The sequence below is a fragment of the Melospiza melodia genome, chromosome 5 (genome assembly GCF_035770615.1).
Source record: "Melospiza melodia melodia isolate bMelMel2 chromosome 5, bMelMel2.pri, whole genome shotgun sequence".
NCBI classification, from domain to species: domain Eukaryota; kingdom Metazoa; phylum Chordata; class Aves; order Passeriformes; family Passerellidae; genus Melospiza; species Melospiza melodia.
Window position 1 is genome coordinate 84,763,688 of NC_086198.1, and position 144,179 is coordinate 84,907,866.

A 144,179-nucleotide genomic window follows, 5' to 3' on the forward strand; every position below is an offset into this window, starting at 1 on the left:
CTGAAGGGAACCTGATTATTGCCAGAGAAAATGGGGCATCCCTCCTATTGTGCTTAATATACTAGAAGTGAACCAATAAAGTTGATTTTTGGATACAAAGTTAATTACATTGAAAAATCAGCTGTAATCCATCTGATGAATACTGCTTTTAAACACACAGAAGTATACTCATTTAAACCCATTATTTCCTATTTGTAGGAATTAGGGTCTCTATAAAGTTAGCTTATCAATTTAATTTTAATTGTTCCCTTATTATGGAAAGAAGTATGGAAAGGAGATGATACTCATATGCCCACCTCTTAAGGGTGTCCTGAGAATTAAACAGTTAATTCTTTTACAGCACTTTTAACATTTAAAAGGAAATACAAGTGTTTTGCATTATTAAGTAATAATTAGTATTAAGCAGGAATAGCTAAAGAGAGGTTACAGATTGCTTCTTATGCCCTTTCCAAATCCTACTGCTCATTAGGAGGAATCCCACCCAGGGTGCAGAGAATGTCCTGCCTTAGGAAGACAATTTACATCTGCCTGCACTTGTTTCAGTAAATCAAGCCTCCTGGTTCTCCCTTTTTCTACTCACAAGTGAGACGGATGAGTTTACAGGCAATGCAAAATTGCACCTTTAAGCAAGGCTGTGTGCAGGCAAAACATATTCTTACAAGCCACTAGAGGAGATGGAACATGTTGGAAAATAGGCCAGCTGGCTGCCCATTCACTCTTCATGGAATTTATCCCTTCCAAAATTGGGCCCTTGGTAACCCTGAGATTTTCTGTGATAGCCCTAACCAATAAGAGAGGAAAAGATGACATTTGTGGTAAAAATCTACCAGTGGCAGGAAGGACACACTACAATACCTGATTTCCTGAGCTCTCAGGACCTTTCTCTATGAAGGAAGAGGAAGAAAAATATCAAGGAAAAAAGAACTGGGTGTGCTTTAGGTATATACATGTTCATAACCTTGCACCTCTGATGTTGCAGCTCCTGAGCTCCATCCAGGGAACAACAAGTACCCCTTGGTACAAATGTGCTCATGTGGAAATGTATGTCAGTCCTGATCAACAATCACCCATATAGGATCATGATGGACTAACAGGAATTTCATTGCCCATCCTCCTATTTTTAAACCACAAACATGTGAAATAGGGAGGTTTTAGTGTGGTAAAGCTTAGCAAGGACGAAGCTGTGATGGTACAATCACCTTTTACCCACAGTAGTCCTAACTTGGAGTGAGCCTGTGTGACAATAACTCCATGTTAGTTTCTCTGGCTGAGAGTCGGCATTTTCACCATAATTTTATGTAACCTTTCCAGAAATTTGAAGGGAAATACAGCAATCTGCTGTGTTCCTGCCATATTTGTTTATATCACAGGAACCAGTCACTTGAGCTTACAACTTAATAAATGCTGTAAGCAGTTTCACAATGTGGGATTTTGGATAAGGCCACTTCACCCACAAAAAGCACCCACTGTCCCTTTCCGGGGAAGAACTGTCCTGTTTCCAGACCCCATGTAAAATAACATGTAGGTTAACATTACTCAGCATGCTAAAGGCAAAACTCCCTCCCTGGTGAAAAGTGAGAGCTGAGCTCCTGCTGCAGCTGTGGAGGAAGGATGGTCCTTCCCAGGCTGTGAAGGCACGCGTGCTTTGCTCACTGGTGGAACCATCCCAATACCAGGACAGACCTTATCTGACTTACTCTGCACAGAGGCAGCAGGGTTCAAGGTTGCTGTGCTGCACAGCCAAACCCTACCTGGCTGCTTGGCTGGCAGAGAAATGAGATGATACTTGCAAGCAGGTTATTTTTAATGCGATCTGCTTTCCTCGAAAAAATAGAAATAGTCTAGTGTGTTTAACTGTGGGTTAATTATATCTCCATAAAACCAGGGTTTATCCCATCCCCATTATATTTCTGTAACATATTTTGAATGAGCTTTCAATCCTGCCACATCAAGTGCTTTTTTAATGCAATTCTTCTGCTAGTCAGAAATATTAGTAATTAAATTCTCTCAAATACGCTAGTGTAAAGCAGAGAGAGAACATCCCAATTCTATCAGCACTGGTGTTAATTATTTTAGGCAAGCTGTCATTTATGTTTTCTAAAGTGGATTTTGTTCTTGCAGTCAGGAACATTGCTTAGTGCAGAATTAATTAATCATTATAAATATAAAACCTGCAGTATCAGCTTCTGTGTTCAGTAAGGTTTCAAGAGGCAAGGTTGAAGGAGTCAATAGGCTGCTGTGGGGAATCATGGTTTTTTTCATCTGATACAAGGACAATTAAATTATACGCCTAATCTTTACAGGAATATATATTTAAAGCATCATCACAAAATATTAAAAAAAGAAAAATTGATAATTTATTGTGACTGGCAGCTTTTACTAATGCAATATTGTTTTTAAAAATGCTGTATAAAACAAGATTAGTGAGGAAGAAACTGAAAAGCTAAGTTTACTATAAATTTGAAGAGTTGTATTTAAAAGTGTCTGTATCATTTATGTCTTTGGAAAATGGTTGAGTCATTAATTTCCTCACCATAGTACAAACATCAGCATAAAGATCTACAAGACCACAAAAATAAACAGATAATTATCCCACTTTGACTAGAGCATGCTGTGTCAGAACTGAATGCCAGCACTTAAAACTATGGGGGTGGTTTTACTAGAAGAGGCCAAGTAAGTCAGACAGCTCAGAAAAACTGGAATTAATGATGGAATAACCTAAAAATTTAATCTGGCTACTTGCTGTAAGAGATGTTTGCTTTTTCTTTACCTGCTTCCTTATTTTCCCCTCAGAAAGCAATTAAAGCACATTGTTTCACAATAAAAAAGGATGGGATTTCATTGTCTAAGACATGCACTGACTTTGCACGAGCAGAAAATTGGCTGATTATTTTCTCATTCGGGGATCAAAAATGTGATGTACGGCTTTACTGAGTTGCTGACCATCATGTTGCATGTCTCATTGTTTCACAGTCTAGATATGCTGGCATTTAATTTCCAAAAGCAATGGTTAATATGGAACTTCGAGGTGGGGAGGGAAATCACATCTACCTAGAGAGACCTACTCAGAATCCTATGAAATACATGGTGACCTCCTGTTGAAAATACATTCTGTACTTTCCAAAGGCATTCTCTTGACATGTAGGTTGTACATGATTGAAAGGTATGGGTCTATCTGTGCAATAGATAGTATTAATTATGTAAGCTTCCTCAATTTTATAGTTTATTGTAAAAGATATTATTTCATGATTTGTATCACTACAATTACGTTTGTAATGGGATTTTAATTGATTTTGAATTCAATTTAAAAAATCCCTATTTTTAAAGCGCACCTCAGCTGTTGCCACTTTGAATCTGTGCCAAGCTGGCAGACTGTAACTCATTGTGTCATCATTGAAATGTCTTGCTGCAGTGCTGGAGTTAGGGATTCAGAAATGATCTGCATTTAATACAGTCTCTTAACTTGCGGCCATTTCAGAACTTAGGAATGCTGAAATCCTCAATAAGCATGCTACTGACAGTCAGCAGGCATCTGGTAGGATTGCATTGTTTTACTTACTCTTGACACTTGTTGAGCTGATAATCTTTTAAAAATGCTGTTATTAAGGAGTACAATTATTTTCCCAACACATGCTTGGAGTTTGGTTTTACCTCAAAACCTTATTTACCGAGGTAAACCTAGGATTTGGAAGGGATGCAATTGATCAAACAAAACTCACAAACATCTTTCCTTGTCTTGAACATACCCAAACATCCACAGGATTTGAGGTGGGTAGAAATATGAATGATAATTCCTTCATTTGGGCTTCTTGCATCCACTCTCTGTATCTCTCACGAAGCTATTTTCTGACCCTCTATACTTGTGTTGATTAAAAATGTGTAGAATTTGAGCTGACATGCTTTAGGTAATTATCTGTTATAAGATAAACAGTGGTTATTTTACACCTGCAAAAACCCTTCTTAGTACTTGAGATAATGTCCCATAAGCTCATTTGACTACAAATAGGGGATATTACTGCCCTCAGGCTGAAGCAAGAGCCTGGCAAGCATTGAAAACTGTGGTTCCCCTTCCAAGATCATGTATATGCTGGTATTGCAGATGATCTTGGTTCATGTTTCAATCTGTGGAGCTTTCCAGAGCAAACTTTCCATTAACCCAGAAGATTCTAAAAGGATAATTAATCACTGACTGGGTCTGAGGGAAATTGCAGCAAACTATTGCTCAAAAGTATTAAAGCCCTCTTTACAATTGGCTTCAGGCAATATTACCTCATCCTAGGAATGGCTTTAACCCTCAGGCAGTAGTTCATTGTGGTTGGCCTCAAGTGCAGTCAACAATCTGTATTTGCTATTAGGGCTCTGCTAGTAATTGAATTTTGGTTTAGTAGAAGAACCAACCATTTCAAAGAACAACAACAACAAAAAAACAACCCAAACCCCCCATAACTTCCTTTTATGTTTTTAGGTTCTATGATTTTGAATCTTTTGAGACTGTTTTTGTTAACCATGAAAAAATGAACCTAGAAGGGTGTTACCTACACTTGCTTCTGAAAACAAGAATTTGATCTGCTTTCCTCCCTCCTTATAAGTGAGTGTTCTAACCACTAAGCATTAAGACATTGAATTTTTTTCCCTCTTGAAATTGCTCCACATTCCATAAAATGTTCAGACACTAATTAGTGCAGAAGCTGGTACCTAACTACCAAGGCATGCTTTTCTTCAGAGCTGTGCAAGTATTCACATAAATGAATGAAGAGGATATCAAGCCAGATAATGAGTCAGCTCCAGGACTGGTATGGTTATGTCGGTGCAGGGCTGTGCCCAGGCTAATTAGCTCATTTGAAGAGAAGAGCTAATTAACTCTGGAAGAGCAGCGAGCGACTGCTTCTTATATGCAGCTACAATTTCTGCTGCTCACATCTGCAGTACCTATGTAGCTCTGAGTCTACTGTGTAGACACCCCTGGATGCAGCATTCCTCAGTGCAGACCATCCCTCTGCTCTGAAAATGTACTATATGGATGTGCTTAACTCCAGTAAATTTGTGGCTGGTTTTTTTGGTTAATCCCTTTCATCATTTTATCTCTGCCTTTCTTCATCATATATACTACAATACTCAAGCCTGTTTAGCAGCACAGGTTCTCCCTCTGAAATAAATGAAAAATATTTGGGGTATGAGAAACATATGACAGAAGCCATAAAATTGTACAGACAAGAACCATTTCTAGTGGCCCCTCTGTTTTGAATGATTGCTATTGGAACTGCTTAGCTGACATACCCCAACTGTGTGGCAAGGCAGACAGGCACTTGGGTAAATGCACATGTGACTTTTCTAGCACATGCTGATTAGAATTTCCCATTTAAAACTTGTCGTTCTGTTTTCAAATAGCAGCACTATATAAAAGATGCAATTCTATTATTCTGCAGTTTCATTTTTTTATATAAACTCTGAATACAGGCTAATACATCTTCTCTCCCCATGATACCCTGCAGTGTAACCCGCTGAATAAAGAATAGCTCCCTATGCAACTGAGCATTATATTATAATGAAGAGACTCAGTTATCAGATTATTAATATTTCTAAATGAAGCAATCATTCTAAAGCAAGAAAAATAAGAAATATTTCTATCTATTTTATATTCGAATTAGGGTGTTTTCAATCCCATTATTATAAATCAGTTCAATAGAGCTTGCACAAAACAGGTCTGGATAATAAAAAAACTGTTGAATTGTTACATATGTTAAGTTTCTGAGTACTATTGTTTGCCATAACTCAACTAAACAGGGAAGTGAGACATTTAGACACCTGATGGCAATCTTTCATTAAATTTGGTTAAATATGATTTGTGCCTCATCCTGTATGACAATGTCTCAGACATAACAATACAATTTAGTCTTGTATAGGACTTCAGTCAAAAAAAAACCCACAAAGAAGTCTTATGATGAGATGCACAAGGGAGAGATAACACTACTTCGATGTGGGTTCAGTGGTTCCCACAAAGGCAGTATGCAAAAAAAATTACATTAGCTGAAAAAGTTAGAGGGGAAAACCCAGGAATTTGAAAGCAGCAAAGACAGTAATGCATTTTTGCAGCCAGTTGGAGTGAGAATAAACTGGAAGAAAGCGGCAAAGGGAGGAAAAGGTAAGTGAGGTTTATGTTGTGTTAAATGATGCAACATAACCTAATGCCATGCATGAATTGTGTTACTTCAGAGACTTAAACAGATGCTGTTCACTGTTTCTTAGGGCTGACTGGTCAGCTAGCCTGGCTTTCTTATTGCTATGCCAAGTACCATAAACTTATTTTTGCAAAACAAATGTGATCATCTGTGACAAATTCTACCTTTCCTCACTATCTGTAGTCATCTTAGATGTACTAAACTTTGCAGCAGCTCCATATTTGAGGTTAGGAGGAAGACAAGCTGAAGGAAATGTGCATTCAAACCCATTTGGTAGCTGATATAGTAAATAACAGTCCTAGTGTTTGTCAGCCTGTCAGTGTCAAAGACTCTGAAATACAGTTCTACAGAGCTTTGACAAAAACCTGTAAGAGGGAATTGTAGCTGTCAGTCCCCTTTGGCTCCTGAAACAGTTTTGTGGGAGCCAAGGAGGGCCACAGAGTTTTGACAGTCTAACTTCTTCTGGATACAAGGATCATTTCTGCTCTTTCCCTTTGGTGGGGGTTAGTTTAATAGTGCATCTGTCTTCCTTCTCTGTCTTCTAGAGAACCCCAACACAATTATTTACACTGACTGCACTGAAGAGATACTTTATGTGCATCCAATTCTTCTGTCCCTGCCTGAAGGGCTCAAGCACAGCTGGTGAGGGGAGACAGATGGAGAAGGGCAGGTAAATTGTGAGGCAGCCACAGTTCGCCCACCAGACAGTGGTTTTGTCTCGACAACTGCCCAACTGTGGAAGCATATTGTGAGTGCCAGGGGCTGTGGCAACAGAGAAAAAGACTTTGATTAGTTTTCAGGAGGTAGAACAAGAACCTGGCACTCTTTTCTTCCTGGAAATATTGTGTTGTCCTAGAAACAGCTTCCTAGAAGAGAAGGAATCCATTTAGTATCATAACTAGTGTAAGCAAAAATGGCTGCTGGGTCCTAGACAAAGCTTAAAGTGACCCATTTATGCTGTAGGAGTCACTCTAGTGTGTTATTGATGTGTGAGAAAAATTCAGTCAAAACTATTGCTTTCTGAAACACCTTTTGTTTTTTGGGAAAAACGGTTCCTTGGATTGGGCTAAAATCTGTAATTCTGAAAATCCCAGAAATAAAAAACTGCCTGACAGAGAGAGGCAAAGGCACCAGCCACTAGCAATTACTTTGGAGTGGAGGAATTCCTGTAGGAAGGAACAAAGGATCTCCCTTGCTATTTTTGTACATATCCCTGACAGAAAACAAAGACAAAAATCAAAGGGGTAAATTTTACCCTTCCTTCACAGTTCACTCAGCACAGAGCATTACAGAACCATTCAGCCATAAGGTGATACCTGATTACTTGGGAAGTGCAGAGAGGATGCAAAGTGCCACCTCCTCTTCGGTGCTAGAAGCTGATATTCTTCATCCATGACAGCTGGTGGGCAGTCAAGATGCAGTCAGACAGCCTTGTGTTTGAAACCTCTTTGAGTGTTTATCTCTCAGATACAACATACATCAATCTTACCTTTCAAAGATTTCTTTGTTATCAGCATTCTGCCTCTTCATGAAATAGTTATTTTATTTTCCAAAGATGAATGAACTCTGTTGAATAAACAAGCAAACAAATCAAATACTGATTTTTGCTTTCACCCATTGCCTCAGAAAAAAATGTTCCTTATGGTAACAATGTAAAAATATGCTAATGTCAAATTAATGTCTCTACATTCAAATTTTATTTAGCACTAGAAATATCAAAAGGAGGTCCTAAAATTCCTAAAACTGTGTTAATACTTGAAATAGGACATTCAGCTTCTGCTCCAAGAACTGCTCCTTGAGCAATACACTGGTCTGAGGATACGGGCAGGAATATATAAATTTAACGCACAAAAGAACAGTGTTTAAAAGGCTATAGATAAATGTTTTCCAAACATTGTCTTGAGCTCTTCTTTTAATCCCCATAGGATTGAAATAAAAGTGTGTGTATCTATGTAAGTAATACTCCTTGCCACAATGAGGCAAGGAGTATTACTTACATGGATTCTCCCCACCCACTTGACCTCCAAAAGGTTATAATCTGCCCTTACCCCAAATAAATTTGAAAAATTATGATATAGGTTATGCTCAGGAAAGAAACAATGAATGAATAACCACCTCATGGTTATAAATTAGTCTTCCAACCCTGGTGTGTTTTGGAAGTAGATTTCCAACAAACTTTTACCACATAGGCCACTTCCCACTCACCTTGTAATGACACTTACTGGTGTCCAATCACCCACTTTTCCTATAAACATGTCGGCTGCAGTTGCTTTTTATTGGTGCTGTGGCTTAACCCCAGCCAGAAGCCCCACGCAGCTGCTGGCTCCCTCCCTGTGAGAGACTGAAATGTTGAAAATTAATGACTCAAACAATCGCCCATTTGCAAAAGCAGCAGGTGCTCTGCTGAGTCCAGGTTTGCACACACACCTCCCTGAGCTGAAGGGGAGGAGAAGGGTTTCTTCTGGACATGGTGAAACCTCTGAACTGCAAAAGAACAGCCCAGGTGCAGAGGGGTGAGCATCCACCACTGGAGGAGCATCCACCACTGGAGGCTGACCACAACAAATTGATTGTGACAGTGCTCACAGGGGTTCTCGGATGAGGGAAGAGACGATGATCTGACTCCATGTTTCAGAAGGCTTGATTTATTATTTTATGATATATATTACATTGAAACTATACTAAAGGAATAGAGGAAAGGATTTCCTCAGAAGGCTAGCTAGGAATAGAATAAGAAAGAATGATAACAAAAGTTTGTGGCTTGGCTCTCTGTCCAAGCCACCTGGGCTGTGACTGGCCATTAATTACAAACATCCATCCATGGGCCAATCAAAGATCCACCTGTTGCATTCCACAGCAGCAGATAATCGTTGTTTACATTTTGTTCCTGAGGCCTCTGAGCTTCTCAGGATGAAAAATCCTAAGGAAAGGATTTTCCATAAAAGATGTCTGCAACAATTGACCTTTGTTAGCAGCAGTTGAGTTTTGAGCCAGGTAATGGAAGAGGCCAATAAGAAGATTTTGCAGGGTGGGATAGTGATTTTTATTATGCCTATGGCTTCCTTAACACAACTGGTTCAAGTATAAAACTCACCTTGGGGAAGGTATTGGGGCATTCACCCATAGGCCTAAAGTTATTCATCCTTTCTGATGGGGCATAACTGGCTCAGCAATGCTGACATGAGAGACAGCTGCCTTGTCTTAGGTGTCACCAACCATCAAAGACCCCTGAAGCATCCCCAGACTTTTTTCTGGAGCCTCCCACCAGGGGACTACATGTGATCCACCAGCTTTACATCAGACAATGTAAAACTCCCAATCCAGGGGAGATGCCTGGGCTTTCCCATTTGACCCTGACAGTATATTAACCCACTGAAATTTGTGTTTTGTAGGCTTCCCCCACCACCAATGGATCAAGACTGGGCAACATTCCAATCAACAGACACCAAAACTGCAGCAATCAAGTCTCATCTGGACCAATCCATGGGTGATGAGATCTTTCTACTCTAATTCTTTCTTTCTCCTTATTTTCTTTGTACATTTTCTTAAGTGTTATTTTTATGTCTCTATATTGCTATATTTCTACAGATAATAACCAAACTGACTGCATACTTCCTTTCCATTGCAACCAAATTGTTCTGAAATAAACCTGCCATATAGATATTTACAAACACTGGTCATTTAGTGTTGTTTCACTCTAATCTGCCAAAAGGGATCTATTATTGACAAGAACCTCAGTTAACCTAACCCACCTTCAGGGGCAGGTCATAACACTCCCCTGTCAGCATGATCAGCAAGAGAACTGGAAGGGTGAAAGTTAAAAAACTCATGAGTTAAGATAAAGACGACTTAGTAGGGAAAGCAAAAGCCATACATGCAAACACAGCAAAACAAGGAATTAATTCACCACTTCCATGGAAAAGCAGGTGTTCAGCCACCCCTGGGAGAGCAGGGCTACTCCACACGTAAGGGTGACTTGGGAAGGCAAATGCCATCACTGCAGAAGTCCCCTCTTCCTCCTCTCACTTTCCATACTGTAGCCACATGGTCTGTGCCAGACTGGAAATGTTGACTTCTCCAGGCATTTTGGGATGCCTGTGGGGTGTGGCAGAGGGGCAGGTTGGGCTTTGCCCTGCCAAGGAGGTGAACTGCCCTCCCACCCCAACACCCTGGAGCTTGTACCCCAGCCTGGCAGAGCTGTCAACCATGGGCACACCTCAGACAGTGCTAAACCCTTCCTGAGAGGCCAAGGGACCTGAAATCCCACCCAGGGGGTGGGCCCACAGAGGCCAGTGGGTGTTTAAACCTGAGCATGAGATGTGTCCTCTGCTGGAGTGTCTGTCTGATCCATGCTGGAGCCCAGGAGCTGGTAGCTTTATATGTATGTTTCTTATCTCATCTCTCCTTCTCTCTTTCTTCTTCTAATTCACTTTTGTTGGAACATTTTGGGTAACAACATCAAACAGCTTTGTAGTTTGCTAAGTTGAATGGGCCAAATTAATACTGTGGGAAGTGTTTTCTGTTAATTGGATTTTGCCAAAGCTCCTTGATTTTCTGTATTTTGCCAGTAAAATAATTTTGATCTCTTGAGAATATGTGTTCTGTATTTATTTGGTTCATTTAACCACAAGTTAAAGGACCTTGGTGAACACCTTATATTTGAATGTTGGGGCCTTACAGTCTGGAATAGCCCTTTGGTTAGTTGGGGTGCCTGTCCTGGCTGTGTCTCCTCCCAGCTTCCTTTACCAACAGGGCAGTATAAAAAGCAGGCAAGTCCTTAGCTCTGTAAACCCTGCTCAGCAATAATAAAAGCATCTCTATGCTATCAACCATTGGTTCAGCATAGATCCAAAACTTAGGTCCATACCAGCCACTGTGAACAAAATTAACTCTACCTCAGCCTGCACACATGGTGAAAGAGACAACGGTTGTTTAACTACAAGCTTAACATTTAATAGGAAGGCAAAGTTTTCAAATATTAGAAATGCAAACAAGACTTGGACAATTTGGTCTTTCCTCATTATCCCCTTTAACATGATCCCCTGCTTGATTTTGGTGCTGTCAGAAATCTTCTTCACCTTTGCTTATCTAGAGTTTCAAAGCAGCTCTGGACCAGTCTCCCTATTCAACTCCACATGTCAATAGTGAACACCTTTTACCATCACAATCTTCAGGGATTAGGTAAGTAACAAGCAGAGTCATTAGAAGCATTATGTAATTCCATATATCAGCTACAGGTCTATGGATTAATGATTATTAAATTAAAACACTCGTGGCAGACTGTGAGTGGAACTGCATTGGGGCTGTAGCAGAGATCTATTTTGCTTTTTTTAAACTTTCATTGTATTTTTGTGTTGCTGTTGTTTTTATCCCAAAAGATTTAATTTATACAAAGCTGAAAAGCTGTTTAAAACATTGGAAATCTAAACCTGCTGCTTTCAGGAAAATTTCTTTCATATTTTCATTGCAGAGTTGCCATTTCTTTGATGTTTGACAGGGACTTGAAACCTGGGATAGAGTGACCCATATAGGAAGAAAGAAAATAGGGACACTACATTTTTGTTAGAAAAAGTGGGACATCTGGTCATTTCATTTGTTACCAAAAGAGAATATATTCAGAGAATGATATCTGTAGATACAGGGATTTGATGATTTCTTAACAGTGAGAGGAAAACAAGTTACTCTGTTAGTTAAAAGTTGATCTAAATTCTTTTTGTAGGTAGGAATTTTGAATTTCTGAACAAGAATTGGTTATTTTACTTATTAAATATACACTAAAAAGAGATTCCTTTTAAAAAAACGAAAAGCCCATTTGTGTAATTAACATTATAATAAACCCAGATACACAGAGCACCTCAACATTAACATGATGTGCTTCCCAGCTGTATACCTTCTTCAAACCTGTTAAAAACACCTCTGTAAGGAGATTATTTCATAGTCTGCTGGAATTGAGTGTTTTATAGGCAGAGAGCAAATCCTTTGCGTGGGCCATACATAATCAGGCAGAGATACATTAATGATGAGAACATGAAACATGACCATGTAAACTCTGAAGAAGAATGTCATTACAATCAAATACGTCAGTTAACAAGGTTCACAAGTACTACAAAAGCTTGAAAGATAAAGCTGAAATCTGGACTCTGTCTAAATGATGATGTGCAGAAAGAGGGGATTCTTTTACATTCTTAAAACTGGAACATTTTGAAATGAGTATTTTGAGAAAACAACATGTCATTATAACCATGTTCTTTTGAGCAAGTTTTATTACTGGTGTGAAAGATTCCACGTTTAGGTAGTTTTAAAGCATTTTCACTCTGACATCAGAAATAATGTGATCTCTGATCCTTGCATCACCAAGAGCTTTACTGACGGGGGATGGTTCAAAAACATTGTTCCACAGCTTCATCACTGCATGGCACAACTGGTTAATGAGCTCCACAGTGTTGGTCTGGGGCCCAAACTTTATTCCTTCCAAGGTTCTGTCTTAGTGTGGTCATGTCAGATTCAGTCAACTGTAAATGTTCTGAGCTTCTTGAATGGCCCCCCCATCACTGTTTCTTGACAGCTTTGTTGCTCCAGGGACACCAACACCAATTTGCAGCTTGCCAGTGAAACAGCAATAGTTTCCATGACACCTTGCCTCCTTTGCCAACTTCCACATTCCCTGTTGTATCGCAGCAAATACGCCCAGAGGATCTCCCTTTGTCATCTTAGCAGTTCCTAGCATCAATCTCTCCTTTCCTTCACCCTATTTGTAGTGCTCAAACCAACATCCAGCTCAGCCCTTGCAATCTCCAGCCATTTCTGTATTTTCTTTGTAAGATACAACATAAATTAACCCTGTCCACAGAAGGCACTGAAGGACATTTTCAGCAGCATGCTATCTCCAACTGTTAAGTTCTCAGCAAGAATTTGCATTTTCTTACTGTAAATTAGATATAATCAAGACAGCAGTGATTTCAGGTGATAGCTTCAGTCTGATTAAGTGTGAAAGATCACATCGTTTTGCTAACTGGCTTCAAAGCCTCTTGTTTTGTTTTGTTTCCAAATGTTTCTTCAGGGCTCCGCTAGTGCATGACATGCTGTTCATGGTTTGACTACTCTGTCCTCTCCCTCTGCTGTTAAATCAATTTGTGATCAGTTAGTTTATTATATATATTCTTTTTTCATATTTGTACTCATTACGTTACTAATGTTTTGGACCATGGAAATTAAATTCAATAACCAAAAGTTACCAAAGTGGTCTTTTGAAGAAACCTTAATTTTATTAGCTCAGGAGGAGTATGGAATTTGAGTCCTGCTGAGATAACATCACACAGTAGGTCACACCCAAGGGCCGACATTATCTCTCAGAGGCACACACTCCTGGGGTGTCATATTAATTTTAGTTAATTGCATGGAAATTAATGAGCTTTTTCAGGGGCTACTGGGCTACTCTACAGCTGTGAGAAAAACTGTATTAACTTTGATTTTTATGTTTCTTGGTCTTTGAACAGTTAAATGCTTTCACTTTATCTTCATTTACTGTCCACTCTTCTAGTGTATAACTAATTTCATAATTTTCATTGCTTCCTAACACCACTACTATATGTGGCTTTCAGTAAGAAATTTTCTCCAGTGTTTTTATTGTATATCATCTATGCCTAAGAAAGGAAATTTGCCTCATTTACCTTAAAAATCCCCTTGATTTGAGAGAAGTTTAAAAACCATTTACAAGTATAAACATCTAAGGGATATGATGCATGATTCTCCATGCTCTCCAGTTCTTATTTAGACAACATCCAGACAACCAAGCTATCTATATTAAAATACTAAAACAGGATCATGATGTTGCTGATAGTTAACTTCAGAATTCATGTTAAAGAGCTGTATTAAAAACCTAATACCTTCCTGAAACTAAAGCTGTAATTATACAGAACATAGGCTATTTCAATGCCAGAAGTGAAAAACCCAAACAAGAACCTATATTTCTGAAAGAATTTGTTAGCTTGGGAGCAGATATTTTGGGTTTCCATTTACTTGACAGATCTTGGTCCCTTTTGGATATTTCCCTGCTACATATGATAAACTCATGTATTCCATATTCATAGACCTGTAATACTTACTAAACAAATTTAACATTCAAGGCATTTCTATTTTTGATAACCTTTTTGTTGAATATAGAGTGGGGCTGATTTTATGGAGTAACTGTAAGAAGCTGAAAGACATGATGAATGAATTGAGAAAAACTTGCTGTGAAGGAATAAGGATGATGCTGTGCTATCACTGCTGAGTGTTATTCATTATACACTATGAGCACTGCTGCAGAATATTTAGTGGTGAACACTTAGAAAGCTCAGTATATCTTAAAAGCCCAGAGGAATTAATTAGGCCTTAAATAACCCCTGTTAATTTTTAGCACATACTAGTCACTTTCCACTGACAAGATTTTACAAAAATACCCTTTTCTCAAGCCTTCCAAATATTTCCAACATCATAATGAACCCCATTTCTAAAATCAGTATCTTTTCATGGAAAACACAATGTTGAGCACTTGAAAGCTCTAATGCAGCCTATATTCCTATAAAATTTATTCTTTGTAATAATATGGTCTTAAAGTTATGACTCATAAAAACATTTCCTTGAAAATACAAAAAAAGAAAAGTTTTAAATGAGCATACAAAAATGAACTTAAGATATTAAGTACTTATTCATTGCTATATAAAGTTTGATATTTTTTCAAAACAATTGATACAGATGGAAAGAAAAGAACATGAAATAAAGTTATAACAAAGTTCAGTTTACTTTTGAATTAATGTTGGTGATTCCAAGTACAGCTGTATTTGATGACATGCTTAACTTTTTCAGTTTGAACAGAATAAAAATATCAAGAGCAAAAATTTGCATAAAACTTTCAGTTTATCACTCATACACTTCAAAATGTCTGTTTCAAACTCATCTTTTCTGTTGTTTAAGACATAACTTAAAGCAGTACTTACAGGAGGCAGCTCTTTTGACAGCAGACACTAATCTAAGAGATAAAGGCCCTAAAACAGTCCAACACTTGCAAGATGAATTCTGACAAAAATAAGTATGGCACACTTTTTTAGGAGTGAAAACATTCAGCTGCTGCAGAAAGTTAGTAAAAGATAAAGCAGATTCTTCAGTGTGTAGGCCTTTAAATCAGCATAAATTATCTTTTTTAAAGACTCTTGTAGTCAAAACAGTTGCTGAACACATGGAAGAATTTTGATGCTCTACCCCATGTTAACTACAAAGCCCCTTCTGGGTTTAGAAACTATTAATTCATGCATCTTGACCTACTGCAGAGGAAATTTTTATCAAATAAAACTTTTCTTTGTTAGTTTTTAATATTTCATTAGAACTTCATCCTTCTAGGCCAGTGGATACTGGTGAGCTGGTGACTGGCAATTTACTTCCTGCAGCCTAAATGAGCTGTGGCACGCTCTTCTGCAAGTCAGTAAATTTACCATGGGCCAAAAACCTCTCACCAAAGACTTCCACAAACCAGCAGTGTGTCTAACTTTGTCATACAGGTCTAGAACAGATGCTCTTACCGAGAACCTAAATGATGTGTAAGGATGTATTTCTGTCACCATTTAATTTGGAACTAGATGATCTTGAAGGTCCCTTCCAAGCTGGGCATGGGGGGCAGAGAACCTCAACAGAGCAAGGCCTGACCCACGCCCTACCACACATTCCAAGGCCCCAAGATGTCTCGGAACAGACTCCCTTTTCCAGTCCCTGACACTGTCTTCCCATTTTATTTTCATTTCAGGTATAAGTGTATTTATTTTTTACATTCTCTTGAATCTGTGTGAATCCTATGTTTGAGTCATCAAAGTATCATATAACATGTTAGTCTGTTAGGACAACATCACATGAGCTATGTGGCCTATAAGAGAATATGAAGTTTTAAATATGACATATAATTAAAAGCAGTGTTTGTCTCATTTTCTTGGAAACACTTCCAGCTATTTTAATGTGACAGCATGGTATAATGATGCAGTAGAGAGTGGTGGTACCCTGATCCCATCTCTTGCAAAAGGCTGTAGTTCTCCAGTCACATGCTCTTTATGCCTCATTGGGATATCTTGGATATGTCCTGGCTGCTAGGGTATAGTGGACACTGCTGGACTTAGTAAAAACTTGGGTAAAAAAATCTATCTTCACTGAATAATAAATATTTTCCTGATTGCAAAGACCAATAATCAAATGACATCCCAACTCTAAGTGTCTTTCAGGACAAAAGCAGTTTTTGATTCTTTTATACCACATGAGGCACAAAACCTTATTGAAGATATTTTATTTCCTCCTATTTACCCTCATTATCAAGTGGGAAGATTCTAAACATCGTGTTTCTGGTTTGCAGTAGATACAAAAATTTGTCACAAGAGATGCCGGACAGGGCATATTCAGTGAAAGGTGTAGGATGTATTTTGAATTAATGCTGGAGAAAAGTACCCAGAATTTTAACTCTAAGAAGAGATTAATTTGGCTGGTTACTTGAAATTAGCTTGTTATGACAAAATTTACACAGGTGTGAAGAGAACATTCAAGAGAAGGTTTGCATCATTACAGGACTTTTAGAGTAAAAGTTACAATTGGAAAAGTATTTTTAGATACTCAGAGAATTGCAGAATGGTTTGGGCTGGAAGGTACCTTGAGGATCATGTACTTCCAAATCCCGTGCCGTGGGCAGGAACACTATTGCCAGACCACCTTGATGAGGACCCCATCCACCCTGGCCTTTAACAGTGGAGCATCCACAGCTTCTCTGGGCAGCCTGTTGGGGTGTCTCACAACCCACACCCTTTTTATGAGGAGGATCCCAGAACTGAGGGCAGCCCTGCAGGCGGGTCTGAGCAGAGCAGAGGGGCTGCTCCCTTCCCTTGCCCTGCTGCTCCCTCTGCTTTTGGTGCAGCCCAAACACGCTTGGCTTTCTGGGCTGTGAAGTGAACATTACTGGCTTATGTCCAGCCTCTCATCCACCAACCCCCCAAGGAATATGTAATATAAATCCTTTCTCCACAAGTCATTTTCATGTAGAACTGATCACATTGGTACATGATAGAAAGACCTCTTTGTGGACAAGTAGCTCTTACAGGAGATAGCATTTATAACTACCTATTGACAACACAGTGTTCTATAGTGACAATGCTAGAATTGGCTTTTCCTTCCTTAAACCATCATTGTATTGAACGATGTAACCAGAAAATCACAATGCAGTGATCTTTCTCTATGCTAATCCTTCTGTGGGAGCTTAATGACTTGTCTGCTCATCTTGGAGATAATAAACTCCACAATGGAAGCAATAGCTGTCCTGGTGACTTTGCATAAATCATTATTGGTAAAAGTGAAAGAAAACCTATATACAGAAAGTAAGCAGTGAGATAGCTCACATTTTTGGTATTAATTCTAATTGGCTTTAAAGCATCTGTAATCCAGTGAATAAATAGATAAAAAGCAAAAGATGCAAATATTATCCCAAGGTACAATCAATAAGATTCCCTACATAGTCAGTGAAGTCATTTAATATCTCAGAATGATCGACCTTCATAAGCAAAACCATACTATGTGCTTGTAAATACCAGCATGTTGTTCAAGGACCAGAGATAATACAATGCATGGTAGAAAGAGACAGACTTTAACAGTTCAATAACTGAAAAATGAGGTATGTTTACAAGTTTATCTTACAGAAAAAACATGGGAAATCTGAGCCTTTTTAAGTAGGAGAGTTGAACACCATGGATTATAGGTTTGTATATAAACTGTCTGTAGGAAATGGTGCTGAGGATATGTCCTGGGCTTCCCAGAGAAAACATTTCTGTAATTAATAGAGCAAATGCAGCAGAAAGAGCACTGTATTCTCTCTGTCAGTAAGAGCTCACAGCCTGTAGAGACATTTACTCTGGTGTGTATGACTTGTGGATTCTTGAACCCTGATTCACCCTGGATTTGAACAGCATAAAAAATAAAATATGTCTGCAACTTTATTTTCAAACACATGAATGAGAAAAGAGACAGTGAAGAGTAAAGGGGTCTATTATTTTTCTTGTACTACTGGCTGATTTAGTTCTGCATTCCCCAAACTGAATAAAGATATCCCAATTTTGGTGTTGTGTACCTTTATTCTTTAAAAGGGGAGAGGAAACAAACTGCACACAGAGATAGTAATACACATGTGTTTAGAAAGGGTCTTTCCTTAGCCTTTGCTCCCCTCATGCTCTGTTATAATCTTGTTGAAATTTGTCTTAAATTAGAGTAGAAGCCCTTCAGGACCTGGTCTGCATCTTTAGTAGTGGTTACACAGAGCTAAGGCTTTAAGCAGAAGAGGAAGAAACAGAAAAAGCAAGCAGGAATAGAAAGAGCCAGGGCTTAAAAAAGAAAGTACAATGGGCTCTTTTAATACTCTTCTAGTTAGTTCTTTAGGGAGCTAGACAGCAAGTTTGATTTGTATTGGCATATTTGCAACACTTGCATCTTTTATCAAAGACATCAAGATGTCAAAGAAGATAGATGGAAGAAATATTAATACAATTCTGAATTACACAATGAATTTACTTTGGATTCCTTTGCAAAACAGCCTCTCTTCCTAACAATTCCCATTCTTCTCTTGTGTAAAAATAATTAGGAAATAATTTTTTGCAGGTGCTGTAGATGATTTGCTTCACTTCATATAATTGTGTAACTTATATGCTGCTTCATGTTAATGGCTTGAGTAAAATTACTTTTTATTAGAAATGGTGATCTAATCTTAAACAGTCACTTGACAAATGATGTAAAAGTGATGCAGCGCTTCTGAAGCTGAAGCATTTCCCTGGATGGCTGGCTGCTTTAGGCTGTGTGAGAGGGCAGCAGGGAGTGAGCTTTGGGGCAGCCCTTCAGAGCGGCAGATGATCTCCATGTCTTTGAGCACCCGCTCTGCTTTGAGCCACTAGTGCCCCATAAGCAGGCCATTCTTTCCAGCTGAACCTTCCCCAAGTAGTCAGGGGTTCAGTATGGTACACGTAGTACACTAACACAGCCTTATTCTGAGGAATATTAAATGTGCTGCAGGAAACAAAAATACCCTGCCTCCAAATGCATAATGTGCATCCTGACATAAAGACAGGAAGTTTTGTCTTTCCTAACTGGTGTGCATGAGGCTCAATAGGTTTAGTGGCAGAAGAGAAAAACCTTAGTGATGAGTATTACTAAAATGGAGAGGGGATTTTTTAATTGGAATTGAATTTTGAAATAATTAATTAATCATTTTTATTTTCCTCAAAATACATCTGCAAAGTTATGTTACATATAGACTGAAAGAATTCCGAAGTGTACAGAGCACTTGCTTTTCTCTTGAGTGAGTTGTAATGAGTTGTGGTGCGCTCAGTGACTATATCTGGAGAACATGCCTAAAAAGTTATGTATCACACTGGATAGTCTGTACTTCCTTTGAATTTATTAAAGGTTATTTTACACTGTGAGTAATGGCTAAAAATGTTTGTTGCCTAACTAATTGCTGTGTGCAATGAGTAATTTAAAGACTGAACACTTCCTGTGGATACTCACTCTGCACTTCTTTTGGCATCCATTTCTGATTCATGTGTTCGTAATATCCAAAGGCAAAATTTATATTCAAAGAATTTAGTTTCCCCAAATGCCTTTGATTTATTTTCCTCATTTATATTGCCATTGCACTTGAAGTGTGCCAGGCCATTATGGAAATGCTGTGGAAGAAATAACCTCCCTATGAAATGCACAATCAAAAGCATCTATCCTGAAACCTGCTCTTCACAGGGGACCTTTGTCCCTGACTGGAGCTCTTTTGAAACATATCCCAGGAATAAGGAACCATCTCTGCAGGACCTTTATTTTTTTTCTAATTTCTTTTTCTTTTTTATGAAGAAGGCTGAGGAAACAGGGAGCATAAATAGGGAAGATTTTTTAATTCAGTTGTCCTCTGCAGTTAATTTCTAAATTATGAAATGTGAGACGGATGATAAATATCTTCAAATATTTGATAAATGCATAAAAATGCAACTACCTAATTCCAATTATTATAATTACCAGAGAAAGCCTGTATTTAAAAATAAGTTATCTGTGGTGGAAAATGAAGTAGACAGACATGTAATCAATCACACAATCTTGAGTCTGTTCCACCTCTGTGCACTCGCAGGGCTGAGAGAGGCAGTAGCCATAAATTTGGCGTTCTTAAACCCTTCTAGGACTTGGCTTCTATGAACAAATGACAGCTTTTTAACTTTAACTTTTTAAAATTCTCATTAGGTACAATTGCAATGTTTTTCCAACAGCTCCTTCACCGCTGCAACAGAGATGTAAAGCATGGGGGACATTATATTGCTATTGAGTCAGTCAGCTGCCATGGAAAGTGACTTGTAGCTCATGGTGTCACTTAGCAAAATTTCCTGTGCATTCTTCTCTTTCTGAAGCATTTTAAGTAGCACACCCATTATTTGACATTTGGTATGTTGGTAATAGGCTGGGTTTAAGCCTTTAAAATATTGACAGTCAAAAAACACCTTTGCAAAATGCTGAATTTTGCCTTAAAGATGTAGTGATCAAAAAATACATGTTGATACTTGAGTTAAACACAAATGGAATTTTAAGAGATAAGGAAAAGGTGATTCCACAGCTTGACAACTTTTTTATTGTTGTATTCCAAAGACTTGCTACAAACAGCACCGGTGATGACTTTTTAGGAATTCTTCGTTTTGTTAGAAAAAATCTTTTATAATAAAAATGTTGAGAAATATAAATATGAGTTACTAGTGCCTTTCAAATGTACTGGACCTTAAAACCCAAGGAACAATTTTCTCAATATAGAGGTTTTGTAGTAACCTTAATAAGCAGTCACATAAGGATTTTTTTTTAATCCAGGCAATTCACCTGTTTCTTAGATAACTGAAAATACTTCACCTTCAATTTTGTGTTTTACATTATATTCACGGCATCCATCTACTAACACATGAATTCTAGAAACTGACTGATTTATACCATACTTTTTAGTGCACATCAGCCTCTCCTTTACTCAAAGCTGCCCCAAGCAGTCCCCACACCACACTGCTGTTGGGAGAAGACCACAGCCGTGTTTCAGCTTCCATTTTTGTTTCAGGTTAAAATAAGATAATAAATTTTTCTTTTGAAAAGTGCCTTGGCCTTTGTTCCCCTGGAATGTTTTGATTACTACAGGACCTCAGATGGGAGTTATTAAAGATTTCCAAGTAAATGGCTGGAAAAAAAAGGTGAATCCACACTGACTTTTGATCAAAGGGCTGCTCCACCCTTCAGGAGGTGGTAATTCAGGGACACCTTGCAGTAGATAGTATGCAGAGCAACTGTTGTTATCATAAATTCATAAATGCATTTATTTTGTAGTTATATTACATAGAAGGATTAAATAAATATATGTAAGTGGAATGTTTTATTTTCTTGGGCCGTATTAGATCAATTTCAAAAACAGTCTGTGAAGGATTTAGTATATAAACTTACAGAGGCTTCTTGTTTCCAAGCTATAATCAGTGTCTCTTCACAACCTTTTGAGAGAGCCAAAACACATTGCTGAAGCTGGACCAAAGAGGCCTGGGGGCTAAATGTTTTATGGCCTTGTTCAGAGTCCTTCAGCCAGGACAGGAACATGGTGGTGGCAGCTAAGGATATATTTATTCATTCCCAGTCTAGGTAGTTATATTTTCAAGGACTTTAGGTTGCAGTGCTTAGCAATAACTCTCTAAAACTTCACGAATTACAGTAAAGGAAGTGTAAGTTGTTCTCTTCCAAAAATAAGCTGAAAAGACATCTTAAAATGTACACTAGATGCCCTTTTCCACACAGTTCTACTAAACAGGTTTGCATTTAAGTTTCACACATTCAATTTAACATCCAAAATGCCAACATACCAGCCTGAAAGCTTCAGCTCAAACCAATTATTTTTGGTTTTTTGATCACTGAATTTAATTTTTTTCCTAAAGCCAAATAATATCTATCTATGATTATTCAGAAATATAAAAGAAAGCGTAAGTTACAGCAAGCCTGAATTAGGTGCACATTTTCAATGATGAGCTTAAAACATAAGATTAATGACTGTACAAATCTCTTAAATTGTCCTTTGCATTTCTATATAGATCCCATTATTCCTAGAAAATTTTTCAGGACATTTCCGTTTTTGTCAGAACTCACACAACCTTTCTTATCTATGAAGCTGGGGTTCCCAGCTGTTGGATAGAGGATGTGCTTTTCTTATAACTCTCATCTGGTACTAAATGATAAGAAGGACAACAACACTCCATTTTAAAACTAGCTGTTGCAAAGGAAAGCTCCTATTTTTACAAAGGATGTTGTCATTTTTTAATATTAATCTCTAAGAATCTAATAATCTAATGAAATCTTTTGCATCATGGTTTATTTTTGTATGCTGTTGCTTGCAGTACATTGCCAGTAACATGAAAAAAGGGCTTATTTTTCACAATTTAAGCATCTCGTAGCATGGGAGTATTCAGCCCATGCAAATGAATTGCTTTAAACAATAAGAAATACTGCGCCTTCTGCAAATGAATTGGTCCAAACAATAAGAAATTCATTGATTCTTGAATGAATCAATTTGCAGAGTACCGCAAAATTCTCAAGCGCTTGTATTTTTAATGTCTCACACTGCTTGTATTGGAATTTCTACAAGATGCAGCAAACCAATCCTCATAGCACTGTTTACCTTTTTTCTCATCTTTTAATAGATACCCAACACTTGTTGGCAACTAAACTCACAGATGACGAAAATTCAGTCTGTCATCTTTAAAGATATCTGAGTGCTGGGTTTGGTAAACCCAGACACTCACAGAAATATCTTGAGTCTAATGCTGACTTGCTGTCTGTAGTTCTGTCTTCTTTGCATAAACAGTCCATAGTTCTCGCAAATCAAAATTCCAGCCCCACTTTAAAACATTTCTTCCTCGTATCTAATCTGAATCTACCCTCTTTTAGTTTAAAACCATTATCCCTTGTCCTGTCACTACAGGTCCTTATTAAAGAGTCTGACTCCATATTTCACACAAGCTGAGTTTCCTTGGGTTTATTCCAAAAAGGCAGTTCCTGGATCCCATTATTCAGCAGTTAATGATGTCTGGCTCAGAATCTCATAGTCATAGTTTTGCTGCTTCTCTTATAAACCAAGACCCTTAAAAATGTTATTGCTTCTCTCCACTGGATCTCACTGTTGCTCAGTGCACATCTAGGCTCAGTTTGTATTCATCAACTAGCAAGTCATCACCAGCCACTTCAAGCACGGGCCTTGGTTTTGCAAAAAATTAAGTCCTGTCCTAATCTTATCTGTTGGAATAAAATCTTATACATAAGTCATGTATATTACCAGAAAAAGAATTCCATGTGCCTCAGAATATGTAAATATTAGGGATTTCTACAGAAATGTAGATTTTTATGTGTATGTGTATGTATACAATACATAAGCAAATATGGTAAGATGGATGTGCATTTAAAACTTTTCAAAGACTATAGTTTCATTTCTTAAAAAGAAAGTTGAGATTTTAAATGTCCCCAAGGATGAAGAGTCTGGACAACCTGTTCCAATGTCTGATAACTATCACAGTAAATTATTTTTTTAAATTTGTTTGGTGGCTATTGACCACCTTTGTCACAAGGACATATTGCTGGCTCGAGTTTATGGAATGATTTTTTGTTGGCTGGTTTTATTGGTTTTTGATTTATTTTTTCTTTAATATATCCATGAGAACTTTTGCAAAATCTGGAACCTAAATGACGTACTAAAAAGTTTATCTATAAAAACCATTCACTAGTGCCAACTTCTACACAAAAGAAACTGGAAGGTCCCAGGTTGTATGTTTTTCTTCAGATAGTGATAACCTGTCTTATTGAGCAAACTGACCACTCGAACATTGATGCTCAGTAGCTGCACAGTGAACATTCCTCATCCTTGGTGAAACGTTTGTGTCACAGTGCACATGCTTGGCTGCCAGTATTAGTTTTCTAAGACCATTCTCAGAGAATCTGTGTAAGATTTTGCCCCACTGGCTAAAGCTCTTCACTTGGGACTCAGATCTGCTCTCCTTGACAGGAGGATCAGGTGCTCCCCTTCAGCTGATGTTGAGAGATAATTTGTAAATTGTGTTGTCAACACAACATTTTATCTGCTCCAAATAGCTCATAAACAAACCTTTGATTAATTCTTCCAGTCTGTGTCTTCTGGACAGGATTTACAGCATTCTACTTATTTGGATGAAAAATAGAGAGAGACAAGTTGTCACCACTGAGATAAAGAGTATTTTTTTTCCTTCATTTTGTAGCTTCAGGAACATTTTATCATGACTTTACTTTTCTGAAAATGGCATAAAATTTAAATTTGTGACTGATGATACCAAAGCTGTAAAACTTGATGAAATCAAGAGTGTTCTTACCTAATTACCACAAGCTACACACATTTTAGGCCAGGAACATCCAGTTCACAATGGAAACTGTGAAACTTGGAATCGTTATTCCATGATCAATGCATAGGATGATATTAGCCAATGACATTTGAAAGAGCTGTTTATTTATAGCCTCAGCTGAACATTGCAACACAGCTGGAGGAAAAAATGAGTAATTTCAAAGACGAATAATTCAGAAGGAGATCTGTTGGGGGTGGGGGCATTTACTGAGTTTACTGTGTCCAGACATTTAATAGCATTAAAGCACAGAATCTGAAGGAATAAGGCGTACTTTACTGACCTTGTCTTTTGTTATAACATTAAATTTAACTCACAGCTCGGAAGATCACATTAGTTTGGCTTTGAAACATTTTTCATTTATGTGTGCCTTTGAATCAGCACACTACTATCTCTGTTGATTTAGTCCAGTCAAGATGTATGTTTAGTTCTGAAGCACTGTTTATGTACTCTTATATCACCCTACAGCACAGCTACCATCCAACAACTTGGGATTGAAAATTAGAAACTGAATGCCACTGGAATAAAATTCAATTCCTTTCAAAATTATTATGATAAAACATATACAAGCAGTTTGAGGCTGATATGAAAAGATTAAAGCAAATAGCTATCTATTAATTTCAGGAGTATCAGAAATGTAAATAAGAACCTGACACACCAATTCCTTTTTGAATGCTAGCTAGTTTCCACCACCCAACACTCTTGGATAAAATACTCTTTTGCAATCTGCATTTCCAAGTTTGCATAATTGCAACTTTAAAGCCAACTTTGGTCTGCTTTTTTCTTTTTCTTTATTTTTTATACTGAACCTTCTGGGTTTAAAAAAATACCTTTTTTTGGTTCTTATTTTGGCTCATGAATTAAAGCTCATAACGTAAAAGTGAAAAGTCTGTTTTGAGGAAGGACAGCAATAGATTGATCTTTGTTGATAGTTTGTATATAACACCCAGGGTAATACTAACCCAAATATAGAAAGTAATTACCCTGACCTTGATATCTGTCATCATTATCTTGCTTATTGCACAAATGTTTTGCTAAGAATGTCATCAAAACCAGAGTTTTAGATCTATTTCCAGTAAGAAACTCCTTCTAATCATTTCTCTCCAAGTATTGTGGTTTTAAAGATACAAAAGTATCAGTGTATCTAATTGCCATAATTGTTCCTAGAAAGAATTATGATAAACCTTCTTTGTAGACTTCATTCCAATGGCTTTTATGTACCGCTTGCAGTGCCAAAGCATTTCAAAACTCTTTGTAGAAGATTATCTTGTACCTGGGGAAAAAGAAAGGAGAACAAAAAGAATTATTTTTGGGAGTTAAAACACCTGAAGTGCACTTGATTTTTTCATGGGAAAATATGTCAGAAATTGTCAAAACACCCTAATGTTTCCCAACTTGTAGGAAACATTTCCAGTGTACAGGGCACATACCAGCAGCATGGCTAAATGTAACACTAGCCCCTGAGAAGCAAGAGGCTCATACATCCACGAAAAGAGAATAATACAGAGTAATTCTCAGTCTTCTGAGAACAGCAGTGGACTATTGGGCTTATTTCATGATCATAAAAGCCTCATAATCTATGATTGCTGCAAGCAGAAGTGATTTATTGGAGTGCTCTCACATATGTGAGATAAAACTATAACTTGCTGGCAGCTATTATTTTTAAAGGAGGGTATTAAAGGAAGGGGCAACAGCTTGCTTACTTTGTTGCCTCAGAAAGTGATGTTTAGCAGCTCCAAAATACCAGTTTTGACGAATAGTTGTGGTGAAATTATAACCACTGTTTAACAATGAGATAAAGTTTCACCTCCATGAGGAAAATATAGACTACAAAATCTGATTGTAAACAATCAATGCTTTATATTCTTCCCTAACTGAGCAATTTTTGAATTTATGCCAATCTGACAAATGCATTAATAATCTTTAGCCACTAGGTATTTGTGAAAGAAATTGGAAATTATTTTTAATTTGCTAGTGTGGTGAAGCAATAAGACACTGATTCAGGAAGGAGGAAGAAATGGCAGTATGTGTTTGCTATTTTCCTAAGAAAATGCAGAAACACACATACAAGTTGTGTCCTTTTACGTATATACACATTCTCCCACATAAAGCAAGTGGAGTGAATAGAGAGAAGAAACTATAATCAGTTGCTAAATAATAAGGAAGGAAACTAACTCAAAAGCAGAAGTCTCTAATGAGTTATGAAACTCATTCCCTAAGTATCAAAGTCATTTTAAAGATTAAATTTATACTTGATATATAATTTTAATTAGTATTACTTTATGTTCTTATTGAGTTTTGTTCAATTTTTTCATCTGTAAAATATAGTGTAAAACACACAGCCTATTTGCTCTGTATAATCCATGGGAGGAGGTCTGGGAGAGAAATTTATTAAGAAATTAAAGATGATGGTAAACTGCATTTTAAAAGCTTTGCTCTGTTCACCTTGATTTCAAAACCAGTGCAAGAATCCCATGCAACAGAATCAAGGCAGTCAGTAATAAAGAATAGAAAATCAAAATATCTACAGACAACTGCTTGAACAGGACTCTTAGTTTTGCCAAACTTAAACATGAGATGCGATGTGTTACCCTACTCATCTGAGAGCCACAAAAATTCTTCATGTGGAAAATTTAAACTGATTTGAGGTGCCTTATTTTAGTGTAAATAAGTCTATAACCTCACATGCATGAGTAGTTATTGCCATTTAAAGCCCTCCTGTTAAAGGGGTGGGATACCATGTAGTTGTGGGGTATAGGTAACCTGGGAACCAAAATTAAACAAGGAGGCATTATTGAGTTCTAAGTCCCCAAAGACAGTCTCTGTGAAAGAAGGAGTAGTGAGTATGAAATGAATAAAAAGCCAAGCAAGAGCTCTGAGTAAGGTTTATGCATTCGGTAGCAGTACTTAAATGATCATATATGAAGCAGAAGAGTTATATAAGTCAAAAAATTAATCAAAAAATTAAAGTAGAATGTGAATGGGCAGCAAGCTCTGTGTGTGGAAGCACTCATTGTTCCTTAGGTGTGTGATTGCTTTCATCAGTGCCAAGGCTGGTAGCTTGTCCTACCTTTTTAATAAGTAAAGGGGGAAAAAATTGTCTCTCCTGTTCCTTTCAGAGTGCTTCAAACTTTTGGTACCTTACAGAGCATATGTTCATTTGTTACGAGAGCTGTCACAATTCTCCTACACACAAACATAATGCAGAGTTTGTTCTTTGATGCTGTGTTCCAAGCATACAGCATTTGGAAGTGATTCAGCTGCCTTACCAGAGGTATCTGGTATTGTCCTGAGTTACTGACAGTATCTTAGTGGAGGTGGCAGACGTGACCCTGGACTCACAGCAGACTTCTCTACACTGCCAGTTAGAAACCACCTGAAATGTCATTGCATGCCTATGTTTGCACAAATTATTTTTTATCATGGGTGCTCAAATTCATCTAGATTCATTGTGGGGTTTGGGTTTTTTTTGTTTTTATTAATTGAACAAGATTTTGGTTCTCTCTTGTGTAGATTTATTGATTTCAACATTTACCAAGGAAATCTGAAAGCTCAATGGCCCCTGCTACATGATAGGTATTGAATTCATCTCATTCTTCCCAAAGGGCAATGGAGACAATAAGATACTTAGGACAGGAGAACTCACAAGTCTTCCTCCTCTGCCACACACAGAAACTTTGAGATTTGTCTTTATGTTGAGAGGGAGCAGGGAGAGGATTGTTGAGGGCCCCATGGTTGAGGTTGCAGGGGTGCAGGGGCATGTGGAGCCTTTCCTGCCAGTTCGAAACCTGTGTCAAGACAAAATACAGAAAGGGTCCCAGGAGCAGATCCTCATCCATAGATCTTCAGCTCACCTCAGCACATCTGCTTCCCCAGACACAGATCTCAACCTCAGCTTTAGCTCACATGGTGGCTATGTCCCAAGGCGGAGAAAGAAGAACAGAAGAAGCATTTTTGAAAAGTGCCTTTATCACCTTTTTGTCAATCTTCTGATTAATAGTTTGTGTCAGAAAAGTCTAGTTCCACTTTCACATGAATGTATTGGTTTCAGTGCAGTGTTCTTTGTGAAGGATTTCCTCAGACACTATTGCTGGTGTGAAGCAATGTGTCCTAGAATAGGCCATTACTTACTAGAGACATCATTAACTATTCATCTTTATTAATTGCAGGATGAATTGGAACCTCTGCATTACTAGGTCCAGGAAAATACCTTAACCACAAAGCTAGTAATTCTTCTGATATTGGCATTTTTAGCTTTTCCCAGCTGATGCTGCTCTACTTGATATGATTTATTTTCTCTGTGAAGGAAGAACTAACTCTAGACTAGAGTGTACATCACTCGGACATGGTAAATGACATCAGGAGTACTGGAGAATCACCTCAAACTGAGGAGCTGCATGTATGATTCAGTAGCTTATTCCAGGGCATCTTGATCTTTGACATTTTGAAAGGTATTTGAAATGTCTTTGTTCTATCTGAATGCAACATTTGACTGTTTTCTTAATTCCCTCTGCTTTGGTTTTTTTTTTTTTTCCTTTTTTTGGAGGGGGGGTGGAAGTATGTCTGATACATCTCAAATTATTGGTATAAATGAAAATTACTATTTTTCATACATGTATCAAACTCTTTGGTTTACTCCACAAAAGAATTTAGAGTTCTGCATAAAAAATAAAAACAAGGAAAACAGAAAGTGGAAATCCTACAAAATTTGATTAAAAGGTGAAAACTAAACAATTTCTAGTAATTGAAGGTCAATATTGTACATAAACCAAAAGAAAAAAACACATTTCACTATTAGGTCTAATCAAGTAAATCATAAAACAGTAAAACAAGGTGGAAATTAAAAGAAAACTGGAGAGTGACTGAATTACATGTTTTCTAAAGATGCCATCAAATTTTATCTTCAGTCTGATTTACTGTCCGATGTAATTTGAATTTTTTTGTCACTTAGTCTCTTACTGCAAATCTTACTGTTCTGTCATTTGATTTCAAAGCTTTTATGAATTCCAAATAAATTATTTTGAAATAAATTAAATCACAGGCAAGTTAAATAAAACATTTGTTAGTTCATTCTTGTTTTCTGCTCAGATGCTTTAGCTTAATTTTATCAAAGCACAGGATCATATACTATGAATAGAGAATCCCTCACAGCCATCAATTGCCCTTTCTTTTGGTCAGAAACCAAAAATAAGATTAATTATGTAAGCTTCCAAAGAGAGATTTCCAGTAACACTTTAAATGAAATGCTCCCCCCTTAAAAGGATTTAACTCAGACTTAATGAGAAAGTTATTGTATGTTAATTAAATACACACTGATTACTATGAATATTTATCGAAGTGTAACAATAATTTGCATGAAGATAGATGTTGAACAACTGAATTTCAGTAAATATGTTCCTAATAATTATTTAACATTCACTAAATTATGCAACTAAATGATTTTTTGGCAAAGATATTGAGTATTTATTATATATTATAGGCCCAATTGTATCATTACCTACACAGGTGCAATCCTATTTAATTAAAGGGGAAGTTGTTGTCACATAACTGAGGGCAAGATGCAATCATATGTACCAACTGATTGCTGAGCATATTTAATGACACTGAACAGCATTTCTGAGATCTAGAGAAGCCATTCTATTCACTTTTTTCAAAAACTTATTGAAAATTAGGCTGAATGATCCAGCCAGAGTCTTTCCTTTGTTATACACCACGGATCCTTCAACCAGTTCCAGTTTTAGCATCCTTGCAGTCTTTGGAGTCCCTTGCCTGCTCACTTTTGTATCCTGTTTTTTAAAGCTTTTATGGCCTATTTGGTTGTACATGTATCCTACCTGTATTGCAGCACTAAGCCCTCATAAAAAGTGTAAGGGAAAATAACCCTAACTCCATTCTTTCCTACTGCTGCTCCTCTGTGGAAGACTCTTTGTGTCCTAATCTTATTTTCCTATAGAAATATTCAAAGCTTATTTTGTAAATTTCTAGTCTCCTCCCTTCTAGTATAGATGTTATTCACAGAATCCTTAGTTTCATAGTCCAGCATCTGGTATCCTTCTCAGCTGGAGGAGTTTTGAGATAATTTCTACGATTTCTTAGGAGAAAGGAACAATCTTCAGGCTACTGTCAGGACTGCCATTTTCTGTGCCTCTTGTTCAAGCCAGTTTAGTCAAGGATTCAGACACTAAGATTAAGCATAAGAGACAACCTGTTTCTGTGGGTCAGGGATGACAATATTCTGTTGGGACAGGAGAGATCCCTGCCCCCAGTATAATTTTGAATTTATCTCTAGTGTCCCTTAAATGCTTATTAAGTCCTTGAATCCTTTATCAGGAGAGAGATTCTTCATCCTTGGACTTGCTTGTAAACAACAGAGAGAGGAAATGACACTGATGTTTTTGCAGGAATGGCTTAATTCAGAGCAATTTGGGAGCTTGCTGCATACCACTAATACTAGAAGTTTCAAAGTAAATCAAACAGGACAGAGACAATAGAGCCTGCAGTTATGCCTTTTGCACTAATTTTTCAGTCCACTTCTACAGTTACTTCTCATGCCACATCTTTTGAATCAGCACAGTGTCATAAATTGTCTCCCTTACATGTGACAGTGAAGCATTGGAATGGGGTTTGGGATTTGCATGCTCGCTGTGCATGCAGTGCACTTCAGCCAGAGGTGGGAAGGATATGGCAAGGGAAGACATACTTCTAAAGGAAAATCTGTCAGTCATGGTGCAATGGTCGTCCATCTCTTCCCTTGCTATCTGTCAGTACCACAAGATACGTGGAAATAGATTGTGTCTTTGAAACCTCAAGGTCTTTCTAAGAACTGTTGGAACACAAAAGGCTCATATTCTTAGCTGGAAAGTCCATCTGGAATTTTCTTCTCCCTCCAGTGCCAAATTCTTCAAATGGCTTATTCGCTTCAGAGTAAGAAATTAATAAGATCAAGCAATCCTGTTTTAGTGATTATAGAGCTCAAGAAATTGCCTTGCTTTCTGACCTTAGTCTAATTTTTAAAAAGCTAAAAATGGAAACTATAGGTGTAAGTTTCATTAGAACAAGACTGAATTACGGACAGGTACAGGAATGACCCTGATATTTAAAAAAAGCTAATGGCATTATACACTGGACAGAAAGGAAAATAGAATTATGACAAAGATTGCATAAGAATGTGTTGTGTTTAACAAGTCTTCTACAAGGTTAGGATTTAATTGTACTATCATCAGTGTAGATGACAAATGATCATATGGCGGAAGTATATTTAATATGTGGTTTTTGTAAACAATAAAAATTGGAAATTCTAAACTTAACAATATCTGAGTTAGGACTGCTTGAGAAAAAAAATAGTGTGTAAAGCAAATATAGAACGAAAAGGTAAACTTAAAAGAGTACTTATTTGGAATATTCTTAATATTTGTTACCAGCACTAGGCTACTTTATTCTTTTTGGTAGTAATAGAACCATAAACAAACTTTTAAGTACAAACACAGATAACAAACTCTGGTAGGCCTTGCCTCCCAGTGTGCTTTCATGAAACATTTCAATAATAAATAATGGTAACAGTAAGCTAATATCAGTGGTTAACTGCTTTTATTTTTTTTTTAATTAAATGTTAGTAATTATCCTAGAAGTAACTAGCTTTAGTTGCTAGTAACTAGTTAGATTCTGATACATGGTTTGTCAGTCAGCAGCTTTCATCAGAGCAGTGCAATAAGAGGAAGGCCCAAGAAACCACAAGCTCTGTCAGACTCCTTGCTGTCACCCTCTCAACTGTACTTTCCACTCACCATATCCTGACTCCAGGCATTTCTGACAGCCTCTCACTCCTCAATTTTTGACTTTTTTTGGCACAAAAGAAAATCTTCCAAGCAAAACCTTGATTGTTTGCCTCCTATCCCTGGAGATGAAAGGTGTCATGGCTTCCATCCAAGAGTTCCCAGAAGGGTTATTAGCTGATGTCCATTTCTATTATAACCTCCAGCACTGCAAACCCTCCAAGTGGGAGGAAACCTCTTTCTGACTGATATCATGCAGCCTCTCAAGTCGTAATAAGAATGCTCCTGTTATTGATATATCTATAGAAAGGTGTTTTCTGCCATACTTTTTTCAAGTAGCTGAACAGGCCAGGCTTATGTTTTGGGTATTTTTCCTGAGGGAAATATTAACTGTCCATGCTCCTGCAAGGATCCTCCTGCACTCTCTAAGTGAGCATGCAGAGAGAAACAGAAAAGAGGAAAGAGAGGTATCGGAAAAGAACTGAAGTGTTTTGAGCTGTGCTACCATCCTGTACATCCTACCCTCTTTCTGTTTAGGATTTATAGACATAGTAGTCATTTTGTACCACCTCTGTATGGTGACTGCAAAATGTTTCTTGGATAAAGATATGCTTCCTCTTAGGTAAAGATTCCCTTACTTTGGATACAGGTATGCTCAGAGATCAGCAAAGCTGCAGAGTTAGGCAGCATATCCATGTGTGTAAAATCTGGAGTGGGGCTCAGCATGAGGTTGGGCCTTCAAACAGCATTGCAGCAAATGGCAGACACGCACTCCTCATTTTCCTAGTTTTGGAAGACACAGAACCTTACAAGTACTGATGGATGTATTGGCCAGGGACAAAACAGATGCGAATACAATGGTCTTTAATGGCATTCTATCATATTGTACACATTAGAGGGACTAAGGACTTCTTAGGGCATCTTAGCAATGATTTTGCAACATCAGCAGAACAGAAACAGAGAAAAAAATTACTAGATGGTGACTACAAGAGAGATTTAAGCCTGTAGATCCTGTTTCCTTCTTTCTACCACCATCCCCACTCCTCACTCCCCTTTATTTTAATCTACTTGATGTTTTATAAATGTGGAGAGGTGTTTTATAAGTGGAGAGATAATGGGAGAATCTTTCTCTGTCAACACCAATTCTTCCCTGTGTTTTTGTTCAAGAAAGAGCAGCAGGCTTTGACTCCCAGTGGGGGGATATCGTTCTCTGTGGCTGTAAGAAAGGGTTTTGTGTCAAGAGCTGATTCTCTCCCCTGTGTACTGGAGTCTACTGAAGAGGATCCAGGCACATAAATCCTTTTATGGATTTGACCTTAACCTTGTCAAGTTCTGAATCTTAGTTTTTGTCATCTCCCAGACAAAGAGGACATGTTCAGATGTGTTTATTCTCTTAATATCTGTTTTCTATGTAAGGTTTCTGTTCTAAATCAGACCATTTCAGAGATGTTTACTTTTCTGTCATTTCCTGGAAGAGAGAGGCTGGGTGCTTACCTGACCCTGGACTTGCTGAGTTGTCAAACTGAGTAGAAAGATCCCAAGTACTTAGCATTTTTGTCACTTTTCTGCAGGGAGGAGACCAGAGATGTCTAGGGCAAGAATGCTGGTCCCAGAAGGTTGATGGCCAGGTGTCTGAGACTGATTGGAAAAACCTTACTGCAGTCAAAAACAAGGCCAAAGGTGCAATTAACTCAGAAACTGCTGTAATTTGTATTTGATTATAAGTTGTAAATCAATACAAATAGTCTTGCCAGACAGAGTCAATTGCATTTTTAATAAAATAAAATTAGTAATGAAAGAGAATGCAGAATGTGTGACAAATATATGTTAGGGAAATTTTTCATAGTGTCTCATGAAAATTTAGCCTGATAGGATTTACCGAAAAAATAAAATAAAAGGCTTTCCTTACCTTTTCTATGCTTAGATGAAGTGAAACTTCCATACCAATAACTGATGTGTGTAGTGAGTAGTGTAATTTTAACAAGATATTCCTAGTGTGCATTAGACTGCATGAACATCTGGAGCAGAAAAGAGTCTGTACTGAGAACAGCAATTAATAAAAGACCCCAGTAGAGTCAGATCATTGCAGGGATCTCCCAGACTCATAAACTACACACTGAGTAAGAAGAAAGAAAAGGTAGGCAGCTGGAGGGACCATCCATTTATACTCTGTTTGATTTCCTGGATAAGAACCTCAGTGCACAGGAATGAAAGGGTACTTATTCTTATGCACTGTGATCAATCATTTTAGCCAAAAATCTGCTGGCATTCAACCAAGAAGATAGTCATAACATTAGATTTTAAATGTCCTTTATATGAAGTAGTGTTAGACAAAGTATTTCTTCTCATAAAATGCCCTGGCGTTTTATGTTCTTAAAATAGCCTTTTAAAAATTAAATAAAATAGCGAAACATTTTAATCACTTTAAAAGTCTTTTTAACATCAATCTTTATCACTACAGTAGAGCATTATTTCAGGATGCTGCCATGGCTGTAACACAGCCCAAGGCAGGATGGAGGTAGGAGTGTCCCTCTGATGAAACATCTGCAGCTGGGATTTGTGACACAGAGGGAGAGCAATCCCACTGACTGGGAGGAGCCTTGATGTCTGCCCTGTGTGAGCTGTCCAACGCAAGTACTAGAAACTCCCAGGACAAGGAACATACACAAACTGTGGATGACAAAAACAAGTTAGGAGATGAAATAGTAGAAGAGCCTGAGCAACGAAGCAGCTGTGGATGCTCTGGAAGGAGCCCAGACAGTGCTAAAGCTATTTAGAAGCACCCCTTTGTCTTCCAAAATTACAGAAGATATTTTGTTCTTCTATCCCTTGAGGTCTTCATGCATAAAAGTAATTAAAGATCACATTTACCTTTCTTTATCCTGCTCTAACTTAGTCATTCCAAGGGATTTTTTTATTTTTTAGTGCAGAAGTGTAAATTTCTGCAAGGTTGAAATAAGTTTCTGAATACAGTGCTAATGTTCATAAACATTGAAAAACCACCCAGAGTTTGTTACTGCCATTGTGAAAGATGTCTCACTCTACTATTATCTTAGCTTTATGATATCATGTTTTGTGTGGGATGAGACTTTGCGCATATATTAAAGAAACAAAGACAATAATTATTGGATCTGCACACCAAGAGCAAGAGTGGTTCTTTAATCACACTCTATTCCATGAATACTGAGTGGAATACTACAGTAAAAAACCTTGATATTTTGACTGAGACATAGCAGAGCTTTAGTGCTCATAATACTCTACTTTTATGGGGTCATATTTCTGTCTCAGATATATTAGTAGATTGTGCCAAGATTTAGGCTGTGCAGCTGCAGGAACTTGAAAAGTTGCCTCTAGTGTATCAGATACAAAACACGCAACATTAAATTTTGTGAACTATAGCAGTTAGCTAAGTGTATGATGTCTCTTTAAGGAAAGAGATTCAAATCAGGTTTCAACTAGGGCCCACTGAAACAACTGCAGATTTTGGTGGGTTGTAAAATGGGCAGAGTTTCAGGTCTTTACCAGAAGAATGACAACAAGAACAAGATAAATCATTTGATGTTCATTCCCAGATGTTCAATGGAAGAAGACATTGCCATAGAAAAGATGACCTCTGTCTAAAGAGAATTAACAAGATAGAAGCCTATTAAGGTTGTAGATATCAGCTGTTGATATCAATTCTATGCCATATGGTAAAAGGGATTATTAAGGAAAGAAAGAAAAGGTCTATTTGGTGTTTTAATGGGATGTTCTAAAAAGCTGATTTAACTCAACTTGATATTTGTAGTTTTATTCTGATAGCTGCTGATAGCTAATAGGAGACCCAACAGGCAGAGAGGGGCTATAATGCAGAATTTAAAATGCCCATGTACTCACTGTGCTTGTTTTCTTATAAATTGAGGTCACAGACGTTAGAAATTATGTGGGGATGCTGTAGGCAGTCATACAATAATAGAATCACTTGGGTTGGGAAAAAGCTTCAGGATCATCAAGTCTAACCATAAACCTATTATTGCCAAATCTGCCAGAGTTGTGTCTGTCTGCACACCATCTACACATCTTTTAAATACCTTCAAGGATGGTCACTCTGCCACTTCCCTGGGCAGCTTGTTCCAATGCTTGACAATTCTTTAAAGAAATTTTTCCTAATATCCAGTCTAAACCTCCCCTGCTGCAACTTTAGGCTATTCCCTCTCAAATGATCACTTGCTACAAGGGAAAAGAGTAATTCCACTAATTTAAGGTTTTACTAATAGCGTGTATTACTGCTTTTTGTAAGGATGACAGCTGCAAATTTGGATAGCAACACATAGGAAAGGAATTTTCATTTGCAAAAGAAGTGTACAGAAGGTAAGTAGCGATGTTCCAATGGTATTTCAAGACCACATCTCCTTAAACTATTTTTAAAATAGGCACCTAGAATTTTACAGAAATTCTGATATTATTACTGACACCATGTGTTCCAATATCAAGGGCCAAATATGTTCAGTCCATTTTGCTTTTCTTGTGCATTTTGTTTCTTTTGCATTAATTCCTTTTGCCTAGATCACTTAGATGAAGCCTTCCACTTGCATCTATAATGTGCAGAGCATATGAGCACATAGCATTACATTATCCATGATTTTGCTAAGTGTGATTCCCAAGAAATTACTGGATCCAATAATGTCCTGAGAAGTGGAGTAAAAACCTAAGAAACAGGACAAGATAGAAAATGTTTGATCAGTTAATAAGAAGGTACACTTGGGGGAATAATAAATCATTTGGTCTAAGTGCAACTCCATTCTCTGGAAAGAGATAGTAAAGTACTCAAGGAAAAACATTGTAGGGAGAACAGATCATAGGTGAATATTGTCTTGTTGTGCTGTTTGTTGGGTGGATTCTACCAACCTTTACAGATTCTTTCCAGCTTTACACTGTAGAAGATGCTAGTTATGCAGGATAAATTCAAAGAGCGGTCAATATCATTTGGAAAGAGGCAAACGTCCCACATCAGATGGAACATACACTGGTTGTAAATAACAGGATCAATATTTTAAGGTCCTGATTCTTCAACTCAGTTTCATTTCTTATACAACAGTACATATACCTTCACATTTGCCTAACTCTTCTTGGCATAAGCAGATAAAATGATTAAGAACACACTACACAATCATGGTATGCTCCCGAGAGCAGTGGTATCTCTGAATGTGGTAAATAATGTAGAAAGGGCACAAGATGCAGAGAGGAGATAAATATTTAGTTTGAGATTGTCAAAGCATGAGGGAATTAGAGTCCTAAATCCTAATAAAATTTAACAGGAGTTGGAGACCTTAATTCCCTTAGGTGCCTTTGAAAATCTCATTTGTATTTTCATTTTAAGCTAGAACAATGATTCCATGTAATATCAATTTCACTAAGAAGACACCAGTCTATTTTCCACCCTTTTAATTTCAAAAAGTATGATTTTCAGCGTTGTAAACATATAAAATCCAGCTGGTCAGTGAGTCAAAACTTGACTTGAAGGATGGGGTTACTTTCTGTACTGATTTATCCAGTGAATAGCCACACTGTTTTTTGCTTTGCTTTCGTTAACTAGCTGTGTTTAGACTATTCCCCTGATGTTTCCTACTCAATCACTTTAATTATGAGATAAGGACTTACTATTTCCTGCTTTGATAGGAATTGCTCACCTCTGAACTAAGTTAGAGTTAACGATGTTTTTCTCTATTTTCACATTAATAGTCTTTCTTTATTAATTCCTTGGTTTAGTGCATTTCAGTGCATTGAGAAAAAATAAAATTAAATTAGGTAAAAGGAGCTATACTGTACTAAAGCAAAACCAAAAATTCTCAGTGTTATGTAGCAAGTCCATAATTATTTCTATCCCAGCAGCCTTTGCTGTATTTTTTCTATTCAAATCCTGTACTTTTCTGATTTATAAAGTAGAAATTGTTGCATTACTTAAAAATTTAAAGAAATATCAGTTCTTTTATAAAGGACAACTAGGCCTTTCCTCCTCCCCCTCCCATGTTTGTTTTCATTTTAGTTTCCCAGGTTGTTTCACTCACCAATATATTGGTTTTCCCCCAAACTGGGAAAGCAGTAGTTTAGACTTATTTGGCCTTGGTGGGTAATCCATCCCTCTGGCTCAGCTTCTTTCTGTATGTTTTGACATGGTTACTGAAAAAAGCCAGTTCTATTAGACAATACTTTTGGGGATGCAGCTGTGTACTAATTACCTTTCCAGCTTACCAGCATAAAAATTAAAGCAATATAGCGTAGTCCATTAATTTCACAAACATTGGGGCAGATCTTCAGCTGATGTAAGTGGACGTATCTGATGGATTTACTCCTGCCGGGGATAAGGCTTCCTTTATTGACTTTTCAAAGCATTTCCAGATTTCAGGCCAAGCATTGCAGTACATTTTGATTAATTTCTCTTAGCCTCTGTAGATCTTGCCCATCTTGTCTGTTGTGGAGATTATGCTCATCCTGTATCTGAAGTGTAAGGTTCCTATTGTGTTTTATTTGCTGTGTTCTGTAAAGCTCCTCACTGATTTTTAATCCATGGATCATTCTTATTTAGCATTACAAGTAGATTTTCAGGATCTTAACACAATAACTCCAAAAATAATGAACTGCTGTCAGCTGCAAGCTTTTCAGTTTAATAGTAAAATAATTCTGTATTATTTTTATTTCAAACAACACTGGATAACCTTAGATTTTGTTATGATGGAAAGCATGCCATTCTTTTTAATGTTTTTTTATGTGACTGCTGAGAATATTGAACAGTTCTTGGGCATATTCAAACCTTTTCTTTTTCCTTTTCTCTTTCCCTTAGCTGTAATGAGCTAATCTTGGTACACTATGGGCTGAATGCAAAGTATGAGGAGGAAGGTTTGCAGAAAGAAAACAAATAATATTCATTGTTGATGTTTGCTAATTTGGAGTTGCATGAAATCCGTAACTTGAAAGTACTTTTTAAATAGTGTTAAAGTGAATATGTTTCTCAGAAAGAAAGTGAAGTTCAAAGGAACTTCGACCAGCAGGGATACTGCCTTGTGAAGAGCTATTTGATAAGCCCATCCTGAAAAAGCTGTGTAGTGAAACCCAAGGGCAACATTTCTCATCCACATGGTGCCACAAAATCACCAGACTCCAATCTGAGTTCAGAAAAGAGGAATGGGGCACTTTGTACCAAGCCACATGATGGATAACCTAGAAAGGCCCTGTCACCAGAAGAGGCTGAAGCACAATGGCAGCCATTACCCAAGGCTGTCCACAAACATTATCTGCTCTGAAATGGAGATGATCCATAAAGAAGAGGATTCACTTCAAAGATTCCCAGAAAAATCACATGAATCCTTCCAAAACTGTCCCCAAAGTCACCTCTTTAACTGAGCAGCATAGACAACTGTCTCACCTGGCCTGAAGAGCAGCCTGGAAAAAAGGTGGAAACACTTTGGGAAAGGAAGGTAGCTGGCAGCAAAAGAAGCATAAAATAAATGCTTAATTATTTTAAAAAACCCAAAACATCTCTTAGTTCATGTTCCAGGAAAGGAAGAACAGGAGAATATTTTGTACCTGTGAATTTCATAGAAATGGCAAAACTTATTTCTTAGATTGTTCTTTAAAAATGAAAAAAAATAAAAAGGAGATTCAGTCAAACAGATAATGTATATTAAATACCCATGGAAATCCAAAACAAATGCACTGCCTAACCAAGATGAAAGACCAAGAATACTTCTGATGTTTTAATCTGAAAAATAAACAGTTCAGTATGTTGATAGGGCTTAATTATATCCTTTCTTACTTAAATGACTTTCTATATTAAAACTGTAGATATTAAATTATGCTAAAGTAAAATATTTTTATCATAATTTAAATTTATTTATACTTGTTAAACTTTTGTGAGGTTAGTTCATAAATCTACATCAAGCATTTTAATACAAAGACTGTTGACTTAAACTCATCATCTGCTTAATCAACAGTTTTAGTTTATTATCAGAAAGCATCAGTAACCTTGATGCACTTTATCTTAATTTATGCTTTCATCAAATAGAGAGAGAGCTAAATAATAAGGGATCGCATTAGAAATGCATTGGAAAATGTACATCAGGAAAAGAATTCAAGAACATTTGGCAGCAATTGCTATCTCCATGCAACTAAATGCTGGCAATATCATTACACATTCCTTATCAGAGCCTTCTTCTCTGCAGGTCTTGAAACATGTATTCCATCTCAAATTATAATTCATCTGTACTGGCAGTACCACTAGGTTATATTTGACTCCCAAAGTCAGTACTATTATTCTGAGGCATCTTTTCATGAAGATACCCTTCCCAGATTTTTCCCTGAGTCCTTGTATATAGGACCTTGTGTATAGTCCTTGTGACTATGAGGCAGTTTTTGAAGTGCTCTACAGCACATCAGTCAGATGATCTTGAAGGCATATTGAGATTTATATTGGAATATTTGAAGAAAACACCCCCGTGCTTGCAGTGGGCATGTACTGAAGGCACAATATAAGGGCTACCCTACTAGCATGCTCCCATGGAATAAAGAATTATTAAGTGGTGTTTGTTTGTAGTTTTTACTTTTGTTTTTTAGTTGCAGTCTTCCCAAACACTTCTGGAAGGTTTGGAAGGGAAAACTGCAATGAGTATTCACATAATGTCTATTAAAGATGCCTTCTTTACAGTTAAAAACATCCAAAGCAGTGAATTAACTGTGAGAAGCGTGGGCTTTTTTTTCTCCACATAACTACACAGAACAGAAACACAGGGGACCATTAGCTTACATGGTTACTTGTTTGCCTACTTTAAACCCACTATTCATCCTTATAAAATATTGAGCATCCCAGAGCCCAGGGGATGTTATAACAAGCACCACACCGGTTTTGTGTTCTCTCTGACACGGTTGTGGCAGAAGCAAATCCTGGGGGCATGGGTTGAATTTGAGATTTTGCAGCCACTTTGCATGTTCTGAAAGCCAGTTCTCAAAAATGTGTTTCAAAAACTCATGTACTTCAAACAAAACATTAAAAATGTTTATAACCACTGCATCCTCCAGTGTCAAGAATGCATTATGATGCGGAAATTATTTCCAATGATATTTTTTAAATAACTATATGGAATAAAGGTGTATTATTCCAAAAGCATCAGACATTTTTTCCAAAGCTGGACATTTTCTAGAATTCACAACTTACTTTCTGCCATTCTTTAGTTGTCTAGAATTCTACATCACTGATAGTGTCCTTAGTTTTGTCCTTCTGCTTTCATTTTCCCTATTCCATTGATATTTTCCTTTATCAGTTTCCCTGATGAAAAAAAAGAGTCATTTACAAAAAAAAAAAAACCCAAAAAACATTTTAAATATCATTAACATTATTGGAGAAAAAAAGGTAGAAATTAATATAAATTAATGGAAGGATTAATAAGGATAGGTAGTTGTTCCAAAACTCAAAGTAGGAAGAAAAGTCAGATGACCTTTTGGACTCAAGGAAGATAGAGAGTCAGATCTGATGTTTACTTTGAGTAAAACCAATTTCCAGGCACAGAAAAGTCCCAGCCCAAATGTCTTCAGCCAGAATTAGGTTTCTTGAGATTCATTTGGTAAAACTGATTACTAGAGACCTTCACTTACTCATGTAAGTGAAAACAGTTTGTATGTAATATTAATTCATGCTATCATTACATGGAGATAAATAATTAGATGTTTTCATGATCCTTCCACAAAGGCAGCTTATGTTTTTTATAGAATAAAAGCCAAATGAAGAATTCAGCCAAAAAACAAGCAGTAAATTGCAATTTGCACATGTTCAAGCTTTACAGAATCCTAGCCAAGGGCTGGAAGAAACAAATGGAAACAAACGTGTAAGCTGAACATTGGATGTCCAGCTCTTTTAGAAGTCAGATGTTTCTGTTTTGAAATTAAACTTAAACTAAAAAACTGGTTATCTTCTGCTCTGAAGTGAATTGTAAGGTAACTTCATGCCTGTGATATTTGCTTAATGTAGTCTTTGCCTTTACAATACCTTTTACACTCTTGGATAGTGAACTCTGTGGCTTTGAACAGATTATTAATATTTTGTGCCATTCCCAAGAGAATAAAGTATTGGTCTTGGTTTTTGTGTGTTGTACTTGATGAATTTGTCTTTCTCCATGTAATTGTCTTTTGCACTGAGAACATTTTCAGTAAAAATCTTGTTTAGGAACCACATGAAACTGACACAAAGCATATGCATCCCCAGATTTATTTGTCTTTTTGCAAAGTCAGTTTCTATTACCATGTGTACCCTTTTAAAAGCTGCTGAAGTATAAAAGCTTTTACCATTTGGTGAGTAGCTATTTTGCATTACTACTTTATGGAGTCACATCATAATCCATCAAACTCCCCTTTATAATTATTAGTGAATTCTAAATGACAGAGTTCATTCCTCAACACCTTGTATGACAGTGAAAAATAAGGTTTTTCACTAAGTTCCTAGCAATGCAGACTAATTGGTGTACTAATTGACTTTTACTATAATTTAAGTTTATTGTTTATTGCTTTCAGATTGTTAGCTGACATTCATTTTTCTACTAGAACACAGTAGATATTGTTTTTCTAAAGGCAAATATGCTTTAATTGTACTATACCAGTGAGATGTCTGGGTTTTCTTTTTGAACAACCTGTCTGTACCTCAGATAATTTTCTTCCATGAGTTTTGTCTGCAGTAAAGAACAAATTGTATTTTAGCCTGGTATGTGATCAACAGAGTGTATTGTCATTGCAGAGGTAAGGAAATTAGTATAGACCAGATTTTTGCACTTTCTGCTGAATGTCCAGTCTAACTCAAGCTAGCATTATTCAGCTGTCAGGAGCTTTTACATTCCAAGTATTATCATCATTAGTGTGTGTGGTTACAGTCCTTCAGAGCAGGTTTACCAGGTTAATTAGATTTGGTTAATACAAAAAGGAGTTTAAGTAACATTAAGGATCTGTTCTAGGCCAAAAAACAGGAAAAAAAAATTCTAAATCAAGCTTGGAGCAGTCCTTTGTAGACATATGCAGATGAAAAAAAGAATTGATAACATGACTTAGAAACAGCGTTGGGTCTATATCTGTATTTCTAGATTTTACAATGCTGACATAGATCACTGGCTACATTTTATTAAAAGCAACTTAATAGGTATGATTTATACATATACTCTGTCAAGGGTCTAGTTTGGTGCATTCAAATTCCTATAAAAAGTAGCACAGATTTTTGTATTATGTAATAAATTTCAGGATGTACTGCTGACCATTGCCTGGGCTCTATTTAGATTTTTCATCAAGAAAGACTTACATTTCTTTGACACCATCCATAAAATTAGCCTATTTCATTTAAAGCATGTTTTATTCTGTGGTGTACACAAGTATTACATCATCTTTATATTTTAAAGATCTATTTTACAATAATGTTATTACCCATAATAAGTTTTATACTGATAGTGCTGACTGCACTGAAAATTTTCCTTTCTTCATGTATACAGGCAAGCAAAGTTAATTTTCTCAAAATTCAGTCCAATTTTAGTGTCATGCAGATAGCAACCATGATCTGAACCACATTTATACATATATATCTAGGTATCCAACAGTAAATTACAGTGATTACTATTATATAGTAATGGGGAATAGGTTTCTGGACTGTTCCAGGAACAAAAATTTCATCATTCTTATGAATAAGATGTAGTTTCCACAAATGTTTCAACAACTTGTGGAGGATTTAAGTGTGATGAAAGAAAATGTAGGTTAACTTCAAAACATGACAAATAAGAAAAAGGGTAACTTCCTGTTTAGATTTTGAATATTTAATCAAGAAACATTCATTCCAACTTGGGAACATATATATTGCTATTCTTTTTTTGTGGTTTGAGCACTAACATTCAAATTTTTTTAAATGGGAAAAGAGTCAAGGCATAGGTGGACAGAGTACTTTTAGAAATGTTAAATGGAACCTCACTTAAGAAGTTATTGATATTGCCAGATAAATTTGATGCTCAGAACTAGTCATTTTGTCATCTAGTTAAACCAGGGAAAGCAGCAGACAAAAACAGAGTTGCAAGGAAATGCTGAAAGCTAGTTGTGATAAGACTCCCAGTAAAATTCCCCAAAGTTTCAGTGGAAGAAGGAACCAGAAGAAAACCCAGAACACGATGTAAGTCTTACCACATGGCTGCTGAAGTATTACATGTCTTTAGAGGACAAAGTCCCCTGTATTAAGCAGGACAAAAGCAGGAGAAACTATGAGAGAATAAAGGTACGAACAGTTCATTTAATAAAACAAATCCTTAACAAAGATTTGCAAAGTCTGTGCAAGCAGAGGACAGAAATGTGTCTGGCAAGTGTCCAGTGTCTGCCACACCAAGCATGCCATCATGCCTGGGCAGCTGGTAAAGCAGGGAGCAGCTTGCTAAAAGAGGGGAACCGTCTGAAGTGTTTTGAGTGAAGTTTAGTTCCATTGGTGCTCCAGCTGGGAAGGGACACACACAGAAATCATTGCTGTAACAGGGCTGGAGGTCCCCACTGTGGCTGAGTTCAGACATTTTACATTATAGTGAAGCTACTTGGTTAAGTTAAAAACCTTTTAATTTAACTGATTAATCAGTGAATTGGGATCCCTTTTAAGACTGCACACACAGAGCAGAAACAAATCTTTTGCTCTATGCCACTACAAATTAGAAAAAAATGTTCTGTCTTATAATCAAAGATATGTAGACCTTCATATATTCTAAAGACAATGAAGCTTTGTTATCAACAACTTTTCTGTTTTTTCCAAACATATTGTATCACAGAAAGAATAGTTTAGTAAAACATGTATTTTTTACTGTCTGCGTATCTGAGTCACTCTTTTACCCTCTAAAGTTTGATGTTTTACTGTGAAATCCTTAATTCTCACCCCATGACAAATAGTTTTCCCACCACAGTGTAGAACGGGAGCAGCCTGGTAGGGTGTGGAGTTGTTGAGGAGCAGTAAAATGCCATCATGCAGAAAAAGCTCTTAGTTCTCTGTGATGCCCACCAGCTCCTGGGAGTCCCAGGGAACAGGAGAGGCAGCAATAACTGCACAGGTGAAGCTCCTGCTGGCAGTGGGGAAACTGAGGACAGCAGAGGGGCAGCTGCGGCACCTGGCCAGGTGTCAGTGAGGCAGATCTGATGTGGGGAGCACCTGCAAGCAGCAGGTAACTGAGAGAGGAGCAGTGGGACCAGGAGGCATGGAGAGAGAAAGAGCTTCCAAAGAGGAGAGAGGAAAAACTTCAGAGTGCTGGCAGACAAAGGAACAGGAGTGGGTGGGTGGTGATCGAGTGGGAGGGCACAGTGAGAGATGAGAATTTATTTCACAGGACTTCAGGGACATGGCACACAGAGGCATCAGAAGGGTTAAAATGAAAGCCAGAAATGCTGAATAGCAGGAAGGGAGTATAATATGAGTGAATTGGGAACTGGGACTCGTGATGACTTTTTAGGACCAAGCAAAAATATTTGAAGAGGAAGAAAAGGTTGTCTCCCTTTCAGGAGGAAGGATGAGTTAAAAGGTTTGGAGGTCAGAGGGGACACAAGCAGATAGAGAAAATTCTAAAGAAGGAAAGAATGTTGAGTGTACAAAAAAGAGAAAGGGATGCATGAGGGACTTCTGAGGGTAGAATTCTTCAGGGCAAGCAGGTAAGGTGTAAGTGAGTGAAGAAAGAAGTTGATAAGGAAAATATATCTTGTCTCTCTTCAGATATCACAGACTACATAAATGTCTCTCTTCTGTTCATATAAATAGAAAATTACCCACTGGCCTTAGTGAGGAAATCAGTTCAGCTGTATGGATGTGGATTCTGAGTAAAATGTCAACCTAGGGAACATGAAGAGGAAAGATATTTTTCCAACAATTATATTCTATGTGGACATATTCTAAGTTTATGGAGGTAATTTGCTTAGGGAGAGCGGGGTTTGTGTTTGTCTGTGTGTATGTGTGAAATTCACCAGTTTTCTGTGGGGCCATACAAAAAAGGAGAGCTGACTCCTCATGAGAGGTCATCCCTTCCAAGTTTAACACCTTAAATACTCACTAAAACAGGTTATTCCTTACAATTTTAGCTTGTCCTATTGCAGAAGTCTGTGTCAGGATTCAAATTTCACCTCTTAAAACTTCATTTTGGTGTAATGAAATATCTCTTGTTAGTGTTAATTGAAGTTTGGTATCTGAATCCTTGGACTACAACTTTTATTCTCAGTTTTCAGTCCTGACTTACCATTAAGCTCACAGTCAAAGGTACCTCTGGTTGTCAGGCAAATACTCTTTCTAACTAATTAAACCTTAAAACTTCTCTTTTGTTGTATACCCAGAGGCATACTTGTTTAGCAAAATGCCCCACTTTGTTTATAGGATATATGAATCATTGAATTTTAGCTACAGAATAGTTCCACCCTGAGATACCATTCATAAGTGGTCTACTTGCCTTTATTAAACCTTCATTAACCTTTTACCATTCATCTTCTGATTTCCAGTATCACATCCACTTTTTGGACTAAATAATAATTCCTCCTGCCTTGGGACACTAATGAAAAACAAGAACACATTTTATTTTTTCCTTCTGTTTAGATCCCACACATTTGCTTATGACAACAACTGAAATGCTTTGAGAACTGTTATGTATTTTTGAAATTAATTATTCCTCCAAACATAATACTTGAATAGTTTGTTGAGGTTATTGGTGCAAATTCTAGTTCCCTCAAGCACAGGCTAAATGCCTATAATTTCTGTGCACTTGCAGTGTGGAATATTTAAAAATTCTTCTGACTTTGGATAATTTTTTCCTATACTTTTTCGTCTAGCTTGTACAATTTTCCTCACATAAATCTCTTTAATACTACTTTTTCTATCTGTAATTTTAGATTTTTTCAGTCCTTTTTACCTTCAACACCCTTGGCATTGAATGAACTTCTTACAGGATTTTATGGAGGACTCTATTGTCAGCTGAAAGACTTCTCTGAATTGCCAGGTACTGCCAATTTCAAAAATTGGTTTTAAATTTATTTTTGCTGCCTTTGTGTTTGCCCTCATTAGTCATAGATCAGGATTTTTGTGGTCTCTCTTTTGAGCTGCTATCTCCTTTCTGATACGCTCTCTCTCTGATTTCTGAATCATCTCCATTGTTCTTAATTATTTTTTCACTTTTGTCCTAATCATGCTTCTTAAAAAAAACAATTACTTAGCTAGGACAAGAACTGCTGTAGAGGTAACACAGTTTTATAATACACTGTATTGATCACCTTTTGGATGTCGTGTTTTTGTGGTTTGCATTGACTGTATAAATGGTGTGCTTGCTCTCAAAAATTTCACTTGACTGCCAGGTTAGAAATGGCAGCATTTTATTAATATCAGAATGTATCAGAGTGTTCTAACAGAGTTTCTAATTTTACTAAAAATACTTACAAAATCGAATCAGTACAAAAGTCTTCAGATTTTCACTGACTAGCAGTGGTGAGCCATATGTCACAAATGTCTATCTAGGCATTCTGTACTCTGCTCACATAACATGGTATGTAAAACAAGCATTTCAAACACCTGGCATACATAGTCCAAAAGCATAAGGCTAAAAAATAATAATAATAATACTATATCTACTATAAAATTACTTTCTCATTGGTTCTGTTATGTTATTAATCCTTCCTACCTGATATTAATAGCATACTTTCTTCTTTATTTCCCTCTATGCATTTCTTTATAGTCCACCTCAATGATATCCAGCTTTTATAACAAAAGTCTTGAATATGCCAGGTTCAAAATGTCTGCTCTTAGTTTTCAGGGTACTGCCAACAAAATAATTTAACCTAAACATTCATTTCACACTGCTGAGCCCTAGGTTTGCAGCTTCATTTGCAGTCACTCTTCTGTCTGAATACATCTCTTCAGTTCCACCATTTCATCATTTTCTTCTCCCTGTCCCACTTCATTTGTGCTCATTTCATGAGGCATAGCATGTCTTGTAATGCAGTATATATTCTCTGCCTTGACTTTTTTTGTGGTAAGCATGCAAATGCACTGGTGTTGGTGAGGTTTCTTGATATCTTTTCTGAAGTTATCATTGCAGTTGTGATCTGGTCAATTTATATTTGCAGAAATTTAAATGTTAAGGAATACAAAACTTCTGGATATTTTTTAATTTAATTGAAACCAGTAATTTTACAGAAACAGGCAAGCAATATGTTTCCACATAAACTCATTCTATTTCATTAACACAGGCAGCAGTTTCTTACTAAAATACGTTTTTCAGTCGTGATTGTTTTGGTGTATGAAGATCCCCATTGTCACAGAGAGTATTTGTAGTAACCTTTTTGTAAACATCTATTGAATTATATCTACTTAAGCACATTTGGATAAAATTGCCTATTTTCTTTTTGCTTGTGGTAGGAAGAGGTCTGCATTTCCTTAGTCTTGAGGATGAGTCCTTTGAAAGCATGCTGGTGTGATTTAGGCTTATGGAGGGGCAATTATTACCAGGGCACTGCCATTTGGCCCAGGTGTGGGGTTATGTATAGGAAAAAATAATTTTTATTCTCTCTTCCCTCAGTTTATGTATGACTTCTCCCATGTTATTTTCCCCTTTGTTTTAATAGTACCTTTTTTGTAGGTTTTTTTTTTGAGATTCGGTTACAACTTACCAGCCACCTTTCTTTGTGCCCAGATTCTGTTTCATTTCCTTGTCCCCTCTAAGTTAGCAGTTTTTAACAAACCTGTACAAATTTTTCTAAAGGCTTACTTGTCCCACAGGAATTTAGCTTTCATTTTGCTTTCTCTAATACACATTTCATACCTTGTCACTTCAGTTCCATTAGGGCCTGTCATTTATATTATAATAAGTCATTCCTGACTTAATCAACATTCCTACTTACAATGCTTATTAATGTGACACGTTGTGGTGTTCCTTCTTCTGTGACCACTAAATTTTAAACTTCTCTCATAGCTCTCCCTCTTTGAAAGTGATTTTTTTTGTATTTTACTCTTTGTTTTTTCTGTTTCCCACCCTCAACGACATTTTTAATTTTCTTTACCTTGCATATCCTTGTCAAATAAGCTTAATATCATGGTGGTTGCTTTCCATTTTTCTTTCTTTCTTTGCAAATAATTTTCTCAGATGCCTAAAAGTTCATTTATCCTAATGGCATCAATAATTATTTGTATGAAAGTAAAGCCTGTGGGACCCAGTCAGGTGAACTCCTATTATACTGAGTGCTGTGCAAATAAGTCTTTGCCAGAGGTCAACAGGACACAAAGTTATGATTTCAGTTGCACATTTAATTTAAGAAAATATGTGATAAAGTATAACAACAAAGGGCAGGATAAGGAGAGTGAAGGACACGCCACACCAGGACAGTAGATATACTTTGTCCTGAGCTCATTAATTTTCCATTTCTCTCTGGGACATTCACTTGAACCCAGTTACCCCAAGTGCCTGCAGAGAAACCAGCTGGAATGGAGCACTTTGGGAGCTATCCTCAGTATGCTCCTACTGGCAGCATGACTTGACACAGAAAACCCAGGAATCCTGGAAATTTGCGCTCAGATTGGATATAACTTGGTGTCTTAGTATAGGCAAAAATGTGCATCAAACCCATACCAAAATTCCTTTCCTGTGGCTATTATCAATTGCCATTTGTAAAGGCTCTTTGTCAGTATGGATTGAACAAATCTGACACGAAGGTAGGAAACACCAGTTAGTGCTCCCATACTCTTGACTGAGATGTGCAATGGGAAACATGGTGTTTGTCATGTTTTGCTTATCCTTACAACAAACAATTGTGTTCAAGTCTCAGTTTAGGCATCATTTTAAAGGCAAATGATTTTTTTAAAATAATTTTTTGTGGAGGGTCACTGTCAGCATAATTGCCTAATACTGAGGTGAAATATTTGCCTGAATTATCTTGTGAACATGCACAATTGTGGAGTCTACCACCTAAAACAAGTATTCTGTGGTTTTCTCCTACCAATGTTCTTCAAACATTGGCAGAATATCAACAAATCTTTTCTACACTTTACTTCTGTATCTCAGTATACAAAAGTATATTTTTTGGTTATAATACTGCATGCCTTTTTACCTTCTTCCTGGAGAAGTGACAACAAGAAATTTCTGGTTTTATTCTCACTCAGCCTAAGTCTTTAAACCACACCAGAACACAAACTTGCAAACCCTATTAGCTAGGGAGTAAATTACCATGACCATACCTATGTAGTTCTTCCTTCACAAGTCAGTCAATCTACATCACTGGTATCTTGTTACTTGTCTCTCAAACATCAGCAACTTAGTGACAAATTTTTATAATGCAGTGCTTATAAATAAACATATTTTGAGAGTTTAAAAAATTCACAAAAGATATAGTTGCATTTGCCTTCTTACTGACATATACTGTAGATGTCGACTTGTTTCTACAGGTAAAGTCTGTCCTTGAAAGTTATATTGCTACTGTTTGGATGATCTTGTGATTTAAAAATAGTGAGCACTACATTCAATAATATATTCACTAATAATATGAAGAAAAAAGCATAGATGCACTTTACATAGAGATTGCTAAACTCCAATATGTGTGGGATATTTATACATTATATAGTGCCTCTATATCTGTGTGATCATGAGTACTCAAAGATGATTGAACAATTTTAAATATATATCCTGTAGTTATTGTGGGAGAACTTGCTGTTTTAGATGAGCTTCTTTGGTTCTTCTAGTCACTCAGACCTTTTTCAACCTTAACACCATCCAAGTTTTCCCTTCTAGCTAAATATTTGTATGCATATAATTTTTTTCCCCTGAGGTATATTAGCTTGCATTTTCCTCCATGTTAAATCTTGTGGGTAATTATCCAACTTCTTTGTTACTCCTCCTATGGCAGCTTTAACCCTCCCTTCATCATCTGCTTTTTGAACTCTTCCTGCTAGAACCAAAGCAAAGTCTGGAACTAAAATACACACAACTATGTACACTTTAAATTCCTAAATGTGCTTTTGTTTTCCCTGAAAACTTGGAATACATTTGCTTTCTTCATAGCTTTGCTTTTTTCACAGCTACACTGATGTAATATCTCTGTAAAATTGCTCAATGTGAGTGAAGAGTCAGGCATCATGGTCCTGATTGGAAGTCTTGTTGATATGGCTCTTATTCAGTAGTCTTGATATTTCAGCCATAAATCTCTAAGACCAAGTGATAGGGTCAATGGTTTTGTACTCTGTAAAATTTCACTTAATAAATGAATGCAAAATTTCATCCAAAATGTCCCCATAAATTTATACCTCTCTTTTCTCATTCTTTAAATCAATATGGAGGCAACACAAGGAATGTATCAGTGTCAAGATATCAATAGCTCTGCCACTGTTGCCTATTGGTTTATATGCTTTTCCCTTTAAAGCTAGGAATACAAATATCTCTATATTGTTCTTTTTTTATAACTATATAAATTAAAATTCAGATTTTTTTTTCTGGTTTCATTTCAAATGTAGCTTAAAAAAAACCCCAAAACCAACCAAAATCAAAATCCCTCACTGAGAGAAAAAGAATCTGTCTGCTAAATTTTAACCCAGTGTGATGTGACTTAATGAAAGAACTGTGTTAGAAACCCAGAGAAAGGAAGCTCTGTAGCAGCAGCAATGACAGTGTTAATGGTGCTACTCTGTCATGTAGAGTCTGCAGAGGGCATATAGACCTTCTTCAGAAAAATACAGAAAGATGTTGATGGATCTCATAAAGCTGACAGGTCATTGCTATCCATTGTCTTGCAGAACAGATTAATAGATTCATTGGTTCTTACTAGACAAAACTGCTCACAGAAGATAGAATTTATCCTGAAAAGTTGCCGCATTTCTGCTTGCTGGTACAATATGCTCTTTGGCTTTCCATCTTTCAGTTGTTGGCAGGTACTTAAATAAGAAACACAGAGAACCCATTTACAGTTACGGGTCTCTGTCCTCACTCATAATTATAGTTATTAAATAGATTTTAAAAGCTCATTTTGTCAAGAATAGAATTCTACATAGACTCTGGTGGCACAATTAATCACCCTCTAGATATGTCAGCAGCATGATACAAGAGTTGGTAAATTTAATACTATTTTTTGTGTTGGATGGAAATCAAAAAGGAACTATTTGGCAATATGCCTCAGATCATTAAAAAGTTATCAGTGTGGCACTCCAACCTTGACAGCCACAGATCAGTTCTGGAAGGAATTAGCAGAGCCAAAGGCAACCTGTAAAACCAAACTGATCTGCGTTCTGTTATCCTGAATATTTTCACCTGATGCATTTGCTTTAAAAATAAAGGGGAAAAGGTGGGAAAAGTCCAATGTCTTTTACATCAGTGAAGCAAATAGAGGAGTAATTTGACTCTTACAAATATTGGTGAAAGGCCACTGTGTGAGAATTCCCTTCGATGGGAGTGTGAGGTGGGTCATCAAGGGCATGTAGGTGTTACAGTCTGGCTCTACATGATCTGGAACTGGTCAAACAACTGTTTCATCATAATCTATGTGTCCACTACCTTTCAAACTGCACCCAAAGAAACTGCAAAATCCCAAATTATGATAGCAAACATTCCTAGTTTTTACCCTGCTGTTATAAAACAAATGTCAGAAGAACATATGTAGGCTCAAAATTTAATGCCTTTTACAAGTGTGATTTTATGTATGACTCATTCCAGAATAGTGGGAAATGGTCAGTGCTAACTCTCACACAGTATTACCAGTCCTGCAGTGTTATTTGAGATGATGCCTCAAGTGGGCTTGATTACTGTGGTTGCTTATTTGAGCTGCATCTCTGTCTCCTTTCATTTAACAGAAGTATGTTTGCAAGCTAGAGTCTGAAACTGTTTCACCATACAGTGTTTTTGATCCTTGACTAGCAGGGATGCTACTGTTGGGTTGAGCCTCCTCTTTTCAAGTCCCAGCAAGTCATGAAAAGAGATGCTCCTTGGTTAAAGGGAAGCCAAAACAGTGCCAGCTGTATTTCATTGTCTTTCCCAAACAAAAGCAGAAACCAGCACATGTTTGCCAAAACAAAATAGTAATCTGGTTGCTGGACTCTCTTGCCTACACAAATGACATCCATGGACATCATATGGGAAAACTAGATCTTGTACTGATTACAGCAAATGGAAAGGTTTTGTGACAAAACTACTACATCAAAAACTGTTGAGTCTATGGATTTTCTGGGGAAAAAAAAGAACATTCATCTTAAATTCTCCTCAGGCTATTGGCAGGTGACTAGCTAAGTGGTTGTAAACCAAGGTGAAAAATGGATTCTGTGGAGACAGAAGGTACTTTTGATGTACTTTGTCTCTCTTGAATAGTTCCATTTTGATGCTTTTTGATTGCTTTGAGCAATTTTTAAATGCTGTTTCTGTTTTAGTGAGAGATCATGGTCAAACTATGGCCATGCATCAATGAATTGGAATACGGTGTACAAAATTTATGAAGACAGAAGATTTTCAGACTATTTTTGCTATTTTTCTTGTAGGTGACGGGTGTAAAGAAAGTAAGATGTCCTCATTCATGAGGGGTTGGGATAGAGCTAAGAGTGTCACAGTTGTGTATCTCCATGTCTTCTATATTAAGACATATTTGCCTACATACCCAATACAAAAATTGGAATGGGAGTATCCCTATGATACATGGGTGTATGGCAATACTAAATTATGATAGTCTGCATTGAAGTGCCATAGATAGGGGACAAATTAATAGTAATAAGGTATGAGGGTGGTGTAGAATTTCTAACTGAGCTGTTTGATGCCAATTTAAGTTTTAGGTCAAGCAGGCTCCAGTACATACACACTCAGTCTCCAGTCTGCCACTTCTGACCAGTGTGCATTTTCCTCATCCAAACATGCAGCACCATGGCAAGCCAGAGTTCTAGGATTACCTTAGGCTAACCTTGGGCTTTTGTGCTACTTTTTTTTCACTCCCTTTGCTTCATCTTGCTCTCTGCTTTTAGAAAAAGTGAAAATATCATAATCAGTTAGCTGTTTCAGAAGCAGAGGAAAAAAAGGAAAAGATTATTATTCCTTGGGGCTTCTCTAGTTCCTTTTCCTACATAAAACCTCGAATCTTTTAAATTAAAAGATTTTAAATAAAATCATGGTTATAAATAAATAGAAAATCTCAAGTTTCTAATACTGGGGGATAGCACCTCTCAAAAGGTCTTACACTGTCCAAATAATATTTTTAGTCTGAATGTTTAAATTTAAAAAAGAAATGTAAAATCTCTTTATTCCTGTACTCTAGCTCTCAAATTACTGTACAATAGCTCAATTTCATATAAGTGTTTCAGGCAGTTTAAAGGGATCTAAGTGCTCTTTGGCATAGCTTGTCCATCAGCTGGCTACATACTTCGGCCTCTAATTCAGGCTCAAGTAATGTAGAACAGCTCATTTCTTCCAATTTCTGCTCTTTCTTGCTTTTCAGTCTATAAGGTGTATATAAGGTGTCAGCAGGACTGTACTTTGTTAAATATCAGTTGGGGGAAGGCTTTTAATGATCCCACCTTGCTCATTATAACTCTTTTACCAGAAGAGATCAACTTCTGATTGATCAATTTCTTATGGCATTCTCCCTCACCCATTTTGGTTCCAGCAAGTCAGATAAGTGAGCCTTGCTGTTTAAATAGTGTGAACCAGTCTGCCTCATCTTCACCCAAACACGTTGGGGAGTGATTAAATGAGCAACAGAGTCAGGTGATGGGGGGCTGAGTTGAGGGGGAGGGAGGAATAGGAATAGGAATAGGAGTAGGAATAGGAATGGGAGTAGGAATGGGAATAGGAATAGGAATAGGAATAGGAATAGGAATAGGAATAGGAATAGGAATAGGAATAGGAATAGGAATAGGAATAGGAGTAGGAATAGAAGTAGGAATAGGAATGGGAGTAGGAATAGGAACGATAATCTCTAGGTCACTAGTGAGCTGCTGTGGACACCGTGGTTGCACTGGCATAGCTGGGGCTGAGCAGCTGCAGCCATCCAATTCTCAGAGGTCACCATGCAGAGGGCTGAGATAAAAGATCTAGAATAGGTACAGGGAGGGGAGTAAAAGAAATTAACATCACCCCTCATTTTGATGCCAGCTAATTCAGGGAAGGTCCTGTGGTATGCTTCAACTCAGCTGGCAAGAACAGGCTGTGAGGGCTGGGGGTGCCTGCTGTGGGGCCAGGCAGGGAGGCTTTATCTTGCTGCCTGCAGTGGCTCCTTGCCTCAGCTGCTGCTCCTGGGGCTCTGTCAGAGAGGCTGCTGCTCACAGCCCTCCAGAGGGAAGGGTCTTTGTGCATGTTACTGATGTACTTTGCAAAAAAAAGGACATTTTAAGCCCAACTAGTTGACTTTGCACTGAGGCATGCAAGAAATGCCTGCTGCTGCTGCTAGGAAGCTTGTATTCTCCTCTAGATAAAAAAGAACAGGAGGTGACTTTTTAAATGTCCTGCTGGGTTTTTTGGTTTGTTTTTTTTCAGTGAACAGCTGACTAAAGCTTGACCCATTTATTTCTAAACTGCTTCCCTGCCACCAGTGCAGTGGTGCAGCTCTTTGGTGCAGACAAAACCCAAACTGATCTTTATGGCATTTACTGCTGCACTTTAGAGAAGACTCTTTCTAGAAAGAGCTGGAAGGCAACTGGGGTGCTGGCACATTTACCAATGTCATGCAAAATATGCATTTGCAGAGGGTGATGTGAAGTGGAAACACTTGCTCAGAGAAGTCGTATTTCAGTCCTCTGTGTTTCCCAGTGCCAAAAGGTGAGCAAACATATTGCAGGCCTTTGGCTGGGTCCAATCCCAGGCAGGTGGAGACTCAAATGATTCTCTGGATGAGTCACAATGTTCTTGCACCATGAACAAGGTATTGCAATGCCAGGAGTCTGGCTACAGCATGCCAATGTTTGAGATTTTATTTACTTTAAAGAGTGAATAAAAGGAAATATAAGCTCTTTCATTCTCTCCACATCTCTCCCCTTTCCAATATTTTTAAGTATAAAAAAAAAAATCAAAGCATTTCAATGTCATTTCAAAGTATTAAAATATGTGACATTGAAAATATGTGACATTGAAGATATGACTTTTTGTCTCATTTTCTTCAAACTTTCCCTTTGCCATATCTGTGCCCTTTTATTAGTGTCCCCTCTGCTTCCTAATTTCTTCCTAAGTCCATCATTCTCTATTCTCTCTTTCTTCTTTGCTTGTCTTTGACACATAACCTTTCTATCTTCCTTTCCTCTCAATGTATGAAATTCTAGTTTCCTGCAAAATTTCTCATATTACAAGAGTACTGTCTAAATGTAAATATATAAGGAAAAACAAAAGAAAAATTTCTTTCTCACCAAAGTGTATATTCATCTGGCTTCTACATTAAGACAGCAGCAGCTAGCAAAACGCCTAATAGTAAATTTTACTAGAAATTTTTTTAATTACTAAATTTTGATCAAAAAGAAAGTTTTTCTTTGTATCTCACTTGTGAATTGTTTTTGTCTTATTGCTTAAGGGAATATTTTTAATATTATATGTATTCAGAAAGTGTCCAATGAGACCACAGTAAAATACAAATCATCCATCTGTGAAGCCTCACTGGATCAGTGTGCTTGGAGTGCCAAAACTCCCATTGTCTACTCCTCTATAAAGCCCTCTGTTTAGGAATTTATTTATATCACCTGCTTATGAAATGCATTCAAAACAAAAACATCATAATTAAGCCTTTATGCCAGAATTTCAAGATAATTAAAATTCAACTCTTCTCTATAATTTTAATCTGGCTAAAATCAGAGGTAATTGCAGAGCTGAAAGAGGTTTTTTTTGGTCCTAGGATCTGCTTTTGTTGAACCCTTTGATAACATCATGTGAGATGAGCTGATTTTATAAAGAGATTTCCAATACAGAACTGGTAGTGACAGTGATAAGCACCTGGAATTATCTATGATAGATGGACAGAGAGGTAGGATAAGCATTTTAAAATATTTTTTTTCTGGGAAATGAAATCCTTCACTCCTACGATCTCCAGAGTAGTTTAATTTACTTTCCACTGAGCAACTCATCTCTAACACCAGCTTTTATTTCATGGGCTGAGATGTAGGCAGCAAGCATTTTCATGGAAAGGAGTGACACCCTTACCACTTGCATTTGCAGAACTCCTCTGGCACCCCAGCCTGGCTGCACCTGGCTCTCACTCCGTGCCCAGCTCAGGCAATCACAGCCCCCAGGGCTGGAAGAGCATTTCTCCTGTGGCAGCCTCCTGCCTTGCTGCCACACCTTGTCCCTAAATGTGTGCCATTCCTCTTCGGGCAGGTCTCCTGAACAGCTTCCCAGGCTGCAGCAGTGCCACAGAAGCACCTGTGCAGCACAAAGATCACACCGTGCTAGGAAACACAACCTGACCAAGGGCCTTCTGCACTCTAACAATAGATCCAGGCTCCAAAAGTTCAGTGGGTAAATTGGAGATTACTGTCTCTAAAGGGACAAATCCTTCATATTTCACTCCACCTTTGACTAGTGGACTTACTTTTGCGAGTACTTCACAGTGTTCCCGTTCTCACATTCCTGTGAGTTTGGAAAGTGTGATGGTCCCATTTGAAAGATAATGACCCAAAGCAAAGTTGCACCATCTCAAAAACTGCTCCTACCTTGGTAAAGTCATCTGTCTTGGCCAGTGGTTCCTTGGCCACAGGCTGAGTGACAGACTGTACATTTCACATTGCCCTGATTTAGCTCCATCTAGAGCAGGGGATTAACCAATGATCTCTTGCACCCTTTTAGTTGCACGTGGTGGCCTTAATGCATATATCTCTTTTTTGTCTCTTTTTCACTTAAAATTTCCTATATCTGAGAACTGTCACAGCTCACTATAGTGATGTTTCTGGCATGCCCCCAGTGCTCCTGTTCCCAGGCATTAGATTTATTGCCTTGGATATTCTACATGGATAAATTTGCAATATTTTGTAAAAAGGTACAAGGCAAACCCAGTACTTGCCTACATGGCCTGCACTGAACTGCCACTTGAGGGAAGCTCTCTTACATTTCACCCAAATTAGATCTTAAAGAAAAATATTTAATCAGTCCCAAGGAGTAATGCAAGGCAAAATGACACATTTTACACAAAATTACACACACCAACAAGCAGTGTTTGTTGATGATCAGTGGCCCAGGACCTGCAAGTGAACCAGAAAGCCAAGTCATTTGGAAGTGTAGCTGCAATGCAGGTATGCAGCTACATATGCAAGGCAGGAATGCAAGACACTTTATTTCTATGATTCTCAATGGGAACCTTAATGCGCATAAAGACGTTGGTCTAGCTTGTCTAAAGCAGTGGGCAAGTTAACCTACTCTTCATGTGTAAAATGTGACTTAGAGTCACTCCCTAGCTGAAGATCTGGGGTTTATGCTAGTACTGTATCTTACTGGAAACACTAGGTCAAAGATAAGGTTCGGAGTTCTGAAGGTTTTGCAAGATGATGTGCAATACTACAGCTGACAAGAACTTGAGAGCAGTGCCAAAATATCACCTGAGCACACTGCACCCACATGGAGGACTGAAAATATCGGTCTCACTTGTATTTCTGATGGACAACAAGCACTTGTTTCCTCTTTTTCTCTTCTCATGTTGTCCATTTAAAATGGAGGCAGAGCACGACAAAGAAAGCAGCACAACACTGGAGTACTGCCTAGCATCTTCCCAGACTGACATACTGTGACTACCATCATCTTGGACTGTCAGCCTTAGACCTTCACTGAGACTGAGCTCTGAGACCCTTTCTGAAAGAAGTATTCACATAAAAAGAAATTTCCTTCAGTTGAAACAGGGAGAGTGTGAAGTTAAGCAAATGCTTTGGGCAGGGGAGGAGAGAACAAAGTCTAGTCCTACTTTGCCAGTTAGTCACTCTAAGAATATGTCATCAACACATGTACTTGAACTATGGTCACAAAGTGTTGCAGCATTTTACCCACTTATGGGCAGGGTAGAAGCTAACAAATCTGTATTTTAAGCATATTCTTATAAAATCAATAAAAAGTGGCTGAAAAAGTAAATTCACAAGTGAAAAGCCAAACATAAGTGGGCTGACCTCAGGATATCATTATTTATTGAAACATTTTTCTTTTCCTTATGGTTTTAGAAACAAATGGCAGGTGCAAACAAAGAATAAATTTAGTCATCATTAATTCTGCAGAGTATTTTTAATCATGCAGCTGAGATCTGGATAAATAATTCAGATTTTACTCTGTAAATATAAACCCAAAATCCATTTACAAACTGAGAATTCTTTTTACTCTCTTTCTCTCAGGTTAAAAGTTTTTGTCAATTACCCAAGTAGTCTTGCATAAATGGTAACCACAACTCATGTTTCAGTTCCTTGGTACAACAGCAAAGGTAGGAACACACAACTTTTCTGTTTCATGCCAATCAAGCTCTTTATTAGAATATTTGTGAAGATGACAAGCCAGGGGCCAAGTTGAAACAACTTTCCTTTTAAGATCAGCAGATTTTTAGAATTTGATATGTTTTTCCTGATACCTGCTGTTTGAAGCTGACCAACACTTTTCCAAACGCTGCCTCATAATTCAGAACCCAGTTTTTCTATTTTAATCTCTGGCAAGTACTCAGATTTTAGATCTGCATGACACTTGAAGGTGTGGGGATTTAAGTGTACTGTAGAGTCTCAGTTGAGTCAACCTGGAAGTCCTTGGAGACCACTGTGAGCATCTGATTCAGGTATTCCAGACTGGGAAGGCACAGCTTAATTCTGGTATGATATATGGAGAGGGGAGAACATGCTGTGCTGAGCTCAACAGCTCTTTCTTCCTTTTTGTGATATATTCCTCCTTCAGAGGTAACGAGGGGATGGTATGGGGGTATCCACAGGGCAGGTAGCTTAGACAAAGGCAGTGGATACACAGCCAAATCCAAAGCTACTCCTGATCTCTCCACTTAGGGTTGGTGAGCACCACAATCCACAATCCTTCAGAGCAGCATGCTTGGTCCCACTATCTCCTCTCAGCTCTTGAAGGCCTCTCCTCTTTCCAGCTCCACATCCAGGAGCTTCCTCCAAGTCCTGATGCCTTGACATAGATCAAGTCAAGCTTCATAGATAAGCAGCATTTGCTGATTGGCTGAGCTATTTAAAGGAACCAAAATTAGTTGCTGGGCTGCTAAGAAAAAGCAAGCCAGTGAGAATGTAGCCCAGTGGCAGAACCAATCAGCTGTGCTGTATTAGTTGGTAACTAATGTATTAGTTAGTAACTGCTGTATTAGTAGTAACTAATAATATTTGTGAAAACAAATAGATTTACATGCAAACAATTTTCCTTGGTAAATTCTTTGTAATCTTTAAATTCTTTCTCAACATATCTTTTACCAGGAAATTTGCTCTTGGCTTTAATACTTCAAGTGAGTGAAATGCCACCAATTGGCAAAGCATTTCACAGCCCAATAAGTCTTGTGGTTAAAAAAGCATGCACTAACCCTTCTTTATGTCCCCTATGGTGCCAGTCAGAATGGACACCTTTGTATGATATTTTGTGCTCCATTTCTAAAGATCAGAAATAACATTTCTCCTTTTACATATTTGTTGAACACAGGTAAGTCACCCATTCATCTGAACGTAGAAGAGGGGCTAAGCTTCCTTAATTCCCTGCTAAGTATTTTGTATTTAAGCTCTTTGAGTGCTTTTTGTTTGAAACCTTAATGTATGAGTCTGTGTCTCAGCCTCTTTGCTCTCTCTGAAGTTTGGGCCCAGGTACCAAAGTACTCAGAGTAACAAGAGGAGTAAGGAATTATATATTCATTGGCAATAGCACTTCCTATTACAAGCTGCTTGTATTCTGCTTGTCTACCCAAAAGCCACATTCTTAAGTGCTTACAGCTTGCCTCATCAGTTTTACTTTTACCATCAAACCATTACTTGGAAATTCCAACATTAAAGATGCAGTTCTACCTGCAGGTACTGGATAAATACATGGAAGAGCACCAGAATGAATATGGAAATGGTCTTTAAATTAGATATTCAAAGAGGTTTGGGGTGTTTTGAGGAATGATAGACCAGGAAACCTTTTGGGTGAACACTATGAATTAGCTGAAATAATAATTTAAAACAAAGTAGCAAAACTCTTGGGGACCATGACCAAATAGGGGCCAATCAGCACAGTTCCTGCAGAGGGAAATATTGTCGTGCTAATCTCCTGGAACTCCTTGAATGTTAATAAAGAAGACCAGCTAGCATAATTTATTCTAACTTCTCTGGGCCGCTGACAAAATTCTTTGCAAGAAGCTATGAAGGCAGCTAAGTAGTGATGGATCAAGAAGTGGTGGAGGAAAAGGAGGTGAAGGGCAGGATTAAATGGTCAATTTCATCATGTCAAAGGATAACAGCAGTGGGCCCCAAGGTTCCTGCTCATCCACTTATTTATTAATCATCTAGGAAGTGGGAATTGCTGTGAGGCAGCAAAATTTGCAAGGGATAAAAAATAGTTCAGCCTAAGTTCAGAGATGCTTGTGTGCAAGTTCTGAAACAAACAGAACTGTGTGACCTACTCACTCTGACAAATGAATTATCAACAAAAGCAAAGTAAGGTATACCAGGTGGAAAAAATATGAATTACTCAACACCTCACAGAGCTCTAAATTAGCGTACCAACTTTAGAAAGGGACCTAGTTATCCTTGTAAATTACTTCAGTAAAGACTTCTGCTTAATGTGCAGCTGTACAAGATAAGCAAATATATTAAGATGCATAAAGAATGAGAACTAATAGAGAAAGGATTAAACTGCCAGTGCTATAGTCTGATCTGAAATACTGTGTGCAGTACCAGCGACTCCATCTTATAAACAATAATGCTGATTTAGAGAGGGTTCAGTGAAGGACAATGGGAATGATCAAGAGCATTAAAAAGTGCTCTTATGAAAAAAGATGGAAGTCACTGGGGCTGTTGACCATGAAAAAATGGATGTCAAATTTACAAACTGTAATGAAGGCTAAAGGGAATGTATGTCTTATAGAACACACACACAAAAGGAGAGGCAAAGCAACTAGAAAGAGAACAATGGAAAAAAGATACACTGTTTCATATACTTTGCAGCAAGAATCTGAAAATGAGAAAATCTTTGGGGCCAAGAATTGAAGTGGATTCATAAAGAGAGTGTTAGACAAGCATAGAGATACCCAGAATTTTCAGGGGTAACAACTGATAGAACCAGAACAATAAATAACAATAAAGAACCAGTCTTTATTTCAGTCAAACTCCATTAAGGAGGGCTAATGTGTCTGTCACAGATTTTCAGACATCCCTACTCTTAAGTTTCTCTGAGCACCTCATAATCATCCTAGAATACTGGATAATACAAAGAATCACATAAGATTAATTCCAGATGATTTCTAAAGTTCTACGCAATAGTTACAAATGCCTTCATTTTATATTGGAGCCCACTTGTAATTCCTAACTGCGCTTTATGCATTAGGAGATTTTTAACCTATTTCATTAGTATCTTACACTGATCTGTACTGAGTCTATACAGCGCTATTTTTAAAATTTGTAATGTAACAAATGTGGTGAAATTAATCACAGAAATCTAAGTATATTATGTCAACAATTTATCACCCAGACTTAGCTGATCTTATGAAACAATGTTAGCACATTTTCTTGAAAAGATCTATTTTCCATAAAACCACAGTAACTGGAATTATTTATGGTAAAATTGGAACTTTTTACTGATTGTGTCCCATACAAGACCTTCCATGGTTTTAAGAGAAGCTGATATTACTAAGTAGTCTTTAGCTCCTCACGTCATCTCATTTCACTCTTTAAAAACAGCAGCACTCTTTACTAGTCCAGTGTAACATTTTCCTCAGAAATAAAGATTTATTCAAAATCAACATTAATATTCAGAGAGCTCCAAAACCAATTCTTTAATACTACCGGGTGCAAGTTATTGGGCACAGTAGATTTCTAAAATGCTTAATGGTTTTTGTTTCACATCCTTCCCAATTGCTAATAGAATAGAAAGTACTTAATTAATCACTCTAAGAGATGAATACATCATGCTAATGATGAATACTACTGTTTTTCCTGCATAGTGATTGACAATTTTGCAGTCCTGGTCAAGTTCTGGATCTGTGCCATTTGAAGGATTTCATTTGTTTCTGATTAAGTTAAAATATTCCTTCTCCATCCCATCAGTAATACATTCTTTTAATATGCCTTATAACTTTTCTTGTTAATTGCCTGCCTTTTCTGACTGCTAACTTGGGCCCTTGGGTGAAGTGCTTCCCTGTGTTCTCCAAAAGCTGCATGTGCTGCTGGTCTTGTGGCAGCTGCTTCCACCTTCCACAGAGTTCTGTATTCTTCTGGCTTCATCAAGGGAAATGAGGGATACAACTAGAGCAGACCTATGAGAAGCAGCAGCAGCAGCAGGCACTGAATACCTGGCATTCACAGTGATTTTCTCAGGTGTCCTTCCTTAGCACTAATTCCAGCCAGGACTCCTGACAGAACAGGACCCAGGTAGGTTTGGTGAATGGAAATGATCAGAAGGTTCACTCCAGGAGCACATTGCTGACACGGGTTGATATACTAATGCAGACAACCTCATAATAAATAAAATCCTTACTTATTTTTAGATGATCTGTCTGGCTGAGATGAAACTTATTTTCCCATAGCAGCCTTCACAGTGCTGTGCTTTTCATGCTAGCTGGAAAGGTGTTGATAACAAACTGGTGTTTTGGGTACTGCTGAGCAGGCACAGCATCAGTGCTGTCTGTCAGCATTCCCCCCATCAGGAGGTGAGTGCTGAGCAAGATCCTGGCAGGGGACACCACCAGGCCAGCTGACCCCAATCAACCAAAGGGACACCCACAGCGTATGACATCAGCTCCTATGTGAAAGCTAAGGCAGGCAGCAGGAAAGTGGGGCATTGATTGTTTACAATATTTGCCTTCTGGAGCAGCCACTGCACGTGCTGAAGCCCTGCTTCCCAGGAAGTGGCTCAACATTGCTCACTGATGGGAAGGAGACAAAATGCTGGTTTTTTTCTCTCTGCTTATGTGCTCTCAACTTTTGCTTTTGCTTTAGGAAAATTGCCTTATCTCAACCTATGAGTCATTTTCAATCTTATTTTCTCTTCCCTGTCCAGCTGGGAAGTGTGGCCACATTTCTCTTCACAGAGAAAAGCAATGCACAACTTCCCAAGGATATTTTCTGGGAACCGCAGCGAGGAACCTTAGAGAAAGAAAAAACAGTTCTTGTCTCATTTGCTGCGCCTGTGTTGTGCCGAAGTAGAATGCAATATGGGGATTGTTTACCCAGGGTGATGGTGTTTTGTTTCCTTGGCCTCTCAGGGCCAAGCGCGTGTGCAGACTGTCGGTCAGCAGACAGTCACAAGACTCTGTTCAGTTGAGTTGAGTGCCTGTGCAGATTCAGTTAAATGTAGTGTAATATAGTATAGAATAATATAGTATGATAAATGAATTAATTAGCCTTCTGATCTCAGTGGAGTCAGATGCATCATTTCTCCCGCACATTGGGGGTCACCTGCTTTACAATAGGGAAGGCATAGGGGATAAGGCTTGGGGGGCATGTGGCATTCAGTGAAGGTCAACCCACCACACTTCCTTTTTCAAATAGCCCTTAAAAAATTGGAAAATTTATCTTTTTGTTCTAGTTGCACATATGGTGGAGATACCATAATATTTCTTCTCAAGAAACATATTTGTTCTTGCAGAATGAACCAATGAACCAATACTTTTTTCCTCCTGAATCCAACAGAAATCAAAAGTATCTGATGAAAAAAAACCCACAAGAATATGGCCAAAGGTAACCTCAGGGAAAATATACTACACTCTCAAAATTGCAGTTTGGGGGGGTTTATGTTTAATTAAAGAAGCATGAGAGTTATCAAAAGAATCTAAGTGCAGGAAAAGTTTTAAGAGGTTATAATAAGCAGCCTTTGAGTTAGAGGTAGCAAAATATTAAATAAGTAAATTTTCAATCGGGGTAATTTTTAATTGACCTCTAAATTAAAAATAGTTTGATTATACAGTGTTTGAAGAAAATTAATTATCCTTCTTTTCCTTCAAAGTATGGAAATTTTAAGGCCAAACCAATTTCTAAGCCAAAGTTAAAGAAGGGCAAATATAGGACTTTAAAAGCTAGGTGCAACCTTAACAATTGGGAGAATACTGCTGTTCCATAATGAAGAGAAGGTAGACGTGACAAAACTTCCTGAGACAGCTACAGATTTGATAATGAGAGGGGTAAAATAAAACTTTAAAAAACCCATCACTTACCGAATTTAGTTGAAACTGCCTTGATGCGTGGTTTTGAGTAGTCTGAAAGGGGTCTAGTACAGGGAGCTGCTCCTGGGATGTGCTGCATCTCCAGAGGAAACTGCAATGTGCTGCTGTTAGCCAGGAAAACATATCCTCCAAAATGGGGCACCGCATTTCCTTCTCTCTGAGACATTACTCTGTAAGTAGAACAGAAAACTGAATGGTTTCTGTTATTATAAATTCACCAATGCAAAGCTTGTTTCACACATGAAACCACTGCCTCTCAGTCCAGCATCTTAACTTTTTCTCTCAGTTGGTGGGGCCCTGTTAGATAAAGATAAGATGATGAAGATTCAGTCAAGGTGAAATAGTATGTTACAGCTTAACTCAGACTTCCCTGATACCATCAGGGCTGAACTTAACTGTTGGTTGCACTTTACTTTCTGGATGTAGTGGTGAAATACAGTCACTGAGTTACCTTGAGTCACCCAGTTGCTGGGCAGTTCAGGTTTCTATAAAATGTGGTTATGTAGCTGAAATACTAGAGAAAGTCATATATCAGCAACAGAACTGGGTACATAAATAATTAATTTGTGATGAGGGGACTTTTGCTTAATTTTCTATTCATAATTTTCACATGCAATGATCTGATTTTTTTTGTTAAATAATTTCTATAAATATTATTCATATGGGGTTATTGGATGGCAGTTTAATCAAAGTATCTGATATTAGAAATTCAGAAGGGACTTTTGCTATTGGATGTATCAGTCATGTGGTTTTTTCCTAAATGGTTGAGGATATCTCTCAGAATCTGCCTGCTAGTAAAAATAATAATAATTACAAATGCAAAGTCATCACTGCGTTGATCATTCATGCCAATAAACCAATATGTTGGAACATTTGTGGAAAACAAACACAAAAAGGATGTGAATAGTTAATTACAGCTCATTCATTTGAGCAAGTATTTGCAAAAAATGCTTGGGAATGTTCCACAAACCGTAGCCACTGTTATCTTCTTCCCTCTCCTGTCTTTGAGCCTCTTTGTCTGTTGAAGGGCACATGCTGGCATTCAGTTGTCTTTTCAGGACACATCAAAAAGCCATATACAATTTGGAAACTTAGGTAATAGTATTTAAACAGAAAAATAAAATAATTAAATAGAAATCCAGTATAGAATACACAATGATGGTGGTTTGCACTGCCCAGTATATACTATCAGGTTGTCAAAAAAATTAAATTAATGTGATATATATATTAGCTAATTTTACAAGATACAGATATTCAATTCTGGATAGATTTTCCCCAAATCCCTGGTGACTCCTTAAATGAATCACAAAAATTAAAGTGAGATTTACAGCAACTATCTCATAATTTGGAATTCCTAGTAGAAGACATATATCTCTCTATTTCAATGCATAGATACATGGCTTCTCTGATCCTTTTTACAGATGATTTCCAGTTAGCACATGGCCTAATTCAGAGAGTTATCCACTCTGCTTCAGTCATTAAAGAAGAATTGGAAGAAAAACTACTTGATCTCCATCCATACCCAAACGCTTCTGCCTCGCCAGCAAGAATTCACTGATTCCTCTGGATAACTATATTATAAACCTGACTACATTGGGCATCAAAAAAGCTGAAGATACAATCTGCATGACATTTACATACATTTGCATACATTTGCCTGGCCAGAATATATAGCTATTCTGATTTTCACATTATAAGAGAGCTAATGGAAGTATTCTCTGTTCCTTTGGTGTCCCTTTAGCTTGCTTTTTTTTTTTCTTTTTCAGGCATCACTTTTATGCACAAACTTTCTAAGTTGGCCCTGTGTCCCAGCTCTGCTTTTACTCAACCGCCTTCAGAGATGACGTTTTTTCAATTTTTGTCCTTACCCTGACTTAACCCTCTCTACACAGCTTTTTCATCCCAGCAGGATTCTTTGAAAACATCACACTTCACCATTATTAATCCACATGGAGCATTTGCACTGATAACTTGTGGTGGGCTCACTCAGCTTTGTCCTCCACAGCCCTAGATCTCCTCTCCAGTTCTGCCTCCACAGTTTCTTATCTGTTTTACCATCACTGTAACAGCAGAATAGAGCAGGAGGACAAGATTGGTGCTGCACTCCCTGGACTTTGGCTCCATTTCAATAATTTCAGTAGCTTTTCCGTTTTCTGTCAGGCCAACACAGCCATCACAAAAGGTGTGGTCAGTGACATTCAGCTGCCATCCCAGGTTTCCTTGACTGAGCACAGAACCTACAGAACTTACCAGAGAGTTGCTGGAGAATGGAGATAGAGTTTCCGAGTCTCTCTGTGTAGTCAAATTCATTCTGCGCAGTTTTCAAATCTTAAATCTCCTAGTTACAGTCTGGTCAGATTAAGAGGTTACTACAAGAGAACCAGCCGTGAGGATGAACGTATTAGAGGGGAAAAAACAGGGAAAGGTTTCTTCTTAAAAGCTAGGAAAACCCTCCTCAGGATTTAGATATCTGAAGTCTACGCTAAAATAAGGAGAAATTTGTTAATAAGTAACTGTGGTTATTGTAACCCTCATAGGAACAGAAAGGCAAAAATCTGCCTCTGAGCCCTTGTCCTTGGACTCAAAATCACACTGGATAAGATTCACAATTTCTGTAGGGACGTCCATAGCAGAGTTAGAGGTGTGCTCTGAGTTAGGCCAAGAGCAGCAATATTCTTTCAGGGAATCTGTTTTCTTAGTCAGGCCCTCAGCTGAGTCCAACTGCCAAAGCTAATCATGTTGCCTTTCCCCTAGAGCCCTGATGCAGTCAATTCAGGGGCAAAGATTTTGTATAGAATTTCTTCCCCAATTAGAGATTTCCAGAGACTGGTTTCAAGTGGCTAATGAGAATGTACAGGGATTATAAACACACTTTCTTCTGGTTATTTTGGGTATGATTAATCCTGTTTCCAGACTTCAGAGCACTAATATGTATATAATGAATTCTTTCTACTCTTGTCCTCATTTTCTTTAGATTTCAGGTATGAAAAAGGGGGTAAAAAATGAAGTTGATTAGAACTATGTTTGGCATTAAACAATTGGGTTGGAGTCAGGAAAATGGCTTTGAAAGGATTTTTCTGTTCACAAACTACTTGAACTTACAAAATAGCCAATGAAGTTTTAGGAACCTTATGGCAAATTCTCTGTTGAAAGCAGGTTTATATATTCCATTTCTCATACTGTCACCAAAAGTGAATGTACATATTCTTGCATTAACAGTTTAAAGGCAGACTGAAGCACAGCTGCAGGAGAAGCAGTTATCAAAGTGAGGGTTAAGTAGCTCATTGCTGCTAGCTCCACACAATGACTGTGCCTTGTGTTTGTTCTGTTTTCATTTTAAAATTATTTCTTAATGAATCTAGGTGAAATCTAACCACAGAATCCCATATAACCCTTATCTAAAGAAATCAAACCCTGTAAACTTGTTATTATTGGTAGACTAGAACCTCTGAGGGGAAAAAAAAATTATTGTGAAATAACTGAACAGTGTATAATGATGGGTTAGCCAGGTCAACAGACATACTGGAGGACTGCCATAATTTCTGCTACTTGTGAATGTGTCACCTAAGCATATATCTGTTTAGGAAAGCATTAAAAATAATTTAAGTGCCTATAAACAGCCACTTCCTCCTTTTGGATGATAAACTTTTTTAAAGATAATTTAGGAAGAAGTCTGTAGGATTTAAAAAACATATTTTCCTTTTAAGAAATGTCTTACAATACTTCCTTGTATTATTTTTGCTTTGGGAAAAAAACTCAAAACCAAACAATCAACCAAAAAAATCAACAAACAAAAAAAAAAAATCCATGTTTTGTTTGTATGGATATACTCTGTACTGAGACAAAAATCAGAGAAGGTTTTCTGCTATTTATTCTACCTAATCTTTTCTTCCACCGAGCTATAACATCAGCTGGTATCTTCTCCCAGTCTCTAGTCAGGACTAAGTGAAGGACAAAGAGGTTGTAAAATGCCTTGCTAGCTAGAGCTGTTAACTTTTGTTCAAGGTAACTGCTTTAGCAGATCTAAGATTCAAGAACAACTGTTCTGTTTGTGTGCACATATGCTTCTATTTTTCTCTGTATACTCAATACTACAATTGTGAGCCTCAATTACTGTTACTTTAAAAACTTAAACTGAATCCATGGATCTACTCCAATTTTTCTAAGTCTAAAACTGTCATCGAGTGCTTAAATTGCAAAGTCTTTCTGACAAATGCCCATTTATGAGATACATTACAGCATGGTTCATATCCACTTTCACAGAAACAGAATGAAGGAATCTGACTGATTGCAGAGGTTAATTTGGTCCATATACTTTGTCAATAGCAGGTCTGAGGAAAATTAGCAACAGTAATTACAATGCTGGTGTAAGTCATGAATCTTATTAGAGTGATTTTTAGCAATTTAAGTACTGAAGGATCATGTATGTCAGGACTTCAGTAATATCCTTGGCTCTTAATAAATGTCAAAAATAGAATTTAGAATGTTTTGCTTGCAAGCTTTATCACTATCCAAGAACATAGAATACGTACTAATCATTTTCAAGACACTGTCACAAAATTCAGATTCAAGCCAAATTGCATGTGGATACTATTAGACTGTAGATTTTATAAAAGGCAAATATGGTCTGATTTTCTCTACGACATCACTCAGAAATAATTTTCCTTTCTTCTCCATGTGAATGTCTGTATATGTGTACTAGTTCTGTCTGAGATGGAGTTAGTTTTCTCCACAGCAGCCCTCATGTCTCTGTGCTGTGCATTGGTATCTAGAAAGGTGTTGGTAACACTCCAGTGTTTTGGATACTCCTGAGTGTGCTCCCACAGCATCAGTGCTGTCTCTCCAACATTCCCTGCTCACCAGAAGGCTGAGGAGGGATAAGATCTTGGGAGGGAGATAGCCAGGACAGCTGACCCACAGGGACCAAAGGGATATTCCCTGACATATGGTGTCTGCTCAGATGGAAAATCTAAGAGAAGGGAGGAGGAAGAGGGGCTTTTGTTATCATGACATTTGTCTTCCAGAACCACCATTAAATGTACTGAATACCCAGGAAATATTCAGACAAGACTTGCTGATAAGAAGCAGAGAATAAATTCTTTGCTTTCTTTTGCTTCTGCACACAGATTTTGCTGTATTAAACTGCCTTTATCTGCACCCATGAGGTGGATGGAGCTCCTGCCCGACCCTGCTGAGCAGGGGAGTGATGGAATGGCTTAGTGGGCACCCAGTGTCCAGCCAAGATCAATCCACCACAATATGCTACCAAGACACTGGAATTGCTGTTTCTCATACAGGCCCCCCAAAAAGCAGGCTCAGTTTTATTATACCATAACATGCAGGTAAAAGACCATTCAACTACCAAAGAACCTATTGCAAAACTGGTATGTCAGAACACAAGCTGTCCAGCAAGTCCATGAGGGCATTTGTGAGACAATTTTCTACATGGTAAATTATAAAAATAAGGGGAGGGATGGACTTCCTGAAAATGCTTCAATCAACAGAGAACTGAGGTAAGCATTAGCATGGAATGGTAGAGTTTGAAATGGTTGGGACAGGATAGGACAAATAAAACAAATAGATTTCAAAAAAGACTCTAGTGTGGTACTAGTGATGCAGAGAATGAAGCTCAGGGAGAACCAGCAGATGCTTCAGACACAATATTACAGCACAAGCACAGAGGGAAGCTAGCAAGGGCACTGGAACATAAATTTGACTGGAATATAAATTTGAATGTCAGCTTTCAAATCAAATATACAGTAGGAGAATTTACTTAGAAAGTAAGTGTAACTACAGAGGTGCAGCAGAAATTTTGGGCCAAAAATGAGAAAAGTGTGGAAACAAACTGAAATACACATTATAAGGATCACTCGCAAGCAGCAAGCAATAGGACAAGAGGAAATGGCCTCAAATTTCACCGTGGGAAGTTTAGATTGGGTATTAGGGAAAACTTCTTCACCAAAGGTGCTCTCAAGCCCTGGAACAGGCTGCACAGGGAAGTGTTAGAGTGACTATCCCCAGAGGTATTTAAAAGATGTGTGGGTGTAGCCCTTAGGGATGTGATGTGGCAGTGGACTTGGCAGTGCTGGGTTAATGGTTCGACTAGATGACCTTAGAGGTCTTTTCCAGCCTAAACAATTCTATGATTCTACAGTGTAAGGAGAAAGAATTCATTAAAGATGTGAGTGTTTGAAGGCAAATCAGGTAAAATAAGTAGTCTCCTATTGGGTGTAATGGAAAAGCTACTTACTGGACATACCAAGAGACTGACCAGTTTTTAATCTTCTTAGGTGATCCTTCTACTTATTTCTGGGGATAAGAGTATTCACAGGATCTAGATAAGATGGGCATTTTTTAGGAAATGCCAATTGCTTATTGCCGTATCAGTGTTACACTTCCTATAAGATTTGCTGTCAATCCAACATCACTCAACATTTCTATTACTAGTGTCTGGAAGTATAGAACAATTATTCTATTGGTACGGTACCAAGTGGGGAAGGACTTCCAGCTTACTAAAGTTTTGTTTAGAATCCAAGATCAATTAGACCTGAGTTGAATAGTAGAGAAATTTTCTAAAATAAATTGTTTTAATAAATGAAATACTCTAGATAAATGTGAAACCTTTCATGAACCCATGTTTCATAAAGTTAGTGTGTTGCAGCTGCCAGCACTGTATGTTGTCATGAGCAGATTAAACAAAACAACAGACAGGTACCACTGATCCTCCCATCCAGTTGCAAAAAAAGCTGCTAAAGTCTTTTCTGGGTATGTAATTTGTTTTAGTCTCAACAGTGGATTTATGAAGACATGAATGGAATAAAGATGCTGAGATTCTCTGCTTGCTGTCAGCAGAATCCCTACAGGCTTTATAGAGTTCTGCTTAATATAATAAACAGCTTCAACTTTTCCAAAATCAGTCCTCCAGGCACAAGTGGTTCATTAGTATACTAACATTTACCTTCATCAGATATCTATCAGCCTGCCTCATGCTCACAGCAGGACCCTTGCCTTTCTTCCACCCTTCCAGGACTTCTATCTATTAGCAGATAAGAAAACTGATCTATTTTTATTCTGACTTTCAGGCTTCTATCTTACTGGCTTCTCTAGTTTACTGTTCCAATTTATAGATTATTTGCTGCTTCCAAACACACAAACAACACTACTGTAGACATATAGGACTAAAATTTACATGTATACCTGTGATGATATGTGTGATGTCTAGCATTGGCTTTGATTTGTCCACAAAAGATGGATTTCCTAGTTTCATTTTCACATACAAGATTCACAATAGTATTTGCCCCACCCATAACTTTTATATTCCTACAATTGTAAGTTTGATTTAGTGTTACACTTGAATTTCTTCTTTTTTTGTTGTTTTTTAAATATATCAGCTCTTTAAATAAACGCTGAAGTCAAATCTTCCCAACTAATGTTGTCTCACATATGGTTATGATATATTATATGATACTTTTCTGGTATACAAACCCTAAATTTTGGCTCTTGACTTTGAATCTTTTGCATTCTCTTAGTCTTACAGGATTTGGGCATATCCAATTTACACCTGCCCTTCAAGGATTTGTATTTCTTTTATTTCCTGATACAGATATGATGTTATCTCTAATTTGATCTCGGACTGATGTCAGATCTTTTCTCAACAGCTGTAGAGTATATCTGCAGTTGCTTCAGTTCAGAGCTATCTCTTATAGATAAGGCATTGAATTCTTTTGCTCTGTGATTTAACTGGACTCAGAAGTGTTTCAGTAACTACTAATATTAAGCTTTAGTGTGATTTCTTGAAACAAAAAGGATTCCTTAGAGAGACAATCTCTTTTATGTGTATAAAACCAGAATGAAGTGGTTTTCTGATATTTGGTGCAGTTGTGGGAATTACAGAAGAAAAATGGAGACAATGAATCATCTGGCTGGAATCCACGATGTAACCAGTGTCTGACAAACATATTTTAAAACCTGCTCTTTTTCTATTTATTTCTATTTTCCTTCCAAATAATACAGCTGGTCTCAGACTTATAGATCTTCATTGAAAGGGTTCCCTATCAGAGAGCTGCACCTGTACTGGGAAGTCACTGCACTAAAATTCTGTGTGAGTATTAATGCTCTGGGTTGGAAGGTGCTACTGCATGAACAAATGTTATATGGAAGTACCTGTGGAAGGAAGGAAGGAAGGAAGGAAGGAAGGAAGGAAGGAAGGAAGGAAGGAAGGAAGGAAGGAAGGAAGGAAGGAAGGAAGGAAGGAAGGAAGGAAGGAAGGAAGGAAGGAAGGAAGGAAGGAAGGAAGGAAGGAAGGAAGGAAGGAAGGAAGGAAGGAAGGAAGGAAGGAAGGAAGGATTCTCTGACAGTGCAGGGTTGCTGTTATGAAGTATCCTGCCAATGACACTGCCATTTAGCTTTGCCAAGGTACTTGTTAACATGTCATACCATGACATCTTAAAAAGCATCATTACAGTTTATCATGATGAGATTTGTAGAAAAATAGTATCTGACAGTCGTTTCAGTGTAGACCATCATGACCTTGGTGTCAATGGGAAAATCACAAACCATTCATGTGTATATTCTCTGCGATAAACAAAACTTAAGGAAAAAATCAAATGGGGAAATATTAATGGTTAAGTGGACTAATACATACACCTATATTCTGATTTTAAAATTTTTGTAACACCCCTCTTCACATGTGTGTGTGTGTTCTCTCAAATATTTGGGATAGACACAGCAAAATGGATCACTGAAGTCTGGGTTGAACTAGACCTTTTAGATCACTAAATTTATGCCATTCCTCAGTTACGATATTTACTCATCTGTTTGTTAAACCACATCCTTTTCTTTATTCATATCACTTGGGAATTCTCATTATTTTTATTTCATATTCATTGTCTTGCAACCCCAAAGTTTTCTATGGCTAATTTGACAAATAACTGGCTTTAGTATTGCATGCTTCCAGTTTTTCCCCATTCAGAAGGCTCCTGTGTATAGAATGAGCTATGACAGGCTCCTGAAGTGGTGCTCTAGAAGCACATATCTACTGGATGCATTTGGGAGTAAATGCATCATTTACAGATCATTTTGAGTATACAATAGTCTAAAAAATTAGTCATTCTATAGGCTTCAGATGCCTCCAGTTTCCCTGTGTCCTTCTCTGAGTTCAGTGGAGAGGAAATAAAATTTTGTTCATAAACTGCATGTTACAAGGCTGAAGCAGACACTTTAATGAGCACTGAATGCCTTTATTTTGTGTTTTCTGGAATACCAATCTGGCTTTAGTACCAGCTCTTAGGGGATAATTTGTTACACATAAGTTTTGTCATAAGAGTAGATTCACTGCCTTTTTCCATCATGTCTCATAATCTTTGAAAAATGTTAGTCTTAAGGAGCCACAATAGTACCAAAAACCCATAAGAGTAGAGATCAAGATATGCTCTTGAACCAGCCAACAAAACTGGCATGAAAACCTGGTGGCTGTTTTACTGGACAGCTAAAACAAGGCTTTTTGTTTTGGAGAAGCATCAGTGTACTACCTGTTTTAATGCAAGTTTCTCTGGTGTGAGCAAAGTTATCTCCTATTTTTTAGCTTTTTAGCTAGTGATGTTGCTGTCTCTAGCTTTACCTAATGCCAAGGAAAATGTTGCAAGAACACAGAATGAAAAGCATGTGTTCAAATGCTGAAGGATGTGAGCAAAGCCAGTGGTGACAAATAAAAAGAGGAGGAGTTCCAGGAAGGAACAGAATGAAAGAGCTTTTTGAAAAAAGGCAAGGGATGTATTCATTCTGCACATGGTTTTCTCTTCCTTACTTTATTCTGTTAATTTCTGTATTTCCCATTTCTTCTATAGAAAAGTACCCTGAACTCATTTCCTCAGACAATAACCTTTATAAAAACTTTCATGCAAAATTATCCTTTATTGTTGCTGAATTCCATTAAATACTTTTCAATTATTTCCCAGTCATTAACTATCTGAATCCAAACAATCTATGTGGTAAAATGTAAATAGGGATTTTCAGCCCATAGGCTCCTTTTAAGACTCAGAAAACTGAGAACAGACACACTTGGTGCCAAAAGGTTCGAATTTGTCATCCAGCATACTTCACTTGGAAATATGCAGGATAAAATTAAAAATATGGGGTCTATATATATAATTTATTATCTATATTTATAATATAACTATATATAATTTATTATGTAAATCATATATATTATTTATATATTATATAAACATATTAAACAATATGTGTATATAATAGATGAATAATATTTAAAATAATATATAATATATTTTATGCATAGTATACATAAAATATGTAATATATATTATATAAAAATATATAAATTATATAAAATATAGTGTGTGTATATATATTATATATAGATATCATATATATCTATATTTATTATATAGATATATATTATAGATACATCTAGATAATATAGATATTATATTTCATATATAGATATATATTAAAAAGAAAAGAAAAAAATAAAGAGAGATTGAAATAATTGATGTAAATTGTACCAGAAGCAGCAATTGTCTTTTTGCATGGCTAGGGGCATATTCTTTTTACTTATTATTCCAGGTTCTTTGTGAAATAGCAATAGCTGCACTTGGCATTGTACAATACTCATACAGCCTCTAGAGAAAAGAGCAGGCATTGACAAGGAGGCAGGGGCAAAATAGACACTGTGCCTTGAGAAGCACAAAGGGAATGAAAAGTAGGAGGGTTGACGGGTTTTTTTCTCGTATCTTTTGTGTCCATCATCAGAACGAAGGCGCTCGCTTTGAGCTCTCGCTCGCCCTGGGGCGCTCGGAGCGCTCGCTGCCCGGGCCGGCCTGCAGTGCGCGCCCGCCGCCGCTAGAGGGCCCCGTTGTTCGTGCCGGCAGCGCACGGCCCCGCGCCGCGGAGCGCATGGCCGCGGGCAGCGTGGGAACAACCCGCACACACAAACTACCGGCCATGTACCCATGGACAGGGCCCGGCCTCTGCACCCCAGGGGCAGGGTGCTGCCGCTGCACCCCATGAACAGAGTGCTGCCTCTGCTCCCCAGGGGCAGGGCCCGGCCTCTGCACCCCATGGACAGAGTGCTGCCTCTGCTCCCCAGGGGCAGGGTGCTGCCGCTGCACCCCATGAACAGAGTGCTGCCTCTGCTCCCCAGGGGCAGGGTGCTGCCTCTGTGCCCCATGGACAGAGCGCTGCCTCTGCACCCCATGGACAGACCCCTGCCTCTGTGCCCCATGGACAGAGCCCTGCCTCTGTGCCCCATGGACAGAGCCCTGCCTCTACACCCCATGGACAGAGTGCTGTCTCTGCACCTCATGGACAGATCCCTGCACCCCATGGACAGAGCCCTGCCCCTGCACCCCATGTACAGACCCCTGCCTCTGCACCTCAAGGACAGATCCCTTCTTCTGTACCCAATGAACAGGGTGCTGCCTCTGCACCCCATGGACAGACCCCTGCACCCCATGGACAGAGCCCTGCCTCTGTGCCCCATGGACAGAGCCCTGCCTCTGTGCCCCATGGACAGAGCCCTGCCTCTACACCCCATGGACAGAGCCCTGCCTCTGCACCCCATGGACAGACCCCTGCCTCTGTGCCCCATGGACAGACCCCTGCCTCTACACCCCATGGACAGAGCCCAGCCTCTGCACGCCATGGACAGAGCCCGACCTCTGCGCCCCATGGACAGAGCCCTGTACCCCATGGACAGAGCCCTGCCTCTGTGCCCCGTGGACAGAGCCCTGCCTCTGCACCCCATGGACAGACCCCTGCCTCTGTGCCCCATGGACAGACCCCTGCCTCTACACCCCATGGACAGAGCCCTGCCTCTGCACGCCATGGACAGAGCCCGACCTCTGCGCCCCATGGACAGAGCCCTGTACCCCATGGACAGAGCCCTGCCTCTGCACCCCATGGACAGACCCCTGCCTCTGTGCCCCATGGACAGACCCCTGCCTCTGTGCCCCATGGACAGAGCCCGGCCTCTGCACCCCATGGACAGAGCCCTGCCTCTGTACCTCAAGGACAGACCCCTGCCTCTGTACCCCATGGACAGAGCCCTGCCTCTGTGCCCCATGGACAGATCCCTGCACCCCATGGACAGAGCCCTGCCTCTGCGCCCCATGGACAGGTGGCTGCCCAACTTGCGTGAGCTGCCTGTTTGAGAAAACCCGCAGGGAGGCTCCGAGTTGGGTGGCTTGTGCTGCCATTCATCCAGCTTGACTTCAGGATATGCTCAAAGCTTAGAGTGTCTTCCACCTTTGGAGCTGAATTGCTCATTAGGGGATAAATTGGAAGATCTGCTGCGAGAATTGTGGTGTTAAAGGCAGGATTTTGAGGATGCCACTTAAAGGGACTTTACCTGGCAGTAGAAGCATCCCTGCAGAAACCAAGGTGATTGAAGTGAGCACAGCCTGCCTGAACATCTGCACATGCAATAGCTAACCAGGATACCACAGTCAGAAAACACTTCTGATCACTTTTAACTTACAGTATTTTAAATGGTGCTATTTGCCTTTAGAAAGCTGTCAAACAACCCTGAGTTCATAATTATAGCTTCGCTTTGAGAAGCAGTCAGTTATAAAGCAGCCTGGTAGACAAAGACATGCTAACACTGTATTTGGGGAAGATGTGGGATATGGGCCCAAACTTCCTCTATTTATTCCATTTGCTTCTCCTAATCTGTTCTTAACAGGGCACCTGCTGCAGAAAATGAGAAAGCATCAGAGGAAGAGGAAATGGAAATGTTGCAGTGCAAAGTATGGTTAATAATATTTTTAATGCATACAGAGAAATATTAAATTAAAAAAATTAATGGAGGTCAAAAGCCAGCTTCTAATTCTCTTCAGGCAAAAGGAAGAATGTATTAAAAAGCAGAAAAGGTATCCACAGAGAAAATTTCCCCATTCACTTTATGTACATGAAATATAGACATCATCTTGACACTCAGCTGATGAAAGAGAAGAAAAGACACTGAAATTACCACTCAGACAGTTAAGAGTAGCCATATTTTGGGAAGGGGGACAATCTCAGCACACTGTGTTTGACACAGGATGTTCTAGAGATCTGTTAAAGTTTGCAGAGTGCCATTTCCTAAGAAATCTTTCTACAGACCCAGCTTTCATCATACCTTATCTTCAGTACACATAATCTTGGCATAGCATTATTTTACACACTGCAGTTAACTGAAAATGTGAAGAAAGAATATCCAGATCTTCTGACTGTATGGATTTGACACAAAAAATGGGAACATAGAGGAAAAGAACGCATCAAATTGCCTTTTGTTACTGGAGGCATCTTCTCTGCTGACAGAAATATTTGTTTAAGTTTTTGCATCAAGACAAGATCCAGGTGTAGCTGATCAAATAACCTAAAGCTGCCTGATGACTAAAAAAATTCCCTGAAAGCACCCTAAGTATATTTTCATTTTCTGTGTTCTCTGTGCTGAAAATATGATTCTCAGTATGGTTCCCCTGCACGACCTGTGAGAGGACAGAAAAAAGAAGATGATTTGAATCAGCTGCTACGTTTTATAGAGAGATTTTTCAGGGGAAAAAGTAATATGTGTTCTTAAAATGTCACAGTTCTGCTGCCCCTAAAGGCAATTGCAAAGCTTCATAGTTTTCTCACAGAGACATTCATTAAGGCTGGGCACTGCTTGGATGTTGCATAAGCCTTGGAAATAAGAGATCATGTAGAGGCTTTGGACAGGTGCCTCTGCACATGGGTGAATTTCAGGCAACAAATCAGGACACTTGTCTCAAAAACAGGATTTTAGGTTTTGTTGGTGTTTTTGGTATTTTTACATGTAGCCTTCCTGTATTAAATTCCTTGTGCTTCACCAGTCTTGTTAAAATCTGACATTATTTCCCCTGGTATTAACTCCCAATTTATCATTTACTCAAGACTGCACAAGGTTTCATCCTGGGAGTAGGTTTTTCCTTTATCCATTTCCTTAAAAACATAATTATCTTTTTGTAGGAGTTTTCTGTGATCTGAGGTGTTCCTGGCTTCATGAACACACAGGAAGATGAGGATCTTACATTCTAATTATAATTACAAACAATTAAATCTGGGATTTGAGACTAGGAGCAGACCTTTAAGAGTCAAGCAACAACTGCCAAGAAACAGAAGGAATTGCAAGTAGCACTCCAAGTTCAGTCATGTATAAAATTTACAACACGACTGAAGGGCAAGTCTATCATTTTCACTTTCTTCTTTGGCTTGTATTATTTAAAAAGTTATGTTTTAAATCTAAGAGGATAAGGTCTGCATTCATTACCTTACAACATCTTTAGCAGGACCTTTTGTCTCGAGCTCAGCGCTGTGCCAGCGCAGTTACACAGCTCCTGCCCTGGAGCTGGCTTCTGCTGTGGCACTTCAGAGTGCAGAGGGAATATTCCACTGTGTGGGCATCTCATGGAGGTGTATGCATTCCTCACCACCTTTCCAGTCTCTGGATAACCTCACCCCAAAATACTGAACTGAAGGCTATTATCTTGCTAATCAGCAAACAAAAGTTTCTCCACAAAAATTATCTGAAGAGGTATTCATAACAGGCTCCTTGCAAATATTCTAATCCAATCTGTTGTGTAAATATTACAGCTGGGGCTGAGAGGGAATGCGTGTGCATTGCAGGCAGTGATAAACCTGGGTGTGTGCAGCTGTACACGCCATGGGAGCCTTGCACAAGGGCAGTGGGAAGCTGGGAGTGTCACCAGTGATGCCATGGGCATTTTAGGGCACAAGGAAGTGATCTGAAATCATGTCACTAAGGCATTTGCCAAAAAAGCCAGTAACTCTTGAGGGTTTTCTGCTTCTGCAGCATTGCACATCACAAAAACTCTAGATTATACCTAACTTTTATGTACTGAGTGCTTTTGCACAAACCAGGCACTTTTGCACTCCCATGGTTTATCAATATCAGTAATGTCAGATTAATAATCAGAACCAGGCTAATTTTATGTCTATTTTCCAACACCTGTGGAAATGTGTCAGACAATGAGATGAATACCATATATGCCAACAATACAATTCATTAATATTTTGCTTTTGTGTAGTTTCAGAAAGCAATGGCAAAGTCCTGCAGCCTGCATTCTGTGTAGACCCTCTGTCAAGCAACTATAGGTTGCAGAGCAAAATGGTCCAGGAACAAAAAGTCAAGCAGCAAAAACAATATATAGAAGAGGAATGTACTTTGTGAAGGAGCTACTTTTGTCCTATGTCCTACTTGAGAGATACTCTTCCTGGCTCCAGTCCAGAGACAGGGTGCTCCTGCTCCAAGACCCAAAATATTTAGTGTATCTGACTTTTTGCACATGGCATTGAGAGCAAGAGGGACAGTTCTGTTCTACTGCCAGTGATACTGAAAAAATATCCAGAGAAAGGAGAGATACAATGATACAGAAAAATATCCAGAGAAAACAGAGACCAAATGGGTCACCCCAGGGCCTGATGGTGCTGTTGACCTCGGGAGTTATGATTATTTCAATGGGCCCTGTGCACTGAGGAAGTGCCAGAAGCAAAATGCATGTTCCAGCTTTGGAACATATAAGAATATAAAACCCGAGTTTCATTTCTGAAAGAGGCAAGGATGTCTTTGGTTTGGGCAACGTGCACAAAAAAGAAAGATAGAGTAAATCATAGTTACAAACTAATTGTGTCTGCATGTGCATTGATTTTGTATGTGTATGAGTGTGTGTGCAAGCTTTCCTGTTAAAGTGCAGGCTATGAAACTGTCCCATTTCATTACCCTGGGATATTATTTTAAAACACTGTCTTGCCCCAGTTTTGAATTGTATAACTCTTATCAATCAAATAAAGACAAGGAAAGTCTTTAACTTTCAAAATTGATAATAAAAAGAGGAAGCATGCTTAGTCATCTAACCCAAGATCTGCAAATACAGTGTTGGTGGGGAGGTTATTGATATTCATCCTTTTCCTACTATTGGGGTGCATATTTTCCATTACTCCAAAAAGTAGACACATGGGGTGTTCTGTTTGGCCTTAGCTATTATCACGTTTCATTGCCTCCTGAATCAGCTTTTCACCCTCTCAGCTGGGGGCTTTGTTTCTTTGACAGACTCCCAACAAGATCATAAAATGGAAGGGAAGAGCCCTGGATATCAGTGCTGGACCTGACCAGGGATGGATTACCCTGGTGCTAAGTAGCTTGTGATTAAACACTGGACCCATTTCAAGCATTTTCATGAATGAAGGTCACTAAAACCCCCCAAACCAAAGTTATAGTTTTGGATATTTGCTTTATATTTCAGTAGCCTAGCTGCAGAGCAGAAGGTTTTGTTGCCATTTGCTTTGGGTTGGTTTTTATACAGCCTGTTTTAGATCTTTGTCATTTCCCCCCATGCTAAACCCGTCTTCTCAATAAGAAAAAATGTAAAGCACATAATTTTAAAAAATAGTTTTCATCCTAATGTTGTTGTGGTTTAATGCCAGTCAGCAGCTAAGCCCCACACAGCCACACAGCCTCTCACTCACTCTCCTCAGTGGGAAGGGAGAGAGAATTGAAGGAGCACCAGCAAGAAAACTCACAGGCTGAGGTGAAGACAATTTAACAGGTAAAGCAAAAGCCACACACCAAGCCAAGCTAAACTAGGAATTCACCTACCACACCCTATAGACAAGCAGGTGTTCAGCCATCTCCTGGAGAGCAGGGCTCACCTCACGTGGTGGTGGCTTGGGCAGACAAATGGCACTGCTCCCAATGTTCCACCCTTCTTGTTCCTTCCTCCAGCTGTATGTGCTGAGCATGATGCCACAGGATATGGAATATCCCTTAGGCCAGTTGGGGTCAGCTGTCCCAGATTTGTCCCCTCACACTTCTTGTGCATCCCCAGCCTTCTCTCTGGTGGGGTGGAGTGGGAAGCAGAAACAGCCTTGGCTGTGTGTCAGCCCTGCTCAGCAATTGCTAAAACATCCCTTTGTTATCAACGCTGTTTTCAGCACAAATCCAAAACATAGCCCCACACTAGCTATTATGGAAAAAAATGCAGAATTCTTGAGAAATCATTCAAACTTCTAAGTATTTCAAATAATTAAAGGTTTTCCTTTGTTAAACTATGTCAACAAAAATTTATTCCAAACTTAATCTAAAGTGTCCAAATTATTTTCTATTTTAGAAGTGCCTTCCTTTTGTTTTGAGGCTATGAAATATTTCTGAGGTATCTCAGAAAAAAAAATAAATTACTGTTTTCCTTCCAAAGCCCCCAGAGTTTCTTCATTCTTTCCTAGGCTGAAGCAGTTGCCCATGATATTTCCTTGGCAGTTCCTTCCACACCAGAGGGAAGGCTCCTCCTGTGAGCACATCCCAGCAGCCCCTGGTCATGGGAGCTGTCATATCAACATCCCTCCTCAAGGTTTTAGTTGAACACCTCTAACAAAATTATATACACCTCAGTCTGCCCCTAATGACCTTTTCTTTTAGTCTGTATAGCCCTGGCCATACTAGAAAGGGTTTCCCACTCTGAATAAAAAGACCTTATATTTTGTCTTTAATTGCCTCCCTCCCCAATAGTTTCTCATTTTATGTTATTTGTCTACAATATTTTGTAATCTTACATTCTATAAAATTATATTTATCATCTAGATTATAGACTGTGTTCAAAGAAGGGCAATGATCCTGGTAAAGAGTCTGCAGCACAAGTCTTTTGAGGAGCAACAGAAGCTCGTGGGGGACCTTGTCACTCTCTACAACTGCCTGGAAAGAGGTGGTGAGGTCAGGCTCTCTTCTCCCAGGTAACGAGCAAAAGGGTGAAATGGTCTAGGTTGCACATGGGGAGGTTTAAGTCAGATATTATGAAATTTTTCATCACTGAAAGGGTTACCAAGCATTGGAAAAGGCTGCCTAGAGAAGCTGGGGAGTCACTGTCCCTGGGATATTTAAAAAATGTGCAAATATGGAGCTCAGGAACACAGGTTACTGGTGGACTTGACAGTGCTGATTTAATGGTAGGCCTTGATGATCTCAGATCTCATCCCCAACCTAAATGATTCCATAAGTGAATGATTCTAATATGTACAAGGAATTCCAGTATTTTTTCATTATTTGCAAGTATTCTTTTGTGGCTGTCTTTGGTATAGGCATGTATGTGGCCTTCTAAGCCACACTCACTTTTTGAGTGTCTCCCTTCATAATTAACCCTCTGTCCCTGAACAAACTGCCCACACACATGCACACAAATACAAACCCTTACCTTCAGTCATTTCTGCCTGTCTTGAGGTCATAGACTGTTTTACTTCAGGTTTTTTTTTCCCATCAGCTACTGGTAAATGAGTGTTATTAATGTCAGGTCAAATACCTTCCTCTCTCTTTCTAAATTGGATTGCCTATGACAATAGACTCATGGAAATTTCATCTGTTTCATTTCTTTTTCATGGCAGAGCCCTTTATCTTATTAGCACATATATACATAGAGGGAAGGACTTACAGGTTAATTAGATATTTCTGTTGTGCCAGTATAGTTGTCTGTATTTGGATTTTGGCATTGACTAGTGAGTTTTATGAATTTCCCTCTTTTGTTCTCCAGGGTAGAATTCTATGTTCTTCACGTGTGTAAATTTGCTTTTTATGATCTTGGCAGGTAGGCAGCACCAGAGAAGGAAAATAAAGTGATTTGGGGATATTCTTTACACCACTTTGCAAAAATGGCTGCCTAGCATTTATTGCCAGCTCTGCGACCTACTACTTACATAAATGGCCTAATTTTAAAATAGTAATTATTATTGTTGAATTTCTAGCATCTTCCACTAAGTGGAATGATCTTAAATTCTCAGATCAAACAGAATTACATAAAAACTCCAAGGTAAATGCTAGAATGTACAACTGAATCTAAGCAGAAACTTCAGATATACATATAAATTAGCATCACTATATTGAGTTCTCTTACTTTGACTTCAAGTAAAATCTTATTTAGTGAATAAATTTAAATACTTACACCTCCAACAGTGGTGTTTTAATGTAAACCATTTCTAAATAAGAATCACCAGGTACCCATATCCATCCCAAGTAAATTATAAGATGATGTAGCTTTAACCTTAGTCTATATCCTTTTGCAATGACTTGTAATTTCATTTGGCACATAAAGATTTGCTAAAAAGGTTGATTATTTCCCATTTATAAGAAATAGCAAGAGTGTTTCAATTTGATTCATTTTTATTTATTAGGGTAGCTTCTCAATTATATCCACAGTTCCTCTTCAGATTTGAAAAAATATTGATCAGGAACACAACTTGCCCAATGCAACACAGCAAGAGACAGTTGCAATATGAGTTTATAAGTGGTGGCAAAAAATAAACTGTAGGATGTTTTCCCTGTATACCTGTTTGATGAAATATTTGTTGAATTATGTTTACTTAGCCTGTTGGATTTGTTTATACTTTGTGTTTTGTTTTGGCTTTTTTTTTTTTTTTTAAGAAACTGGCTAAAATTTCAACAGGAAAAATAAGAGCAGGGATTTTAATAAATTGCATTGTTCATATGTAATCTTACAGGCAAAGTCCTCTAAGGTATTTAATAAAGTAGGCCAGAGAACTCTCCTTTGTGGATAAAACTGTGTTGCAAGTTCCAAGATGTTGGTGAGATAGATCTATTACATTATTAGCTCTGGGGTAAGGTTTCCCAGTGCTGCTAAAATATGCTCAATTTAAATTCTATATTATATCACCCTGTCTGAATAATTTTATATCTATATTTTACTTTTAAATGCTTAGCTGACTCATGTATTTTAAAGAATTATAAGCAAATTTTTTACAAAAAATAATATACATCTTTATGTTACCTTTGTTGTTTATTACATTTAACTAGAATAAAAGTGGATCGAGGCCAAGGTTAAAACCAGAGGTTGCACTATATTTACATTTTGTTCAATACCAGCACTTAAGAATAGCAGCCAAGCATTTAAAAATAGGCTGAAGGGGATGAAGAGATTTAGAGGGGAATGCCTGGCTGTCTCAGAAACTACCAGGTGAGTCATGGCCCTGCCGCTGCGATGAGCTCCGGGCAGGGAAATTGGTGCCATTCAGCTCAGGGAAGGGAGACAGCAAAATACTGAGGCAGAGCAAGGCTGTATTTCCATTGTGTTAAGAAATCCTCCCGACTCTGAGCTGCCTCTACAGAGCCTCCCAGGACCTCTGCAGATCAATACAGGACTCTGGCACAAGCCTGCAGATTTCCTTGGCAGCACTAGGACTGTCAAGGTCAGAACTGGTCAGTGGCTCAGACACTGCCTCCAAATCATTCATCTGCACCTCTCCTGTCCCAGAGGGTAGGGACAAGGCAAACTCTTCTGTGTGGCCATTTTCCAATGCTCCTGCAGACCACTGAACGTAGCGGTACTCAGGGAAACCACACAGTAAGCAATTTATGTTACTTGTCCCCAGAAGGGCAACAGGGGACATCATACTGTAGTTGTGCCAAACCTCCCTGAAATGAAGGCAGTCTTATAAATTCATAGGGCTGGATTCAGGAAATCTTAAGTGAAATACTTTTCTTTGTTTTTAAATGCCGACGGAATTGGTGCTTGTGGAAGTAGCATTGGTTCTGACAGTGGAGGCTTTTATTCCTTCAATATTTTCAACGTGAGTTATTCCCACAGAGACTATTTTCTTCAGGTGAAACTCCAATCTCTGTACAGTAAACTGAGTAAGCTGGTATTCCTGGTAAGAAAAGACTATATATAAATTTAGCATTCTAGCTAAACTTGAGCTCAGGTGAGAATACTGCTTTCTTACCCAAGCTGAATCTCACTCTCAAAAAATACACTCAGTCTCTTTTTCTATACTAAATTATTTCAGATTACTGCCCAAAGATGGTTATGCTTTTCCTGAAAACAAGCAAACAAACAAGCAAAAAGGCTAACAGCTAAAATACATGTTCAGACTGGGCTAGGTAAAATGGCATCTGCAAAAAAATCCCATCCCAAAAACAACCCTCCAAACACCCACCTAAACCTCGGAAGAGTGCTCTTAGTCCAGCTGCCTATATCCAGGGTCTTGAATAATGATAAATGTGAGTTCCTTCAGACAGTAACTTCCAAGTCCAAAATGACCCCTGATTTCTAAGTCTATATCAAATGGAATAAAGGGCATCTTATACTTGAGTAGAAATTAAATAAGTTCTCTCTTGCCTTATACTTCACGTTGTTATCACATAATAATTTTTCACTTCCTGGGGCTGCTAGTGGCTAATTCAATTTTTTTTTTTCCATCTTTGTCTTTTTTCCTCTTTGTTCCAAGGGGCTCGTTCCTCACAGGCAATGCCAGTATTGAGTCAAAGTGTCATTCAAGCTCACAAAGTCACACATTTTCAGCTGGGAGGTGGGTGTGATTATCCAATTACCTTTTGACATTTCCATCATCTCCTTTGGCACCTAGGTACAATAAGTTGGGCATTTCAATATCTGTCCATCCTCACTTTAAACCTGTTTTGAAAATACAAAAGAACCTTAAGTGATCTGTCCACAGCATTGAAATACCAACTTTAGTGGACACTTTGAAAACTCAAAGGCTTTATAAGATGAATAGCAAACTGGGGATGACAGCTCCTGTGGAGCCATTATTGAATTGCAGCAGTGACGACTGCATTGCTTTGGATTTAGATAAAAGACTCCATGCAAGACAAATGGTAGGAGGACATCAAACAAGACTGTGTCCATGCAGTGACAGAAGCAATCCAATTGAAGAAGCTGTTGATTTCCGCAAGGTAACTTACTATTTCTTCTTAAGTAATCTATATTAAGGATCTAAAAATTGTATATTCATCTTGCATTTATGCTTTTCTCTAAAAATACTGCTTCTAGTTGTCAAATATAATTTTTGCTGAAACTACTTGCAGAAAGGAAATACCAGTATCAGATGTTGTTAATTATTTCTGCATTTGTGTTTTATTTAACCATAATGTCACTGTGCCTAAAGGTTATAGATTGAGAGTTACAATCAGTACTGATCAGGTGAAGAGATTAGTCAGCAAATGAATAACACAGATACCAGCAGGAAGAACTGTGCACTCAAGACAACAATGAATACAAAGGGTACAGATAAACATCATCACCTTCATTTAGATGAAAGCTGATTCTAGAGCATTTCCACTATCTCATTAATAATACACTAACCTTTTGGAACCTATGCTACACAAACATAATGTAGATCTTGAACAAGTGTCAAGATGTGACATGAAGTAGCTTTGTACAAAACCGTAGAATGTGGGGTTTACTGACAGCTATACAAGCTGCACCATGGAAAGGATACAGATGTTTATTTAACCTCTTGTAGAAAACCTCACTGGTTTACAACATTCAGTGGATCTGGATCACTCAAGCCAGCTTTATTCATAAGAAGCTGAAGAGGGAGGGAGATACACCCTGGAAGAACCCACTGTGCACTCCAACTGGGAATGGCCATTCAGCCCACAGGGCTGGACTACAACTTTTGCAGGCAGATCTGACTGAAAGGTGTATGGGTCTTTAATGCACACTGGTTCACTCCACAGATTCACTTTTATTTTTCTGTCATAACAACTGACAAAGAATTATTCTCTTAGAGCACAACCACAAATTAATGCTACCATTTAGCGTACTATAGCTTCTTAAAAGTGTATTTTTGCAAAATATGGGCATTTTATGGATGTGAAGAGATTAAATACATTTACATACATGGAATGGCATAGAAGCATAAAACATGTCTGATAATTCATATATTTTTCATCTGCCTATCTTGCATCCTATTTTGTATCACTTTTCAACTTGGCATGCTTCCTTTATATTTTGGACCAGGTCTAATTGTCATCTTCATATTTTCCACTATTCTCCAATATGTCTCAGCATGTTTTACTCTCTGCCTGTCTTTCTCTTCTCCCTTTCTAATACCTTTTCTTTCCCAAGCTCTTCTTATTAAAGCTAGAGTAGATTAAATTGATATTAAAAGAAATAACCTTCAAAGAACGTGTTCCACTTTTCCTGGTCCTTCTGCTTCTCCCTCCCACACAAACTGCCTGACAGACAGACCATGGCCAGCTGTCATGAGAAATTTTGCCTGAGTTGCCACCTTGCCAGGGGGCATGGTCCGAAATCCCTCCTCACCCTGATACAGCATTTTCTGGATGAAGCTTTAATCTAAATGCCCAGGCATGTAATTTCCTAAAACCATACCCAGATTCAAATGACATTAGTGCAAAAGGAGTCTTTAGCCTGTCATTGCCTCACAATGAGGAAAGGACTCCCAAAACGAAGAGTTTTGGGAAAAAAAAAAAAAAAAGCCGAGCAGCAAATTTTTTGCATAATCAAGAAATAGATCCCCTCCACCCCACCTTCAAATTCCTAATTTAGTGTGTGCATGTGAGTCTCTGAACTCCTTGCAATGATCTTGGTCTCAGGAGGAATTATCCGCATCTGCTCCTTTTCTTTCAGGATACTGGGAGCAGTATAGCAGAGAGTCTAAAAGCTGAGTTTGTTCTGAGCAGATTCATTGAAAAGAACAGGTTTCAATAAGCTAAACTTAAAAATAGCTTCAATAGTGTCTAATCTGTGATTCCTGCTTGGCACTGATAATTAGGACAAAAACAAAGGACAGAAACTAACATGATTGATCTCAGCGAAAACAGTTTTGTTTTGTTCTCTTGAAGCTACCCTCAGAATTCTACTTTGCATGATTACTTGCAGTATTTTTCCATCTTCATTTTTACTTTCCAGAATTTGCTAGTTTGACTGAGACCCAAATAACTATTGAATTCAATTGCCAGCCTAGGGATAAGCTTCAAATTAAATTTTTCTCACTTACTCTTTTTCACCCATGCCCTGATTGGAGCAAAGCTGCCATTCTCATTATAGAGCTGTTACTGTTAATTATGCTCGTCCTCTGTCTGATACAGGCAGCACTTTAGCCCTGGCTGGGAGGGTGGAACACTTGGCACCTCTGTGGCAGTTCTCTTGGTGAGCCGGTTGGAGAATGAAGAACCAAGCCAGCTCTGTCTCTGAAAACATAGGGCTGGTGTGTACGGCTCCCCTGACTTCACCTGAATTTATGGCTGCTCAGCATCTCGAGAAAGCAGGCCACAACAGCTACATTTATGTCTTGCTGCCAAAAAGCAGAGACCTACTGGCTGAAGCTGTTTTATCCCCTGTGGGAAATTATACATGCAGAACATCATCCGTGGGGAACCACATGGTTTTCCTTAACATCCACAAGTTCACTACTCCTTGAATTAGAGGAACTGTAAGAAGAATAAAGTCAGGTACCTCCTGAACCCTTTCTCAAATAATCATTTGGAAAGCAGAAATTTGTTTTATTTTCTGCTGCAGAGGAATCCACCTCTTTGCCCTCCCCCTTTTATTGCTCATTTTATTGGCAACATTCCTTTTCCTTCTAAAGTAAATTTCTAATGTGTATTTTTTATTTTGGATTCATTCTTGCAGTTTTCTCTCAGGGAAACAATATTAAAAAAAAAAAAAGAAGGAAATAAGGAAAGAAGGAAGGAAAGAAGGAAAAGAAAGAAAGAAAGAAAGAAAGAAAGAAAGAAAGAAAGAAAGAAAGAAAGAAAGAAAGAAAGAAAGAAAGAAAGAAAGAAAGAAAGAAAGAAAGAAAGAAAGAAAGAAAGAAAGAAAGAAAGAAAGAAAGAAAGAAAGAAAGAAAGAAAGAAAGAAAGAGAAAGAGAAAGAAAGAAAGAAAGAGAGAGAGAAGAAAGAAAATAATCAAATCAACATCATGCTACCATCTCCAACTCCAAAAATAAAATAAAATAAAACTAAATAAAGTAAAACCAAATAAAATAGAATAAGAAGAAAAAAAAAACACCTCAAAAACCAGTGTCAAATGCAGGTCTTGAAAGCATGTGTTGATTCCTCAGTACAAAGTCACCTTAAATCTCCTGGTCCCTCATTTCCACTCCCCAAGAGGAATCAAACCAAACAGAGAACAGCTTACAATGCCAAGACCTGGGAGCTTGTTGTAAGAATAACTAGTTCTTGACATTTGAAATTACTCTGGTTCAAACATTTTTTGATCTTTCTTATTAGCCCTGTGTCTTGAGAAATAAAAGTATGATAATGAGAAAGTACATAATTGGGTTCAGGGTATTCTGTGGTCACCCTTCCTGGCTCTGGAGATAGAGGCACTTTGAACGATTATGCGCGGATATCTGGAATTTATTCTGCACAGTCTGGGAAACGACAGATCTTTTTCCTTAATTACACCAGCTATCAGTCTAACACCTGTAGTTAACCATTCAGTCCTAGGAATCTCTTCTGATACCCTTTATTCTTCCACCAGGAGCACAGCAGGCAAATGGCAGGTGGATGCTGAGGCGTTTGGTGGCACAGGCACGGAGGCTGCCCCGCATCCCCACGTGGGCTCCTTTCCACTGCCGCCTTCCCAAGGCTCCCAGCTCAGAGGGGCCGTCTGCAGGAGGTGCCCCACACTTGGGAAGCATCATGGACTGACAGCCAGAGTGTCACACAGGGTTTGGAGAGAAATAAGTGTGCCATAGCCAACCCTCCCAAGTTCTAATCAGCTGGTTTCGGGAGCAGCACTTGGTGGCTGGAGCAGCCCTGTGTGTCCCCAGAGCTGTCAGTGCCATGGGGTGCCAAGTCCCCATCCGTGAGGCCCAGCCCAGCCACTGCTCTTCCAAAAACCTCCACCCGGACCCCTGCTGCAGCATGCAGAGGGTTTTCCACAGGCTGGGTTTATTGAGCTGTGTTACAGGAAAATACAGCTCAGACAGCCCCACTGCAGCCAAAACAATCTGTCATTTTTAATTCTTCCTGTCACCTCATTAGGTATATAGCTGGAGTGACAGGAAAAAACCTAAACAACAAAAAACCACCAACAGCAAAACCCAGAATACATTTCCCCAACTCCTGCTCAGAGTTTAACATAAATATCAAGGCAGCAAAAGATTCATTGACCAAACATATGTGACTTGGTGCCATATATAATAAAGTGACATGCAGAATGGTCTCAATAGGCATATAAAGCAATTAAAATAACTGTGCTTCAAAGCATTGTACTATAACATAAAAGGTCATCCCTATAAACATGAAAAATATGACCATGTTTTTTTCTTGCATACAGGCACACTATTAGCTAGCTAGAGGTTCCATTCTAAAAGGTAATCCTTAAAAATCTCTGAAAACACATCATGTCTTGTATCATTCTCCCTCAGACCATGTCTTTTCATCAATGTTAATATTTTAAGTGAACACAATAGGAAACATTATTGAGGCCAGCTATATGTCAGAAGAAAATATTGTACTAAGTACAAAATATTTACCCTGTGCCTACACAGGATGGTGAAGGAAACCCTTGCTAACCTTCTGTGAAAATGAAAAGCCTTTCTTTTTCTTCTCCTAGAGCTTGCTTGTTCTCACATTAACGCATTAAAGTTGTATTCCAATGGAGACTGCAGAGAGTACATTTTGAGGACTCTGATAATTTTTGCAGTAACACTCTGAGTTTGTGATAATAATGTTTATGCACAGATGTAAAGAATGTGCTGACAGATTAAAAAGGAGTCAGCTGGTGTTTGCACAGCGTTCATTTTTATTTAAGGGGAGGAAAAAAAAGAAAGGAAAAGAAAAAAAAGGTACTACACCTGGCTGTGAACAAACAGCTTTTACAGTAGTGGAAGTAGTTTGGTGTATTGCAGCTCCCTAAGCCCCTCCTGCATTAATTCAAAAATTCAAGTTATGGGCACATCAGAGAATCACACGGTTTCATTTTAACTGCAATTAGAGAATTCACTTTGACTGGTTTTCCTACCAATATTAAAAGGAATCTTAGCCCAGACAGCAGTATTAAGTAAGGAAGTGTTAAAAAAAAAAGAGTTCATTTCTTGCAGATACAATCCTCACTATGGAGACCCTTCTTTCTTGCATATTTAGGATATACACACATTCCAACTGCACTAGTAATGCTGTAATGCCCCCAGAGGTGTCTTGAAGGGTAGTGAAGGTGTAAATGTAGCATATGGCAATAGGTATCTGCTATTTCTTAGTATGCAGTTATAGTATTTTGAAGCTAATTGATGTACTGAAACCTCATATTTTACAATTCTATAGCATGGGAAAAGATGACAAGTAATGTCATTTTCTCTCCAGACAATCAGAGCCACTGCCCTGATCAATACCTGCAGAAGTATGCAGCAGCTACCTCTGGAGAAAGCATACTGATTCAGGTATTAAAAAAAGGAAAACATGAAGAGAAAAGGAGAAGCAGCAAAAAACATTCAGTTGGCAAAAATACTCATTTGGAAAGCTGAATCATGCAGAAACCATCAACTTCGCAACAGACTCCACAATTGCAATGGGCAACCTCAAGCCATACTTCCCTTTTCTGAAGGATTTGCCTTTCAACATAATTAGAGCAGGAGCTGAGCGATCAGATGTCCCTTACTCCTTTTGAAAAATGACTGGGAAAACTCCATGTAATCAGGAGGTATTTAGGATTTCCATTGACTTTCAATTTTCTTGGTTCATCTGTTCCCTTTCAGAATGTTTGATGCTAGTCTGTTCTAAACTGTATGTTGAATTTGCTTTAATCAGATGTCTTTGTAGCAGGCATTAGGTCATTTACTGTTTGATTTTTTCCTGTGAAAATACAGATTTTTTTGGTTTCAAAAGTGTCCTTTGAAGAAACCTGTCATACTCCAGACAGAGGGAAAAAAAAAAAAAGAGAGATAAAGGGAAGAGGGAGAGGGAGTGGGGAGCAGTCCTGTATTTCTGTATTTCTGTTCTTGCCCCACAGTGGTGGTGGGGAATTGTGGAATTGTGTTACCCTTTTGTACCCAACACTGCCCCCCCCCCAAGCTCCTTTCTCTGGTGATCTGGGCTCATGCACTGCAGCTGATATTCAAGTAGACAATTGCATACACTGAGTGCTAGCTCAAACAAATGGTCTTCTGAGTACTAGCTCAAACAAATGCTCTTTCAGACACACCTTCTGTCTGTGGAGCCTCCCACACCTTTGCTGCCCTGGAGCTCTCGAGCCCCCTTCTTCCTGTTCCATACCTGTTCCTGTGTTTAGAGACTCAATCTTGATGTCACCTAGCTCCCATCCCCAGATTTTAGCTCCTCATCCAACCCCACCTTTCTGCTGGGCATTGCAGCCACCTGAAACTCCAGCCTCTTGAACTGTCTCTGTCTGACTCTTGAACCAAAGTCCTGCTTCTTACAAGGATATTCTAAGTGACACATTCAATGAAAAACCACTTAATTAAGGCCTGTGGTAAGGAGCAGAGTTTCACACAAGTCAGTGAGTATAGTTTGGCTTAGGTGGGCTGAATTTCTATTCAGAATGGCAAGCCTGTCTCCAACTCCTGCAGAAAGAGCCCAGGGTAAATATGCTCCTTAGCTCCTAGCCTAGCAAGCCTGAATGAGGTGACTAAAGTCAAGTCTCAGTTTATTTGCCTTTAAAGTTTATCTTGAAAGAGTATGTTCAACTAGAAAACTTTGCTGCTATACTTGGCAGTGAGACCTTCTATGAAAAGTCTCTGTCAAAGAAAAATATAGTCCCCTCTAAAAGATGTGTCTGCTTTTTAGAGGGAACTCTCTCTTATATTTAACATTCAAAAATAGTAGTAGGTGCTGAACACCATCAAAAAACAGGCCATAAACCATCTTGAAAATCTATTTTAATTGTTCTAATACACATTTCTAAGATTAATATCTCCTTACTTGGATTATGAAGCAGTAGGAGCTGTGGTACTGTTTGGGACATGGAAAGAATAAATTGTGTAATGCCAACAGAAAAGGTGCTGAGGTAGCTGGTAATTGACAGAGTTAATGAAGTATGTTAAGCAGGTACAATATAGATGAAGTTGTCCCCTGCAGGGTGATTGGCCACTGGGGAAATAATGTGACAGTTGTCTTTGTGTTAAAATAATGTGGTACTCCTTCTTTGCCAGATCCTATCTGCAATGAGAGATGAAAGAGGTCTTGCAAGGATACCCAGGTCCTCCTACAGCACACGCTGTGCTTGAATCTGGCAAGCAAAGAACAAGATAAAGAGTGGGTTAAGAGTGTGATGGCTGTCTGTAAGTAAAGCCATTAGGCTGTTCCCTACAGCACACACGTGAATTATCCACAATTGAAAAGTAATAATTTGACACTGTTTTCTATAATCCTCCCTCATACACTACAATGCACTGGTGCTGTCTGGGGATGAATGGGAGCTGAATTTGGCCTGCCAATTTTTGTGGAAGTTGATTATTTTTAGATATTGTTTTAATAATTAGCTAACTAGCTCTCGAAGAGTACAATGGATTTAGAAAGCAAAAGATGGTTTTGAGAGTAATATAGATTTTTGTATTATTATCTCCTCCTATTGTATGTGAATATTATCCTTGAAACAGTAGGGAAAATATCAAATGGAAACAAAGCTCAGCCTCTCAATTATACTAAGCTGTGTGGTCAGCATTGGTTCCAAAAGAGGCGTGTAGAGCATAGAGTAATGAAAAATCATTGATAGCATCAGTTTGGTGTCTAAATAATCTATTGTGCTATTCAGCATTGTTCTTACTAAAACCATCTCAGAAGATGAGCTAGCCTTCCTTGGCGATCAGATCTCAAATGCATGAGGCTTTCTTGATTCCCTCAGGTGCTGACAGCATGCTCTGTCATGGACACATGAAAATTTTACAGGATTTTATTTCTTGAATTTGTAACTGTTGACATTTTCATAGTTGATATTTATCTGTTCATAGTGAGAGTTAGGTGTTATTGGACCTTTAAGCTTTCAATGTAGTTTTATTCTTGTCAACATATTCTAAATCCAGGAGTCCTTACGTTTCTAAAGAGAGTGATATTTGAAAAGAGAAGTGAGTCTTAGCAAACCTCTGACTGAGAGCATAACCTAGAAAGAAAATATTTCTAGGCATCATATGGCAAACTATTTTCTAATTTTCAAAATGCAGTAAAGAAAGATTAAATGCAAACACTTGTTCTTTGAAGGAGTCAGGTTTAAAATAGTCATAATCTCTTTGCCTGATCTTTCTTACAGCTCTAAGATTTCAATAGCCATTTGTTAGTATGATATGCAGAACAACAATCTGGACATATTAAAAGTTTCAACAGAACTTCTTACTATGGGAAATTGAAAAGCACTTCCTGAAAATTTATCACAGACCACAATTTAAAATATTTTTGTGCCCAAAGAATCTCAGGTGATGCCATTAAGACAGCATAAAATACCACAAAATACCAGGAGAGCAAACTGACTAGCAATTATCTAATGCATTTTTTCTGGTATCCAGATCTGCCTTTTGGGAGTGCTAACTCAATAAATAATCGCTATACATAAACAAAGTATGGGCTATAACTCTGAAAAAACTTAGGATTGTCTTCAAGGTGTTTTGCTTTGCTTGACAAAATACTCTTTGGGGATGTACTAATGGACAAAGCTAAAGATCCAAAGAAAGGGAAACTTGATCCGTTGAAAGAAAATAGAAGGCTGAAGCAAACAAATGCAAAAATATGCTGTACTCACTCAAAAAGTGCTGCCTTCCTGCTGTAGGTCACCTCACCCTCCCACCTTGTAGCACAAAATAGGGTAATTAAAAAGTGCTGATTCTCTGTGCTAGCAAAACTTCTCTCTTTTCAACCCTTGTTTAGGTCTAACCAACAAGACAGAATATGTTATGTCTGGGGTAGAGAGTTTATATCTTACAGACTGCCTGTAAAATGAGTGATACCACAAAACCCCACAAAATCAGATCAACCCTTTGGTTGATCCTAATCTATTAGTAATAATTTTTAAGTATAATGACCATTTTACAAACACTAGCCAAAGCAAGAGACTAGTCATCTCTCCCTCCCTTTCATCTCTTCACTAAATATACCACCTTTTCTAAATCTCTTTGCAAGTATTTGAAGTGCAGCAAGTCTGAGCCGGTTGTGAGGGATTAATTGAATTTACAAGGGGATTGTGCTGTATGCAACATCTCAATTAACTTACTTGTTAAATAGGTAATGGCACTTGACTGTTAAGTTGTGAAGGAACTTGTTAAATGGATATTGCTACTTATTTAAAGGATGTGGTCTATGGTCTGGCTGAATAATTAGGACTCCAAAGTGTGTAGGAACCAAAACAGTATAACAAGCAAGGCTAGATGACAAAACGAGCCCTGCCTCCTCGTTCAGATACTTTCTGAATGAATATTGCTTGAATGAGACAATATTTTTTTCCCATTTGAAACACTGTTGACCAAAAATATGCAGAGATGGAACAAACCACATTCAGATGAAAACTGTCTATTGTGATGTCCCATGAAATCTATGGAAATTTGCTTTTGGTTTGAGATTTGTTTGTTTAGCTTTGGGGTGTGGCTTTGGGGTGGGTTTTTTGTGTTTTCTTTTTCTCCAGGTAATAACTTTCCAGATCTCTGCTGAACCAAGCAAGAGCAGAGATAAGATATCAAATATATTTCTTGAAAAAATCAACAGCTTCATTCTCCTCCTAAAAGGTACCTTTTTATTTGTCCTTTCATTCCAAAAGTTTCCCTTACATCAGTAGCTTCCTTAACAATAGGGATAACTGAGCTTGAAAGGGTTTTACTCTGAAATGTCAATGTTGTTTACTTCCTCTGCTCTTCATTTCAGCATTTTGGCCTGAGTTTTCAGATCTTGGTCTGTGGGAATCATAAATCATGGGGAATAGATACATAGAAAATGAAATAGTATGGTCCATCTACTTAGTTTTCAAGGAATTTTGAGTCTGTAGCTCCCCAGTTGTCAGCACCAAGTTTTTGTGCCATCAATTATTTTATTTTTAAAGGAAGCTAGACCAAAAGGAAAAAAAAAAAAGAGAGAGAGAGGAAAAGAAAAGTACTACTCCATTATCTGTTTTCCCCAAAGTTTGACAAGTATGTTTTGATCTGGAGTTCTGCTTAAGAACTCGTCTAATTTTAATTAAAGCAAACTGTTACAGAATGTACAGGCTGCAAGTTTCAGTTTGATTCTCCCTTGGTACAGACCATCTTATAAATACTTGGGCATCTTTCTGAAAGTGAGACAGACTCTCTAACCTCTTGTAGAATGCATAAAATCCTGCACATATGTCATGTGGCTGCCACCTTGCCTTCTCGTGGGACAGAAATTCCTGGCAACCACTTCAGAACTTCAAAGAATGTGGGGGTTTTATGAAGGTTTATCAAACAAAAACAAAGATTTACATTGCTGAAAGCATCACCCAAGATTCTTCTTAAAGGATAAGTCCTTTCCTTCGTGCTTAGCTTATGCTTCTCAGCTGGATACAGGGGAACTAAATGGAAGAAAAAGAAAACTTTTCCCCATAGATTGCAAGAAAGACAGTGCTTCTGCTTAAGAAATGACATTGCTTTAGTAGCTTGCACTCACTTCACATGAAAAAGATCAGTGAAGAGTTTGTTATTGGGGTAGTTGCAAAATTTTCTGCATCTGGAACTGGAAAATATCTTTGCAGAAGATGGAGGCTGCTTTTTGAAAGGCCATTTTCAACAAGTGATAGCTTGAGTAGCAGGAGCTCTGCATCCCCCAGCATGATTCTGTAAGCAGGGGTCGCCCTTGACACTGCAGTGTTGGCTCTGAAGACAAATAAGCTGCACCTGAGGCCAGGAGCTCCCACAGATGTGATTGCAGAACTGATGTTTGGCTGCTATTTTTGCAAGGGTCTGACATACTTGCCTGCGTGGGTTATGGTCATCTTTTACATTTCTGCATGCGCAATCAACACAAGGGGAGTGGAAGAAGAAAATTTCACTCTCACATGGAAACAGAGGCAAGCATTGAAAACACAGTGCATTTCAATAAGCTGCAATTACAAATACAAATTCATCTACTAAACTTGGGCATGCAATTAGTAGACTAATTATGCTGTAATTGTAACTGAATACCAAAACAGATGACCGTGTGCCAGCCTCCATCCCACCCAGTTGTCTTTGTGTCCTCGCTCCTACGCACAGTGAGTCTCTGCTCTCGTGTATCTCCTGCTGAAAATAGCAATCCAGCTGATGGGTAAATGCTATCAGAGTCTCACTTAAGTCACCAATTCTTCCAATTCTATATTTGCAATCAGCTTGCTTTGATAATAACTGTGTCTGAGACTCTGTTGGGATGTGTTGTCTCAGCAGAAAGTCAGAGACGGTCCCCAGGCCAAAAGCTCAGAGTAAATGAAGAGCCACTTTGGAGAAGGGCTGCTGTGCTTGTTCTGTACATCTATGGATAGATAGGAGGTGTACTGATCTCCATGGGAATCAAGGTGCCTAACTCTCTTTTGTGTTGACAAATTTTGCAATATCAGCCACCAATAACAGATTTCACCAAACTTGAGCTACTTGGTTGAAAGGGCCGTGTTGGTTTCACACTCCCAGAATAATCCATGTACTGAGTCACCTGCACCAGGTGATTGCACAGCTGAGCAGAGAGGAGCCTGCCTTACTGTGCTGCTGTCAAAAGCTGGGAAAATCCAGGTCCAAATAGTCCTCTAAGGACTTTGCCCAAGATCAGACAAATAGTGTGTAGCAAAGAGAAGGAATCAACCCTGAGCCTTTTTTTTCTTCACTTACAGCAAATTAACTCCCTGTTTTATATGGTTTTGTGTAATCTTCTCTGAAGTTTTCTGATTGTTCTGATGAGCAATGTCTGAATGTCAGTATTTTGTTTACTGTTAATATGCATAAGTTTCAATAAAATTAATTTAGCTAAGAATAAAAATACCTTTCATACAAGATCTCACAGGTTTTGGCAATGTATTGATTTAATGTACTTAGTTCAGTGAAAAATCTGTTGGTTTAAGCTATCTGCCATTACTTTCAATTAAAATATATTGATCTGGGTAAATGTTGGTTAGTAAGTTTTGCCTGACTGCGAAAAAATATTTGCTTAAGCAAAAATTGTATGAGTATTTAGACATGTATTTTAGGTTGGGGACTCTCCTAGCACCAGTGGAACTGTTCAAGTATCAATAAATTTCTCTAAATATAAATGAAAATATCTTTTCTGAAATGAAAAAAGCTGATTACAGTAATATTGGGACTGGTATGCATATTAATTCAAGTAAACTTGCTTTTGAAAGAGTAAGCATTCAGTCAAGGATACTGTAACATGAAAACACTGAAAACTCAGCTCTCTGTGAGGAAACCAGACTTTCACATGGAAAGCTAGGCTTTCTTCTTTAACCACAAAGCCAAATAACCACAAAGCAATAATAAAATAATTTTGGTAGCCATAGGCAGTAGGAAAACATGGATGCAGGCTAAGAAATGTAGCTGTTTTAAAGTACTATATGCACATAACTCGCGGGATTAACTTTAATCCAAACCATCCAAAAATACACATAGAAATAGAAAAGCATGCAAGCAATAAGGCTTATACACCAGTCCTTTATTAGTGCTATAAAGACTGGAACCCTTTGGGACTCTGGTCTGCAAGCAGAGAGTCTCTCTTTAACTCACCTTGGGTTAAAGGATGGACCTGCCTCCCTGACTCTGTCCTCAGCTACCTGCACTCACATAGATGATAACTACCCAGCACTGCCAGCCAGAGAGCAGGTTAAATCCATCCCAAAAGGTTTGCTCAGAGCCTTGCAGCAATTCAGCTCTAGGGTTCAGATTAAAAACTCAGGAGACCTGGAATGCTAGCTGTATGTTGTTCTTCAGAGAATACATATGCGCTGCCTTTTTGTTAGCTGCTTACACTAGGGCTGTTTATTTTAAGATGTTCCTTGTTTTAATCTCATCTATTCAAGTTTAAAAAAATAAATTCCTGGATAGGAAGTAGCAGTTTTTTATCTTTTTAGGCTTGTCTGGGGGAACAGTACTTCCAAGTTTACCTCTATTTTCCATGTGTGGGTGTGTGCAGAGAAGAAATAATGTATTCATAGGTTTTTGTACCTGCCACCCATCCTGTATTTCAAAGTCACACTTTGTCTGGTAGATCTGCCTTGCCTGGAGTGTATACACTCCTTTCCCAAGCAGGAGACTGACTAAAGCACCAGCACCACTGTGAGGCACCCTCTGGGTGGCAAGGGCAGCTGCCACTGCCACAAGAGCAAAAAGGTATGGCTCAGTGCTCAGGGGTATCACACCTCAGGTATGTGCACATTCTCATTTCTTATTCTACCACTCTCATTTCCTCAATATTTTTTTTTATCATTAATTGGAAGCTTGAAAATAAATATCTCTTTAGCTGTGTGGTCACAGTTGCTGGCCAGATGTTCCTGTAGTTTGGGCTAGCTCTTTCCATAAAGTTGTGGTTTTAAATGAAGAATCTCTACTCATTGCCTTCCACAAGTTGTTATTTTTTAAAATCCTGTTGTAACAGTAGTTAAACCCCATTACTATAGAAATTCATACCTGAAAATGTGATGCATATAGCTTTCACATTGGGATAGACCTCTAGGACTGTAGGTCACATAGCAATTATGACAGCCATTACCCTGCAAAAGAAAAAAAAAAACTATGCAAGTGTGAAAATGAGAGATGAAATCTGTAGGGGGATAGAACACAAGTAAATAAATGTTGTATAGAAAGTAATCTTACCCCTTAAAGAGTTGCAGCTGAGCCAGTTATTAGAGATTGGGAGCAGGCCTGACTTTAACAAGCCACAGCTGTAGCCAATTAGCAGAGTGTTATAAAAGAGTGGATTGGTTGGCTGAGGGGAACTGGAGTCAGTGGCTGCTGTGAGGGTAAGGAGGAGTCAGTGCCTGGAGGAGCTGACTGTGAGAAACATCAAGGAGGTACAAAACTCTGGCAATATGGAGCCCTTGCAATGTAATGATAACAGAAATCCAGGTGCATTCCTACAATGAAATGGATGGATCAGTAAACTTGTCTTGGGGTAAGACAGGGCAGGAAAGTCAGCCATAGCACTAAGCAGTCAGCATCATGCACAATAATTGATTACCAGCTGTTAAATGATAGTAACTTGAGGGCTTTATAAACAAAGGAAAACAGAGATAAAAAGCTGAACCTTATTGCCATAACCCTATGATCCAACTTTTCTAGGGCTGGGACATTAACAAAAACCTTTGTTGATTTCCTTCAACTCTAATTTTAATTCATCATCACAGAGTGGAAAAGAAGGAAGGATCATTCTCTTCCTTGATGTTCGTGTTTCCTTTTATTTCTTAATGTTCTTAGACATTGCCAGTATTGCTGAACTGGCAGAGGGATTTGCATCAGAACAAATCTCAGCTGGCTTTTTAACCTAATAATGTTAAGAGATTGCTTCTTTCCTATTTATGCGCCCATTTACCCAGAGAGAGTTAACACTGCAAAACCAGAAATCTTTCAAACAGGCATTTCTGATTTAAAATATACAGGGACTTTCACTCTCCCTCCTCCATTCACCTCAGTGGGAGTTTCTGATTGAATAATTAAAGGCAAAGTTATCTTCAGAGGTTGAAGAATTAAGTCTGTTTTTGAAGGAATGAGATAATGGTACCCAAGAAGCAGAGAACAAAGTTGCTTACAGCATGATCCCAGTCACTTAGGGGGTAAGCCTCAGAGACACAGAAGCACTCTCAACCTAAGCCAGCCCCAGCATCCAAAATCCCAGCAAAACACAGATGACAGAGCAGAATACAGAAAAGCAAGAATACTTACATTACAGGATTTACTTTAATCCATATCATAAAACTAGGTCAGATGACTATCTGAGCAGGTAAGGATGAAATGAAGAACAATAAGTGCAATAAATAAGAAAGAAAGGAAAGTTACGGTGAAAGAGCAAGGCAAAGGAAATACTGCACTAGGCCTAAGCAGCAAAACACAGGCACATTGCTGCTGGAAGTACTACATGTGTGAGCATGGAACTCAAGGAAGGTGTCCCATAACATAGTAGAGGTGATATTTATGTGATAGATTTATTGTATTTATTTTTTTCATGTTCACAGTAATAATATTTTGATGCCATCTACACTTTCAGAGCAGGAATGCTGTATTTCCTGACACTATTCCAAGTAATTCATGGATTGTGTTTTGCCCAGCAAGCTAAGGTGATGTCGAGTGTCCTATTTGCTGAGCCAAGGTTCAGGCACAGAAGTTCTGCAAGGTAAATCAGTTGTGGGATCACCTTGCCTGTGTCCATGAAGGGTATGTCTTTGATGAGAACTCCAGACGTTATTAATTTGCACACACTATTATATTTTTCCTAAAATTTCAAGTTCCAGGAAAGTTTTTACAAAAATGGAGAGAGCAAAGAGTGGGCAAACATTCATGAGAAAGGAAAAAAATTATTTACAGTGAAGCTGAACTTTGTCAGATAAGTGACTACTCTAATAAATGTTTGACTTTTCTCACCCACTTTCTGGATAGAGATTCAGGCTTAAGAAATAACGTCTCTAAATTAAGAAGCTTAATAATTTCTGCATTTAAGATGACTTGGTGGCTTGTGGGAGTGCTTAAGGTTTATGCTAGAAATTCCCTTGCATCCCAGGGATCAAGAGGAGGAGCTGATAAGATAACTCGAGGCACGGGAGCAGCATGTCTCACTCCACTGGCTCTGTCTTCAGAGAACATTAGTAGCTGGCATAAGGATGAGTCTAGCTCTCTCTGAAAATCATAAAAGAAAGCAGACAGCTACACTAGACTGCCTCTAGTTACTACCACACACTTTCCCTACGCACAGAAACTTATTTCCATTGCTCCAGTGGCTGTTTTCAGGATTCGTCATCATGGTGGATTCATTATCAGACAAGGAGAAGGAAAAAAAACTTTGTCCTAATTAGTATTGATCATCAAATAACAACACACCTGAGATGGAATCACAGATGCCACACTGAGAACTGGGAAAGCCCTGAAGGCTTTCTAGAGGGGGTGTAAGTGTATTTGATCTTCCTGACTTTCTATGCTCATTCTTGACAAGCACTGACAAGTGACCAGGAGGCAGCAATTGGCTTCAAGGCAGCTTCACTGTGACTGAGCAAGGAAGTGGGATCATATTTTTGCTGTGCAAACCCAACCTAAGGAGCAGCCCAACTGAAGAGACATTTTCTGAGGGCAAAATTCACCTGTTCTGTGATGATAGCTTGGTATGATACTCCAATAATACAACTACACTGACTTGTATTATTCTTTTCATCAATTTTAACCCCTAAATCCTTTCTAAAAGGGCAAGTAAGCAAGAAACTCCCACACCATTATCCCTTCTGTTTCAGGATTTCTTTTTCAAAGATGGGGAGAAGAGGGACAGGAGATTTCAAAGGCTCCTTGCACCTGTTAGACCACACTGCCTTGCACTTGTGAAGCTGCTTTTCACACAGCCTCTCTGCCCACCTGTGGAAGGAATATGCTGAGTGCAACACAGCAATGTGTATCACACAGCTCAGTTACTTAGATACTGCATTTAACTAGAGACACTTATTCCCATCAATTAATGCTTAGCCAGTGTGACTGAACACCGGAAAATGCTCTCTATGAACATTTGTTTCAGCTCCTAGTGAAATTTGCCTGCAATCACATTCCTTCTGCCTACACTTCTCACAAATGAGCTATTCATTAGTTTTATGCTAGGCCAGGAATATGCACTGAAAGTGGAGCTACTCCAAACAATTTCCAGTTCAACACTGAAAAAAAAAAAAAAAAAGGAAAGGGTGGGTGGAAATTTAGTCTGTGTTCTCAGACATGAAAAGGAATGAGAAATAAAAATTGAAAGTGATTTTGAAATTTGTAACTAGGGCAATGGCGAGTTTCTAAATGGCAGAGACTGTGAGCAAGTAGCACTGTCCTTTGTGCTCCACTGAAGCAGGGGCATCATTGCAGGAATTTAACAAACTGGCCCCAAAAGGTGTCTGAGGGCATCCAGGGTGTCACAGGTTCAAGGCAATGGCTTGAAGTTCTAAGGTGAACCGCAGGTATGCCAAAAAGGAAGTACAAAAGTTATTTTCCCTATTGTCTTCCATCCTCTTCTGCCTTCAGACTGTAAGTGCTTCAGGACACAACTGTGCATATGCATGTTCTCAGATAAAAGCAGCAGAGGCAGGCAAAAATTATAGTGTGGATGAAAATAGTTGATCAAAATGTTTGGAACAAATACACTTACAAGAGTATATTTATCTTCAAATTATTCATAAAATCTCTGGCAAGGAGCTTCGAGTTCCTTTCAGGAGGTTTTGCAGCCAAAATTTACCTTGAGAGCTGGGAATAATGTGTCAAGAGGAAGAGATGTAGGAGGAGCATGACAGCAGACCAAGGGTTAAGACAGCTGCGAAAAAACATCCAGGAAGATGGTAACACAGCAAACACCTACTCAGCAGAGTGTTTAATGCCAAAGATCAAGTTATGGCATGTAGCTGGTAATATTGCTGAGGTCAAGAGGCTGCAAACTCTTTTATGATGTTTATCTCTATCTTTCAGCTTCCTATATTTTGACTTTATACTCCATTTTTCTTTCCCCAGGCCTCATGGTAAGTGCCTAGTTGATGGCTATTCTGCTTAGCCTTTAAGAAATAAGGGTAAGTCCCAGCCAGCATTTCTGTGGTTTCTGTTTCCTGTGTCAGCAAATAACTCTCAGTAACAAACACATTCTTGAAAATCAGGGTCTGTTCACGGACAATTTGCAAACATAAGAAGACTCAAAAATTCAATTAATAGCTGACTTGTTATGGACTATTATCTTCACCTCTTCTGTTTGCTGCTCAGCAGCTGTGTGTGGCCAGTTAGGGCAACACATGCCCCCAAAAACATGAGACACATCACTTCTGACCTTGTTCTTCCTATGACCTTATGGCACTGGCTTGCAGAAAGAATATGTGTGTACAAATATCCTGGCAGAACTTCAAGAGCGGTTCAGTAAGTAGTTCACAACTGCTGACCATCTGGCTGTTAGATCTGAGAGGGACCTATTAATGTTAGAGGTAGAACAGTGCCAAGCTGCAGCAGAAACTGCATGCCCAAAGTGCATGCAGGCTGCCCCTAAAACCCTGACAGAAATCATTGCAATTGTTTTATCCACCCATTTACTCAAGTAATGTCACATTAGTGCTCGTGCTGTCATGTCCAGAAACACTTCACAGGAAGGAGCTCCATTATTTGATGGTACAATAATAGGCAGCCTCTAACAGCTTTAAATCTGGCTTTATGTCTTCATGATATCCTGGAAAAGACAAATTTTTGTGCATTCTCTTGCTCCTTCCTGCCCTTTGAGATGATCAAAAGCAATGGAATAGATAGACATGGGTGCTGTTAACACAGTGACAAGCCTCAGGTGGAGACAACATAAATTAAATGGAGCTCTGCGTTTTGGGATGGTTTTACTGTGCCCTTGCTCAGCTTTAAAGGCTGATAGAATAAGTTTGTGTCATCCACCAGTTTTACTGCACTGGCAAGATATACAATAAGCAAAGAACAAAGGGTGGGGTGGGGTGTGGAGATACATGAATATATACAGTTTATGGGTCGATTTATGCATCATGGAAACTGATGTACAAAATCTATACTCAGACATCTCTCCACACTTCTATTTTGTTGTTGTCACAAAAGAAATGATCCCGAGGGATTTGCCAGTATCATCATGCGTGTCAGTTTACCAAGGTCTTTTCATTTACTGGAAGCAGCAAGAAGTAAAAGCTGTGAGGAGGATAAAAAAAGTATTGTATTGACATTGCTGCCAATTTTGCAAAACAGTAAGTACTAATTTTGGAAACAATAAGATTTAATAATAAATCTTGCAATTTTTCTTAAAGAATGTTTGGAAAACTGTCCAAACACACCTTCTTTCTCTTATAGACCCATTTAAATGTATTTGGAATGTGTATTGGGTCTCAGGGACAAGGCTAAAATTCATTTTCTAAAAATTTTCTCTTTTTATTACTGAGTTGATTGGTCTAACTTAAAATATTACCTGCAGGTATTTTTTTCCTCCTGGGTATGCTTCCAAAGAGCAGATCAGTCTATGAAATTTAGGAAGTTGATCTGAACTGAATCCAGTATAAAAACCTTTTGAGGTTTGCCCATCACTGCTTACAATGCTGTTTTGAAAAATAACCTCAAGGCTATTTAATTAATCGTTCATTCTTCTGGTCTCCCGGCCCAGGTAGATTAATACCTATGCTGCCCATGGATCAATGAGTTCTGGAGTTTCCTACAGATTAGCACATCTGTAGTTTAAAGCCATTGTGCCTTAGAAGGAAAGAAAGAAGCAAAGAAAGAAAGAACAAACATATTCCCGTGAGGAACCTTTCAGGGATCAATTCATAAGCAAAGGAAAACATGCTATTCTCAGCAAGGAAACAATGTATTTTTTGTCTGCTACAGTGATTAATAACGGTCCATGGCTAGAGCCTATTTAAAGGGCTCCATCAATCCATATAGGCCAAAAGCTGACCCATTTTAAATCTTTAAAATGCAATGAGAGTTTCCCTCAACATTTTTTTTTAAATTATAGGAGTGAGTGGAAGCTATAGAATTGCCACCAATTTCCTTGTTCAAGAAAGCTTAGTATCACTGTTGAGAGCATTCAGAAATAGTGGCAGAAATCCTAGAGCTCTAGGGGAAGCAGCTTAAAAATCTCCAAATCTCAGGGTAGATAGGGACCACAAGGTATTATGTGTTGGGTTTTTTATATATACAACAATTCAGAAGAAGGATTTTTTTTCCCAGTCTTAATTTCAAAATCCCCAACAAAGTTCTGCCTGTCTTCTGGCTTCAAGGTTCATAATCAAATAAAAAAACCAAAGTTTTGTCTGCCTGTTTCTGTGTAGCAGAGGTGGTAATGTTTTTTCTGGAACCAATGAAATAAATTCAATATCTATAGGCATTTAGAAACTCAGAGATTACATTTTAGGTTTGCAGTTAGTAGACTCAGTCCTCAGCCTTGAGCCTTCCCTCTTCCACATTAGCTGGAGATGAATATTTGCTGGTCTTTCCTGGGTCATGACTCTGAAAAGGACCAAATCCTTGCAGGTGATGTTCAGCCAGTAGCCCAGACACTGCTTGATTGTCACAGATCAGACCCCTGAGCTCTCCTTCAGCAAAGTACACATGCAGCTTCTCAGACGGTGAGTAATCTTGCTGATAATGGTAGAACTACTCAGATATGCAAAGTCACACTGGGATTTTAGTGGGTAGGGGACCTTCTGAATAAATAAATTCATAAATCCTCAAAGCACAAGAAGGCTGAAAAAATAATTTTTAAAAAATCATCAAAATCTTCAGTCAAAATAGATAAGAATCTCATTTTTTTGTATCTAGTGAAAAAGTACATTTTACTGAAGACAAAAACTGAATTATTAATATACAGCCAATAGCCAAACATAAGATAGAGTGTATGCTAATTTCAGAGTTCAAATAGGCATTTATGATCCTAAATTTAGCCTCCCATTAAAAAAAGTACCTTGCCCAAGCTGTTTAAAAACACATCAAACCCTCTAGGAGTGAAGCAGAAAAAAGCACTGTAGTGCCTTCAGTCTCAGAAAACCAGGCAGCAAAAGAGCAAGTGAGCAGTGCCCCACCCTCAGCACTGCATGGGCAGCCTTGCAGCAGGAGCTGGGAACCCCCCATCCCACCTGATGGGATCACTGGCAAACAGAGCCAGCAGGGCTGATGGCAAAACAAAATCCTGGGGATAACATGGAACGGATGAATAATGAGGCAAATTCTTGGGGTCCAAAATCGGGCCAAAATACTCTGGAAATGGAATGGAAAAAGATGTGAAGTGATGTGCGGGGAAGTGCAGCCCAGCTCTGCAGCCCGTGTGCGCAGCTGGGCTGCAGCTCCTGCTGTCGGACTGGGGCTGAAGGAGGGCAGCAAACAAGGGCTGCTGGTTCCTGTGCTCCAGCGTGCGTCAGGATGGTCCCTTTGATTCATGAGCCCCTCAGACTTGTCTTTCCCACCCTCTTGGGAACAAAGGCTCCATGTTCCCTTTGCTCTCTTTTTCATGTGTGCCTCATGTGGTGCTGTAGGACTCTGTCTTCAAAGGATTTAGGGCAGTTTACAGCATCTGTATGTCAGGCCCACAGCACTTTGAAAATTGGGGAGCTTAGGCTTATATGACTTTAATGTTCCCCCTAGATATGGTCCTACACTGGCAAAATGCACTGAGGTTGACATCAACTGCCTGTAGTACATAATGAAATTCATACTTGAATGGCAAGTACTTAAAGTGCTTTTTCTGTAGTATATCACCAATGATTTTCTCACTCGAGTTATTACTTATTTCTAAAACCTTCATTACAGAAGCGGTTAAAAAATAACTTTCTCCTTTTAAAATGTTGATTTGTTTTTCTTGCAGAGAATGTGTTGCAAAATGTCAAGGTAAGCATTAGTTAAAGGGCTACTACACCATGCCAGCAGGAGCAATTTGCTTCTTATGCATATATTCCTGAATATTATTTTGTTCCCTTTCTTGTTGTGAATGGGAACCACTTCCTTAGAGCAGCCAGGGGCTTTCCTCCCCCCTCTCCTGCCCTTTCTTCACCAGCTCGACAGCAGGGGCACATTGAGGGCATGGGCAGTGGAGGCACTTGTAGCAGATCTGTACATTAAGATACAGTTGCTCTGAATAAATGCAGTCAGCAGGCATCATTTCAGTCTGAAAACTGAACATTTTCTGTGTGTTAAAACTATATTAAGCCATTTAATTGTTTTGTGATTACCAGAACACTTACCTTGTGAGGATATTAATTATCTGAGCATAAAAAGACCAAGTTTTTCTGTAAGGAGAAAGCCATTCTTTTTTCTTTTTTTCCTTTTTTTTAAAGTTATTCAAGTTTATTTTACTCATTCCAGCTAAATAGATCTTGCCTGGGAAAGAGGAAAAAAAATGGGTCTAAATGCAAATTAACATTACTGTTTAAATATCACAGACCATTTTCTCTGAGCCCAGTTACAATAACTAGTAATTATAAAAATTGCTTGCCTTGGGCTTCTGGCTAAGCCAATGCTAAACTTGTCCTTTTATTAGATCTGTCAGACTGAGTTAATTATCTTTATGATAATAGATGTGCCTTACCTCAAACAAAACAAATACCCTTATAATTAGCTTTTTAGTTAGAATTTTAATTTATTTATAAAGACTGTTTGTTTTGTTTCTCTTTTTCCTTTTACAGAGAAGTTTTGAGCTTTAACAGGTTACTAGTTAGCTTAGTAGTATTTAAGAAAAAGCAAAATGACCAAAATGTTTTGGGGTTAGCATTGTTCCCACTGAGCCACTGTAGAATCTGTTTGGTTGTGTGAACATGCAGGTGTATATTGTGGAGAAGACAAGGGAGAGATAGAGAGGAAGAAACAAGGTATGTTCTTTTATTCCAGAAAGATTTTTCTGAGCTGATTTTCAAAACAGTGCATTAACCAAATTTAATAGTGAGGCAAGCTAGCAAACACTAATCCAGGCTGCATGTTTTCTTTTGAATCCTTTTTCTGAAGTCAGAGATGAACTTTTGTTAGACTACTGAAAATAGAAAGCACAGTCTGGTTTAATATATCTCTGTCTCCACAAAATCCCTTTCAATCTCTCTCTCTTTCTCTCTTCTTTTTTTCCTTCTTATCTTCCTCATATATTCTCTGAACTGATCCTGCAAGCCCTCCAAGCAGAACTCCTGGTAAGAATTGAGGGCTTGCAGAATGGGGTCTGTACTTTATTCAGCATTTCAGATGCAGTTTTTCCATAAAATAAAAAAATAAAAAGTGTTCCTTGCGCATCAGGGCTATCTATTATTTTCAAAAAAAAAAAAAAAAAGAACATGTTTTGAATTTGGGGTTAGTGGAAAATGCAATCTACAGATTAATGAATTAAAGAACATGGTTAGGAAACAAGTGCCTTGTGTATTATTTTAGTTCTGTCACACTGATAGGATCCAGATTAGATTTGTCAGATGAAGCCTGTTTAAATCAGAGTCGTAGTGTAACTTCTCTTGATCTGATTGTCCCCATGGGAGCAAGGCAGTCCTATCTGACAGCATTGTCAGGGTCTCAGGTCATTAATATTTCTGTCAGAATTTGAGATCCAAGGATTAGTTGAGGTTAACCAATACTGTTTTATCATCTTATTCCCTCTCTATCATATCTTGTTCCCTCTCTACTGAAGTAGTGGAACAGGCTTGATATGCAACAAATGTAAGGGGAATGTGGATAAAAATGGCAATTACAGTAGGAGGAGACATTACCAATATTTACTAGTTTTTCAATTAATAAAGTAATTTGAAAAGTAAACAGCTTTGCAACCAAATGAACGCGAATGCAGCTGTTTGGTAATGAAAAAACCCATCCCATTACTATGCACCTTGTGTAAGCATGCAAAAGGAAAAAAGGACCCACTTGAAATCAGCAGACATATATCTTTCTTCTCTCTATGACTTCTATATAATATATAATTTCTATATAACTAAACTTATAAGCATCTCAGAATTACAGGAAATACTACTAAACCACGAAAATGTACTATTAAATTAAAAAAATAGTGATAGCTAGCATTAAAAGCAATCCAATATTGATATATTTCTGTTTGTGATTAAAAAATTTTCATTTATTTTTTGTAAGTTAAAGTTTTTTGCTGAAAACAAATATTTCAGTGGCTAATAATTAAAACTATTGTGACAGAAGGTTATGTTTGCCTAACTTTGTACAGTCTATTTGACTCTTCTAAATCACCATCAGGCTTATGTTTATTCTATATTATTGAAAGATGGCAGGAGAAATGGGAAAAGGAGACAAGAAATCAAAATAGAAATGGAAATGTTTTTAATGTAAGAGTGGGTAAAATGTAACCTTCCTCCAACAGACACTGTCAGAAGTAAGGTCCTGTTGCCAGCCATGTTTGCTTGTACTTCTAGAAGTGCTGTTATTTCTGCTATTTAGGAAGACCAAGTTTATAATTTTTTGAGTCCTTCTTTAGTCTTTCACCAGGCCCCTTGCCATTTACAGGGCTATGTGGCCACTTCTTTTTCTGGCCAGGGAGACAGGCAAGGAGAGACCCATGTCAGCTCTGTGCTGATTTCCCCTGCTAGCTGACAGCACCAGGGCAGGGTTTCTGCACACACAAAGTCCCAGTGATCCTCCTCAAAACCGAACATAATTTGTTTTTCAGCACTTGTACTGCAGCTAGAAAAAGGTATTAGAACTATAGATAACCTCTCCTCCTAGCCCCCAGTCATACCCAAACGTGGCATTGTGTTCTTGCCAATGGTGAAAAAGGATTCGGCGCTTCTTCTGGAGTCCCAGGAAACCTTTGCTGCTGAAAATAAAAAGCTGATCTCTGTTTTTTTCTTAGGAAGTCAAAGTGCAATACCGCACCAACATTAGCAAAAGTAGGTTAATGCTTTTTCAGTCACCCCTCATTCCCAGCTCAGTTTCCTGGTCCTTTGCAGCAGTCCTGGTGCCTGCCTGATCCTTTACTGAGATGGTTTGCAGACCTGAACTCGCAGTAACTTATTGTCTGATTCAGTCTTATTTTCTGATTTTTAGCGGTAGCGTGTGTTTCTGATTTTCAGTGACTCTCTGACCCACCTCCCTGTGGCATCAGGTGAGTGCTGGTTGCAGGACAGGTGGGATGTGAGGCTGGAGGCAAACTTTCCATCGCTGCTGCTCACAGGTCTGTGACGCCAGGCATTGCTGCCACAGCTATGCACCAGCTGGGGCTCTCAGAGATTGCTGGGATCCTCTTTACCCAAGCCAATATTTTAGCTTTCCTGAGTAGTTTCTTAAGAAAAACATTTTGATCTATCTCTCTGTCAAGCAACATAACACAAAAAAATACCTCACATAACACTTTAGATAGATCCCAGCTTTCTGTACATTTTGGGTGGTTTTTTGCTTTCGTTTCTTTTATTTCAGATGTCCTGGTTAGATGGAGAGAACACGTTGTATGCATATAAGGAAACTGGGGTTAAATTGCACTGTTGACACTATTTTTTTTGTTTGTATTAGAGTAAAATTCTGTATTTTATGTGGCCATATTTGTGCTTTCTTGTACAAAAACCATAACAGCTTCTATTAATGATATTTTTCAAGGAGATGCTATACTTCAGTATTATATAAGATTTAGATATTTTATATATAGCCCATAGTAATAATAGAGATTATAATATGCATTCTTTTTCTAATAGTCCTAGAGGACTCCACATGAACAGAAAAATGTTGTGAAATCTATCAACATAAACAAATTCTTCTTTCTTCTGCAAAATTTTCCAAAATTCTCATTAGTCGTGATCACATTTGGAAGATTCTGTTTGAAATTGAAAGAATTCAATTTCCCTACAAACTAATGCACAATGCCCTAAAATCATCTGTTCTTACAATGACATGATCAGTTATATAAAAACAGAAGGCTTCTTACCATTGAGCAGACATCTTCAGGAAAAGGCATAGCTGTACTTGAGTCTGCTCTGCTCTTTTATGAGTCTGATGCTCTGTCTCCATCCTGCAAGGACAAATGCAGCTCAACATGGGCATGGTAGGGTTAGCTCATAAAAAGACTTTAAAATGGCATTTTAATATTTTAGTATTTTAAAGTGAACTTCAAAAGAGAGTGCATTTTTTTTTGCATATTTGCTTTACAACTGATTAATTAATCCCTCCAAATATGAACGTTCACTAAAGCAATGGGAAAAGAATATTACTAAGTTTGCAAATTCAGGTGTTCCGATGTTAGGAAATGTCACTGTTAAGGCTGCAACTTCAACTCCACCCCCTTGGACAAATGTATCATGATACAAGTTTTAATAAGTTTTCAATCTCTACTTTTCCACAGTACTACTGCTTTACTGGAGGGAAGCACAGTATGCATCCCTTCTGGCTGCCCATAAAATATAAAATGATGAAAAACATTGTTACACCAGCCAAATATTATTACTAAAACATCTCAGTGGAAGGTAACTGGTGTACATAAATTCTTTGCATTTGTATGTACTGTACATTATTGTGAAAGTTACTCTTCTCATGAGAATAATAGTGTCAATTAGGCTGTCAAGGATGAGCGAGCCCATCATGTGAGCCTTGACAGAATGCTTGGGTTGATTAGCTTCATGCAGTTATCATAGCTTAATATTTACATTTGAGTAGCTAAAATTTTACAAGGTCTCTCTGAATCTTTTCTGCTTGCAGAACTACATTCATAAATATTATTTGTCTTGAAAAAGACGCATCATCACGTACTGTACATCACTTAAATATGTTCATTTAAATTGGTTGCAGGTATAGTTATCAAATCAAGATTAAAGCACCATTTTTCCTTATTATATGAACAGACAAAAAAATTAACCAAATCACACTGCTTAGGATTGTTGAACACAAGGCTGGATTTCTCATTCCTGTATGTAGTTTCTAGGACTTGTCAAAAATGAGTGATATTTACTGCTTACACAACTGGGAAAAGTAAAATCTTCTACCTGTGGAAGGAAAAAAGGCAGACAGTGTCCTGTAGGCTAGAGTGGATATCAGGCTCAGCACTTGGCTTAACCCTTACAAGAAAAGGAAGATTTACTAACCCATCTCTTGGACACCATGTCTCTTCTTGGGGTACCCTTCCTTCCAAACAGACACCTTTCAGCTTGGGAACTGGACTTGGGAACTGCTCTTCCCCTTCTTGTAGCAATAATGGAATAAGGTGGACACACAAGGAGGTGTGTTATATACGGAGCTGGCAGCATAGCTCCTGCTTTGCTCTGCAGTCCAAAGGCAGAGCAGGGACCAGCAGGATCTGGAGTGTGCTTTTTCGCAATTCATAAAAGAGATCTTAATTTTTTTAAATGATAATACAAGGTGTCAAAGACAGATTTCCTTCAGAATGTCATATATTGCTCTCAGCAGGGCTTTTAGTTTTCAGTGACTTGGGTTATATATGCCATCTGCTTTCAGTTGCAGCCTGACCAAATCTCCTCCTGGATGCTATTTCAGGGCTGCATATCTTGAACATTGCAAGGTCAGAATTCTAGGCAAGGTACTATCTCTGTGCCAAAAGATAAACACCTTCTCAATTTTCATTTGGTCTCTAGTCAAATTAACCTCTCATTGACTTCAACTCAGGACTCTGGAATTTCGCCCAAAATAACAGTTCTAATAAAATGAAAGAATATCCAGTATGAAAGATGATTCACGGATGGAAGCACAAAGGTATGCAATGTTTTAAAATATTGAATAAAACATATCTTGTCCCAAGTGCCTCTTCCACATGGTGGCAAATGCACAGACTAGGTTTTCTATTTTGTATCAAGAGTTTTCTGAATTCTTTCTTCTGTTGGGGTCTTGTGTGTTCTCCAATGAGACTGTAGAGGATGGATGTTGAGCACCTAAGGCCCAGGCTGTTATAATCTGTGTCATTTTGATAGTCCTTCCTTATCTGCATCAGTCCATAGCATGAGTGAGGACTGCCAATGGGCTAATCTAAAGCAAAGTAGTAAGTCATTCTCCCTCATACTTTGACATTGAAGGAGATGTCATGGGCTCACTAAGTTAAGGATAGAGAAGGCTAGTAGCTCCTATGTTGGGTTTTCACCACATCAAATCCTGCTGTGTCAGGGATACTAGACCACTGTTATGGGAATTAGTAACTATGTGGGAAAAGACAGGAAGGGGAACTGTATTTTAAAAGAAGCAGAAAGAAACACCAAAAGAGCAAATGAATAAAACATGTCAGAAGCAATCAGAGAGGTAAAGGAGACAAAGGAGCATTAAGGTGAAAATATTAAGTGAATGATAGGGAAGAAAAGATGTATGGAAAGTACAAATGGAGATCTGGGATAAGGTTAGGTTGTTAGGGACTTGGCCTGTTCAAGTCACTAGCTTGAATTTCCTCGTTTCACATTTGCATTGCAGCCATGTCAGGAGCCCAGACAGCGAGCAGGAAGGTGGCACATGACAAAACACAGCATTTGGAAGTGAAAGAAAGAATAGACTTGTCTGGCACCTTTAGAAAAAAACAGTCAGAAGAGTACTCTCTGATAAACTGTTCTTGAATATACTGCCAGAAATGTAAACATAGCAGAGATTGATCTGAACTCCTCATTTTTCACACAAAACCTCTTTCCACTTCTCAGCGATTAGGGTCACTAGAGAAATGGTGGAGGAGAGAGAGAAAGGCTCACATTAATTGCAGATTTACTATGTCAACTTCATTATAATATGAAAGAACAAAAAAGCCAATGCTGTAAGACAAGTAGGGAAAGCACATATAAAACCTGAAAAAGGTCTGAGAAGGCACCTCTCAAACTCCACATCCCTTACTGCTCCCTCCTCCAAACAGTAACCAGGACAAAGCTCCAGTGAGCTAGAGACTGTAGCTGGGAATAAGAAATTCAGGAATAGAGTTCTCTCTTCTCCTGTTCAATATTGTGGACCATGCTAAAGTAGAAGATAACCAGAAGGGGATCATGGTAAAGAACAATAACTGCATTAAACTCACCCATACCTTCCCAGGTTGGGCAATGTGACCAACCTGATATGGGTACAAGGAACATATTAGTGGATGTAAAGATATTTGTAATTTAAGATCTCTTTGTTTAATTCCCAAGACAAAAAATTACCTACAATTCACAAATTCCTTGAGCCCATCTTTACAGATGAAGAATATTTTCCAGAGGGAAAAAAAAAAAAAAAGGAAGTCACTGGATTATAGTTATCACAAAGCTAGAGGGGAAAATTGCACAGTAAAGCAGTATATTTATATCTACAGAACCATAGAGAGCAAGCAAAACAAATTAAAAATAAAATACTCCTAAGCAGCCTAAATAGCATTGCAAATAAAACTTTATATTAAGAGATACATTTGCATACCAGAAAAATTAGATGTGAAGTTTGCAGTAACCACAGATCAAACCATTAAAAGTAAAAAGGGATCTGCAGAAATCTTGATGGGTGATGAATTAAAAAATACTTATTAAGGACTTCAAAATTTGACCTAATAATAGAATTTGCATGTCCAGTTTTAAAATGAAACCCCATGGAAGTAATTTTCCCTTGATACATACACATATTTCAGTCTAACAGTAAAGGAAGAAATGTGAACACATTAAGGATGGAGTATACCATGTAAGAATCCCAGAAGGACTTAACTGAGTTTAATTTAGATTAATAGGATACTATATAAATACTTCTTGCCTGTTAAGTACTTTTTATTAAGATATAACCAATTTCTAATAATTTTCCATCATTCACACTGCGAAAGTATAAGGAGAATAGCAATTTCAAAAGTATTGAAATTCTGTTTTCAGAAAACCAAGACATTCAGAGCTGGGTTGCTGTTTAAGAGTGTAGAAATGTCATTCACCTCCTAATTTTAGTTCTTGAAAGGACAGTTTAATTTTGTGGTTTAATCTAGCCTTAACTAGCTGTCTGTGTTTCCTCTGCAATCAGAGGAACATAGGAAGAGCAACAAATACCTCCAACAAACAGTTCATCCATCGTAGAAGAGGACACTGGAGTAAGTGGATTATGTCACTCTCTGATGGTGTTTATGAATTTCTCCTCATTAACACTGATGTCATCCAGACGAAAATCTGAAACCAGGCTTGTACCTTTGCACACCTTAAAGGAAGTTAGATGATCCTCAGCTCACAGTGGAGTTTTCAAAATCTCCAATCTCACATTACCAATTATTTCAAAATTGTAGGCACATATGCCCTCAAGCACTTTTGGATGGGACATTAGTTCCCTTAAATCATCTAATTGGTTTAGATTGTGTATTTCCTACTGTTTAGAAAAACTATTAAATCAGCATGAGGACTGAAGGATGTTTGGGAAAGAAAATCAGGTCCTAACTTGTCACTGTTTTATGTTAAAAGAAAAGTAATAGCAGACTCCGTTTTGCCAATTATTGTGACAAGATATATGTGATTATTACTCTAGAGAAAGAGGAGACTCTGCTTCTTTCCCCTCAGCTGTGAGCAGTACTGATCACTGCCCTTTGAAAATAGTGAAAGCTACACACAGTGGGATCTGAGTTTCATACCTGTATCTCATAGATATTCAGGAAATAGCAACTATGAACTACAGCAGACAGATGGTAAAAGATAGAAGGAAAACCACAAATATTTAAGTACAGGGAGAAATCTAAAGGAACAGTGATCACTAGTGGCAGAGAGAATTACTTGCATGTACATCTTCCCTTTGAAAACTGTTGTATCTGTACATTTTTTTCATAATTAAGTGGTATATCTTACACAGTATTCTGGTTTGAGAACTATTATTTTCACAGTGAAAAGTGAGATTCAGAGAGATTAGAGACTTCAGCCAGAAAAACATTAATTAGTGTGCTAGACTTTACTGCCAATAGGAACCATAAGCTTGACACATGCCTGGAGTTTTACTCAATCCAGACCATAATTCTCTTCTCAGTTCTTCAAGGCAGCTAGTAACTAAGATGGATAAAAATTGTTATTTAACTGTGTACAAATTATAGCATTTCCATAGAACTAGATTTATTATGTATATATAATCCTATTGATTTCATCTTTATTTAACTCCCTTAGAATGCTATTCAGAATTAAATAATTCAAACCCAGTTTATTCTTGCATTTAAAATCCACAGTGAAACAGATTACTTTTGACACTTGTGTGATAAAGACTTTAAGATACACCTTTTAATGGCTCCGTAGTTACCTGTTGTCAGCTTGAACAGAAAGAACAGAAAACGAACAATCATCACAATATTTCTGACATAGCAAAAAGTCAATGAACTTTCACTCTTGTCCTTTTCCAAATCCCCTGCTCCCAATACATAACTTAGAAACTGCTAAAACATCTGTCAGATGATAGATATTTCCTATGCAACTCTGAAAAAAATCTGGTGACCTAACTGGAAATAGAGGATGTTTATTTTTCCTGCTGTTACTGATCCATAAGTGAAGTATCCAATAAACCTGTTAGAGGAAAACATCATCAAACTGCTTGCAACTACTGAGTCTCAGTAGCTAGCAAGTTCCAGTCTTGCCAAGTTTAAACATTTTTGGAAGAGGATCCACACATCTGGATGATTAAATAATTCACACCTCACCTTTTACTCATTTCTTTTCTTTGTATTTCTTCTTTGTTGTCTTGTTGGGGGCTTTTCTTGAAGCAATGAAAATTCTCAAGGCAAAAGGAGATCTTTCTAATTAGTAGGCTAAGAGTAAGCATTGCATTAAAAAATGACACTTTATCTGCAATATAGAAATATGAGGTAAAATTCTGATTTCAGAAAGAGAAGTAGTGTGAAACTACACATGAGCCTGTTGTAATCAGTGTGAACAAAATAAAATCTTCATGGTTTTCTACAGTTCCAAATACCACGGCTCCCCTTTTCACATGTATCTACCTTTATTTAGGCACAACCCTCTTGCTTCATGTTAAGGATTTTATCTGAGTTTTGGGGATCTCCCTCCAGTTGAGCAAATATCACTGATTACAGTAAACAGAATGTGATGAAAGGTTTGTGCATCATTTGCAATCTTCAACAACAAAATATTGTTATCACTGTTTTTCCTAAGGCTCATTCTCCTGCTCAGTATCTTAATGGCATGTGTTTTAATCCTAGCATTTTCAGTTTGTGACAGGGTTCAGCTAACCACAGTATCCTCAATTCAACACCACCCACGGTTTCTATCCATTTTGTACTGTCAGAAGCACATCAAGCAGCCTCTGAGAGTAATCACATCAAAATCGATTTTCATGGCTGAGAGAAAAATAATGGAAATTTCTCTAATGTAGAAAATGTATGTGTTCCTTTTGGTTAACCAAAATAGACTATATATCAGGACTGTCAAAATTAAGTTTTCTTAATTCAATGCTCTTCTCCAGACTTGTGTACAAATTACAAGCCCTCACTACAGAATGTCTTTAAAATGATACTCTTTTGGACTGCCTCAATGTGGTTCCCACAAAATGAACAGTCTACCCAAGTGATGGACTACAGATCATTCTCCATAGCAGATCTACAAGCAAATTAATCAAGGGATTATAAAATAGCCCCTGAACCTATCCTGAAATGGCCAGCCAGGACTCTATACCTGCACAGAACCTCGTGATGTTACCAGCTGCTGCACAAAGCCATCAGCAGGGTATAGAGGCCACATGTTACATCATGGGTCAGTTCTGTGCTTCTATAACCCCCAAAAATGTGAGATTCAATGCACTATCATGCAAAGAAAGCTCAATAAAATTTTCCAGAAGAATACTTCAACAAGGATTTTCTCTAAAGGAACAAGAGCCTCCTAAATGCAACAATCGTTTTTAATTGTTTGACAGCATTATTGGAAATCATGTTCAAATGTTAGTTAGCAGTTCTGAATGTGCTGCTTGTCTGTGACTGCTCTAATCAGTTGTGCAATATTATGTCCCAGAGTTAGGTTTGCTTACCTCTTTTAAGTGGGTTTGAAATGTTGAAGTGGATGTTCATGAGCTTACTCGTAGAGATTGTGGTAGGAGCCGTAAAGAGAGAAAAGGCTAAAATAGCTCGTGTTATTTCCTGAGGTTATCTTAGAACTAGGTGCTAGAGAAGAGACTGGCAGCAGTAATAGCCAGGCACACGTACTTGGGAGGCTGCAAAGGCATTTTCTGTGGAAATACATGGGAATTTTCTGAAGGTAATTACAGATTGCCATAAATATTTATTAAAAATTTGAAAATGGATATGATACTGACCTACATTCTTAAAACAGAATTAGCTCATTAATCTGAAAAGTGTTTTCAGTGGTGCATATGGAAAGAAATAGGAGTGGCAAGTTCTGATTTAGAAAGTCTTTTGTTGCTTTGCTAAGGAGAGTAGTCCAAATGAAACTATGATGTCATGAGTGAAAACTTGGTTAGAGAACTTTATCCAGAAAGTAGTTCTCAGATGACATTCTGCAACAGTCTATTCTGGATTTTGTCCATTGTAACTGACAATTCAGACAATTGAATTGAAAATATGTTTATTAAATCTGCAGTGATGTAAAGCTGGGAGGGATCACACACACAATTAAGGACAGAATTAGAAATCAAAACGGTTTTTATGAATTGAAGAAATAGTCTGAAAAATATATGATGCTGTTTGGTAAGTGGGAAGGATTAATGACAAGCCAGAATGAGCAGCTGATCAGTTCAGAAACTGAGGTCATCGAGGGTTATAGGGTGAACGTGGATAGTAACACCAAGCTGGTATGGCAAAGGTTAATGTCACATTAGGACACATAAACAAAAGTTTAACAGTAAGGGATATAGTTTGGTTCTTCCTGCCCACCTCGTCCTAGTTAGGCTGAGGTAAAATAACACCCCAGATTTGGGTGATGTGCTTCAGCAAGAAGAGAGACTTGGGGAGATGTCCAGAGCAGAGCTATCAGAATGAGCAGAGCCTTAGGAAACATGATCTAACAGAAAAGACTGAAAGCCTGAGTTATTAAAGTTAAGAAAAACTGTCAGGAGACCTGACAGGGCTGTTGCACAGTGGAATGGAACAATAAATTCTCCATGATATTTCACAGGCTAAGAAGAGATGATCGTAAATTACAACACTGAAGACTCAAGTTACAATTTAGGAGTGATTTTCTAAATATGAGGCAGTGAGGAGATGACTGAGCTTTCACTGTCAGGGACCTTTAAGAACAGGCTGAGCAAGAATGGCACAGGTTTAACAGATCTCACCCATAACCAAAGGGGTGGACCAGAGGAAGCTATTTCCAGCTCTATTTTTATATGAGCTGATGACTGTGCACTTAAGCGTCTGTGCACAAGTACTTGGACAGGTCTAACCAATTAACTTGGTCATGATGGTATGCAGCATCTCTTAGTGACAGAAACACCTGAAAAAAACATCAGGTGGTGTTTTCAGCTCCTGCAGTTTTACATTGGCTCAGCTCCTGAACTCATACAATAACAAGAAAACCTTTCTTCTCACAAAGAGGAAAAAAAAAAAGTAATTTCTAATCTTGCCTTTGTGAAGAAGAACTTGAAAACTTGTCTCCAAATAGCTTAAGAAATCAGATGACAAAGAAAAAGGAACAATGTTTCTACACCATTAAATTCTCATGGTTTTGGGGGGGCTTGACTCGCGGTTTTTCAAAGGAGTTGGCATTAATGGTAATGGGCTAATTTGAATAGACAAATTTAGAAATTGATATTCCTGAACTTCCTATTATAGAGAAGGCAATACTGCCTGAACAGCAGGTCTATTTCAGGAAATTAAAACCTCCCCATATCCTTTCAGATGACTTGATCGTTTCTACAATTCAGTCAATGTTACACAGGGGACATTGCACAATGCTTAACATGGTGGCAGAAAATTCACCTAGCAGAGAATTGTGAAGGCACAGTGTGTCTGCTGAAAGACTCTCCAGCTGGGAACAGACATAATAGGGGCACAAGGAATTAATTTTTGGGCAATCTCTGTTTGGAAGTTGTTGTCTCATTAACAGTTCTTCTACAGGGTGGGTCTATGTAGAAACTGCATGCAGAAGAGCAGCTCTCTTATGTACCAAGCAGGTCCAGACATCTGCATTCTCAAAAGACATATGAGTTAAAACATATTATAGATGTCAAATGTGAGATTTGTTTGAGTGCTTAAGTAAGTGTTTCTTCCCCCAGAAACGCAGAGCTCAGGATAATGTTTTAAAACCTAAATCGACCAACATTCAAGATCTTTTTCTCTTGAATAGTTGTGATCTTCCTTATAGATTATATTTGCCTTCTTCCACCATATATGCTTGCTGACGGTTTCTATTTCTACTTTCCTGGAAAACTGACGATTTCTGTCATCCCTTCCCCCCTCAGAGGCAGAGAGAGGTGGGAAAACCAGTGCTATGACAGATCCCTTTCACAGGATGAAAATAAAAATAGTAGAAAAGACCTTTCTGATTAAGTAGTCAATCTCTTGCAGCACTTCCTTCATTAAGACTTGGAATAAATGTCATGCATGTTTTACAGAGCTCTGATTATTTTTTTATCATGATTGGGGCATTTTAAAATGTTACTTAGGCTCCGCTGGGCTTGGCCAGTCTTTATCAAATCTATGGGATCTCCTCTTTCCACTTTCACAAACTTCTGTGAGGCTAAAGATGCAGACACACCACAGAGATGTCTTGACTGCTGCCAGCTTCTACCTCCTGAGAGTTGATTTTTTTTCTGTACTTTTATCTCTACATTTAAAAGGTCTCCCTGTATCACATATCTTCCCCAGGCATTGCTAATCAACTTGTCCTTTGGCTTCTTCTCTGCTAAGATGAAAAAATGAGTGCTGCAATTCTCTCTAAGTGAGCAGTATTTTTCACACTCTGAAGCATTTTCTGTAGCTCTTTTTTTGAATTCTCACCCAATTTTTATCATCCTTCTGAAAACTCAAACTTCTCAGGAGACTCCAGCTGAGACAGCCATTCCATTTTGCTCCTCTTTCCCCAACTACCATCAATAAGGCCAGAAGCCACTGAAACTCCCCTGACAAGCAATAGCTGTCCTGCTGCTTCCACTGCAATTGCTTGTTTCTTGAACTTTTCAGTTCACCAAAGAAAAGCAAGAGGATCTCTGGAGCATTCAGAAATGCAAAGAAAGGGAAGGAGAGATGTTCTTCCTTTGGAGGGGCAGGGAAGCTGTGTACACCCACATCATCTCTAAGCTTAGTATCTTCTTAGAAACAGCCGTGATCTGAAACCCTGACAGAGAAAGTACAACAGTGGGAATCTGGGCTCCACAACTGCAGGAGGGAGGAATTCTTCCTGGAAATCCTTGGAGCACAGCATTTTTCTCCCAGAGCTGGATTTACCCACTGAATGCAAATATGCCCTTAAGTTACATCTAAAAATGAGGATTCTCCTTGCAAATGTTAAGCACAGTTGTAATGATTCGTACATAAAGACTAGAGACCACAGAGAAACATCTATTATTGTTGCTGCAAAACACAGTAGCAACTCATGAGAGTTTTACTTTTATTATTCATGTTGCTATTAGGAGTTGCATTATTACTAGATCCTAGCTGGCACAGATGGCTGCTGTGCTTTGAGGTCTGCTTTAGTCATGTTTTTAGCCGCTTTTTTCTGCAGATTTTATAGGGTTTGGGCTGATTTTAGCTTCCTTCATTTGCTTGATAATTGTTTTGGGTTTTGTTTCAGTTTTTTTCTTAATTAGTAGGAATATGTTTATGTTTATAGTGTGCTTTATTCACTCTTTTTGAACTTGTGGTAACCAGAATCAGCAATGCAATTATACCTTCTGTTGTTTGTGTGGGACTGGCTCAGGCCAGATGCTTTGATGGGGGCAGCAGTTTTCCTGGAAGGTCGTTATCAGTTTGCTGGCACTGCTGGACTGGTGTTTCTCACCTGTTGATAAATCTCCACCTTGTAAATCATCTTTCCCAGCATCACTTGTCTTTACTGCTAGAGCAGGAGGGAACCACTCACCCGAATGTTTCTGCTCCCCTGAGACCCTCTGTCAAATGCCCACCTGAGCGCTGCTGAGGTTTCACACTTGCCTCAGCCATCACCTCCACTGCTGCTGTATTTTGCTTGCCTAACAGCTCATCTGCATGCAGCACCTTCTGGTTCCACTTGCCTCCCAGCTTGCCTTAGGAATAGGGAGAAACATCAGGAGAGGGTTCCTTGCACTGCTGTGCACGGTCAGCTCTCGTTGTGGGTACCACTGAGCAGAACCCACTGGTAAATGTTATGGGCTGTAGGGAAGAAATTCAGGCTCGGTCATAAACAGCTGTGCCTGCACTGCAGTTTGCTTTGGCTGCATCATCACAGCTCAGTGGTAAGAGATCTGGGTGCAGGTTCCAGCTTTCCTCTGAAGCGGAGCATGTGAGCTAGGGAACGAGGAGCAGTGTGCTCCCTCGCCTTCTGCTCTGCAGGGTCAGTATGTGACCCCTCAGTCTGTGTCTGACTTCTAGACCTGAAATACACTGTTTAGTCACCAGCATGTAACGTTTCCACACACTTGCATGCCATACTGTAGTCTTCAGTTATTTCCCATAGTCTTGTTCTTTAATTGCTAAATGTGTAAGGAGGATTCACGAAAAGCTTCAAATACTGCCCATGGTTACACTACTTCTTCTCTTGATTCTGAAGGTCTGAAGGTCACCACCCCTTTTTGATAGGTAAAGAAAGGATTTAAAATACAAAGTTTGGAAGTAAAATGTTTGATTCTTTTGAAAAATGAGCACTTTTCAGGAGCATGTGGTAAAAATTAGTTTTGAAAATACGAGTGCCTCAACTCTCCAACTGCAGGAGGCAAGAAATTAATTACTAGTGTCCCAGGATAGTTTTCAGTTATGACCAAAGGGGAAATAGCTCACTTAGGATGCAGTAATTTACAGTAATTGGCTCCTAATCTTTTTCCATAGGATTTGAGTAACTCATCTTTAAAGTCCATGGCAGTGGTTTGTATGCTGTGGCAGGGGGCTGGGTCCCTTAGCTTTTACCTGCTCTTCACACTAGCCTGACTAGAGTCTGTGAGCCAAAACTATAATCCCAGTTCCAGATGCCCCCATAATTTGGATCTGGATAAGAATTTAGCAGATCGGGCCATCTCTAATTAGATCAGACAAATTATTGGATAATTTCTTCTGCTTTATCTTTGGAATTCACTGGAGCAGTTAATTTCTCCAAGAGCAGGCACATCCTTTCTCATTAGAATTCCCTTTTTGGCCTTTTTCATGTGAGTTTCCTATATTAAAAAAAACCACATGCACACACACGCACACACACACAGAGTGTTTTGCTTTTATTATATTAATGTTACCTAAGAGAATATGACATGCTTAACAGAAAGTTGGCTTTAGCCATTAGGTAATCAGCCACTTCATAGAAGAGGAGGAATTACATTAGTCCATATGTTTTCATAGGACAGAGCTGGTGGGCAGCAAGGAAGAGCTGGAAGAGAAAAGGACTGATGGCAGCTGATTTGAGTGTTCATTTTGTGGTGTCGTGGACCACAAACTTCTGGCTTCTGTTTTTGAAGTTTCTGTTTCTCTCTTGCCTATGATGGAAGTGAGGTATTCATTGGTTTCTAACTCTGATATTTATATTGCCTTCTCTTTCCCTTTTGGATATTTTTCTTACTAAAGGCATACCCCAAGTCATTATTTTGAAGACCTTAGCTGAAATGTATTTCAGCCATCCCTAAGGGTACCAAGAGATGCTTAAGATACAGAGAGGTCACAGTCTGGTACAGACTAAACAAAAACAGGAGCAGGATGTTTGTGCCAAGTGGAAGTGCCAGGCTGTGGTTCTATGGTCACCCAGAGGCATGGTCAGACATAAAGCTCTGGATTCTTGCTTCTTTTCGGTGCTCTCTCGCTCTCTTTCTTCCCATCCATACTAAAAAAAATCTACTGAAAAAGAAATCGTGTTTTCACAAAATATCCCAGAAAAAGAAACCCTAAATACTATTCTGCTTTGCTTTATTTATTGAATGAGCATTGCATTTTTCATTTTGAAATGGGGAACCCCAGGGGTTTAGTCTGAGACTTCTGGGGGACTAATAATGCCACCTATACATTTTGAAGCTGTTGATTGTGATTTTTTGGTTTCAAGTGTTAAATCAGCATTATTAGGAAGTTCTGGCCTCTTGACTGAGCTGCAGAAATGTATGCCTCTCCATTGCATAATATTTTGGAAATGCATGCTTCATTGAAGTGCCATTGATTTTCAACTTAAGTGAAAATACCCTCATTTAATGCTTTCTTAAGAGAATTACAAAGGAGGCTGGAGAGGGTTTGGACAAAGTCATTATTAATTGCACATCACAAAATTTGGATTTATGTATTTTTAATGCAGAAATTCTTCACAGCTCCTAAATCAAAATGCTGTTCTAAAATTACGTCTAATTTTATAAATGGAAAGATCCTATTTTGTTCAAGACTTTCAAATTCCTTTGCTTTGTTCAACAAACCCCTATACTTGCTGTGAGGGAATTGCTGATTGCTTTGTCAGCAAGACCAATGATATTCAATCTTTGATTTCTGATTCATTTGCTTCTTCCTTCCCTTTGATGATGAGAATAAACGTCTGGCTTTTCCTCTCCTTTCAAAAAAATTTCTCTCGCCTCTCACTTCCTTAGTAGTGAGAGTGTTTTATGTGAAGCATTCTGCCTGCCTTTTGGACTATCTCCTCCTCTTCACTGAGCTCAGAGCTGGGTAAGTACTTTACAGTCTTTCATTAGAGAAAACAGATTTTTTTCCTTTTTCTGTCATTGGCTCTGATGTCAGGGTGTCAGCTTTGCCTCTGACCACAATGCTCCCTGGCTTCCCTTTGGCTCTTTCCTCGAGCTCTTGCCTTGGCATTTCTCTCTGAGGTGTCCCAGTCCACTGCTGTTCTGGTGGGCAATGGGTAAAAAGTTCTGAAACAGGTTGAACATGAAGGAGACTGTGAGATTATGGAGGGAATCTTGGAGCAGGGCCTAGCAGTTGCTATAAATTAGGCCTGTTGACCTTGATGCTGGCACATAAATTTCTGCTGGTTCCACAGGGCAAGGCCACAGCTTAGTTATGAGCACAGAGGAGCACCTTTAGTGTAAAACTCACCAAACACTCTGGAAGTGGTGACAGCACCCTCAAGAGGAGTATGTGGTGAGCAAAAGCAGCAGCATTCCACGGTCAGGTGTGGCAGCAACTTGACAAAAGCCAAGTAAGAGCAGGCTGTTTTCCACCTGCTGCAATGAGGGTCAGCAGTCAGAGAGCCTGGGGATCCCCCAGCTTGGCCCTGGGAGCACCCACCATGTGTTCCAGCCCCTACACTGCCCTCCATGGCTTTCTCCCAGAGGAAGGTGGTCAAAGGGCTGGAGAACCTGGCCCATGAGAAAGCACTGGAGGAGTCAGGTCCTTTGTCACTGTAAAAGAGAGGGATCATCACAATATTCATACAGTTCAAGGCCAGCTAAAAAGAGAACAGAGGCTCTCTTTTCACAAGGAACCAAATGGAGAAGACAAGAGGCAATGGGGACAAATTGCACCAGGAGAGGATTCATCTTGACACAAGAAAGGAATTTTTTATGGTAAGAGCAGCCATCCACTGGAATGACCTCCCCAGAGTTCTTGAAGGCTTCAAGATGTAATTGGATAGGCTGTTAGACTTAATCACCTAGGTTGCATTTCCCACAGAAGGGTGATTTTTTGAGCTCCATTCAACCCTCTCCTATTTTATAGTTCTTTGTCATGGAAAGGTGACGAGGTACTGGCTCAGGGTGCTCAGGGAAGTGTAGCATATTCTTCTCCATTCCTGGAAGAATTCAAGATCAGGTTTAAGGGGTCTTAAAGCAACTTTGTCTAATGCGGGGTCCCTCTGTCCATTGCAGAGGGGTGGAACAAGACCATCTTTAAGCTCCTTGAGTCTATGAATCTATGATAAGTGATTGATTACCTTTATCTGTCAATGAAGTGTTTTGGTGTCTCAATCCATGTAGTCTCCACTCTGTTGTTTGGTCTTAACTCTGACTCAGGCTCCTGAAGTTATATCTTATTAGCATTTCATAAAATTCTAGAAACACTATCTAACTCAGTGCCAAACAAACATGTCAAAAGCCAATTCTTGTCTTCCTGGCTGTGATTTAAATCAAAACAACATGGATACCAAATGGGAGAAATGCACTACTAGCATCTCTGATTAAAGGTGGAGAAGAGGGGCTCTGTGAAATCATGGAATCATTTAAGTTGGAAAAGACCTCTGATATCATCAAATCTAACCTTTGACTGATCACCAAATTGCAAACTAGACCATGTGTCAAAGTGTCAAGTCCAGCTGTTTCTTGAACACCTCCAGGAATGTTGACTTCATCAATATTTAGTAACCCTTTCCATGAAGAGATTCCTTCTGATGTCCAGCTTGAACTTCCTGTGGTGTAGCATGAGGCTATGTCCTCTCATCCTGTCAGTAATTGCTTCAGAGAAGAGGCCAAACCCCATCTTGCTGCAATCTCCTTTCAGGCAGTTGTAGAGAGTGATAAGGTCCCCCTCAGCCTCCTTTTCTCCAGGATGCACGACCCCAGCTCCTTCAGTCTCTTCTCATATGACTTCATCTTTAGAACCTTCACCACTTTCATTGCTCTTGTCTGGACGCGCTCCAGCACCTCCATGTCTTTCTTGAAGTGAAGGGCCCAAAACTGAATACAGGATTTGAAGTGCATCCTTGCCAGTTTGGGGAACAGAGGGCAAAGAGCAAACTTTTCAAGGACTGGGCAGCATGTCTAAGACAAGAGTTAAAGCACAACAGTGGGATAACAACCATCTTATGATGTTAGAATTGTTAAAGCTTGTCATATTTGGCTAAAATGTTAAAAGCAGAGTTCAGATGATCTGTAAAAGAGTTATGCTATATTGTAGCTAATATGAATTACCAGATACTAATGGTTTAGCTAATAATAAGATCTTTGACCTGGGAAGTCTTACCCACTATGCTTAATTGCATTGAAAATGTATGGGGGGCTTGCTCTGAAACACTGAGTACAGCTATGCTCTACCCACTTCAGTAACTACTGGCCTCAACCAAAAGCAAAACATGCCTCATTCCAGAGAAAACAGCTTGCCAGACTTGGATTTGCACCACCTCTGGACAATGAAGAAGTGTGAAGGCCTCCTTTTTGTCATGCATCTCACTGGACAACACAAATAATCTTAAGGCACAATTCTTGCACCACAATTCATTAGCTGTGCTCCTAGAAAACCTGCTGATTTCATTCAGTCTGCAGAAGTGTGAAGGAATATGTACTCAGAAGTCTGCAGGTGAGGCCAAGATCAAGGGTGTATAATAACTGATATGTTTTATAAAAATCTCTGCAGTGTGAGGAAGAAAAATCTAAATATTGATTGCAAGGTTTGATCAGTTGAGCTTTTCAGAGGAAACTTCTATCTGATTTGTCATGATATTGATTTTTTTCTTGCTTTTTGAGTAATTATTTTTTAGTTATTCTTAGCTGATTGCCTCACTTTAAACTAGTATCAGATATCAGATTTAGGGGATTTTATTTAAATGTGAGAAAATATTCAATTTAAGAAGGATTATAAACTCAGATCTGAAAGTGAAAGCTTGTATGTGTCCTTCCAGGAAAAAAAGAAAACAGAAGCACTGTCTACTTTCCCGTAAGGCCATTCAAAAGTGTGAAAAAAGTTGAAATGTTTTATTGTGTTCAAAGGTGCAAGATAGCTTATCAAGCCTGTAATTCATCCCACGCTTTAAGTGCTATTTACCTAGAAATCATTTCCAAATATAGCCAGAACATTAGTAAATATGTAATGACATATCTTTATTGCAATAAGTATTCTGCATGATTCAGGAGGATATTGGGTATATTATTCAAAGTTTGCAGCTATATCAGTAACGGTTGGTAAGTCTGGACAGATGACATTCTGCTCCTTACTATCTTCATATCCTGTTCTCTTTTTTTCTTCTTCAAAGAGAGTGCATAAATTATCCTTAATGCCTCCTGAATCTTGCCCCCTTAAAAAGGACTTGTTCTGAAATCTGTGTCTATTTCTTCTTGTGCCATACCACACCTATAAGAGCCTGGCTCCATCTTCTCTACAAGGTGTCTAAGGCCAACAGAAAGGTGTCCTCTTGTCTTCACTTCTTAAGGCTGAACAGCCCAAGTTCCCAGTGTTTGCATCAAAACCCTCAGCTCCCTGAGTAATTTGACTTTAGAACTTCTCAGGGTTATGAGGACAAAATATGATAAAGTTATTTTTCATGATGACATAACTCGGATTTCTTAAATGATGCTACAGAAACTGATAAACATGATTGCGTTAAGAGAATTGGAAAAAAATCTTATATTATGCTCCTCTGATTAATTACAGAACTGAGAAAAATAGCAGTTTAAAAAAGATTTAAGGTATTTGCTTGCAAAAGCATTACTCAGAGCCAGCTTTATTTTTTAAGTATGCAATTTTTCTGTCAGTCTATAATGTGGTACTGTGACTGGGTAATATATCTTGAGGCTTTAAAGACTCTTGGCATGACATACTCTTTGAGACAGTAGATCTTAATAGATCCTTCTGCACTAATCCTGACTAATGAGAAGATGAACAGTTAATTAAAAATGCTTCACACAGACTTTAACACAGTAGACCATTTCAGCTTCACTGTGTTTTTTGCTTTGTCATAGATGAACACAACCTAACTTTTATTTTTCCATTAGCTCACCATGGTTGAAAAAGTTCCATTACAGTTTACCAGATCACTGATCTATGAACTAAACAGTATTTAAATATTTCCAGATTTGATTTAATATGGTGTATGATCTCCTGTGACTTCAGTGAAACCATACAGTAAAAGAGCCATTATGTGATATCTTCAATCACTGATCTAGCAGATCATTATGAAGTTTTTCCTTCTGTATGCATTAGGCTTTATGGGCTTGATTTTTTTTCTAGCATTCTGATGGTGCTCTGCATGAGGGGAAGCACTTTGACATGGGTGCTTCTCCAAGTGCAATATGTATGGCTTGGAACTATATGCAGCAGCCCATATTAAGTTAAAATAGGGTCTTTTCTCTCCAAAGAGAATCCTGGTTTTATCTCCTGAATTATGCACCTTCTGATGACACTGCACATTTAAAAAGCACTGGCAGATGTAAAACAAATTACAAGGGATTTGAGTAATGAGGAATGCAGCCCTCCACTCTTTACTGAATTCTCTCTCAATAAGCTTTACTTGTGGGGCAAACTCCTGCTAATGACCCATAGAAAACCAGGAGAGAACTTAAATGGCAAGGGTAATGTGACTGGTCTCAGACATCTACAGAATTTGGATTCAACCACATCAAGATCTCAGTCATTGTATGACTAATTTCTTGCAACTTAGTATTTAAGACATTTAGTCTTCAGTAGCAAAGGAATGGCCAAGTCTTTACAGAGGAATATACAAGACTCTATTTTCCTTTAAAGAAGTCCACCATGTTCAGGGAATAATTATTATTCTGATCAGCAATGATTCCATCTTGTTTCACTTAGCCAAAAGCACATTGTCCTTTTTCCAGCTATGCTATTTGTGGCTACTTCTTTAAAAGACAATATTTTTTACAAGAGGGTTTTCTCTAACTTTTCAAATTTCTGTGCACAAATATATTTAATCAAGCATTATTATAATTTTTAAACTATCAATATTGTATTAAAAAATGCATCAAGCTACTATCCTTGGTCACGTCAGTCACTAGGGATAAGATAATTTGCCACGAAAATGCAAAGTGCCATTTGCCAAAAGTAGTGACCAGTTTCAGTGTTCATGGTTTTGAACAAAAATTCAACCAAACATTTTTGCCTTCAAAATTTTATATGGCTAGAAAAAATTACCAGGTTCTCAAAGGAAACTGCAGGAAACCACAAAGAGGATGACTGAGGGAAAACATACCCATACTGGACAATTCTTTCTATAAAACATTGCTTAGATCAAATATGTAGGTTAAGGGCCAAAATTTACTTCCTTTCTGGTTTAAAAATGTGTTCTATCTAGTATAACAGGATTGTGTGAAATATGTTTCTATACAGCCAATGCTTCTCAGTGCAATCAAATGCCCAGGTTAGATTAGGTGAGAGTTTCTTGCAAGATATTTGATCAACTGTAAAAACATTCCAGACAGAATTACCAAACTGGTAGAAATTACAAAGAAATCAGTCATGGTAATTCATTTTCTTCAGAACTCCCCTGCGTCAGAACCTAGATGTTGCTCCTTCATAGATTTACCTCAGGTATAATATTCTACCTACAGCTGATAGAAACAAATGCTCTATTAGTAAAGCAGAACTTTTATAAATATGATAAAGCTGATGCTCAAGAGAGCTGAACCCCCACCAGGACTGATCATTGTACTGCTTTGATGCCCAACTTTAAGGCTGCCTATACAGCTACATTCCACTTTATTTTGAAACTCATTAAGAAAAAGAAAAATGTCTTACCAGCAAGAGGTATTATTTTCCTTCCAGTAATGAAAAAATGCTACACTAGAAAACTACAGGGACACTGACCAAAGAGCAATAAAGAAAGATCAGGAGAACTTCTGAAACATTAATGATGTCCTTCTGCCAAAGCTTGTAAAAATGTGCTAAAACTTTGAGTATTCATGAACATGGCAGCTTGAGATTTACCTCATCTCATCAACTCCCTGGGCTAAGTTTTCACTTACCCAATATTTTTCCCAGACGGGATCTCGGTAGGATTATGAGAGATAAGAGCGAAAGACAAGCATTCCTTAGCCAAGAGATAATTAAACAGAGTCATCAAGGCCAGACCTCTGACTGGGCTGTGAAATCTACTGCCAGATGTTGCAGATACATCTGTCTAAGTACTAACAGGATCCCTTTTATCACAATATCTAAACATTTCACAAATATTAATGGATCTTCTCTCTGGGAAAGGACTGTTTTTCTCTACTAGCATAGGACAGGACAGAGATGAACAAATAACAGTCACAAAGTGGGTATTTTTTGAGTTTTCCCTTTTGCTTTATGACTTTTTCTATTTTTTTATACATAAGGGAAAAAAACACCTCAAACTCTATGAAACTTGAAAATCGAGAGACATGTAGTTGCTGTCACATAGCAGACTCTTTCCTCCATTATTTTTAGCTATTAAACAATAGAGCATTGGCAAATGGTGTACCATGTATTGATCATTCACCTCAATATAATTTTAGGTCAACAAGTCTTACATAGTGTAGTGGTAGATAGCTGTGGCCTAACGACTGAAAAACTGAAAGAAAAATATCAAGGATCTTCTATACACACATACGTATATACATACATATTTACAAGAATAACCAAAAAGATAGTAACTGTAATTAAATTGTTTATTAAAAATTAAATGCATATGTAAGTTTATGTTTTTGTATAATTTAAAATATGGCTGTATATAGTTATGATTAAACACATAGGTACCTTTTATTCCATCGATTTCATAACACACGGGAGTTGTCTCATATATTTTGAATAGTTTGGGTTTTCCAACCTGAACTTCCTGCACTAAACTGAATATGATATGTGAGAGAGAGAAACTTCTGCTTCTTACATTACTTCAGCTTTTTTATATTGCTGTGGGTTATCATGTGCTCAGGGACAAAGATAATGGGAAAGGAAAGGTGGGGAAATAGCTTTGTATCTTATACATTGTGTCAGAAAATTGTATTTTTCTCCACAAAGATCCAAGCAGGCTTTCCTTACCTCCCAGACAAGTGGGGAAGAACTTCTTTGCATAAAGGAAAGCAAAAATAGGGCACTTCCATCAGGTTTGGCATTAAATAATCAGTAACTGAAATACCGCCTGTAGGAGATCAATAAATATAAACAGCCAGGTTATGCAACAAAAAGTGAAATCATTTGTTTAAATGGTTGCAACACTGCATTTCAGTAAATTAGTACATCATAATTAGAGATTTTCACTGAGATTGTACCAATAAATGTGCCAGTAAGTGGTCTGTGAAGTTCATTCTTGCTGACAGTGGAAGATATCCAGGTTGCACTAGTTGCTACTGTGAATAAAAATTGTGTGTTTTCTGTCAGCTTCTTGCGTCCAAAAAGAGGTACATTTTTTTTGCATTCACAGAGTTAAATCCACTCTACACTCCACTTCAGACACACCAGCCTTCTCCAACTGCTAAAAAGAGAATCCAAATGATCATGCAACAGGGCACAATTGTCTTTAAAAGCTAAAGAGGAGGGTTCCCTAATTCAGTAAAATCTGAATTAAAAGCCCTTTGGGGAGAAGTCAGAGCAACTCTCTGCTCTCCTTGGGAGCAGGGGGAGTCTCTCTGTCCTGGGGTCTCCCATGAAGGTGCTGAGGTCGTGTGTGTGATGGATGACTGGGACACCTCCCCACTGACAGCTGGGCAGTGCCAATCTCTGCAGGGAAGGTCAGGTTACAGTCTATGAAGGCTTGACTGAAGTACAGTAACCCATCCTGTGTTTTCCTAAGGATTGCAAGCCACATTCAGTGATAGCATCACATGTGTCACATACAGGCAACTGCTACTGACTGAGCTGGCATTTCTACTGCTAGCTGAAGGTGGAAGTTCACATCTTAATTAATGATGCAACTCTTGCCTCACAAATACTTCTGGTTTAATACAGTTGTTACAGCTGCATTCAGAGTTAGGATAAAATTTTGAAGAAGATTCTAGATAAATTACAGGGTTTTATTAATAATTTGTTAGGTACACGCTGTATATAACTGTACACATAGTTATTATATTCTGGATGAGCTCTAGATTTTGGCAGTCTGTTCTTATTGATAAAATAAACCATTTGCTTTTTTGATCTTGTAGCAAGAGTTTGGTTAGATCCTGTTGGAACTTAAGAAACTATTGAAAATAAAGGGTTTCTTTTCACATTTGAGTACAAGTTTTACCTTACATTATATTTTTAAGTGCATTTTTAAAAAGATTCGCTTTAGAATATTAATTAGTTTCTGACCAGTAAATACATTAACACTTGCTAAGCATTTCCCTAGCAACCGGGTAAAAACCCCCTGCTTTGGGTCCATTTAGCTGTCAGTAAACTCGGATGCTGACATGAGAATAATAATGATATACTTGTGATATTGATGCATTTGAAAAGTATATGTACTTTGGACCTTGTGGCTTTTTAAAATACACTTCCCAAGAGTAGCTAAGTGTTTCCTGTGATGATGTATAACACAATTGATGCTTAAAAGTACTTTATCAGGTCTTTTGGGCACTGCAAGAACTTTTAGCACCAATATTTTCTGACTGTGTGCTGCCTCTGTGCTCTCTAGTCTTTTCAAATCAGCAGAGGCAAAAACAGCCCAAGAAGAGCTGCAGGTGCTGGGAATTACATAAAAGCCATGCTCATTGTACTCTTGGAGGCAGAGGTAGAATCTTGTTTAGTGTGCGCAGACTAAGTTGTCAATTCTTTATTTAACACTTTTAATTGGTGCCAGAGAGGTTGAAGGCCTTGGCTACATTCCCCAGCAAAGAAAACACATAAAACAAAATAAGTGTGGTTTGAAGAATATTCAGTGCTTTGCATAGAAATATGCCCTACTTTAGTCCTGATCTTTGATTCCCAAAGCTGTCAGATTCCAAGAGGATCAGAAGATTGCCCACATATCAGACTGTTAACTACTTTTTAGTTTTTTATCTTATTTCTCTATCTTTCCAGTTATTTACTGATGAAATAATTCGTACATTCCTCATTAATGCAGATATTTTAAGACCTGTGTTAGACCTAACCCTTCACTGTGATCCAATGGCTTTGACTTGTTAGAAGCCAAATCACATCAATTTGCTGGAGCAATGCACTGGAAGATCTGAATTGCTGTAAATATTTCTTTACCTAGATATAGTCCTCCAAACTGAACAGTACAGATTAGTTTCCAAAAAATGGATGCAGTGCTTACTTGTTCATTTCTTAACATTCTCTTCATTCTTGTGCAGAGATAACTCAGACAAATCAGAGGTTTCACTAATATTTTCTTCATTCAAAAAAATTCAAAATGGGATTTAAAAAGCATTTTATCAGCTAAATTAGACTTTGCCAGGGACACATTACTTCCAGAGTCTTCTTCTGCACAGTCAATACTGGGGCTTTTATTATGTTCCTTGGGAAAATTTATAACTATTTTGTGTATTTTATCAGTAACAAGCTTGTTGTGCTTGTTTAGATTATGTTTTCACTCAGTTACACTTAGTTGTATCTTCCTATATTTTTCTAAACAAAATTTTATGCCCTATATAAATATTTTTAAAAATCATTTAGAAATCTTTTTTCAGAACAGTTTAAACATATTTTAAATAAAACAGATGGGTCTCAAGAAGTCATCTTTCACATCTCTTAGCCATGTGTTTTCATAAAATTTTCTGTATTACACAGATCTGCTACTCACCAAATATGTTCTGTTCTCCTTTTCATATTGCTCCATTTTTTGCAGACAGAAGATGCATTAATTTCAGCTCAGAGCAGTCATCAATAAAAAGTCATTATACTTATGAAGTTGCTTTTATCTTTGTATCCCAGAGTTTATGATAGATATTATACAATCAATTCCTCCTGTGCCTCACTGGCAAAGGTGTGTAAGGCCCCACTGGTAAAGCTGGAAAATAAAGCATCCCTTAGGACTATAAAGTACTATTCTGACTTGAATTTGCTCAGTTTGAAAATCCTTGAAAATCAGGCCACATTATTTTCAAGCAGGATCTCAAAAATGCAGGTCAAGGAAAAGAAATATACAGCTGGGCTGCGTTCTTCTCTTATACTTCCAGATTTAAAATCAAGCAGGTACATGCTTACATGTAAAAAAGTGTTCATAACCCATTGTGCCAACAAACACGTAAACACATTTATAAAGTAAAAGTACATTAGAGCCACAGATTGATTGGTTTGGAAAAGACCTCTAAGATCATGGAGTCCAGCCACTAACCCAGCACTGCCTAGCCCATGACTAAACCATATCCATAAGTGCCACATTTACATGCCTTTTAAATACCACCAGAAAAGGTGACTCAACCAATTCCTGCCTGTATAGAAATATTCACTGGGTACTTACTATACCAATTCACTCATTTTTGCCACATGAATAAAATTATAACATTGTTTGTTCACAGAAATGCGAGTGTCCCTTCATTTCTAGTTTTAGAGAGGAATTGAAAGGGATCAAGAACAATGGCCAGAAAACTCATTACAAATGGTTTTTTCATTCATAATTTAAGTGAGGCAGAACTCAAAGCAAGCATTGAGAACAAAGTGGTCAAGGTTTCAAGGCTAACTACATTAATCCTTGGTGAATGACAAGCATAAATTCTCATCACTTCTAGCTGACAAACAAGAGAAATTAGGGTGATCCATCTCTTACTTTGAGCAAGCATTCCTCACCATCATAATTGATGTCCTGTGGTTATTATTTTACGTATTTTAAGAAATGCCGCTTAATTAATTAAATTTTGCAGATGTTGCTTACTTTCACCACAATAATTCATTCTCAAACAAGCTATGGATTTTTGACAATATAAATCAAAAACCTAAAATGACAATTCCCTTTCCTAGCTGTCCTGAAGAATTAAACAAAAAGAATTAAGCAAAATACAAAGTCTTGTCCTGAGCTCACAATTCCTGCAGTTGCTTCCCCGTTTAAGCAGAGGTCTGTTTGCAGGGGAGCAGGCTAGAAAGTCACAGTCACCTCCTGCCTGTTCATCCATTAGGTCACGGGCTTATATGTCTCATGGTTTTGGACCATGGACCATCCTTGAAGAGCCTTAGCTACAGTGTGACAGTGATCTGTTCTGAGAAACTAAGGCATTTGTGAGAGAGGCAGGGCTTTACAAATGAGGTCATGTCGCAGCAGTTATACCATACGTTTAAAACCAGAAGACACTAAAATACATGTTTGCAGAAGCCGTATAGATATGCTATCAGCTGCTATAGGAGTGGAAGAAGACAGTTTTGAGACACATTTCCAGAACTACATCTAGCATCTGGCACATTAAACTATTCATTATCTAGAGATTATTTTGTCCCATGGATTTATCATAGGCTGAATACTGGCTTATAAACAGCTAATATAAATATATATGTACCATATACATGCAGAGCAGTCAGTGAGCATGTTCTTAAGCAGCATTTAAACATTATTTATATGGTTTTAATTGACTGAATTATAGTTCTGTACATGGCTTTCAGCCATGACAGTGAACATTCCTTCAACAAATCAAGATACAACGTGCTAGCTGTCTCATAAAGATAGGGCTACCTGATCCTTTATTCATTTCATGCCTCTGAAGATATTATTAGAAAAACATTATTCCTCCCTTTTTGTAGATGTGCATAGCAGAAGTCAAAAAAGACCTAGGCTAACTTTTCATTTCTAAACCAACTGAAACACAGAAAGCAGCAGAATCTCTTACAGGCTGGCATCACAAAACGTTCAACATGGCAGGACAAGATAAATAACAGGAGTCAAAGATGCAGTCTTGAGAAAACAGAGCACAAAGACTGTCTTTTAAATATATATGCCTTTATACTTCATTCAAATCATATCTTTATTTTAACTGAATAATACTTACCATTTGTATCTCATCTTATTTATTTACTTCGCTTTTGTATTAGTGTTGTTAAAATGGTTCATTATTTTAATAGCCTGACCTTGCAGTGTCTAAACACATATAACAGATTACCTTATTTTCATAGTGTTATAATAGAAAGCAAAATTGCCCTTTCTGGGTAAAAATCTGCATGTACAATCTTGCCCACAATTCATTCACTTCTGCCATGCAGCAAAAGTTCTAATTAACCAGGCCTCTCAGGGGCCTGGTTAGCTTCTACTTGCACAGCTATATTGCTGAAAACTGTAATATGGTCAACAACTCCCTAAAAAGAAGAGGCTTTGCACTTTCTGGAATGAGAGAAGAAATGGTTTTGCATGGATCAGTAAAGATAGCAATAATTGCCATAAGGCTTACTGCAATTTATGCAGAAGAAGTCTCTCAATTGTTCATAGTGGACTGTCAGATGTGAGACAGCATGCAAATGGAGCAGATCATAAAAATAATTTCTAGCTTGGCTTCTTAGAACAAAACTCTTGAAACCTTCTTTTATTGCTAAGAAAAGTAGGAATAGAGAAAACAATGTGATTGCTGGAACACAGCAGAAGTGCATATTTTATTATTCATACTTTTTTACAGAGCTACAACAAGCTAAATAATACAGTTTCCCAAGATTTATGCACAGCTATATCTTGGTAGAACAAAAGGTTCATAAATTGCCAGCACTGTATTAGTCTTCTTTCAGTTTAGAAACAATTAAAATCTTTGTTGAAAGGTTATATCTTTTTCTGTGGCCACTGGTGTTTTAAGACATGGAAATACAGAAAAGATTCTGCTCATTTTTGGATACTATATAGTTAAGTGTCTTAATGATTTATTAGGGATTGTCTGTTTGATTAATTTCAAGACAGCAATGAAATTACCAATGACATTAGGAGTATTTGGAAAAGTCAAAATTATACTGAAATAACAGAGTCTGAACTTCAGCAGTTATGGTAGGTGCTATCGTACAATTTTTGCAAAGCAGGGAATACTTGCTCAAATATTCTCTTGAGCAGCCAGTTGTCACAGCTCTTTTACTGAGCGCCTCAGCAGAGTATGGTACATATAATATTGCATATAGCGTTTCAAGCACTATCAGTCATTTTGTGTCACCTTCCCAATGGTATTCAGTTTTCCAAGACATAGGTCACTTAGGTAGTTTTGAACATGCAGAAGTACTGAAGCATATCCTCCCAAGATGGCTACCTCCTACCTGGAACCTGAAAAAAATCTTTAAGTATTTTTTAGCTACCAGTTTATCTATATGCATTAGATGTAGGACTCATCTCACCGAAGTTTAATAGTATGAAAACATATGATTTTTAGACTAGTTGTCTAATGCAAACATCTTAGAAAATCGTCATCTTCCATCTGTCAGAGAACAGTTTATTCCTCATGCTTAGAGTATCTAACATGGCTTTGAAGTGGAAAGAAAAACGTGAAGGAATAAAGATGGTGTTAGTGTAAAGTTCCAGCGCTTCCTGACACTGATAGTTTTACAGCATCTCTGAACCTTTTCCTCAGCAGTTTATAGGCTTCTCAGAATCTTACTTCGCTCAAAGCAAGACCCTATTTTGTTTGTGAATGCAGTATAGGCTGCCTTCACAAGTCTCTAAACTCAGAATTTTGCTTAGGTACTTGGTATGTCCAAAACAGAAAGACAGACACCTCTGGATGGACTGACTGCAGGCATTCTAGACATCCCTCATGAGTATCTCACTGAGACACCTAACATGATGATAAAAGGCTGGTGTCTTCCATTGCCCAGGTTCTTATAAAGGTCTGCTATTGAGAGTGAAGGAGAAGGCACTGCCAAAAAAGGAGAGCTCCAAAATGTACACCTGTCAGTGACCTTTCTCTCTTTTTTAACCTATGTTCTGGAGCGACAGTAGACATCCCTCTTTCTTTTTCTTTTAGGAAAATACATTGCTGCTTCACCCATTCCTCATCTTGTCTTACTTTACTTATCTTTGGGAGTTATGCCTTGGAGGGATTTTCTGTGCTATTGAGTTCTTGACTGCTGAAGATCAGCAGCTTTAACATTTGCCTGTCAATGGCAGTCTTTGTAATCTCATGTTCCATACTCGGGAGTGCTGGACGTTACAGCCTTGACATTTGGCCTGAGATTGAGGACTTGCTATTAGTGTTTCCCCAGGAAACTGACACTTGATGGACAGGTTACATAATCCATGCTTGGATACATTTCTTAGTGAATTGATCTCCATTTCAAATTGACATGGGCAAAGACACAAATGTAGTACATCACCATCTATTCCCCACCCATAGTGTATTTTAATAAAATGCAACATGCATCACAGCATAAGCTATGAAGAAAATAAATCTGCAACATGCAGTTTGAAACTTGCTTACAAAATACCATAAATGCCTTCCACATTTCCCTTGTGTTTGTTTACTTATGCAGGAAGTCTAGAAAAATATTTTGATGTATTGCATGCCATAATTTTTAACATTACTCAAAATGTTCCAAAAGACTTTTAGTGAAAGTTAACCCACATCAATCACAACCTTGACATGAAAAATTACTGCCAACCTTTAAATAAAAGAAGAAGGAACAAGCACTCTAATACTCCTGGCTGATGCTGAATTGTTGAAAACATTTAAAGTGTTATGCACATTTTCTGTCTACAGTGGAACAATATAAAAGGGAGCCAATCATTTATTACCTTGGCAAACATAATTAAAGATCTTTTATCTTCTCAACTTATATGATCCCAGAATGTGCACTTTATATAGTGAGAATTATATTTAGTAACAATTGTATTAGTAACTATAGTAACTCCTTCTACTTTAGATTAACATAGATTCCAATGAATTCCCTGGGAGCTTTTCAAAGTTAGTAAAAATGTGCATTCAGGCCATGACTTTGTCTCACACATTGCACCTTCCCTATTGTATTTCCCCAGCTGAAGTTACCCAAACAAAAGGTGATACTAGACTAAGGAGGTTGACCTGATTTTCTGGTATTCCTCTTTATGAAGGAACAACAAGATCTGGTTGTCTCACTGGATCTGAATACAGAGATCTTTTTATCCACGGAAAGCACAAACAGCATGGTCTCCATCTCTGTGCCAAAAATTCAATAATGTGCCTACCATGGTGGCATATGTCCTGTAGATCCTCCAAGAAAAGTGAGCTTTATCAGAAGTCTGAGACTTACATCATCGTGTCAAATTCCTGGTATCTCTGGAGAGTTTTGGTCAATCTGATATCTTTGGACACAGAATTAAATATTATTCAAATGAGGAAATGTTTCTTTCCTCTGTTATGGAAAACTTCAGCCTTGAGATATTTTACCTGTACATTCCTCTAGACTGTATTCTTTATAAAACCCTGTTATTACAAATCCAGATTATTTCAAAGCCTTGATTCGCAAAGCCTCTTTATATACAGATTCTGGTGGTTTTTTGAAGCACATCTAAATCATATCATCTAATTTATTCAAAGGTCTGACTGTGGTTTTCAGTCTCTTGCAGCATTTCAACAAGTTTTGGAAACGATGACATTTTATGAAAATATGGCATTTACCTGAGGATATGAAAACTGCTCTGCTGCTTCATCGGACTTGTTATTCTACCCTTGAAGTGGTCAGATTCACCTATAAATGTTCTATCACACTCTTAAATCATGCCATTCTATATCTCTTAGGGAAATACATGGACGCAATTTCCTTCTGCTCACAGTGGTAGCTTTACAGGCTTAGCTTGGACTCTTACTGACAATGAACTAAAGGCATTTTATCTGAGCTAGTAAAAAGACAAACTGAAAATTCCCAGGATTTTTGAAATAGCTAGCCCACAGTAGGAATCAATTGTATTGCTAATTTGAGAAAATCAGTTTCCAGAAAGTATGAACAATGGTCACAAATAAGAAAATAAATGTAACCAAAAGCAGATGAAATTAATCAAGAAGTCCTTTTATGGGATATCTTCTTACTGCCTGAGACATAAATGTAAATTTAGTATATGTCAGCCATATAAATGAAAAGCACAAGACTGAGTTTGTAACTATGAAACTTCAATACAACTAGCAAATTGAAAATGTTAAAGGAAAAACCTTATGAAGGAGAAGATGAGATCTGTGTAAGCATATTTCTCTTAGTCTTATTTTCCACTAGCAGTTGCTTGTTGAACCCTGTAACTACTGCTTGCCGGCATCTTAAAGAACTGGTCAGCTTTACAGCTCAGTTTTTCAAAGGAAAAGACTGGTAGCACAGACACTAACCATTTTCAATCACTCTTAGAGTTGATCACCTTGGTTTTAAAGAACTTCAAAGCCTCTAATGAGTTTTAGTTTTTTAATTTGTCTTCTTTTGTGGAAGGTGCTTGTGCTGGTTTTGACTGGGATAGGTATTTTTTTTTTCGTAGTAGCTGGTGTGAGGCTATGTTTTGGATTTGGGTTGAAAAGTGTTGATAGTGTAGAGGTGTCTTTGTTACTGCTCAGCAGTGCTGACACAGAGTCAAGGCCTTTTCTGACCCTCCCCATCACCACCACCAGCGAGGAAGCCGAGGGGGCACAGGAGTTTGGGAGGGGACACAGCGTGGACAGCTGACCCCAACTGACCCAGGGCATATTCCATGTCCTGCTGCACCATGCTCAGCACACACAGCTGGAGGAAGATGGAAGAAAGGGGAAATGTTTCAAGTGGTGACATTTCTCTTCCCAAAACCCTGTTACATGTGACAGGGCCCTGTTCTCCTGGAGACAGCTGCAGCCCTGCCTGCCCATGGGAAGGGGGGAATGACTACCTTGTTTTGCAACTTTTGCTCTTCCAATTCTTTCCCTCATCCCATCATAGGGGGACTGAGAGAGCAAGTCTGGGACTTGGCTGCTGGCTGGGATTTAACAATGACAATGCTGAAAGAATCTCTTCTCTCTTCTGCTTGTTTTCAGCAATTGCCATGTAACAGCAAGGAGCACTTCAGGAGAATCTATTGGCCATGTTAGGTTATGTCTGACCACTAGACTGATGCTCTGAAGTCTATAACTCATGGGATTCTGTGCCATAATTTTTATTCCACTTCATTTACAATATTCCTATTTTTAGTATCAATGTGAGACAGACACAATTATACTTGAAGTTCAGCAGCATGTAATAGGTGTCTGAATTTGACTCTTGAATTATTCTAATCATCATTTTCCCAATTTAACATAATTTACACAATGCTATTTGGTTTTAAACATCCTGGACTCGAAGTCCCATGTTTAAAATCAGGTATTTTCAAAACTAAACCAAACATAAATTACAAAGAAATGCATTATAGTCAAGTACATGTGATATGCTATGTTTAGCAAATATAGAGAAGCATGTGAGATTATATTTTTAGCAGCTGTATTCTCCATTAATATTTTTTTCTGAATGCTGAGAACAATCATCCAGAGTGAACTTGCACTCTTTATGGTTGTGGAAATTCAAAAAAGCTGCTGTAAATTTCCTAGCTGTATTTTAACCCAATTTCTACCTGTGTTTCATCTCATTTCTATTGGGTCCTGTCCTTCAACAACAATTTCCAGTCTCCCTGCAGCTGAGCTCCTCAACATTCCAACTGCAAACAGGTGGGGACCTGAAACCCTGAGTTTTTTCTGACAAGTTCTT

General features: G+C 38.2%; 1 long non-coding RNA gene across 1 annotated transcript; it reads right to left on the bottom strand.

Annotated features, from left to right (window-relative positions):
- Window positions 1-25,629: 25,629 nt before the first annotated feature.
- LOC134418817 (uncharacterized) lies at window positions 25,630-114,197 on the bottom strand. The gene is made up of 10 exons (XR_010027865.1): window positions 114,100-114,197; window positions 112,950-113,033; window positions 109,285-109,420; window positions 106,521-107,794; window positions 101,033-101,115; window positions 98,573-98,668; window positions 87,056-87,137; window positions 67,945-68,063; window positions 65,686-65,864; window positions 25,630-25,907 (listed from the first exon to the last, which is right to left on the bottom strand). It is a non-coding gene; the product is annotated as an uncharacterized LOC134418817 (long non-coding RNA).
- Between the last annotated feature and the right edge of the window lie 29,982 nt (window positions 114,198-144,179).